The sequence below is a fragment of the Epinephelus lanceolatus genome, chromosome 14, assembly GCF_041903045.1.
Source record: "Epinephelus lanceolatus isolate andai-2023 chromosome 14, ASM4190304v1, whole genome shotgun sequence".
Lineage (NCBI taxonomy): Eukaryota > Metazoa > Chordata > Actinopteri > Perciformes > Serranidae > Epinephelus > Epinephelus lanceolatus.
In genome coordinates this window covers 17,442,867-17,587,045 of record NC_135747.1, presented here as the reverse complement: position 1 = coordinate 17,587,045, position 144,179 = coordinate 17,442,867, and the positions used below count along the sequence as shown (strand labels likewise).

The following is a 144,179-nucleotide window of genomic DNA, read 5'->3' as shown; positions in this document are numbered from 1 at the left end:
CTGTCACATAATTTTAAATATAGAATTAGAACTTGACATTTTCCTGTTTTTTTTTTTTGGATAATTTTCTGATAACACTATATTTTCTGTGGAAATCAAACCAGTTTGTTGGGATATTTTAAATGCCTGTGAACGGCATCTGAACGCAGCACAAGAAATCCGGGTTTGAAAGGGTTAAAATCTTACTTGATCTTATGATTTACAGTTTTACAATTGTATGATTTTATGAATCAGTTCTATTTTATGTTTATTCTATTTTCATGTGAAGCACTCAGTGTTTATACTGCCCTCATTGTAAAGCACTTTGTGCTGCATGTCTTGTATGAAAGGTGCCATATAAATAAAGATTTCTTCTTCTTCTTCTTCTTCTTCTTCGTCTTGTTATTATTATCATCATCTTCCATATATCCACCTCCACAGTTTGTGCAACTTTCTGGCTTTGCAGTTTCATGAGAAATTCTTCAAAAGCGAGCAGTTTCCATCATTTGAACCTAAAGACAAGAGCACACACATAATGAGTTCATGCTGTAGATCTGTATTATCAGCTAATGCTCTGGGTACGTGTCGAACAATAAATCAATCCTTCATCTCTTCCACACCTCTGTCTCAAAGTGTGACTGTATTGTGTCATACATCAAGTTTAATCTTCAGCCAGAGTCCTGCATTTTTTTTTCTGTCTGGAAAATGGATGAAGAATGGCTTCTGGGGACAACAGGACACTGGCAGTTTTGCATTACTTAGTCATGCTCAAACAGTGCTTTTTCACTCCAGCTGTTCTGACTTAACATTTAGTTTTGCTAGTTTTGAGTGAGAGAAACATTCTTCACAAGATGTTTTTTGTCTGCTAAACACTGCCTAGCATTTTTCTGTCTTGCTTCCCACTTGCCTCTCAAACACAGACACACACACATGGGCACAAACGCTGGACTAATGTTGGTGTAATTGCAGCGCAGGAGACCTGAATTGTCTCTAAGACTTTTTTCCTTTTTTCTTCACAAAACTTAATCGTGTGGACAGGCAGAGTGAACTAATTATCTGCACGCTGTTTTCCCAGCCAAAGCTGGTAATTTAGCAGCAATTGACCTCCTGCAGTTTGCCAGCAAATGAAAACATGTAGGCCAGTCTGCTAACGAGGGGCCTGAAGACCCCAGGGTTCGTCTGGGCCCTGTTCTGCACAGTGGACACCGAACCCCTCACTTCAGCTCCAATTTACCTCTTGACCATCTCCAGGGGAGACATCATCGTCCTCACACTGTGTAATGACTTAAGCTAGCGGCAGCAGAGGAGAAGTCTGTTGGGAGAACAGCTCAATACTGTGATTGTCTGGAAAACAGGATGTACTCCTTTCCAAGGTGGTTCACTGATGGTATGTGGCCTCAATGACTCCAGCTGGACTGTGCCTTTAAAACCTATGGGTATAGCTCCACCATTCATTATATTTCATGTAACATTTTTTCTGGTTTTGGATTTTAAGTTATACAAATACGGATTTTTTAAAAATAATTTTAACTGTCTTTGAGAATTTTCTCTTGGCAGGCTGAGGAAACCTCTGATGGCATTTATAACATCATGGGTCACAACCGCTCATGTGAAACCCTGACAGATGATTTTTTTTCTTCTGTAGCTCAGCAAGTAATTATGACATTCTTCAGTCTAGTATTTTGAAAAGTTGACCTCTGACCTTCTATCTGACAGCAGGAAAACAGTCAAAGTGCTCACTAAAGGATTTCATGTTCTCTAACTGGTCATTTATATTGCACATAAAGTGGTATGTACGTTTGAAATGGGTCATTATGATTCTTGTATATCACAAATTATGACAAAATAATGAAGGCATGAAGCTGAAACACCCTTAGCATTTCTAGTGAGACTTTTCTTTTGCAGAAGACCTCCCCATGCTTGCTTTGTAGCTTTGCTGGCTGGAGACTTACACACACACGCACACACACACACACAAAGAAACAAAAAAATAAAAAAGGGGTATGCCTCATGTGACCACATCACCACACACCACACCCTCACTTGTTAATCAGCATGCCCAATATTTTTCCAGAACAGTGACTGTTGGCCCACATGACATTTAAATGTTTCTGGGAGACTCCAGATCCTAGTGGGTGTCATTTCTGGCGTTCCTTCTCTCGTAATAACTTCACAAATAATATCGTAAAAAGCAAAGCAATAATAATCCCGTGCCGTAATTATTTAATTGACAAGGTTTCCTCATGGTGGAGTTCTGGATTTGGTTTTGTGCCTGTCAAACTTTAGCATCATGCTACTTGTGTTTGTTGTGCAAGAGCTGGGGTTTGTAGTTCATGTTTTTTTGGGACCTGTGTCAAAATGGCTACAGCAATGAAGCCCTTGCATTTTATTAAGACAGTGGTATTGTTAGTTGAAACATGGCTAAAGACAATTATCAGATAAGTCAAATTTTACATTTGTACCATGTTGTTTCCATGTTATCGTCACATTGCGGCCACATTGTTTGTGTCACATTGTCGCCACGTTGTTGCCTCATTGTTGCCACGTTGTTGCCACGTTTTCACCTTGTTGTCGCCTTGTCGCCATGTTGTCTCTTTTTAATGACAAAATGCCAACATATGTGGAGTAGAACACGAGCACAACACACTTCTGTTGTAATTTCTTTATACCTTCACTCACATAGTTGACCGACGTTGTGACCATGATTTAAAGTCTTAAATGAAGACAGCTACAGTTTCATTTTACAGTACTAACTTGTATAAAATCCAGAATACAAAAGTCCTACACTAGATCGTAATGCTGCAGAGATGTACATATGATTCTCATTCTGCCTAGCGACACCTGAAGGAATCGCTCAGCCGACATTTGTGTGACCTGATCTCATTTTAACCTGCTGACAGTGAGCTGTCGTCTCCTTAAATCTTGTTTTCATGTGTTCTCTTCAAGATGCTTTGCTGTTTTACAAAAGAAAACAAGACATCTTTTTTTGACAATATCTGTTGTTAATCCCCAGAATGATTTGTGTTTTTGGATCTGTGTATTATGCATGTGTGTGTGTGTGGGTGTGTTTATGAGGGAGAGACACACACAAAGAATGGCAGTTAATTTCCCATGTGCGGTTGCTTAAGAAAACATTGCTGCTTTATGAAGAGTGAGTAACTGCGACACCATGATGTGTTAATGTCTTTGTATGCGTGTGTGTGTGTGTGTGTGTGTGTGTGTGTGTGTGTTGCGAGGGGGTGAGTAAGTTCACCGCGGAGATATGGTTAATGGTACAGTTACTGTGACTTTATTTTATTACCGTACAGTTTGTGATGCCAGTAACTGGCTGAGACATCTGTCGTCAACATGTTTGGAGCACACTAACAATGAGAGAGGCCTAATGAATAACCTTCAGATTGGAGAAAGTTATTCATACTGCTACAGTTAACTGTTCCTGCTTAAGTCAACTGTCTCACCAACGCCCCGAGCTCGACAGGATACAGCAAACCACAGCGTAACTGGGATTACCAGAAGACAGTATACACCCAGACTGTAATTCAGCCAGCACTTAATTACTATATTGCGCTAATTACTTCCAAACCATTAATAGATTCCCACCCTGTTTTATTTCAGACTTCCTAAACCTCTAAGCTTCAGGACCAGTTTACAGTATACTCTCTCAGAAGTGCAGTCCGGACAGTCGTAAAGTGGTTTAAAACTCTTTTCCGATCATCTGACGGGTTTGCGTAGCCCCATTTATTTCCTTTTTTTAAACTTTAAATAGACAGCCATATCTGCTTTTTCAAATAAAATATCCAGCGCTCCTCCCAACCAGTAGATGGAAAACATAAGTCAAGCAAAGAAAAAAGAGGGAGAGAAAAATGAAGAAGTAAAGTGTGTTGTTTCAGGCATGTTTTGTCTTGACTTAACACATAAAATCATTTCAGCGTTATTTTAATCAATCCACCTGCAAGTAATTTTGAAGTCACCTATAAAAGTGATGGCTGCCAGGCATGTTTTCGAACTGAGAAATGCTGCTACAGTAATTGACCTTTGCCATATCCTCTTTCCTCAAGTGTTATTTTGTCAATCCCTTTACAATTATAACTCAACTTTTCTGGGAAGCCTGCTTTTCTCTAACAAAAGGTTTTTCATTCTCTCATGCATTTTTTTGTGTGCATGTATGTGTCTGTTATCAGAAAGCTTTTGTGTCAAACAACACTTGTCATCCTACAGACAATACTGACATATTTTCAATGCAGCTATTTGTGTAAATATCATGGAATATCCCACTCAAACACAAGATTCAGATTCAGACAACTTTATTAATTCCACCAGGGGCAATTTGTTTGAACAGCCTGCCTTGCACACATACTGTACCACAACATATAGTAACATGTAGACACAAATAAATGAGTAATAGAATAAGAAACAGAAATAAAAGAAAATTGCCAAGGAATTCAGTGGAATAAAGGAACAGAGGAAATTCTCCTGCAAGAACATGTTCAGGAGAAGCTAAAATAGTTGTGGCTTTCTGGAGGATTTGCTGATTGCAAAACCAGTCAAGTCCCAGTTTGTCTGTGTGGAAGAATGGACTAAAATCCCATGTGAACACTGTGAGAGACTGATATCTTCATACAGGAAGCATCTTAAAAGCTGGCATTGTAAACAAAGGCCTCTCCTCCAATTATTAAGTACTTTTCATTTGGCATGTTCAATACTTTTTTTGTGTTATTCCGCTTTATTGCAGGTAACCTTTTGTCTATGGAAAAAAAATGTTATGATTTATTTGTCTGTATGGTTTTATTGAGTTAATATTGATGTCTGGTGTAAAAAAAATGTTAATAGCTGCATTGGAATCATGTTTAATGAAAAAAATGTTGACATATTTTCCTTATTTCCCCCACTGTAACTGTCCAGGATATTTCAATTACCAACTATTATTTTCTCTATAAGAGTTCAAACAAAAACTGAAGATTACCATCATCATAAAGGTTGGAGTACCTAGCACACAGATCTGGTACTAAAAGGTGGAGCTGTGAACACTGCAGTCGGTTGATTGGTCAATAGCAGACAGTCACTCTGCTCAGGGCTGAGTTGTGGCTGGTTTTGAGGCTCATGTAACCACTGTTCATACCATGGAGAGTTGAATTAGTAAACTGTAACCACAAAATGAAAGGATGTTTTTCTGCAGCTGGAGTCGGAGTGAAAAATAACTTAATTCAACGGGTCGACTGCCGGCAACTTTTAAGGTGGAACATTAACTTGTAATATTACTCAATGCACAAGTTAATGACCTGAATCAATCAACAAACCCTAAATTTCACTGTAACAGCTTCAACTATTACTTTAGTTTTTTATATGACATACAATTTTAGTAATGAGTGGATCGTCAAGCTTTTATATAGATTAATCGGCAACACTAAACCCCTGAGCTTGCCTGAGAAGGACTAAATGGACCAACCCGCTATTTTTAAATATCCCATCAAGACAGACTCTCACTGCAGCCTGTTTTATTTTGTTCTGAAAATGTCGACATGCAACCCCATTCTGTGGACAATTAACAAGGTGCAAACTTCCAGTTGTGTCACCGATAATTAGCCTAAAGGGTTACTTTTGGTTCCAAAGGTACCATACCAAATGTGTTTTGTGGAAATGGGGCTTAAGACTCCATAGGTGTACCTAATAAACTGGCAGCTGAGTGTATACTTCTGGCTAGTGACTGAAGTGGATGCTTCTGCTCTATCTCCAGCCAAAACACCATGTGAATGTTTCCATTGAATGTTTTCAATGTCAGTAAAACACTGTTCATCTATTTCCCATGAAAGTCATTGTTCATCATCCGCTGCTCAAGGTAAACATTTGTACACTGAACTGAGACTAACAGTGAAACAGATTGTATACAGTATGGCAGGCCGCTATTGTAATCAGAGGATGTTGCTGCATCCTTGTCAACCCGCGGACATATTCCTTATGTTTGCCCAGCCTCCGTTGTATTGAGCTGCCATCCCTGATTAGTTTTGATTGGTTTCATTTGTTCCTCTGTCTGTTTAGACATCAATCATAGCCTTCTTTTAACTGCATTGCTGCTGTCTGCCAGCTGGTTGTATTTCATGTGTGTGTGTGTGTTGATGCGTGTGTGTGTGCTTGGCTTGTGAGTCTCGCAGGTGGTCCGCTGTAAATCTATAGGTGATCAGAGAGACAAGCAAACAGAACATAAATGGTCATGAGGTGTGAAGGTGGGAGACTGGATGTATCTTGCGGAAAGCTGTCTAACTTTTGGCTCACTGTTCTGGCACTCTGCCTGTGTGTGTTTGTAAAACTGGTTTAAGCAAACATATCAGTTTCCAATACATCAAGCATCAGTACATTTGTGTATCTGTGAGATATTCCACTGTGTTTTTTTGACAAGCCTGTTTTAATCAGATTCAACGTGCATATGCTTGTTCTAATACTTATTACACATAATAGTACCTTGAGTTTCAAACTCAGATGTTTCTCTGCTGCAAAATACCAAGAATGACGTCCGTATCACCCTTGAAAAAGACCCCTATTCTTCAATATGCAAGCATGTTTGTGCACAGACATGCATGTAATTGTTTACTTCAGATTGATTGAACCTGCATTCGTGTGAGGCCGGTTGAGGATAGCAAAGTGAATCAGCATCCTCTGAATCCTTGAGCAGGCATCCCAGATGTCAGACCGCCCTGATTACTGTTACTTACAACACACGAATGAACTGTGCCGTCATGCCCTGGATGGTCCTACATATGAGCAAGGAGTGAAAAAATCCATCTCAAATACCTCTGCTACCTCTGTTTGGTATGATTGAGAGGGAGAGGGATGGAGGAGTGTTAAGATGCAGCTTCTGGCACAACAAAAGAGGGCAACTTTCCATGAAAGCCTATGGGAGGAAGAGATGGGGGTGTTGGCAGAGATGGAAGAAAGGGAGGGATAGTGTGTCAGAGTGAGATGTCTGACATGCGGCTGAGTTCTCCGACCTGGCAGGGCCTGGAATGGCCTTGGCTCTGAAGTACAGACAGCAGTGAGGGAGGGATGGAAAGGCAGACAGAATAGATCATGTGTGGAAAAAAGAAGGCGGTATTGCCCTTCTTCATTTAACCAGACAGGTCAATTGAACGCATTTTTCAGTCAACGCAATTACAATGCTGTTCACCCTGGAATTGCTCATGTGGTTCTGCCCCTGGCAAACACTCCTCTATGGTTGGATAGACGGATGAAGAAGAGGAGAGGAAAGATGGGAGGATGGTGAAAGTGTAAGCTGGGTGGGTTGGCAAAGTGAGCAGAATCTAAGTGGTGCCGGAGTACCCTGGCAGACAGCGTGGCACCTCTAATCACATTCAATCAATCCTGTGTAGAAGGCCCAAGCCAACCTCGCTGCCAAACTCCACCAGTCTCTCACCTTCTATCTTCTATTTCTCCAGTTCATTTGATTAGGAACTGTGCCACATGGTGGGCTGTACCAGTTGTTCTTTAATTTAAACTTAGCCTAGCTATGACTCAAAGGTTAAGTAAGAGGAGATTTACACATCATTAGCTTTATACAGGTTGCATCACGCAAAGTAGTTATTGCATGGAGATTGGACACATCTTCTAACTGCCAGGTATAGCCTAGTCTCTATATACAGACTCTACATTCAGTGAATGTAGAGTCTGTAGGCAAACCCCGGAGATCTTGCCTCCGGAAGAAGAGCAGAAGAGCCCTGGTTTCCGGTTGTAGGCTTTCGGTTTGTAGTCCGCGTGATATTGACCAATCACGTTTGAGCCGGCTGCAGTTGTTGCCAGGTTAAACGGTCCGTGCAGTGAACTAACGAGGCGAAACATAATTGGCGTCACTGCAAACTCTGAATCCATCGCAATGTTTCAGCATATTTACTTATATATAAACGGAAGTCAGAAACAGAAATTCGCCTCCTCCGCCCAAATCAAACCGGAATGCCAAAAAAACGGGGGTCTGCCTGCAGAGGCTGTATTGCCGTCTGCTGGAAGTCAGATGCCGAATACAGCCGATGGGTTCCGAGAATGGGTATAGCCTAACTGGTAGCTAACTGAACAAGTCAACTGTCGCTAACATTCCGTCTCTACCAACAGATATCTGCTTGTGTATGCAGAATCTTTAGGGAATGGTACATGATTTTGATTGATGGACTAAGAGTCTCATCCTACTCTCTAATGTGCTATGTGTGATCTCAGTCCTGCGTGTTCTTTAATGAAGCAATAGGAGAAGATATTCGGTCTCAGTTAATGTAGTTTATTAAGCAGTAAAGGAATAAAATTACAGAGCTCTGGGTCTCAACTTCACGTCCCTGACGAACAACAAAGGTGTGTCAGTTCACGAAGTCTGACCTCCTGTCCTTTCCCTGACCCAGTATATTTGAGCGTAACAGAGTGTCATTGTGCACGCAAGGCGTTGTCCTCTTCTCATTGGCAGTTCCACTTCCTCCTTCACCACACCACGCCCCTGCCTCGTGTTAATCTGACTCCTTCCCGCTGGCGGTGGGGGCGTGGTTCCTGTTTTGAAAGACAAGAGAACAACACAACTCCCTACACGTGCTGTACCTTACTATCTGTATATCACTTTCTATTCTTTTTACCATATATGAAACTAATTATCTAAGCATTGCGGTATGTGCTCCTCAGACTTCATGTCTCTTCCTCTCCTGTACTTCTCCACTTCTGCAAAGCAAACACATTCAGATCAGCTGAAATCATCTCAGTATTCTCATTGTTCACACATCTAAAACTTATATAGTGAAACACAACTTATAGTAAAACACATAACATCATTCTATTCCCAACATGATGCAGAAAGTATTCTAGTTTTTGTTTGTAGTTTGAGCAGTACCAATAACATTTCAGTGGGCTCATGTTGCTTGCAGATAAACAGTCCACAGGGAAAGCAAAAGAGGCAGAACGCATTGGCCGAAATGCAATATCAGAAACCATCAGCTATCATCTCACTATGACTTAGCTTTAATTCACTTTTTTCCAATTTATCTGCATTCATATGTACTGTATATCTATTTATAGAGATTAGCCGAAAGGTTGACTTGACCGTTCTCAAGTTGTCAAGAAAGAATAAGTGTCAGACAGGACGTCTTGGCCCAGATATCTGCCTGATACACCGGAAATATTGACTGTTGGAATATTTACATTTTCTTGCAACTCTGTATGAGTTCAGAAGTTCAGGAGCTGTCATCTTATAACATTCATGGCTTTTTCCTCATAACTTAATTTTCCTCAGTTAAAACAAGTGTTATTTCCTCCTGAAAAGCATGTGACTATAAATACTTTGCTAGGCTTGGTGTTTTGCCTTGGTGTATGAAGCCTATATATTTCTCAGGCATTCGCAATATAAAAATGTTAGTTGCAGACAAGCTTTGGTAAGCATGTCTCAGAAATGACAGGACCGTGAAAGAAGGTATCTGACTCACCATTTGCCTGTCTAGGTCAGAGGAAAAATAGATGAGAGGACTATCTTGTGCTAAGAAACTGCGGTGGCAACTTTGTAACACAGCATCTTTTTCTGCTGTGACAGATCTGCTGAAATGAGCGAAACTTTAAGTGTCTTTATGTGTGAATGCCATCCCTGGTTAGACACTCCACTGACCTGAGATAATCACTTGAGAAAGCCAACAATAGCTGTTGTGCATTGTTTTACAGATTGTGCAAAGAATGAACACAGCTCAAGGCCGGCCTCAATCAGTGACAGCAGGACTTAAAATAAATTTGTATTTTTTTCCCCCTAGTTATGAATCACACTGTCTAAAAGCATTTCACCAGACTGGGAAACTTTAGGTTTCTCTTCTGCAAAGTATATATTTCTGTCTGCTTTAACAGTGAAGCTCAGAAAAGAGTGGTCATTTGAAGGTAAGCAATGGCGTGATACTGAGTAAGTGTGTCAGTGAAATTGTGCCACCGGGCCTGTGTCACAATGCTTTAGACTGTCAAACAAGCATGCGTGTATATGTTGGTAGGATTTTACACGCAAGCCAGGTACCCCCCGGCCACATTAGCGTAGTGTGTGCTTACATATGCATAATAATTGCACAGCGTTGTGTGTGTTTCTGTGTTTGTGCTCGCCTTTCCTTTCTATTAACCTTTTTGTTTGCAATGATGCAATGTTGCTCTTTGGGATTGCAGGAGGATTCATAATGTAGGTTGACAATGCAAACTGTGTATACTATAGCAATCTTCCTCTTCCATTGTGGGTTTCCTATTCCTGTTTTCTTTTAACAATAATGACAACACAATAGCATCTTTGCACATGATGTCATACATCGGTGCACTGTTAAGATGCAGAGCAGGCAAGTGGGGAGGGAAAAACTACCAACACTGCCAAGATGCCTGTGATTTGCACTGTTTATGGCTGTTCAAATCCATCAAGTTGGGAAAAAACAAGGGCCGCTTTAAATCCTGAAAACATTAGAATGACAAAAAAAATGAACTGAAAAACAACAGTTCATGTGGGTCAAAAGCCTCCATCTGCAGTCTGGAGGAGGGAGTCAGCTAATGTCAATTGTTAATGTTAAATGTTGTAGTAAACATGCCGCAAGTCGGATACAATTACAGCTTCTCAGAGTTTTAAGCCACAACCCGCATTTCTAACAGCAGCCCCTTTTACACTGCCAGATTTTCTGCAAATGTTGGGCTGATTTGCCGGCAAGCTGCAAGCGTTTATACACACAGAGGTGGATTGGCGAGTTGATCCGAGGTGCCCAATTTTCCACCTCGTAGGGTAGTCATATTGACGCAACCCTTTAAGTTTAAACAGACCGAGGTGGCCTTCTGCAACAGGAGGGGCTGTTGAAGACTTGTGGGAGGAGCTGTTGATGACACCGCACGTGTGACCCACTTGCGGTGGATAAACAAGAAACAGCTGATAGCGGGAATTAGCGAGCAGCTAGTAGCAAGAGGGAAATGCAAACCTGACACTGTAAAGATGAGCAACTGGGGAGACAAGGAATAGCGCGCCCTCCTTGTCCTCGCAAACGAAGAGGCGAGATTTACAAGAGAATCGGCGTCTGACTAGCCGCAGCTTCCCCCCCACGTCACTGTTTACGTCACACGCTGAGCTACACGTTTTGCCCCGAAAAAGGCGCATTCTGTATAAACAAAAGTAAGTAGGCTGCAATTTTCCACCCCCTTCGATTTTGTTTTTATATTGCCAATGTTGAAAAAAGACTGATTGGGCTTTCCTGCAAATTTACACAATTCCTATCTTAAAAGGGTTAGCATTTCAGCAGACCTCTGAGAAGGGTTGAATTAGCAAGTAGAAAATAGTAGCTAAAGTAAGTTAATGTTAGCTTGTAACGTTAGCCTAACAGTGGTGCATCCATGTACAGAGTTGAAATACAAGAGACAGCTATACTCAAGCACATTTACTTTGCCAAAAACAAGGCAGCAGTCATTTTAGTCATGGACCCAACCGCGAACAAAATAGCCCCACCAAACTCATCGGCTCGCTATGTAATGTTAGGTGGACTGGAAGACAGGGTCATTTGTAATGACAATTGTGTCCACACTGGGCAAATCTGTCAAGTTGTGGAAGAAATCACTTTTCAACTTTCTGATGATACCTGCTGTCTGCACGTTCATCCAACAATTTTATTTAGTCACTTTCTTAATTTCCAGTTCACACAGTAGCCTATATGGATTTATCACTTCCTGCCCTCCATCCAAATTTCATGCATCATAATAGTCATTTGATTGCAAACAAATTATTGGACTAGAGAAAGTACAGTTCTAACTGCAGGTGAACAGCACTAAAGAAAACTACATCAACTTTCAGTTGAAGGTATACTATGCAGGAATTGTTGGTCACTATTAACACATTCAAACTTGGCCCTTCATCCCTGCACTGCTTGTGCATACACTGCAGGCTACTGTAATATTGTAGAAACTTTAAATTTGTTGCTGAGTATTTAGCATGCTAACTGATAAGCACCTACCTGTCCAACAGTAAACAGGTTGTTTATTCTCTCCTTCAGGCAGAAGTCAGGGTCTCTGTAGATAAATACACCACCACACACTTCTAGTGGGTCACAAATGATGATTGAGAGGAATTACTTTAATATGAGTTGATATCATTTTTAAGGGAATCCTGCAAAGTATACCTTTTACTATTAGCTACATTCTTATATTGATTCATTATAATTTCATTAAATTCAAAGCAAAATTTGGAGCCATACTTCTGACCTGAACTCTGTGAACTTCAGATGTACTCAATGGTAACTGCTTACCTGAACAGGCATCTAATCAACCATAGAACCGCAGAAAGCAATGCAAAAATATCCCCTAATTGGGCACAGTTGCTGTAATTTTCGTGTTTGTTTGTGCCTTGCAATTAGGAGCATTTCAGCTGCCAGTTGGACTGTATGGGGTATTTTTTGAGGATGAGTGCACGCTTCATAATTTGAATCACAGTGTATTGCAATCATCCATATATTAGAATGGATCAAACAACCTCTCCTCCCCAGCAGTTCAGATATGCAAGGGTAATTCACTTCTGCATTCATTCGAATGAATTGGAAACTCAAAAATACCCTTCATAAGCAGCTAGCTCTGACAAGTGAGGATGGGAAAGTTGTGTGATGATTCTTTTCAGGGAAACGTTTGTGTCACCATAGGAGGCTGCTGCAAGAATTATGCTTGTTGATAAATTCCTATGATGAGATTCAGAAACAGCTGGCTGCTCAGAGTAATTTTCTGGGCTGTTGTTTTCCCCGCCGCTTTTCCGCACTCTCTCACATACGGTGCGCACACACAGAGATATAATACAGAAGAGAGGAGCATGAGAGTCAAGGTGAAGTTCATCTCTGAAATCCCTCCATTACTGAAACGTGCACACACACAGCTCTACAGATTCCTTTAGTGGTTTAGACTACAGCTATCTTAGCAATTACAGCAGTTTCCCACGGGCTCCGGCAAAGGGCCTGTTAGCTAATATGCTAATGAAGACAAATGGAGGTAATCTCTCTGTTCTCAGGATGAGCCTTAGTAGCAGAGAAAGAGAGTTGGAGAGACATAGACAGAGAAAGAGAGATAGTGACAGTTGCAGACAGACAGAGGCTGATATAAGTTTACCCAAATGTCTCTACTTTTAAGACACGACCCCGCCCTCCCCATCAACTGGCACAGATAAAAGCCAGACACAAAAGCGCCGAGGCTTGCAGTGTTCAGACGGTGTGCCTGCTTGTCTGTAATAGTGTGTTAGACACCCTCTCCAGATTCCAGAACGCATTTAAAACGTCTGAAACAAGGCAGGAAGAGCATCAGACACCATTCACACGAAAGACAGCCGCTGTGACGACTGATGAGGGTTTTGCCATTCAGTATTACAGTGTTGCGGGATTGGATACGGTGCAAACACACACTCATCTCTGTGCTGTTTTGAGGGCCGTGTGTCATAAAGCGAAGCAACATAATGACACGGGGCCCATTACACACGGTATTTAGAGATTAGACTAACACTGTGGTTTTGTGGTGAGAGTCATGCTGATGGTAACCATGTGTGCCGGAGGATATACATAGTTAGACTGCACTGACAAATAATGGGATAATGGATGCCAACATACCTGATCCATGAAAGTGCCGGTTGTTTTTTTTTACGGGAACAGGGTTGGTTTTGATGAGCAATGATGGAGTCATTGACTTGTTCTGACCCATATATTAAATCATAAACAATGACATAGAATACCTTGTACCTACATGGATGGATTACTGAACTGGACTACCGGGCACAGGCTCAGGGGCCCAGAGTGACAGCCCCCCTCCCGTGCTGTCACTTAAAGAGACACATACCAACTAGGAAAAGACTCAAAATGACCACGAAGAGGCATAAAACAAATTCAAAGATATACAAAAAGACCAGAGAGATAAAAAATGACTGCAAAGAGGTGCAAAACAGCTACAAGGAGACACAATGAGACTCAGAACAACTACGAAAAGGGTAAAAACAACTCTCAATAAATTGAGCATGGCCTTAATTCATGCAGGACACGACATCAAGCTCAGCTCAAATCCCAGCTACATCAGATCTCAAACAGCCCAATCAACTAATGGAGCAGCTGATTAATGGAAGGGAGTCAGCTGATAGATCACATGATTCCTTTCAATGCAACTAACTGATTCAGGGAGCCATATTTAAACTGCTCTGGCATGCCTACTATTGCTGCTTCCTCTGCAAGCTGCTTTGAAAGTGGCCTCCACCCCAGCTCCTTCTTTTCAGTTATCATTTATGATTTACTTATCAGTGTCATTTATGTTTGTCGTTGATGTTGCTGTTCTGTTCCTGGGTGGTCTTTGCTGCTGCTCTCCCTGCCTTAGGCTTTTCACGCAGGTGCATGGAAGGGCAGAGAGGTGTGCTCTCTCTGCTTTAAAGGGATAGTGCACCCAAAAATGAAAATTCAGCCATTATCTACTCACCCATATGCCGACGGAGGCTCTGGTGAAGTTTTAGAGTCCTCACATCCCTTGCGGAGATCGGCGGGGGGAGCGGCCACACCTAATGGCGGACAGCACCCCAGAGTAACGTCCAAGAACACAAAATTGAATCCACAAAGTATCTCCATACTGCTCATCCGTAGTGATCCAAGTGTCCTGAAGCCCCAACATAAATAGTTGTTTCGAAAAACGTCATATGAACTCTGTTTTTAGCCTCACTGTAGCCTGTAGCACTGACTGCTTCTCTGTGCTCCTGTGCTCCGCGTTCATGTGTGCGTGCCTGCGCGAGACCAGCGAAAGCGTGAGCTTTGCTCACCCGTGTTTACATCATATGACACGTGCGCCGCAGGGAGAGACAACGGTAACCACAGTAGCTAAAAGATAATTTGCACTACTTTTAGCGAAGGACAGCCCAAGATGTCTGAAGACTTTGAAATTGAGGAGGAACAGCATTTCTTTGTTGAGCCGTATTTGTTTGAGCCCGAGTAAATGGACGGAACTCAGGCTCCTGGACAAAGCAGCCGCTGCAGCTCATGAGCCTAACCCTCAGCCAGCCGCAGAATACCGGAGTCCAGCACTGGAAACCTGGTGGTGTAGTTGTTTCAAATGCAAAGCAATGCCAACGGATGAGGAAAGTCTTTGCTGCTCAGACTGGGAATTGGCGATGCCTGCAATTGAGAATCTGGACATCAGTACTGACGAGACTGCTGTTCTTCAGAGATCACCGATCACCCTGAGCGCGCACACGTGAGTGCGGAGCACAGAGAAGCAGTCAGAGCTACAGGCTACAGTGAGGCTAAAAACAGAGTTCATATGACGTTTTTTGAAACAACTTTTTATGTCGTGGCTGCAGCACACTTGGATCACTATGGATGAGCAGTATGGACATACTTTGTGGATTCAATTTTGTGTTCTTGGACGTTAGTCTGGGGCGCCGTATGCCATTAGGTGTGCTGGCCGCTCCCCCTGCCGATCTCCGCAAGGGATGTGAGGACTCCATAACTTCACCAGGGCCTCCATCGGCATATGGGTGAGTAGATAATGGCTGAATTTTCATTTTTGGGTGCACTATCCCTTTAAGGCTTTCCACCCAGGTGCATGGAAGGGCAGAGAGGTGTGCTCTCTCTGCCTCAAGGCTTTCTATGCAGGCGTGTTGAAGGGCAGAGAGGTATGCTCTCTCTGCCTTAGACTTTCCACGTAGGCACGTGGAAGAAGCTTTCTGTGTAGGCCTGAGGAAAGGCAGAGAGGCCGCAGAACAGAGCCATACCGCCAAATATAATACTGCAAATGGAAATAAAGTTTTCTTGGACTAAAGTGTTCCTGACTACGAAAAGAGTATAAACAGCCACAAACACACACAAAATGACCAAAACAACTACCAAAACCCCCCACAAAATAACTACATAGAGACACAAAACAACCACAAAGAAACGCAAAACAGCTGCAAAGAGACAAAAAAATGACTCCCAACAACTACGTTAAGGGGATAAACAACCACAAAGACACACAAAATCACCACAGAGATGCACAAATGGCTTAAAAACTTTAAATTCTGTGTTTTGCTCCTGTGTGGGTGATGTGAGGTGGTGGGCTCTTCTGCATGTCTGTGCCCAGGGGTCTATGGCCTCATAATCCGTCCATGATTATCTACATGTAGTCAGTAGGTTAGTTATATAGTGTTTGATACGTCATGGCTTTGGGCACATTCTATCAGGTGTTATGCAACTGTTTGTACCGCTACCGTAAGTGTGGCTAACAAAGATAAAACACATCTGGCAGACTCACTTGGGGTAATGAAAAGTTGAAACAATATCTTATTTTTAATACATGGTGTTTTTTTGTCACAGTGTGCAAGTTTGATGAGCAAGCAATTTGAGCATCGTCAGCAATGTATAATCACTAATGTGACAACCTCTTATTATGAGTCGATGCGATAATTTTTCAACTGAGCAAATATAATCATTCCCAGTCCAAGAGGCACATAATTGCTCACTTGCTCACATCAGCAACTTAGACTGTGACATTTTACTTGAGTTCTTTGACAGAGTTTGGTTTGCTTATCCATCAAACCGTCAGTTTCTATAAAGCTTTTTAATGCGCCATAAGCTCCTTGTAAATGCATATTTATTACAGCACTCAAAACAACACCCAGCATGTAAAAAGCATATGTTCAATACTTTTTTGGCTGATGGTACTGTTAAAGATGACAATAAATCAAGCATATCTTAAATTGCAGTTGTCTGGTGATTGTAAAAAAAATGTATCTAAGCTTCTAATGGGCGTCTTTTTTTTTTTAAATGCATTACACATCAAGGAAAGCATTTCTTGGCAATACCTTACAGTTCACAGCAGTTAAAATGCCTCGCGGTTGAAAGGTTTGTCTCGTGATGTTCGACTAATGAATAGCTATATTGTAAGAAACATTTCGCTATGTTTCCAGTGGGCTTGTAATCTGCATATTATGCATCATAACACAGTTGAGGGTGTTGCCACAAACACATCCAAGTGAGGCTTCCAGGAAGGATTTAGCCAGGACACTCTGATGTTTCAACACGAGGTCTTGCTAACACAGTTGGGATTACGTTTGTAGACGTGCACCATAGCCTTGCTTTGCACCATGCTTGCCAACTGTTCATAGCTCCACAGGCGAGACTAGGAGCAAATGACAGAAACACAGACTCACATATGGGTGGTTTACAAGGGTGGACAAAGACATTACTATTAAGATGTTTGCATTACACCATGTTCTGTTTTTGCTTTACAGTAAAACTAACCACTCTCAAAGAAACACTTGTTTTACATCTGTGGAGCACATTAATCCTCCTGTATTTCTGTATCTACAGTACATGCTTCTGTGTCAGAGCCCTATACCTTCACAAATAAATAGACCATACCCTTAATAAAAATCTTCTGTGTAGGCTGAGAGAGTGTAATTTAATGAGTAGGTGTTGAAATAGTCACATTAATGTAATGTAATTAGTGTGTATGCGAGGCTGTTCAGTGTCACTCAGTGCTCCAGTTGCCTTTCTTTGCCCGCTTAACTGCTTGACTGTGTGTCGCTCATGTAACCTTAACAACAGCCATGATTAATGAAAGAGGAACACCTCATTTAGTAACCTAGCTTTGGCAGGAAGCAGGCAACAAGTGTGTGTGTGTGTCTCTGTGTGTGTGTTTGTGTCTTCCATTTTGTCTCGTCTTCCTCTCCCGCAGCACCGGAGGTAAACACAAAAGTCTGTCACAATACACCACTTTGTTTGTGTGGATGTGCAGCGCGAGTGAATGTTTGCGCACACTTGTCTACGTGCGTTTTCGTGTGTTTACATGCGCGCGTTGCATATGTGTATTGTGCAGAGATACATACATACATATGTGTGTGTATATCTGCACATACATATGTGTCTCTTCAGGAATAAAGTAGAACAGTCTCGACAACACAGATGCACCCAATGAGAGCGAGAGATCTGCGGAGCCATGGGCCAATTAGATGCTATTATGGAAGCTGTGTGATACTGTCACACTCTCACACACACATATGCGCAAACACCCACGACTTCGGGGCCTGTACTCCATCATCTGTATAATTAAGGTGCTTTTCTCCTGAATATTTTAGTTAAATGTCTCTGCAATAACGCAGCAACAGACCTGACTGTCTTCCCAGTGATGACTGCTGCTTCGAGAGTGGAGCCATTAGAAAGCATGAAGGCATGCACACACACTTTAACACAGCGACTGATATCATCTCTTGTTCTCATGTTGGGAAGTAATATTATAGACTGCTGACTTCAAAACAATTCATCCACTGAATATACTTTTAATGACTAAACTGTGAGGTTTTTAACATTGATCATATGTTGCATTACCATTTCTTTGAAATAATATCTGAGATGTCCTATTCTCCTCAAATGTTTTGTATATATATACGATATTGTGAAAGTTGATTTTATGAATAAAAATGCAAAAACTGCATTTGTGTCACTCCAGAGTTGTTTTAGAAGTCAAGTGCAAAGCTGCCAAGGTCTTATTTGGCAGACATTGTTCTAAAACCTGAGTTACTGTATGTGTGTGTGTGTGTGTGTGTGTGTGTGTGTGTGCGTGCGCGTGAATCTAATCCGATGGCAGATGGAGGAGGAATAATATCCAAGACAATACTGGCAGAGGGAGCGGCAGAGGGAGTGAGATGGGGGTTAAGACACTGTCCTTCAAAGATTGATGAGAGCTGATTCTGTGAATGATGTCTTCTTGTATTAGAACACAACTCCTTCCCAGAAAACACAATACTTGTATTCACTTCCGCTAATTATCTCAGACAGCGCTTTGCCATGACTGTTATGTTGCAATACCATGAAATGACTTTATTATTACAGTCAAATTAGTGATTTCGTATTCTCCTGCTGACATCTTTTTTTCTCAATTAAAACAATTAATTTTTCACAGCTCAAGATGTAAGATTACTGCTGATTTCAATCAGTAGCTGAGTTAGGGGACAACAAACAGTAAAAAAAGGAATGCAAAGTATCTGGATTTATATTCCCCCCAAAAAAATGACAGGGTTCCCAAAAGGCATTGAATTAAGTCATCTAAAATAAAGCCATAAGTGGTATTAAAATGTCTTCAAAAGTCTTAAAAAGTTAAAATTCTAAGATATGGCAAGATGGATTTTATTAATCTTTTTTTTCTGATGTTTACTTTGGTTTAGTTAAGTTTAGTTTATATGATATGGAGATCACAATAGTGTTAGAATCAGGGTTGGAAATTAGCACCAGCCACCAGCCAAATGTTGGTAAAACATGTAACTGGCTTCTGCATTTGCTTCACTAACTAGCCTAAAACAAAATGGTAATCTATTGAGTGGCTGGTAGGTTTTGGAATCCACCAGCCACAGTGTCAGGTGGATCAAAAAAGTTCATTTCCAGCCCTGAATAGAAGTGTACATTTCTGCAAGACCCAGATGCATGTAGTGTCTGTAGCAAAATGCCACTTTGCAACACCTGTCCACAGGAGGCATTGTAAAGTCTCAAAATAATTGGTAACATGTTTATTTTAGGGCTGTCAAGCAATTAAAAAATGAATCTAATTAATTACATGCTCTGTCATTAATTAATCTAAATTAATCACACACATCAATTTTTGCTCTGAAAGTATTTTAAAAATTTCAATTCAAATGAATTCTGGCAGATGTTTCACAGTGAAGCTGCTGGATTTTTTATCCACCAAAACTGGTCCTCAGTCCATTTTGCAAGGGAGTTAGCTAGTCAGTTTGCGCCTGAAAGCCTGGTCGAGTTTGGGTTGACGAAGCTGGCTGCTAGTGCTAGCATCAGAGGCTGTGCTACAGTAGCTCGGACCTCTGTGTTTGCTGCTAAATGCTTTGTGTTGAGGTGATATTTCAGGCTTATAGTACTTCAATGGTATGAAAACTCCTTAATGAAAAAAATGCAAAAAACTTATTGACAGTTCCATCTGGGCGTTTTTAAAATGTAAACATTTTGTTCACGGAGCCAAGCAGTGTTGTTTCATCTGCCTCCATCAGGTGACAAAGCCACTGTGGCCTTTAATGACACATGGGGTCTAAGGGCACCACAGAAAGTGATTAATCAGCATTCATTTTTTTTAACGCATTATTGTTTCTGTGATTAATTAATCAAAATGTACATGTTATTTTGACATCCTTCGTTTATTTATTTATTTTTTTAATAATTTCCTTAATGCTTCTATGGCAATGTCAGCACATCAGGATAGTGGAACCAACAACACATATATGTTGATTGTCTCTGCTAGCATGCTGTCACTGTACCCTGGATATAGTCCTAGACATGGAAGTGCAAATTCAAGGAAAACTGGCTATAATATCAAGATTCTTCTGCAATGGTGAAACTGGTACAAGGCAATGCATCCAAGGCTCGGTAGATTTTATGCTAAACCTTTTTCAAACATGCAATGGAAACTGAGGCAGAGTGAGAAACACAAAATCACAGAGAATACTTGCTAACAAATGCCAGTTATTTCCCAGTTATATTCACCCCTCGTCTCCACCATGAGTTAAAAAAAAAGTTTTAGTTGTTTTATGGTACAACAACAATTGGGCTAAATTGTCCCTAACCTTAGAAATGAATGCTGATTCATTTTTGTTGTTTTATTTTTGGTCTTAAATTTTATTCTGAGTAGCATTAAAAAGTTTTAAAAAGGTCTTAAATCTAACTTTCCTTAAGCTGCAGGAACCTTATTAAGGTAAATGGACAATGAGATCGGGTTTTAATTATTTACAGCCAACCAAATACTTGTCTCCAAGTTTTACTTTTTACAAGATCAGTTGTATTGTGTGTGTGTGTGTGTGTGTGTGTGGGTGTGGGTATGTGTGCGTGTGTGTTAGAGACAGAGAAAGAAAGAGAGAGGGTTTCTGTCTGCTTGTTTGCATTTTTTGTGTGTCTCCTTGCGACAAAACCTCAATGCCATCAAGGAGACCAAATGTTGTTTCCTCCCTCTCTAATTACCAGCTCTTATGGTTTAGCCTTGTTTAGCTGTCCTCTAGTAAGTAAACCCTCATGTCAGACTGTTTTGTTTCAGGGCATTTCTCATTCCCATCTAGTTAAACGTCTGTTATACTGGCTCTCTATGTCTAACATAAACTGTAGATATAAGTAAGTAATGATGTAACCTATGGCCGGTTCGTGATGGCTTTTCTGGTCGGTCTCTCCCCGTAAAAAATCCTCAGGAATGTGGGAAGTTTTACGTGTCCTACATTTTACTGGTTAATCAGTTTGAAGTGGTTAGTTTGCATGAGCAACTATATCCACCCTGAGTAGACAAAGAAAACAGCAACATCAACAGAAATACCAACCAGAAAAAGTCACTGTGTCCTCTGCACTGTTTAGGGTAGCATGGAAACACTGCATCAATAAATGCACGGCACCGAGATGAAGGAGGTTTATCACTTTCAGGGAGATTCATTCGGTGTATTCCAAGAAGAAAAGAAATCCGTCTGTTGGATGTCTGTGTTGGGAGGTTTTTCTTGTCTCAAGAAGAATATTAAAAAGCTTTGGTACACTCCCAGTTTATCAGAACATAATGAAATGCTGATTCTGAGTTGGAAAGTAGAGATACTGAGATCCGATTTTGAGGTATTGTTCTTGGGAATTTCCAATTTTGAAGATTTTTGACCTTTTCTCTTTTTCAAAGGGGTGTATTACAATTCTTTTCTTTTCTCTAGTACATTTGTCTGCTGGCTTTAATTAAGTTTCACATTCAGATTTCACTTTCACTGTCACAATTTTAAGCTTGCCTTCTTTCATCATCTCTTCCTAGTTTACCTTTTCTTTCTTTCTTTGTTTCTCTCTTTGGACTTCCCGAATAGTAGCTGATTTAAAGTCATAAAAACCCCTCAGTCAGATATCCCATTTTCAACTGCCAGCAAAACCAAACTCCACTCCTCTTTTCCATGATTAATTTTATTCACTGATATCTGGCAAACTTTTTCAAAGCAGTATTGTAACTAAGTATTTTACAGTGATATTAAACTTGACTACTTCTTTCAACACTGGGTTTTGTTCTGCCATGTTGTTGCTTTTCTCGGGAACCAACACAACCAACTTGCTGTCACTAACACGTGTGCAACCATAGATTTGACCAGTGTTCTAACCATGGCAAAAGCAGGTCTTCATTTCAGACCACAGATCATGGAAAACTAGTCGTTAGTGAAGGGACTACTTTTTTTTCCAGGTTTTACGGAATGGAGCAAAATAATTTAAAAAGAAAGGGACAGCCATTTCTTTAACAATTGGCAGTAACTATATATATGTATCTTTTATCTGAAAAACAATCAAAGAAATTCATAAATCTACTCCCATCATGCTTTTACACTCTCCTCCCTGTCAGCCTCGTCCCACTTCATTGTAGCAGTTTGATGGGACGTTATTATTGTGGCTGGATGTGGAAAGAAAGAGAGTTGTCGGTAGTGGGAAGGAGGCCCAGCTCTGGCTCACAGGAGCCTGCTATGGCAGCTCGGTCAGTCCTATCAGAGCCGTCTGACTGAGGGTGATGAGGAGAATTTGCCACATGAACCATGACCCAATTAATCATGGGTGTGAATACAGGAAATAGGAGGGGGCACTTGATTGCTTTGTGTAAACATCCAGACACACTCAACTAGACACATTCATCATAAGATAAGAATGCGATGCTGATAGTAACGTGTTTTCAAACGCAACGCCTGATGCTGAATAGCAACCTTTAACTGGACAACTATGTGAAACGTGCAGAAATTGAAATCAGAGGCACTGATTCCTGAAGGGAGATATGCCGTACCATCTTGATTTAATGGTACAGATGTGGGCTGTCAGTTTGTACATCCTTTCAGTAAATAAATATTGTTTGCACCTTCAGTGTTTGTGGACAAGTGAAACACATGGTGCTCACTGACAAAAAGTATTGCTCGTCTTGGAAGATTTTTTTATTATTCCTCTTGTTATATAGACATAATATACACACAAAAGCTATAATTGTGCTTTATTTAAAACAGTAACCAGGCTACTGCAGTTTCCCCCAGTTTTAGAATCCCCTGTAGGGCTGCAACGAAATGAAAGGACTAGTGAAACGGGTGAGGAGTGGTGGTGCTGGCAATGGTAAAAAAGCGTCCCTGGTATGATGTTTGGTGTTGGGGGATAGTGTTACATGCCAGCAGCCCGCTGGCTTCTCCTCCTTCTGTACGCTGCAAGCATGGAGGAATGTGCCGCCTGAGAACCACAGGGAGGAAGAGGGTACTGACAGCGAGCAGTAAACACAGGCAGCCTATCTGTTGTGTTTGTTTGTATGTTACTGTGCTAGGAGGCCAGGCCTTGGCAGCCTCAAAGCTGCGCCTAAACAACATCTGTTCTGTGAGTTTGGAGCCCTATACAGCCATGTCAGGACACATCATGACTTACAATTGTGGCCTCTAAATCAATATTTTCCTCCATCTCATACCGGATTGTTCCACTGGCAAAAGTTCAAGAATGGACAAGCGCTCATTGAGAGGAGGGAAAAAATGTTGGAGTGGATAGACGGGAGGGACCCATCGCATTTTTCCAATTCACCACAATCAGAAACAGATTTTCAACAATTAGCCTGAACTAACTTGCAAGTTTATTGACTAAAAACACAGTGACAGCGCCCTTCAGACAACCAAAGGAGAACAATTACTAGAGTGTGTTTGACTGTCAGCGTGAAGTGTCTTTATATGCCACAATATCATCACATTCATTTACACTGTATTATCGAGAATCCTTGATCACTTTTTTCTTTGTTGATTTTTTAACTGTTATGATGCAAATATTTTAATTTCAATCTGCTCTGCTGTCAGCATTTATTTTAAGGTTGAACTGCTTCTTTTGTGAGTATGTTGAGCTGCATTTTTTGTCGGAAAAGTGCATGCAGAGTGGAGTATTATTCAAATTAGGAACGAATCAAGATCATAATTTGCTTGCTCTCCTTTCCAGCTTTGAGTATATTTATATTCTGACAATTTTGTCATGAATATGTAGTATTTGAAAATAAATGCACTTGTTTTCTCGGAAACCTCCCTATTGAAGCTACCTCATATCTGTAAACTACAAGCCCAGAACGACCAGCCTTTGAATTGATTGTAAGCTGCGGGGCCTCTCATATTAATCTTTTTCAGTGTGTAATAAGTGAATTAGTGGGATGTAGAAGATGATGTATGACGAAGGCTGGCACGTTTAAAACCTGCTGTAAATCCACATGCCACTGACTCTTAATAATGTGGCCAGAGACCTACTGGCATCATTCTTCACCGTAGCCATTGACAACCTGAGACTAATAAATCTCCCTGAGTAAGACAACGCTCTTAGTTTGCTGTTCAGTCATTTGTTCCAAAATATCTACATGAAATGTAAAACGCCCCAGTTCATTTTAAAAAACTTTTGAACACTGTCAGCTACATTGTATACTGAGCAAGATAAATAATAAAATTGAAATAAATAAAGATTTTCCTGTTGAAAGTGCAGCAGCGTGTGAATGCTCCATGTGTTGCCATTTTTCAAAATGCTGTGTCATTTGCATAAGCTTAGACACATTTCCGCAAATTTGGCAATGTTTTCTACACTGTCCCAACAGTTTGTATAATCGTTCTTCTTAAAAAAAAGTTGATTAAGTTAATTCAGTGGCAGCATAACATTATCATTAGCTAAACTGTGACTTTTGGCACACCCCTTTTTCATATTTGGAAAAATCCCAACCATTGAAATGTGCTCATTTAATTAGTTTTTCATCACCGAAAATATGTTGTCTTATTCAATGCAAGAGGAATTTCTTAAGACTTTTTTTTTTTTTATATCTGAGTGAGACCTCCTGCTGCAGCCCAGAGTGCCATAAATTACATCCAGGAAATTATAAAGTAATTAGAGTTTCTGTAACAGCTTCTACACATCCAAGTGTAGCTGAGTTACTGGCTCGTGTGTGTGTGTGTGTGTGCTGCGTCCTTTAACTTTTCCCATACGTCAGATGCCTTCCCAACCTCCAGCCTCTAACCCCCACCACAACAGCTGGCGTCTCAGCGAGGGCCCTGACGTTACACTACCACCCCAGCCTTTCAATGCGGCTCGAGTATTGTGGTGTCAGGGGCCCCTAATGGCCCTCACAGAAAAATGCACACAGTAGACCCAAATAGAAGCACATGACACGGCCCTCTAAACAATGATGGATAAAACTTTGAAAACATGGGAACAGTACATGAACATGTATGATTTCTTTTTCATATGTAGGCTGTTAGTTACATGTTAAAATTATATATAGACCAAAGATGTGAGTGGTCATAAAACGGAGGTATTTAATGATAAAAAACAAGTTAATTGTGACTGAATTTTGTGATTTTAAAAGGCACAGCCACAGTATCAATAGCAAAAAATAGCTTTCATACATAGACTCTTTTTGCCTTTAAAAAACTCACTGTTGGTATAATCCGCATCACTTTCCTTTGACAGAATACAGCAAACAACTGGCTTCTATTTGTCCCAAAATAAGGTTAAAAAGCACGTCCCTCCTGGCCATGTCAAAGTCTGAAGCGATTAAAAATGACAGGATGCTGCTGGCTGTTCCAACTTCTTGATGTAAAACAAGTGTTCGATATTGGTTTGCTCCGTGGTCTAAATTAAAACCAAGACGCTTCTCGTGTAACATCAAAAATCAAAGGCCACCTTTGGTTGTTTTATTTAAAACATCAGGTTCTCATTCGGTCTTGTTTAAAAAAAAAGAAATTCTTACTGGCTGTTAAGTACATTTCATTTACACCCACTTGTTCTAATAAAGGCGTGTGGTTCCTCGGTTGAGCTGCTGTATTGTAATAGGCCCGAATAAAGCCTAACAGATACTCTGATGTGATAATAGGTTATAGGCGTAGATTCCAGGGTGGCTGAAGACTTTTATTTTGACAAAATTAAAGATATTCCCATCATACAATTGTGCATACGACAAACATTGGTGCTTAAAATCACCAGTATGCAGAAAATTAAGTGTTTGATGCTCAAATGTTTCAGCTGGAGGACCCCCGAATCCCCGTTTCATATGTCGCCCCTAAATTTGAAAGGAAATCTACACCCTTGTAATAGGTCACATATTTTCACTTGTTCTTATAAAGGCTTGTGGCTCCTGGGTTGAGCTGCTGTAATTGTAAATGGCCCAAATAAGGCCGAACTGATACTCTGATGTGAAAATAGGTTATAGGTGTAGATTTTGGGGTAGCTGAAGACTTTTATTTTGACACAATTAAAGATATTTCCACCTTAAAGTGATGCAAAGAACACAAATTGGTGCAGTAAATCACCAGTATGCAGAAATGTAAGTGTTTGATGCTCAAAATTTTCTGCTAGAGGACCCCCAAATCCACATTTCATATGTGTCCGCCCTAAATTTGAAAGGAAATCTATACCAATTTAATGGGTCACATATTTTTACTTGTTCTAATAAAGGCTTGTGGCTCCTGGATTGAGAGAACTTTTATTTTGACAGAATTAAAACTATTTCCACCATTATATGATGCATGGGACACAAATTGGTGCATAAAATCAGAAATTCGGGAGAAATTTAGGTGTTTGTTGCGCAATATTTTCTGTTAGAGGACCCCCAAACCCCCATTTCATATGTCGCCCCTAAATTTGAAAGGAAATCTACACCCTTGTAATAGGTCACATATTTTCACCGTTTTAATAAAGGCTTGTGGCTGCTGTAATTGGAAGTGGCCCAAATGAGGCCTAACCGATACTCTGATGTGATAAAAGGTTATAGGCGTAGATTTTGGGGCAGCAGAGGACTTTTATTTTGACAAAATTAAAGATATTTCCACTGTAAAATGATGTAAGAGACACAAATTGGTGCATAATATCCGAAATCCAGCAGAAATGTAGGTATTTGTTGCTCAGTTTTTTCTGCTAGAGGACCCCCGGACCCCCATTTCATATGTGTGTCCCCTAAATTTGAACTCTACACTCTCTAGAGTTGTAATAGGTCACATATTTTCTCTTCACAGTCAAACCAAATGTATTTTTAAAAAAACTTCCTGCTTGTCAGTGGAAATAAATGCGATCGAATTCTATGTCACAGGAGCTATGGTGTTACTCTTTTGTTCCCACATAGATTTCTCTTATTCTTCTTAGTCTCTGCTCTCAGTTTTAGTGAGTGAAATTACAGCTTCGCGTTGACTGTAAAACATGCTGAATAACTGAATTTGTCATTCACGTCAAGTAAAGAGTCTTCAGTGACCTGTGGTGAACTTGAGCACTGTCTTTTCCCCCCTGTCTGTCAGACTCTGTAGGACCCAGCGGAAAACTGCTCCAGCCGAAGGGAGACGGAGCGAAGAGAGAGGGAGAAAGCTGAGTGGAGAGAAGACGCTCTCAGATCAGTCAGTGGCTTCATGGAGTTATGTACCTCTGATCCGCCGCCATGGATTGCAATCCGCGATCACTCCTTTTCATTTTACCTCTTTTGTTGTCCTGCGTTGCTCCTGCGTTTCCCATCATCTACCCCCCTAATGAAGGTAAGTCAACTCTCAGTCTGCGGACGTGTGTTTATGCTTGTGTGTGTGTGTGTGCGCGTGTGGGCGAATGGTGCGCTATACGGCACGCATAACGGGCATGGGGCTGTGCGCACACCGCGGACTTGCTACTGTCCAAATTATGCTGATAACAATAACAAGATGATCTAAAGCGCGTGGAGGTGACACGGAGGATCACATGGAGCCGGGATGTGAAAATTTACAGACAGTAATCAGGCAAGAAACTTGAAAGTAGACCCAAACAAGGCAGACAGCGTAGCCTAATTTCGGATAATCTCGCGAACTGGGGGTTAATAGTTGTTTAAATGGGGATGGATGGAGTAAGCGATGGCGAGGCAGCTCCCAAAGCGCCCATCGCGGAGTTATCACGGGGCGAAGAGATGTGAGGAAACTCCGGTGCCTGGGTTTCCATGAGAGATTCAGGTTGATCTGTTTTATCCAAGAATCCATTTGGGGTGGACGCCCCAGTTAGGCTTACAGTCACGCCGATTTAAAGGCAGTAAATAGAAGATGAGCACGATCGCATTGTGCGTAAAAACGCGGATGTCTGGTTTTATGGCTCTGACCTGGATAAATCCAAAATAGTTGACTTGTAGGCTGGTATGGGGATCCTGTAAACCGACCATCTTATGGATGCGTAATTTCACTTATTTCCATTGCAAGTTTGGGTCACTTCTTTAGCGACTGTGAGCATGTGGCAGTATTGTGAAACCCAGCTGGATTAGACAGACCGGTCCACTTCCAGCAGTCGCTTCTTCAAAGCAGCGAGCAGTGGAAACGCGTCAATCAGCCTCCTCCTTTACATGCACATTTGCTTAACTTTTTTTTAAAAACATCATCCCTTTCACGCCTTGTACATGTCATGGTTAAAGTGTTTGGTAGCGGGTTCAAAGTAAAACGGAAAGGCACACGCGTGCTGAAGGTGCTCTGACTTCTGTAAAGGTTAAAACTGCCCACAGGGAGGAAGAAAATACATTTGGGTGAAGATTTGGGTCAAACTGTCTAAAGGGACTGAACTCACATTTACAGTTACTCCCTGTAAGAAATAAAACCAAAAATAAAATTCTCACTGCACATATAGCTATAGCATATAGCTGAAATTGTGCTCCACGTGAATTAGATATATATCACTATTGATTGATTTAAACCTTAATACCACTAAAGTGATTAAATAAATCTGAATGAGCCTTTAGTGCAGGCGTAATCTACTCAACAGTAATTAAATGTTCAGACACAGAAGTGAAGGCGCAGAATCATGTCTCTGGTGCTTCTGCCGCCCGTGTGGAGATCTGTAAGACATTTATTAACTCATCCTGGTGTTGTGGGGTGAGTTTGGAAAGTTTGGGTCTATAGGTCAAAGGTGCACTGCTTATCTAATAGAAACATCCTAAAGAGAAAGTTGCCCAGGATGTACACATAACCCAAATAAACAAAGATGGTGTTTCCGTTGAGTTGATTTAGCCTCTAGTTCACACTGATGAGGAGTCATGCTGAAATAAACCGATATCAGACCTCGAGTTTGTTCAATTTTCATTCATGATTTGCTCCTAAACTTATTGGTTTCTGTGTCTTTTTACACTTTAAACCAGACTTCGTCTCCAAATGTTATTTTTTGCATGTCTTTAATATATTTATCTAATATCTAAAAGTACTTCGTTTACAGTTTGTCGTCTTGTGCGCCCCGTTATGTGCCAGGCAAAGATCGCAGTCCAGTCTCTAATAGTTGCAAGAGCACAATAGGTTTCACTTATAATCCCTGACATGGGCGCATGAACTGGGAATCTGGAGGAAATAGAAAGTGCAGTTCTGTAACAGTGAGTGTGTCAAGGTCGAGCAGGCCTGCTGCAAATCTGCTCAGTGAATCTGCGAATTGAAGCTTCAGCCTAATTTGAACAGTTATTATATAAGAGTCAAGATTTAAGTAGTTTAATGAGGTATAAAGCTGATGGATATTTAGTGGCAGCGACCTCAGCGGCGAAAAAAGAAACAGAACCACATAAAATACACATCTCCTCTAAGAAAAATATACAGTAGTCTGCTGGGAAGAGTGTGTGTGTGTGCGTGTGAGAGAGAGAAAGAGAGAGCTGTTTAAAGCGTTGGAGTGTTGGGTGGAGAAAGTGAACAAAAAGAAAAAAGAAAGAGAAATGCTTTCACAAGTTAGTTGGAGCAGAAAAAAGTGCGATGTTTCAGTCTGCAAAAAACAAATCGGCCAATTAAATTAATCTCTTCAAGACATAAATCTGCCAGAGAGTGTCAGTATCGAGCCGCTGCGTCTCCATATTGTATAGAAATTCATATAGACTGCTATACCGCAAATATGACCCGACACCGGAGCAGGACAAAACACACTTTGGATCAGTAGCTCCTCTCGACATGTTTCACAGTGTTGCTGCAAATGGACCGTCCTGCTGTGTGAATCGTATTATGCTTTAGTTTACAGCCTCAATCACAGGTCATATTATAAAAAGGCGTCTAATACAGGGTGGCAGTGACGCGTCTGAGCAGATGAAACCACCGTGAAGTTACAAACGCACTGACCTGACGCGTTTCTCCTCATGAAAAAAAAGACACTGTAACTCCCACTATCCAACAGTGTCACCACTTCACTTTCTGGTTGGTAAAAGTCACCAAAATGCGCCTGGAAGTATCCTCTTTTTAATCATACCCATGTTTATAATTGCGCACAATGACAAACCTGACAAGCCACACAACTTTGGTCAGTGAAGAATGAAGTTACACTGGCCTTTATTTTCTGTGCCGACAGCCTGCTGCTGATTAAAGCCTGCAAACGCGCTCCAGATTATGAACGAGCACTCAGAGTAAACAAAGGATGCCTGTTTGTAAACTTGGAAATCGATAGTCATAAAAAAAAAGATCTGCTGTAAATCCGCGGTTCTATAGCATATATTAAAGCTCCATCAGTAAATAAGGAAATTAATTTAAGGCCTCGTTTCTCCAACTTGTAAACTATATGGGACTTTTCATATGCTTGATAAAATAAATTAATTAACGGCGCAGTAATTAAAGAAACATGTTTGAATGGGGAAACAAACGTCAACTTTAAAGGGGATGATGGAAAACTTGTGTTATTATTTTATTTATTCTAGGGAGAGCAGAGGTCCAGTACGGTTTCTTGTAATCTTCTTTCCCATCTCGGCACCATGCCTCCACTAACTTTTTTTTTTTTTTTTTTTTGTAGGAGAACAGCGTTTACTGTGTGGCTTTCATTAGCTCGTAATGATCTTGTATAAAACTTTGGGGGGAAAGTTGAAGGAAACAGGAGGAAATCCCCGAGAATATCATTTGGTTGCGCGGATTCGGCTGAACCCTGGGCGGATATGAGATATAGGATATTGTCTGAATATATTTTGTCCACATTGAATCGAAAAAATAAATAAATAAAGTTTCTAGTTCCCTTTTTATGCTGGGGTGCAGCGTGTCCCTCCGCGTGGCTGCGTGGTGTGATGCTGGCCCGCTGCGGGGCGCCGGGAGGCCTCTGGTATTTTTAGCCGGTGGTAGGGAGGCTTGGCCCGGAGAGCCCGGCTCAGCAGTCCCGCTGGGACGGATGGGCGTTTGTGAGCGATGGTACCTTTCAGAGGTGCTGGAAATGTGCTTACACATGCCCCTCCTTTAAAAATAAACCCCCTTTCTCTACAGATACTACAGGCCTATATTTATATGTGTTGGTCAAACAGTGAGCTGAAGATGGAGAGTGCCATCTTCAATTTAACAGCATGTGTTTTAGGCTTCAGAGTGAGATAAAAACACAAGGTTTGTGTGTGTGTGTGTGTGTGTGTGTGTCTGTGTGTGAGTGCGTGTAGATTTATGTGAGGAGATATAAGATTATACAGTATGTGAGCAAGGGTGGTGTATGCTTTTATGTGAGAGTTCATGTGTGGATGTAAGGCAGATAAGTATAAGGGTGGAGGTATAAGAATAGAAGATGAGAAGAAAGAAAGAAAGAAAGAAAGAAAGAAAGGGGAATGGGGGCAGAGGGGTTGGGCAAGCAGCAGCAACATCAGACAGAGCGACTCTGCACTTGAATAATTCATAATGGGAGGTGAACACTTCACCCTTTAACACAGACACAAGTCGCCTTGCTTTGCCTGCACTGCGGCCTGCCAACCTTCACATGCACAGAGCCAGGCTGCAAAGACAAAGCCCTCTCCACTTTGTTTCACAGCGAGATGGGAGATATTACACGAACATGTGCATGCAACTTTTTTTTTTTTCTTCCCTGTTCTGTTCTCTTCAGAGCCCAGATGGAGGGGTCTCTGCTTTACTGATGGAGCCATGTGTTGATTCTGGAGCAGCGTCTCTGACTGACAGCTCCTTCGTCCAACATTTTAATTGCGCCCGTGGCTGAGGATTACATTTCCACATGCATCTGCTGTGAATCGGCTTTCATATGATCGTATTTTACTGGGAGTGAGGGGGCTATTGAATTCAAGTTTGTGCCAGACAGAAATGGTTAACTTAGCTGTTAAATTATGAGAACATAGACATCAAAATAGGCCCCCTGTAGGTCTTTGCTCCAATGTTTCATGTTAATATTTCAGCATATGCTATGCCGAGCGATAGTAGGTCACTAGCAAGTAAGAAAAAAAAAAGAGAGCGTTACATTGCTACATGAAGTGGTTTCAAATTTACAAGGTGCTCATTAGGTTTACTGGATGATACCATATATACCCCCCACACCAACACCCCATTCATGCATTCCCATCAGTTTATGAACTCTCGCAGGATTCTGCTTGCCTGTGGCATAGATGCAGTCTCCTCATACTTTGGTTGAGTCAGTTTATGTGTGTGGGTGTTTGATGGTGGCCTATAGGTATGTGTTTATATATTGATTCACCTGTTTCTACCTCTGTGATGTTTTGCTCCCTCCCAGACAGGCCGGCTCAGTTTGCTATTAATACTCCTAGTTCCCGTTCAGAGGCACTCCCTGATGGGGCAGGGGCTATATGCTTGGCTGACGCTAGCTTGCTAACAGACTATGTGTGTGTGTGCGAGGGAGCGAGGAAGACTGTCAGCAAATGTTTGTGTATGCTCTTATTTTGTGCCCGCGTTGAGTACGCATGCGCGGGAATATGTGCATGTTTTGGTGAGCATCTGAAAGAGTGTATGCGTAGAGCACATGTGGGTGTGTATGTTTGTAAATGCTTGTGTTTTTAAAGTGGATACGTGTTTGTCTATTTGGTACGTTTTAGTACAAATACATGTGTTTTGATGTGTGTTTACTCCTCTAGTTTCTCGGATGGGGCGTATCTTTTGGTGTGATTCTGTGTTTTGCAACTGTGCGTGGAGCTGCTGTTTGTGAGTGTGTTTGTGTGTGTGTGTGTGGGTGCTGATTTCCCCAGCCAAGTACAGCTGGAGGGGGCTTTTTTCCTCCTGCGATATGAGAGCCGTCTAATTTTCTGCTCTCAAATTCCCCCGCTCGGCTCAATTTGAGTGGTGGGCTCGGCTCGTTGAGAAATGTAAATTGGAAGCAATGGCCCTGGATGCTGAGCTGCTATTATCTGACATGAACAGATAGCTTCATTAGACTCTAATAGGAATGTGTCTACTGCCACTCAACTGGCTGAGTGGCTTAGCATGGCTACAGCTCAGGTGAGCCTCAATTCAGGAGCTTTCTGAGCCTGGAATTTGATAATAAATCTCGTTGTGTGTGTCTTCCTTTCTCTGCCTTTCCCTTTCAGGCTCTTTTTTTTGCCACACTGGCTGATAGTTATCAGACTTGCCTGAAGAAAATGACGATTTCAATCTCAACCTTTATTCCAGAGTGAAACAACAATTAGTTCTTGGAGCGGCGAAATCAGTTCTCTCTGCAAATTTAGTCCGAGCTGCTTGTGAGGGGTAAATTTTGCTTGACTAAAATGGTTTTCACAGTGCCACAGCCGTCCGCCATGACCCACAAATTCTCTCTTTGGCCGTCTTTGGAGATGTGTACGCTCTTGCTTACTGAAGCTCTGAATGGGAGAGTACAGGGAGATTGTATTGCTCATATTTTCACAGTGAATAGAGTTACAGCTGCAGGGCCTGACTGCACTGCTGCTTCACTTTGTTGTGTGTGTGCGCGTTCGCTTGGGTAAGCGCACGCATGTGTAAGTGTACTCTTGTTTGTGTGTGTTGAGCTGCGGACTGATTTGCTCTCTGGATGAGGAAGAGGCTGAGTCAGTTTCAGGCTCAAACTTAAAAGAAGAGACCTTTAGAGCAGTGGAATTTTATTGTTCTACCATCTGGTTACAATAGCTGATAATTTCCCCTCTGCTTTTTTCATGCAGGTCACTTAGTGTGTATATTAGCAAACACAGCAAGATGTAAAGTCATGTACGCATTTTTGATGATTTGCTAAGTCAGAATGTGGCACGCTAAATTTAAATTAAATACAGTATTTTCAAAGATTTGAATGCAAAGAACCAGTGTGGAGGAAGCAATTTTAGAAAATAAAGTCAGTTTGAACATCCTCCTTAAAATGTGAAAAAATAAGAGTATCATTAACTATGGGTGTAACACCATTAGTCACACTACAGCCCAATAGGTTTCTCTGTTTGTTCCTTTTTCACACTAAAATAAGGCATCATATTAGTTTTCTCTCATCACTGTTTGGGAAACCAAATAAAAAGAAATAAACTCAAAATATAATTAACTGCAATTAATATCACCAACTTATTTTTATTAGTGTTATTTTGGCTACACAAACAGTCTCACCCTGTTATTTAATTTGAAGTGGAATTACTCACAAGCTGTATTTATCTGTTGTCTCTTGATAGACTGTAAACAGAATCGGGTGCCAAAAACCGCATTGACAGTTCGCCTACTGATGTGGGGAATCCAAAGAGCATAAGGCTGCCTTCACATTCCCCACTCTATATGTCATGGTACATACTGACAGTTGTATTCGATGACAATAATTCACACCGCGGCCATGTGTATATGCTAAGAATAGAAAATGTTGTAGCTCATTTCTCACGTGCTCGGGGAAGATGTTATATTTTAGAGTTTGTTTAGCCAGCGTGTTAAGGATTGCTGAGCTGAATTTGTTTACGTGTGCACAAAAGTCACTTGCGTGCGTCTATTTTGGTCTGAGGAACTGGGAAATGGAAGTGGAATTACCAATAAGTCATACCGCCAGAATTGCTCTGTGCTCCACCTTAAAAGAGATAGTTTAGATCAGTGGTTCCCAACGGACCCAGACAGGGGGTCCAGATTTCTCCGTAGTCATTAGTTCAGGGTCCACACGGTTTAATACATTCAGCGTCATACTTGCATTTGGCCATGTTGTTAAGCAAGTTTGCTGTCTCTGTTAATTGCTGTTAGTTAGTTGCTCACTCTACAGCAGGAAATGGCACTTCAAAATAAAAGCTCTTTGCTGGAAATGTACTTAAAAATAAAGTTTGTTCTTTACAAATTTAACCCGTTCGCAAGTCGCTTGTGGTCCATTCAGAATGGACCAAGACCCACTTTTGGACCACAACCCACCAGTTGAGAACCACTGGTTTAGACCTTGTGAAGAAGGGTTGTATGAGATACTTATCCATAGTCAGTGTGTTACATACAGTGATCTTGGTTGCCAATGTATTGCTGTGGACAGGGGCAGAAGCAAAACAGAAAAAAAAATCAAGTGTATGATGGACTAAGAATATTTTCATTGCTTTACCTTGCCGTCAGATAGTGTCTTCTGATGGGGTGCTGGAGCCATTATATCCCTCTCTTCAAAGCCAGACTCCACTGAGAAAAATAATAATTTTACATCGCTAAACAGAGGAGTTGTTGGGCTACTCGATTTTTTATTTTGTTTTTGTTGTTGTGTGACTTTGGTGTTTAGATCTGATTTACCAAGTCACACAGTAACACAAACTACTGTAACTGACTGTGGCAGCAATAAATCAGCAGCTCCTGCGACCAGCGAGAAAAAATGACTGCTTTTGTCAATGGAGTCTGGAGATTTTAACAAGAGCAGAGATGGGGAACTGAAGCCGTAAATGGCTTCCTGTTGAAGCCTGTCTGACGACAAGGAAAAACTTTGGAAATATTATAAATATAGCGTGCACTTAAGCTCTTATTCATTTTTTTAGGTGGGCCTTTTTTTTAGGTGGATGAAATACTTTTGCTTCGGCCCCTCGTCCACATCAGTACAGTGCTAAGCTCATGTGGTGGTACTCCTGTCTGCTTTTCCAAACTGGGTTCGTGCCGACTGATATCTATTGAACAATCTGAACTATCCCTTTAAGTACTGACATTGCTGCTACTTTGCTACCATAACGTATACCATATGAAACCCGTATGACAACCCAAAATCTAAACTTGCACCATCACGCTAATGGAGCTCCTTGTCTGATTTGTCCTTCGCCATATTCCATCCATTAGACACGGATTTCTCCCTCTGCTTCTTGGTTTCTGTTTGATATGAATGACTATGTTGGCGGGACACATGCATAAAATTGTATTTCCATTCATTATAAATGGATTTATATTTTGTTTTCAGTGTGGCCAATCGCACTTCTGACCACCTTTGAAACCGGCAATTGGATCTGAATTCAGATTTGATGCAGTTTTGCTTCACCTGGTGACAGTCCAATCATCACGGCGGTGTGCGTGGCTAAGTAGAACCGAGGGATACACGGGTCAAAAGCATGAGACTTGGAAAATAAATGCGTCTTTTGAAACACTGGCTTTACTTTAATACAATATATCTTCAGGGTATCTTTGTTGTGGCCAGTTTGCCCGGCCAAGTTCTGCTTTGATGCTTTACACAGCAAGACAAGAAAGCCAGCTCTCACTGTTGGTTAGCACAGGATATGTGTGTGTGTGTGTGTGTGTGTGTGTGTGTGTGTGTGTGTGTGTGTGTGTGTGTGTCAGCTGAGTAAATAAAGTCATGATCAGTGCTTGGGGTTGGTGATCCCTCCTGCTGGATTAGATAAAGGCTAATTGGGGCTAACAAGGACTAGACACTCATATGTTCTCTTTGTTTTCCCTCTCTCTTTCCTCACCAGTCAACCTGTTAGACTCTAAAGCAAGCCAAGGGGAGCTAGGATGGATTTCCTACCCATCGCATGGGGTGAGTATCCTCTATCTCTACATTTACCCACATCATGTCTGAATAAGCTTTCATTTTGGGGGGGAACACATTCACCAACATGAACTGGATGTTGGATTCAACCCCACACCACATGAAATCAGGATTTTTAAAAACTCCTGTGGTTCTCACTATGTCATGTTGACCCAATGAGTCAAGTGCAGATTAACCCACTTTTCTTTAGACGTTTTTCTGTCTATTCTCCGTCTCGCAGGTTAGAGGTTAAGCGTTCAGAGCTTGCCATATGGTCAAGATGCTTAAGGGAAAATAATGCACTGTGTGGGATGTTTGTGTATTTGAGTGTGCGTGTGTTTAAAGAAAGATTAGGGCATTAAAGGATTTTAGGTTGTAGACACTAAAGCATCCGCACAAGAATGTTGATAAGCTTACCCCTTTTTAGTAAATATCACATCGACAACACAGATAACAACTTACTGCTGTTGCATGTAAACATTGTAATTCCATTGTTGTTAATCCATTTCTTTTTAATTGAAAATACACATCACCTCATTCTGTCTGTCATACATGCTTTAATATCGTATTTTAACACACATTTTAAGGCTTGTGAGTGATATGTATTAAAGGTCTGGCGTGTAGGATTTACTGGCATCAAGCAGTGAGGCTGCAGAACTTAAACTCCCCAGTCTGCCGAGTGTGTGGGAGAACTACGGTGGCCAATCTAAAAAAGCAAATGGCCCTATAGAACCATTGTTTGGTTTGATCATTCTGGGCTACTGTAGACGGCAGAATCTGTGGAAGAGGACCTGCTGCATATGTAGATATAAACGGCTCATTCTAAGGTAATAAAAACCCAACAGTCCTTATTTTCAGCTGACTATAAATTAATAAAAATATTTATGAATATTATATTCCATGTCTGACAATAGATGCCCCAAAATCCTACACACTAGACCTTTAATTTACAAAAAAAAAAAAAAAAGTGAATAATGAAGTTTGCACTTCTGGGTTTGGCCTCTGTTTTGTTACCTTCATCCAAGACCCACTGTGAAATCGTGCTGCAACTAAAGCTTATTTTAATTGTCGATTAACTAGTCAATTATTTTCTTAATTAATCCCTTAGTCTGTTAGTCTTGGTTTGATAAATGTCAGAAAATGGTGTACAATGTCAGTCAGTGTTTCCCAAGGCCCAAGATGATGTCCTCGAATGTCTTGTTTTCTTGACAACCCAAAGACATTCAGTCTACTGCCACAGAGGAGAAAAGAAACCAGAAGATATTCATATTTAAGGAGCTGGAATCAGCTTCTTAAAAAAGTTAAAAAAAATAAATCTTGAAAAAAAAAGAAAAAAGTAAGAAATACCTAAAACAGATAAGTCGGCAATTACATGAACAGATGACAATTAATTGATAATCGTTGCGGATTAGTTGCAAAAATCTACATATAGCAGTTGTCTTTTTTAATTTGTCATTTTTATGTGCTTTTGTGCCAGAATTCTATAACTTTTTCTACCATAACAATCAATACTATTACATGTGAGAATAGTACAGCATTCTCAAAAAACAACCTGCAATGTTGCAGCAACATAGTTCCGTATTTTTGGAGTAAAAAAAAAAAACTCTGCAGCCTCATCTATCAGCCTCTCTCTGCTACCAAACTCCCTCCAGTGCGGCTCTCGCTCAGTGTTTATTTGTCTAGCTAGTTAGACTACTGTGCCTCGGGGCTAGCCCACTGACACACACACACGCACGCACACACACTCAAACACGTATACCACACTTCCTCGTTTTTCCTTTATTAAGTGTTAGAATTACTCCTTGGCAGTGGCTTAAGGTAATCCAGTCATTTGTTCCGTGGAGCTGCCAAACCTTGTTTCCCTCGGCCATATACTGCGCTGGCACCGTCAGAACGCTCAGACTTTCTGCATGAGGTTCAACCACAATGAAAAAATGACCCAAAGGAAAAACTGCAGCAGGCTGGTTAAAAATGCATTTAGTCCAAAGACAATTGCAGGCTACAGGACAATTTTCGTTACCATTTCAAGGGAGAGACTGATTTTGCGCTGATAGAAGTTATTCACGTGTAGGAAAATGCATACTGATATCGAAGGCTTGATCCAGCACTGGACATTGGAATGTGTGACAGAGACTACGCAGTGTGCGCAGCAGGCTCTGCTTTATTTCAAGTTATTTGCTTTGAACGAGTTCAGAAGAAAAGCGCGTGGTTGTACAGTTCATAAAAATGCTGCAGGAATGGAAGCCAATGTCATTCTTAAATGAGAATGACTCCAGAGAGGGAAAGAGAGGGGATAGGGGAGGATCAAAAGGAGGAAGACAGAGAGAGAGAGAGAGAGAGAGAGAGAGATAGAGAGAGAGAGAGAGACGGCAAAGGGGAGGAAGAGAGAGAAGAAGAAAGAGGGAGAAGAGGAGAGAGGGAAGGAAAGGAAAGGATGAGAGAGAGACAGAGAGATATTGCTGATGATCAAGTCCTCAAGGTGAATCATCTGTAATTACTCACGTCATCCACTGACTGCGCTCCGATAAGCAGCCTGCCCTGGGAGACTGCTGCTCACAAATGATTTCTCATAATGTGGCAGTGGCACTGAGCCCTCACACACACACACCCACACACACATACACACAAACACTCATTCACATTGATGGAGAGGCCACGGCTATTGGCCTACCGAGACACACCGTGCTCCGGTCAGAACAAATTAAGAGCTTAGCCTCCCCAGGATGTTCACTCCGGAGCCACCGACTAGACTGACAACTGTGTGTGTATGTGTGTATGTGTGTGTGTGTGTGTGTGTGTGTGTGTAAAGTGCGTGTGATCCAGATATACTGTTATCTGTCTGGGAGGCAGGCTGATTGCTGAGCAGTGTCCAGGGGGCTTAGCCCTTCACAAGACTAAAGAGTGTTAAAGATTACATTCTTGCGTGCTTTGAAAGCATTCTTCAGCAACAAACCAACACCCCAGACACTGGCTGTGCATACAAAATAGAATTAATGGGCACATACAAAGTAAAGTCCATTTTTCATAGGAACCAACAGGGGGATACAACTGCATTGCTTTTTAGAAAAATAAATAAATATATAAAAATATATTTTTTTTGCCAGGACTGTGTATTGACTCGTTGCTTAGCTAGTTACTAAAACAATTTGGAATCTGATGTTTAACCTAAATGCTGAAATAATAGGAATAATCTGAATAGTGGAGGTTTAAACAATAATTGAAACCCACAATCAGCTTTTTTTTTGCAAGATTTTCAACTGTAATCTTTTGTATAGTTGAAATTTATGTCAGAATAACAGGATTCCTTGCAGGAAAATCAGCATCCCATTAAAATAAAAAGCAGGGTTTGTACTGTATGTTCAGTGAAATATGCTGCCTGTAAGTGCTGTTCCAATGTTTAGGCTCATACTCTCCACAGTATTCTGTAAGTAACAATGGCATTCACCGAGCTTTTGCATCACGATGAAAAATGCTTGACATCTTTAGAAAATCTCCAGCAGTCACAGTGAGTGAACTCTGCATATACTGTCAAGAATAATGAGAAATATTTAACACACACAGACTCAGACTCATTCACATCTCACATTCCAATTATCAGGTCTGGAAGAGGAGGGTGAGGTTGGGGTGGGGGTGGGGATGCAAGGGGGGCAGGCACAGTAATAATAGCATGGCTTTTTATATTTTGGACTAGGTCCACCACTTCAGTCAGCCAGTTTTCATTTTTTTTTTTTTTTTTTTTTTTTTGCTGTCAGAGTGCAGACTGCTGTTTCAACTTCTTTAGTCACCCAAAGGCTCTTAAAGCCCCCCAATGCACTGCTGCCACCCCATCTGCGAAATCAGCCTGACCAGCATGAAACGCTGCCCCTGCCCCCCAGAAAGAGAGAGAGAGTACAGAGAAAAGCCCATCTATAAACAAGGATTAGCAGCAAGGGCAAGGGACCAGAGAGGAGGAAGTATAAAGTGTGTTAGCAGTTACTTTCTTCCTGGTAAGATCAGCTGATGCAAACCCTTTGACTGACAGCATTATATCAAATGTCACTGAGTACAAGAACTGTGTATATTTCCTAAAACTATACAAAATGTTAGACCTCAGTGTTATTTAGATATTATGTTATGTGCTAAGCTCGTCTGTGTTGAAAAGAAAACCAGATTTTTAACGTGGTTGAACTGGGGGACTTGTAGAAGCAACATTGCCTTCACAGTCTTCATGGACACATAACTAAGTTAGCTAATGTTAGCAAAACGCAATGTATAGCTACATAGAGAGGAGTTAGCCGTATGTCAGAATAGCAATGTCAGCCAGCTTTGCATATTACTGTGGCAACATTTAAGAGGTTCGGAGAAGCATAGATAGGTTGTTTGCTGACATATTGTTAGGATGACCTCAATAACCATTAGCCAGAGAGGATCATGGCTAACGTTCCATTGTTTGTATTATCTTTGCAAAGCTACATGCCAACCCAAAGTAATTTTTGGTGTTATTTGTTTGAATGTACTATAAAAGTTCAGTTAAACCTAGTCCCAATTAAACGGCCAGTCCTTTATACCAGCCTGATGGGGCCACACATTTTGACAAATAAATGCCTGTTTCAATTAGACGCCTGTTCAGTTGCTAAGCAGTTTATACAGGAGTTCTTTGGAAGTATAAAACCTGTTTTTTGGCTACCCACCCGTGCTAACGTTAGTAAGCTGCTTAGATCGTGCATACAAATATAAATGTTTGAGCATTTGTCAATATGGAGATGCTACATATTGTTAGCTTGCTTAGACTATCCATAATTCAGTTGTTTTCAATTAATTCAGATTTACTGGCACGGTAAACATGAGAGAAAGACAAAGAAAAAAAAGTGAGAATATGTGTCCATTCCTTGGTTACCTTGTAAGTTATTCATATTCTTTTAATCTGTAAGGGTCGTGGGATCAAAAAAATCAAAAGGGTTTGTAATAAAAACAAGTCCAAGTTGTGAGTATTGTTTTAAATGGATTAAGTGGTGTTATGTCAGTTTGTCAGGTGTCATAATCCTCAAGTGCCATTAAAGAGGTGTCGTAACTCTCACTTTCTGACATGTTGTCTGTCGCAGCTAGATCAAATGAAAGATTTATAATGCTATCTGAAGCTAATTTGTAAACAAGTAATATTCATACTGGTTTTCATAAACAGGTTGATTGTATTTCCCATCTTTGCTGAGCATAAGACGCCTGTCTCAAATCTACGCCGGTTGAGTTTAGTGATTTAAGCAAATACTAGCCTGGGCTATTTATTGAATTGTTCCAATATATGACATCTTGCATCCATTGAGAATATATCCTTCCTTTGTATATATAGTCCTTGTCGGCAGCTTCTTGAAGGGCAAGCTAAATGACTACACAGAGCCGGTTATGCACCAGTATCATCATGTTAATTTTGTGTGTGTGTGTGTGTGTGTTTTGTTTTGTTTTTTGGTCAGTCTTTCCCAACCTAGCAACAGTAACTTGGAGGGTGGGATTTTGGATCAAGCAGTTGCATCCCCCAGTATTATAATTATACTGCAGACTTGGTTGAAAATGAATAGTTTCCAGTGTCCTTCTTCAAGCAAAGCATGAGCATGGATTAGCATAGCTGCTCAAATACAAGAGAAGGTATGGAGGTTACTCTTTGGTAAGACCGGCTGATGAAATGCCCTCTGACTGATATGCCGCAGTTGTCGTGTCTGTGACCCCCACTGACCTCTGTGGAGCCCGAGAGCTCCGCACTTGCTGTGGATGCTTTGGTTTTCAGATTTACCTCCTCTCCAGCTGTAGTGGTAAAATGGACAGTTGTAAAAGACACTATATATGAACTTTGTGTTTTACAAAACATTTAATAAAAAAGCCCCATTTAGTAATTCCATGTCCAGAAAAATTAAAATACATAAAATAATTTTTTATGCTCCTATCCTATAGTAATGGCTGACAGAATGACATTGCTAAAATAAAAAAAAATAAAAAATTAAAAATAATAATTTGTAACCAAGACCTCATCAGTGTCATTGTTGGCAAAATAAATACACGTATTAATAAATAAAATAAAAAAATAAAGCCATTATTGTTAAACCTTGGAACAGAGCACGCTTATCCTCCATCTTGTTTCCTTGAACACAACTAGTCTGTGTATAAATGCATTGTTACCCTACACTGGTCCATATACTGCTCCATTAACTCCCATTGACCTGCGTGTCTTTGAAGTGGGTAAACTGGTGTGCTGACTCTGTGACTCTGTGACTCTGAGGCGTGCCTGTTGCCGTAGTTGTAATGTCACGAGCGGGTCAAGTTACCACCATTTCATTTTGCTGTCCCTTGAGCAGCCTCACCTACCTACAGCAAAGATCAGAGAACCAGGGACGAGATCACACCAAACTGTGCCCCAACTGTGACCATCAGGGGTCGGGGTCAAAGGTCACAAGGACTGGTGTCGGGTCCTAGTGTTGTTATATATCAATTAGAGGACGGGGGGGGGGGTTTGGCATCCCCCCTGGAGAGGAACAAGGGGGTGGCTGCTCACTTTAGACCTTTATTTATCCTGGTTGACATACAAACAGTACACATTCACAGTGGGAGCTGCCTCCAGTGGTGCTGGTGGTGCTGGTTTCTTCTGGCGAGAAGTAGCAATGGTATAGGTATTGCCACTAGAAGTATTGTCATTAAATGTGATCTGGAATAATCCAACAAGTTTTGCCGAATTTCCCATTATTCTTGTCTGGCAATAGGGTAGCTCGTTCAGCAACATGCCCAGAACATACTAGAACTCTGATCTTGTGTCTGGTCATGGGCACATGCCGCATCTTTAACCGCCAGGAAGGAACTAGGTACTACTCTTGTGCCTACTCTGTGCCGACTTGTAAAGGCGCATAGGCAGGTTACGTCTGAGGTTGCCAACCACCACTGAATTGTAGCTGACTTACCAGAAATCCTGAGTGCAGAGCTGATCTTCTCTTGTTCTTAGGTGTGTATTAGGCTAAAAAGTATTGTCCGTGGGACAGATGTAAAGCTCTACCAGCCCTGCATTAAATACATCAACTTCCTATCAGTACTTACCACAGACTGATATTTATGATGAGGAGAAAGATACCTGTCAGTTGTGACTGGTTGTTTCTCGTCACATGACGTGGTGTTGTTGCATCCCAAAAGTTGAATTCTGTTTATCTTAGAGCGCAGCTGTCGCGCCCTGAAAAATAGGCGCTCGGGAATGCTTGTGCGTCGTGATGGCATTGCTCTGGCAGTGTATTTAGGCCGCGCAAACCACAGCACTCGTACGGGCCCTAACAAATGCTTTTCTGGATCTTGGATAAATACGTTGAGACATTCTCTATTTATTTCCTCACTCCCTCTTCCACCCTGTCAAATGAAGGACAGAAAACAAGCCGGAGCTTACAAACCCCACAGAAGAGATTCAAGGTTGTTCGTTCTTATGATGTAATGTTTGGGGAGGGGGAAGAGGATAGCTCCATGTAATAGATGCTATCCTCCAGAGTGGGATCCTCACATCATAGCGGAGGTCTCATTTACTTTGGCAGAGACATGCTCAAGTCAAGTCATCTTCTCTGGAAGAGGATATAGCACGCCTAACACACACACATACATACATATATACAGACACATACACACACCTGGGTTTGATTTTGAGCCCCTGTGTGTGTTTGTGTTCGGACCCCTCCCAAAGACGGCTTAAAAGCAGAGCGCAATCACTCGCAGTCTCCTTAGATTTATCCCAGTTTGCATCATATTGGTGGACATGAAAGTGCATAAAGGGATAAGACATAAATCCCGCAGCTCTCACAGACATCTGCTTACAAAGACTGAGTATTATCCACACACACACATTCACGCAGAGATACACAAAACGTGTTCACACACAGGATAGCAAGTGGAACATTGTCCATGTTCATAAACACACACACTTGCTCACTCAGTGTATACGGGGATATGTACAGTAATACACACCTACTGTGCCCTCCATTCTCAGGCCACTTGTTCTGTTAGATGCCAATTTTGCCAGAGCAGCTTACTTTTCAGGGTAACAGAAAATCAAATATGCCACAATGAAATGTCATTTTCTCAGCAAGTTGAGAAACTCTTGAAGCAACAAGATTGGGTAGGTGCAATCCAGAGTGTGTACTTAAGTCTGCTCAATTTACATTTGTTCCATCTTTTTGAGTTTCAGATGGCAGATCATGAAGTGGTAGGAAGAATACAAGATATTGTACACTCTGTGTGCTCTGTATATTTGATTAAATCAGGGTTTTTCGGCTCCAAATTGATTTTGTTACGTCCTTAACAAGGCTACATAGCTGTTTGCCACTATTGTGTTGCAACTCTACACTTGTAATCCTATTGTACATTTTCTCAGAGAGGAAAGACAAACAACTCTGTCCTCCAGAAATTATGTTTAATTTGTTTGGCCAAATACATTTTTTGGAGGAAATGTAATTGTTGCCTGGATTATGTTCACTGAGGATGTTTTTTTTCTCTCTCTCTTTTAAGGAAGTACTTTGGTCTTGTACAAAGTGCAGGGCTTTGGCACCAGAAACCAGGGTTTGCATTCAGGCTTCCACATTTAGTTATTCTAAACACCAAACCACTTTGGTTAAGGTTAGGAAGCGATTTTGGTTTTTGGGCAAATATAGACAAAAATAAACACACCACTGCTTCGAGTCAGCATTAAGATTTTAAATGTCTAACCGAGACAATCCTGTCCAAGAGAAAAAAGACAAGATCTTTCTCTCATCATAGCAAAGTGCTTTGAGTGTCTAAACATAATTATAAAGACGTTTATCATGCTCTGTGCGTGAATGCTAAAAACAGATGAACAGGGAAAACAAAAGTTTGACGAATTTACAGATACTTTCATTAAGATATTTCCTCATTAAAAAAGTAATTTGTGCAACGTTATGTTTCTCCTCAAACTTATTTTATGCTGTTGAAGGGACAGTTCACCCCACAATCAAAAATACATATTTTTATCCAGTTGTAGTGGTGTTTTTTCAATCTAGATTGTTTTGGTGTTGGAGGTATTGGCTTTAGAGATATCTACCATCTCTCCAATATAATGGAACTAGATGGCACTCAATTTGTGGTGCTCAAAGTGCTTTCCAGAAATCATGACCCGGTTACTCAAGATGATTCACAGACCTTGTTGAGAGCATACAGTCTATGGTTGAGGGCAGTTTCATGCATCCTTTTTTTTTTCTACAAAACTACACCTGATACAACTGTATCACCGCACAGAGGGAAGCACGCATTTACTTATGGACGAGAGGTTTGTGCTTGTGACATGTAAACATCTCCCTCGCCTGAGCCGAAATGCTTTGAGTCAGCTCAATAGTGCTACGTGAGGAGGGCATCAGGAAATGCACACTTCCTTCTGCATGGTGATATGGATGGCAGGTGTAGTTCAGTAGAAAGAAAATAGTTCCTACATGAAAGTCCTAACAACAAGGTCTGTGGATTATCTTGAGTAACTGGGTCATGATTTCTGGGAAGAGACATTGCTGTTGAGTTTAGCATTTAAAAAAAAATATATAAAAAAATTGTGTGTGTGTGTGTGTGTGTGTGTTTGTGATTTGAGCACCTAGATTGATAAATAGCACTCCAGGTGAGGGTTTGGGGTGAATTGTCCCTTTAATTAGTTATGTATAAATGCAGTTTCGAGAGGACAGATTTGTAACAACATATGCCGTATTCTGTCAACACATTCTCACTCCAACCTCGTCACATATCAACGTTCAGTCATGGACCTAGATACAACGTGAAAGGTACCCTAGGTGTGTTGGTTGTTGCCGTTCAGGGATGCCGTGTCAAATTCTGCCTGTTACATGCATTGTCTTCCTTCAAAATACACTTCTGTTTTCACAGAAAATTAACCATTTACATACTGTCTCTTTTAAATTAAACTATGTCAGTGCAACAATGCAATTGTTTTTCCACCAACAACTAACGTACGTGGTTGGGTTTAGGAACAAAGAACATGGTTTGGCTTTGTAATCTTACGGGACACGAACACAGCTTTCCAGGGTGAAAGTTGATGTTTATTTGACCCACCCCGCCCACAGTTCTCGGACTTTCGCCACCTTAACTTTCGTTCTTGTCCTGCTATGTTTCCCTCCTGACGACTTCAGAGCGAAACAGGGTTGATTCCGTAATGTTCTCACATCATGGTTCTACAGAACAGGGTTGGAGTATCAACAACCTCACTAAAATGTGGCCTTTTTCATGGACAGAATTTAAATCTGTATATTTCTGTATTTTTCAAGCAGGTAATAATTTTTTAGCAGCAACAATGCTTAACATCTGCACAAAAAAAAAAAAGTTAGACTCCCAGTTGTGCTGCTTTCTATTCTGACAGAAAGACATTGCTTAACTATGACAGAAACTATATATAAGGCTGAAGCAGATTAGGATGCTTTCTTTTCTTTACCCTCATGTAAGTACATTGTCTTATCAAACATGATGTCAGCAGATTCACTAATCACATTGGCAGCTCTTGTCTTCCCTCCGCTTTCTGTTGTGTCAAGCTCTATCATCAAATCTTTCCTGCATGTCGTCACATCATTACTTCTACATGACTTTTATGTCAAGCTCTAAAACTCTTGAGTAAAGTGAGGTGAAATGTTAAGTTTAGCTTCACCTCTTCATATTTAGCCCCTCTAAGTTGTGTCCACTTTCCCCTGTTATTGTTAGACCTATAGAGAGCTGGGACTGCACTCTGATGAATGAGGTGACGCCAAGGCAAGCATGACTGGGGAGACTAAACACCAATGGAATCTCTCCCTTCAATTTTCATCTCACTTTATCTCTCCCTCCCTCTTCCTGTTGCTTTTTTTTTTATCAGCGCTATGTCTTTTACTTTCTCTACCTCCCTTCGTCTCTGTCTCTCTCTCTCAGGGGTGTTTCATTAACTTTACTGTGAGATGAAAAGCAAGTGGCTATACTTCAGCCTGAGAGCTCCTTGAACACCACACACTCATAGATATGCTTTACACCCACACAGCCGCACTCACACACACACACACACACACACAGGCATACAAAAACATGTAATAGAGAACCTAGACTTTCTTAGCTCGTCATTAATTTCTGTGTTGAGGCTGAAAGCACCTGCTGTGTCCGCCTGCTATGGGGCTTTAAACACTTCACATGAGCCTTATGTGAATGCATATGTGTGTGTGGGTTTATGTTTCCATTAATGCTTGTGTGAAAGGAGCGATAATTCAGTTTCCACTTACCCAGAAAAGCGTTTCTCTTTCTCTGTGTCTCTCTCTGAAGAAAGCACTGCTCATTCAGGCATACATCCATTCTGAATTTTCACGGAATGAAGAAGAAAAAAAACAAAACAGAAAAAGCATCCATTTACACACTTAGGCCCATTCATTCTAATGACTGTCATTTTAACCACAATGAGCCCAGTGTTTCAGGTGTTTGCCCATTCATCATCGCTCCGATTCAGTGTTGATTTGCCTGGACAGCGAAGCCAAAGCGCATGATCAATGAGTCTTCCCGCTGTGTTGAATTCAAAAGGAATGACCCCGCTTTCTTTTTTCTCCTCTCCTCTCATTGCTTTCTCCCAGTGGAGGGAAAATGTAAGATAGACACGAACGTTCCTGGTATACACTCACATCTGTCTATACTTCGTAGCTTCTTTTGTTTCATAGTGGATTCAGCACGTTTCCTTTAGTAGCTGTAGTACTGTGATGCAAATAACCAAGACTTGCAGCTTGAAAGTCCTCACTTGTAGAGAAAAAAAAAAAACATGTTAGTAAAAGGGTGGAAAAAAACACTATAAGATTTTTGCTAAAATTTAACAGCAATTAAGCAGCTTCACGTGAAGTTAATAGGACTGAGATGAGAAATCACACTTTGTGGTTGTTTTTTTTCTCTGAGATATTTTCACAGTGCTCTAATCGAGAAAATTTGGCTAAGACAGCAAGTTTGCTTTTAATTAATTTGAGTAATTTACAAGAGATCTGGTAGTGTGATTTTTCACCCTTAAGTGTTTATTAGATGCTTAGTATTCAGCAAGAGTGAATCTGAATCTAAATAATTCATCTGCAAATGCTTACAGGGTGGAGATAACTTTTTTCTCTGCTATCTACCCCTCCTTTCCCCTTTTCTTCCTTCTTCTCTGACTCCAAATTCCCTTGTTCCTACCCTCTGCTTCAACTTTCCTCCAATGTCTTTGCTCCTTTTTTCTTTCTCTTTTTCTTTCTTTTCCCTCTTTCCCCTCGCTCTCTGTCTCCTTTCTTTGCCCTTTTATCTTCACATCTTTATACCTTATATCACTTTCTTCTTTTTTACCTTCCCTTATAACTGTCTTCTTCCTCTACCTCTCCCTCCTTCCCTTTTCACCTTGAATTTGCCCCCTTTTTTCTCTTTGCATGTGGTTCTCTCTCTCGTTTGTTGGTCCTTTCTCGTCTCCCTCTGTTTCTCTCCTCCACCTCTCCTTCTCTCCATCTTTTTCAGTGGGAGGAGATCAGTGGGGTGGATGAGCACTACACTCCCATCCGGACCTTCCAGGTCTGCAATGTGATGGAGTACAGCCAGAACAACTGGCTCCGCACCAACTGGATCCCTCGCCAGTCAGCCCAGAAGATCTACGTGGAACTGAAGTTCACCCTCAGGGACTGCAACTCCATCCCACTGGTGTTAGGCACCTGCAAGGAGACCTTCAACCTCCTCTACCTGGAGACAGACGACGACCAGGGTAGCCACTTCAGAGAACACCAGTTCACTAAGATCGACACCATCGCTGCTGATGAGAGTTTCACCCAAATGGACCTCGGAGATCGCATCCTCAAGCTCAACACTGAGGTGCGCGAGGTGGGTCCCATGACCAAGAAGGGCTTCTACCTGGCGTTCCAGGACGTGGGCGCCTGTGTAGCTTTAGTTTCAGTGAGGGTTTACTTCAAGAAGTGCCCGCACACTGTGAGGAATCTGGCCTCCTTCCCTGATACGGTGCCCATGGACTCCCAGTCGCTGGTGGAGGTCAAAGGCTCATGTGTCAATCACTCCAAAGAGGAGGAGCCACCGCGAATGTACTGCAGCACGGAGGGGGAGTGGCTTGTGCCTATTGGGAAGTGTCTTTGTAACCCCGGGTACGAGGAGAGAAGCAACACCTGCCAAAGTAAGACAGCTCTTCTTTCAGTCCTACGTTTTTGTCTCTCTCATCCTGTCTTTGTCATGTTTTCCAAAGCTGCAAAGTGTGCAAAGTGTGTGATGAGAAGACTGTCACACTTCATATCTGTCAGCCCTGAACCTTTAATGCCTGATGCCCACCCTTTGTCTATACATGTGTGTATGTGGAATACCTTCAAAAGAACCCCAAAATCCCACAGTGTTGCTGGACAGTTGAACGTGCGTATTTCCATGCATGTGTATGTGTTCTCCAGGTCTTTGAGCTACATGCTGCACTGCGCAGTAGTTCAATAGTAATCTTCTGTGTGACACATCATTAGCTATGGGAAGATCTTAACCAGAGTAGCAGGGATGGGACTGATAACCCAGAAGAAAGGAGTGGGCTGGAGTGGATGGTGAATAATGGAATAGTTGTGGTGATGGCTGCGGGTGTTGGCGGAGTCATGAGTGGGTAGACACTGGAGTCTGGAGATACTCGATCTCACCCCGAAAATCCGTTGCCGCCTTGGAGGTGGTTGCAAGAAAGCCAGAAGGTTTGGCTGCCTGGCTTTGCCTTTCATTTTCAGACTGTCTGCAACATCATCATCACATATGCTTTTGCTCTGATTTGAGTTATTGCCAGTCGGATACTGGAAAGAGTTAAAATGTGTTAACGAAAGAAACACTTTCGCTGGCAGATGCAACTATTTCCCAACTTGTTTATTGATTGTAAATGTCCTCTGATTGTCCTTGTTCATCTTCATTTCCCTTTACTTCACCTTATCTACTTAGACATTAAGTAGATGATGCCCCATGGCAACTTTTACACCCCTTTTGGGATTAGGCGACCGGTGAGTTCAAAGGTTAAGTGTCTCAATGAGCCCTTTCATCTCAGCACATAACAAATTTCAGTTCTGAGTTCTAAACTTCCCAGAAGCACATTTAGTTTTTTACATTTTCTTTCTGAAAGGCTGCATGTATGCACTCAGACATAACATAACTAGATAATTTTGCAAAATTTAATTTCCTGTGTGTGGCTTCTGTGGCCAGTGTAACATCTTTCATCAATTACAGTTGCAGTACTTCATCAGTGTTTCTCTGCAGCAGGATGCTTCACATCTGCACAGTAGCTTATCGAGTGCAGCAGACCCATATTTTATGTGCAAGAGGAGATAATGTATTTCAATACCATTGTTTATAATGTAAAATAACAATAGAAGTGGTCGTTGCTTACTTCAGACTTCACTGGTTTATGTCTCTGTGTATTTTTGTTTGACCATGCCAAAGAGAAAAAAAGACTGCTGACTCCCCACTTTCCCTTTGTTGTGGCTGGTTTCTGTGGTCCATATCATACTAGATGTGCTCCTCTTTTTTCACTTTCAGCAAGCTCCTCACTCTGCTTAAGAAGCCAGACACAGAGTATCTATTTGAAAGCAGCCACCTCTGCACTGCGGCTGTTCCACCATGACTTTAAAGTTAAGAAAGAAAAAAAAAAGTGTTGGAAGTTGGAGGAAAAAGCAGTTTGTCTTTAGTTCTCTTACTCATTGTGGCTGGCCCTAAATGCTCCCATGTTCATCAACTCTCTGCTCTCTAGAGCCGTGCCCAGTGTTAATTAAAGATCAAAGGCGGTCTCCCCAGGTCAAGCCCCCGCTGTCAGGGCCAAGGGAAGCTCTTTTTCTGGGGCTGTGGACTGCAGACGAGCATGTCTCGCTGTCCAGATGCAGGGAGAAACTTTGTCGCAGCTGTCAGACGAAAACCTCGTATGTGCAAAACGTAAACAGACTGGGGAAGTTGTAAAATTGTGGGCAAAAAGATGACAGCAAAAACAAGGCTAAGCATGAGAAGAAGACTTAAGAGGTCTTTAGAATAGTTCTTACTTGGATGTGTCCCATGCCTACATACATTTAAAACCTTTATCCAATTAATATGTATAAATTAAAGGGAAAATAAACTAGTTTTTCGCAACATTGTCAGCAAATTCTATCCACCAATTTTGCCTTCCTCACAAATTTGAAAAGACAAAAGCTGCAGATACAAGAATGCGACATTACATCAACAAATGGCAGACCCCTGTCCCCCTCCGTACCACCCTCCTTTCACTTCCTGTCTCTGTGTATTGTGTGAATGTTTGGATGTATTTGACAATCTCTTATTAGTTTCAGAGAGGTCTAATGGACTCTAATAAGGTCTTATGTTACTCTGGAGTGGGACAGCTGCACCAACAGGCCCCCACAGCCCCCGCGTGCAGCCGTCAGGGGCCCCAGCACACAGCTCGCTCTCCAGGCCCTCTGTGTTAACAGATAGATGAGTGCATGGTGTTAGGTCACCGTACAGACTGATAGCGAACAAGATGAAAACATATTTACAGGGCTGCAGCCAGATAAAACACAATGAAACAGATGTCAGAATCACTTGGTCATATTTTGTTCCATGATTCCATAGAGAAGATTGTTGTTTTGTTATCAAATACATGGGGAGGAAACATAGATTCTATAATTGGATACCCTTCCCTACATCAAACAAACAAAATTTAGCTAACACCACAAACAAATAATCTTGTAATTAAACACACAGGCTGTCAGACAGCAGCGGTTAGATAGATTCAAGGTGTTTGGATTGAGTGTTGCTGGCTTTGACTGTTAGCTCTGAGTCAGATGTGGATGGAGCACCTCCACTGAATATTTCATGCTTTGCTTTCTTTGACCGAACACCTTGAAGCAGCATCTTCCACTTAGCTCAGTCTCTGTTCCATGAGTGTGTGTGTGTGTGTGAGTGAGAGAGGAAGTGCGAGAGAGTATGAGAGCAGTTGCCTTTGTTTACACAGACGCCAAAGTGTGTTTAAGGGCTTTAACAGAATACACTCTAGTATTAGATTGTCATTATCTTGCTTGGCTGTGTGTGTGTGTGTGTGTGTGTGTGTTTGTGTGTACAGCCAGAAATGTTTATGAAAGCGAGGATGTTTTTCCAGTGGCGCCTTCAAAAGAACACATGAATTCCGTCTGGCCTTGGCAATGGGACGCCGTGTGGGAGCTGCTGTTATGACAGCGTGTGTGCACGTATGCGTGTGTGTGGCTGCGTTACATATCTAGCAGGGTGCTGTGTATATTGCTGTGAGCATATTTTGATATTTCATCATCCATATCAGAGCAGATGTCATCGGATCTTTTGTCAGGCAGCGACACGGTGAGTGGATGTGGCGTTTTTTCAGACTGTACGATGGAATGGACGCATCAGTCATCGTCTGGATTACCGTGTGTTTTGTGAGCGAGCTTCGGCCTTTCCACAGAGAATGTGAGGCCAGATCTAATCTCGCTAAGTCAGTCTTTCATCTGTCATTAGAACAGACTGGAGCAGGTGAACTAACTCCTATCTACCATCAGTGCGAAATTCCTGCAACCCTAATTTGATCCTAAAACAGCAAACGGATGTCTGTCTGTCGAGTTTCAGTGTGTGTGTGTGTGTGTGTGTGTGTGTGTGTGTGCTGCAAATGCAAGCAGCTGTTCTGCTGTACGTTGCAAGGATACCCAGGTTTACATTCTTACCGGATTTATCAAGACACACAATCCTCAAACTTGCCAGTACCATAATGCTTATTATAATTACACATATACAGTAAATCCATATACATAGACACAGCGACACATACACTCAAGCCTACTTAAGCCTGAGTTGCAGGTTTTGCCTGGATTAGTTACCATATCTTATTATAAGTGAAAGAAGTGAGAAAGGCACAAAAACGAGTAATAATTTTGCCAAATTTTAACGCACTATAACCTAAAGATTTTTTGCATTTCTAACAGATAATTTTGCCCCATATGTAAATGTTCTAAAATGATTAGTTTCTGCTGACTGCATTGACCCAACATTTCCAAATGACAAGGCCTTTCTCTCCTTGTTTACTTCCTCCTCTTCTCCCTTCCCTCTGCTCACCCCTTGTGGCTGATGGTCTTGGCCCCCAGTTCAAAGCCCGGCGTCCATCTCATGTCGAATGTTTTATATCACTCTCCACTTTCTCGCTTAAGTGATTTAGCTGCTGCCCTCGCGCGCAGACATGCTTGGCTTTCAAGCAGACACATTATACATCTTTTGTTGGCTTTGTCACGCAAACCTGCGTCAACCTGACCAATGAAATGCTCAAGCTCAGGTCTCCCCGAAGTGATTCAGCATCCATTTTGTCATTGAACTCCCTGTGATGTTCTTGCGGTTGCTGGAACTGCCAATGTGTCTCGATCTCCGTTTCAACTTATTGTTTTGGTTTGCCGGTCCTGAGGGTTGATGTAGGATCGTGGACATCCAGTGTGGCTTGTGAAGAAACTTGTTTTGCAATTAACTTGCAAAAAGGAAATGGCATACTTTCAAGGGTGGTCAGACCACACTGGAGCTACAAAACCAGTAAATATTGAACTTAGAGTCATCAAGTAGCGAGATGGAAGACTCCAATGGGATTCTAGTGTTGCTCTGTTGCTGCTGTGAGATTGTTTTGGAGTCTCTCTGCCCCCTAGTGATCAGAAATCCTTTAATGCATCTTACTGTTTATCTTAAAAGACACTCCTGCTATCCAATTAAACCTTTGATTTTGGAAAATGTCAATTTGTTAATAGCTTTATTTAAATTTGGCAGTTACACCTAACTCTTCTCGGCTTAACATGTTGCTTTCTGCTTCAAATACGTATTGATCAAACACCCATTTGGGCCAATTAGTAAAAGCAAAGGAGATCCAGCAGCACTGTCAAAGTCCTGTGGTTGTGTTTGCATTTCCCTTCCTATTTTTCTCATCACCCATACTGTTTTTCGTGCATTTCTTTTTTTTTATTTGTATATTTTTCTGCCAGACAGTTGAGGCTGAGTGCTGTGAATTCATGGAGCTATTGGCTCTGCTCGGGTCCCTTGGATGGACTCTGTTTGTTTGTGTTGGCCATTATATAACTGCCCGGCTCTCCACAAGAACATGTCAGCTCCCCACACACCCACACCCACACCCACACACACACACCACCACCACATCCCTTAAATTACAATGACAGTGTTTCTACTTCAGCAACAGGCTAATATACGATACAGATTCTTTATTGTCTTCTTTTGGTGCCAGATATGTTTTTTGCATTATTACATGTGTGCATCTGTGTGTTGTAACCTTTATTTATCCACTTCAGTGTGTCCTCTGAGCCACTGTTCCTTTTCCCAGCACCGCCCGCTACATATCATATACCAAAGTTGCACACATTCACAAAGGTAGCTGCACAGTCTCGAAGAATATAACAATGGCCTGTTACCGTTGGGCGTTCAGTTCCTTGTTGTGGGGCACCTCCATAGTTGTTATTGAGAGCGGGTGTTGCCCATATACTTCCGCCACACACATTTTCAAAGCCAGTGCAGGCAATCACTTCAGTTCATGCTTTTGCTTTTCTGTGTGTGTGTGTGTGTGTGTGTGTGTGTGTGTGTGTATGGTTGAATGAAGTGTTATACTGTACATGGCTCTGCTCTAACACTAGTGTTCCATTGCATCAGTCTCCTCCTCTCTTGTCAGTTTAGCTTAGTGTGGAGGCTTTCTCTGCTGCAGCCTTTTTGGCTGTGCGCTGCCTGGCACTTCGCCTTTTTGGAGCTGAAAAGAAGAGGAGAGGCTGGAAGAAAGGACAAGGCCTGGATTGAGTGCTCCAGTGAGAAAGGTCTTGAATCATGATGTTAACACTACACTATACAACCGTTGCTGAATAAAAAAAACAAAACATACAGCCTTTTTAGAATTATTTTTCCTGATATCACAGTGTCCCATTCCAATTGCAGAGATGCTTTTGCAATGTCAACTGGGCGCTCTCTCCACAGAAAGTTGATGGTAAAAACTTTTTGAGAATATCTTTAGGGATTTTTTTAGGGAGTCCACTCTTCTGGCATTCACCTTATCACCTCATATGTTTCAAGTTGCATCAGATCCTGCTCTGTTTACCTTCTTTTATTCACTTGCAAGCAACTGTAGAGGCTGAACACAGGGCAAAAGGGAATCCGTGCGCTCTACTAATGTATGACAGCTCAGAAGTGCATCCTCAGTTCAAGCTGATCTATTTGCATTCATTTTTTATTTCCATCGCTGCCCAAATTTTCAGTCCCTCCAGTACTGTTTGACTTTTTGAGGATCTTCCATAACCTTGATGTGCAAAAAAAAAAAAACCTGAGCTAATTAAAGCATGCAGAGAAGCCCGCAGCAATCATACTGACTCCCACATTCCCACTTCCACAACACAGCAGCCGGGAGGGGAATCTGACTGGAAGGAGGGAAGGAGAGGAAGAGAGAGTGAGAAATAGAGAGAGAGGAAGAAGAGAGAGGAGAGAGAAAGAGAGAGAGATAATGAGCATAGCGTTAATTAGAGACACCATTCAGCTGGCAGGAAAGGCAGGAATTACTCACTAAGCAAGGAAACTCAGCAATAATGTTGTATATGCTCACATGCTGTATGGTGTGTGCACATCTGTGTGTGTGTGTGTGTGTGTGTGTGTGTGTGTGAGAGAGAGTGACTTGATGCACAAGAGAGAGACAAGGCAAGAGAGCACATTCATATGCTCATCCATAGCTGTATGCAGATTAAAAGACTGCACGATCATATGTCTGTTAGTGTCTCAGTCCCTCTTAAATCAGTGTCTCCTTCTTTATCTCTTCAAAGTATTATTATTATTATCATATGTATAGTTGTATGCTGATGCAGCGTCAGTGTGTATGTGTGTGTATGCTTGTGGGAGTGTGTCTCTGGCACGCAGGGCCAAGGGGGAAGCTGCAGCCAAAGATGCAGGAAAGGTTTGTTCATTCGGGGTATTATTGCCTGTTTGCTTTTCTCTTTATGGGCCTTCCAGCGCAGGCTGGGGGTTGGCGGGTGAGCCCGTCACCCCGGGGCCCTGGTGCTGTTAGGACTTCAAAGCTGTTGGTAACCACAGGCTGAGGAATTCAACTTAACACACAGACAAATACACCCGCATGCACACACACACACACACACACACACACACACACACACACACACACACACACACACACACAGCAACGCACAACCAGGCCTAAAACAGAAATGGAGGGATAGATAGATGGGGTGTTTATTTGTTGGAGAGGCCCCTGCCAGTTGACAAGACCACTTCACAGTGGTCAGTCTTTGTGCGTGTTTGTGTGTGTGAGTGTGGGTGTGCATATGTATGCATATCTGGGTATGTGTGTGTACTGTACACACACAGACATGGTATGCATGCTGTGTGTGCATGCAAACAAATAACAAAAAATAAAAAGAAGAGAACACACATGTATAATTTATGTGTATACGTGCATGTGTGTGTTTCTTTGCATTTCCACGCATGCAGCCGATGGGCGCGCCTTAACACTGACAGACGATCACCATGGGACTGACATAACTAGTGTGTGCGTACATGCGTCTGAGCGTGTTTGCATCGGCGGACAGGCAAGGACAGAGGGATGGACACCACGGGAAACGTCCTGTCTGACAGACACGGTGGATGATTGGATACACATGTAATGTAACAGGGGATAGGAATGGGGGGGTTGAGGGGTGGGACAGGGGAGTCACTCCATCATTCTTGATAGATGAGAGGGAGCAAGCTAAAGAGGGAGGAGAGGGGAGGTGAAGACAAGAGAGAAAGAAAGCGAGCTGTCAGTGGGATATAGACCCCCGCTGTGACGTTACCGCTATCAATTCAACATCCACAGAGGCTGACATGTCTGTTTCTTTCTTTCTTTTTTTTTTTTTTCTTTTTTTTTTCCCAGTATTGCTCCACTAATCCTTTTCCTGAGCGCATTGCTCTCAAATGTTCCAGTAAGTTGGCTCGTAAAATAAAATGTTTCCCAGCAGAACTTCAAGACGCAGGTTACAAGATGAAATAGTCATCAGTGACATTTACAAAAGTCAATAAATACGTAGCTTGTCTTTGTCACTGTTTAATGTAATACTGATTTAAGTCATCACAAGGGATTATTCCTCTCAGTTTTCTATTTGTTTTGCATAAAAACATGACACATTACAAAACTGCTTTTGAATAATTGATTATAAAAACATTATTTGTAGGGCAAACGGCTTCCTCATTTATATTTGTAATTACTTGTATGGAGTCTGGGTGATCTACAACATAATCAAGAGCTCATTTGCATTTAACCTTTTTTTTCCTCACTTCCTATTAGGCTACCTCTCTCTACCACTATCAGTGTGTCACTTCACAACTCTGTCCTTTATAATGTACATTGCTTTGATTTCTACCTTCAGCAGCGGTTGGGGTTTAAACAACTGTACAAACAGCAAATCAAAGGGCCAAATAATGCAGCCAGAGCCTGTCAAAGAGTCTAATCTTAATGATCTACTCTTATAATACAACTACCAGCATTATAGTGAAGACTACCTAAACTGAGAGCAAGTTATGACCAAGACCACAGTATATCTAGACTGAGACAAGACCAACACTTCTGCCCCAAACTTCCGTTTGGTACGCATTTTTTCCGTTTCCACTGTGAAAAGTTGTGTATGGTATCAATGGAACCGTTCCAACCCGTCCCCATTTTTGAACACCCCCTCTGTTGGGGTACCTAGCACACAGATCGGGTACTATTAGGTGGAGCTGTGAACACTGCAGTCCATTAATTGGTCAATAGTGGATGGTCACTCTGCTCAGGGCTGAGTTGTGGTTGGTTTTGTAACCAATGTTCATCCTGTGGCAAGTTTTACATCTGTAAACTATAACTATAAAAATACAGGATGTTTTGCTGCCTCTCGCAGCAGACCTGGGCCAACTACCACCAACTTTTAAGGTGGAACGTTTACTTGTAATGTTACTTTATCCATCAGCCCACCTTAAATTTCAATGTGACAGCTTTGACCATTACTTTAGTTGTTTTTGTGTCTCTTGGATGACTTTAAATGTTTAAAAATATATATATTATTTTCGACCAGATTATGTGAACTGCATATATTCTAATCTTCACTTGGAGGAAAAAATGCACAAACCCGCTACTTTTAAATATTCCATTGAGAGAGACTCTCACTGCAGCCTGTTTTATTTGTTCTGAAAATGTCGGCATGCAACACCATTCTGTGGAGATGTTCCATCTATGAGGAAATACAGTATGTGCTGGACTGGCAGTGAGTGACAACAACTCCGCCCACATTTAAGGGTACTGTTTGTAGTGGAAATGCAAAAAAGGACCTAGGGTCTAGGTACCATGTCTGAAGGGTAACTATTGGTTCCAAAGGTACCATACTAAATGTGGTGGAAACGGGGCTTTAGAGGGGTTTCAACCAAGTCATGACCAAAACCAGACCATAGTCTCACACTGCTCCTCACACTCATGATAAAATGTTGTTTTAATTCCATACTGTTTATTCTTTGGATGTATTAGTGTACCATGAGAACTATTTTGATAAAATAATCAAAAGGCATTTTGGAGGTGATTTTTATGTGTAAATTTCCCTTTGCTTTTCTATGACCAAGTAAATACAAACACTAAGGCGCTGAAATCAACTTAACCCTTTTTATTCCTTTTTTTGCCCAGTCAATTTATTGATATCCTGAACCCTCTTTGTCTGAGACCAGGACAAGGCAAACTATTGAGTTCCAGATAAGACTGAGACCTTGAAAAAATGGCTTTGAAAACCAGTCATGAGACCAAGACTGATCCCGAACACTACACTACTGAGCACTACAACTATAAGCAATAGATATTTAATGTGAGCTTATATGACATTCTGTGTATAACCTGTGAATAAAATGGGCCTTTTACTGTAAATGTAGCATTTCTTATGTCTGCTGTCCTTGGTGCTGAAGACGCCCCCTGCTGCAACCCCAGACACATTTAGGGGCTGCGGCTGTCAAGTGTCTCTCTTATCTAAACACGTCCTGTAGGCATGTTTAGTGACACTGCGAGTACTTGTCAGAAGCATCATCTCATTGTACAGCTGCGATGCTTGTGGTAAAGAGAAGGAACTCTCAGTGTCATTTCAGTTTGAAAAACCCAAGCGTCACCGCATAAATGTCTGTCTTCCAGCAGCTGTCTGATCTCGCTCGGCATCACAGATGTCAGCATAACAACCTTTCTGTTTCAACAAACACTGCACTCTTTAATGACAAGCCAGGCAAAGGCAGCGCTGTCTGCTTTAACACTTTTGAGAGGAAGGGCACAGCATGGAAGTCTAGTGGTAATTCTGCATTGAGGCCTCAGCCTTTTAGCACATAGACAGTAGCCATTGATGTAGTGACACATTAGAACTGCTGCACTCATCTGTCCAAGAACTCAGATATCTCACTCACAGCGTTTTTGGAGATTTTAGATCTCGTCACTTTCTGCATTGACAGCACCAACAGTTAACATGCTGGGGTATTGACTTAGAACCAGAAGAAGTGTAGGAGGATTTTTACACACATAATGTTGTATTTGAAGTTGTTTATTCTTTTATTTTTTTGGAGGTGCAGTCTGTAATTCTGAAGAAAGACAGTTGATTGTTGAATCTAATTCCCAGGTTGGCAAAAGCAGACGCTTTGGGTTGGTGGTTCAGTCTGACTGCCAACCCAAGGTTGTTGGCATTTGACGACCCAGGAATGGGACTCAGCTTTCTTCAGGATTGCATACTGAACCCATAAATGATCAACATAATGTTGGTTATGCCAAAGAAATACATTGTTTTCAAGCCTCAAGTTTGGTCGTTGCCATCTTGGATTTTTGGAGCCAGAAGTGCCCAGGTTGGACAAGAGGGTTGAGCTTTGGAGGAGTGATTGGTGGATCTGAATCATAGGCTGTGTTGACACCTCATAGACAGCCTGTGACTCAAACCAGCCTTAATTATGCCTACATTTAAGCCCTACACAACAACAACAACAACAACAACAACAACAACAAAAAACACACCCCCTTACAGTTGTCAAGAATGGGGAAATTACCCATGGAGACCAAAACTGTTCTATAAACCAGGCTGTAAACATGTTTATTTCTGCTGTAAAGTAGGGCATTTTAATATGGGCGTCAATGGGGAGTGACTCACTTTTGCAGCCAGCCTCAAGTGGCCATTTTAGGAACTGCAGTTTTTGGCACTTCCAAAGCTTTATGTCTTTATTTTATTTCATGTTTCCAATACAGCCAATCCTGACTCAAGGATATGTGTAAATTTGGGTTTTGTGCTTTGTCAATGAATCTGCTAATAAACAAAATATCACAGTACATATTTGTGGTTGTAGGTCTCAGCAAGCTGCCTTGAAAGAAAAAGGCTGAAAAATAATCCTACCCAGCTGATCCATGGTTTACCCGCAGTTGCTTTCTATTTTTTCGAGTATGTTTATTCTCTCGTACCTGTGTCTGCTTGTGTGTTGTTGACCTTGCTGTGGTAACCTTGGTATTTTTATTGTGTCTTCCATCTTAATCAGGTCTACAGGAAGTGAGGCTTCAGAGCTCCTCTGAGATCTGTGCGTGCTTGTGTGTGTGTGTGAGACAGAGAGAGAGAGAATAAGTGCACGACATAAGCGTGAGAGACATGTCTGTCAATATATACAGGTCATTAGTAAACCAGAAGTGAGCAGAGGTGAGGAAAGGAAGACAAAGTGCTTACCGCAGCAGGAGCTGCTTCTCACTGACACACACACGCACACTAACACACACACACACACACACACACACACACATATTTTGATGCTGAAAAGTGCTTTAACTTGTTCTTTGCATTCATTTATGCTTGTCAAGACAATCCTTCATCGACCACTCATACATTCAAATGTCATCCTGTCTACATGTATCCATTAAGACATCAATTTCCAGAGTTTCCAAACTGTATGTACATTTTGCTCTGGCACAGCCTTGGGGTGTACTGGCTGCCTGTCAATAGTGTTCCCCCCATTTTGACCCAGAGCAGGCTGGAATGGATCAAAGGAAGCTGGTCAGAGGCAAGTTCTAAAAATCCTGCATTTTCAGAGGCTGGAATGAAAGGCTGTGAAAAAGCTGCACTTGAGTTTTCAGGTCCAGTTACAGGTCCTAAGGTTGTCAAATTTCTATTGCACTCTTTTCATGCACAGTATGACCAAGCTTCCAAAGGTCTCCTGTGGGGAAACACTCTGGCAGTGTTGGGAACTCGGCTTATTTTGACTTTATACAATCCATTTAGCCGTTAAGTTGTGTTTGTTTATGGTGGGAGTCAGACTGTAGCCAAGATGCATCATGTTTCCTTCTGGTACTAACATTCGTTTAACAGATTTAGACTTTGCAGTTCAATTAAGGATGTCCTGAAAGTAAACATCTACAAGACTGAAACCATGGCTCTCTACCTTTTACCTGGTTAAAGGGACAATGTAAACACCCATTTGTCGCAGCAGCTATATTGGGTGGTCCTAAAGAGGGAGTTGAGCTACAAAAAGGTCTTTGAGTTACAGGTCAATTTTTGTTGTGACCATCAAATATGACCTCAGCTTGAGCTTGTGCCCGGAAAAATGACGCTGTGGAGACAAGTAGCTGGTGTGACCTTTCTTTTTATGGTTACTGGCTTCACTCTAAGCAACAGAGCTTGCTGAAGAGAACTCTGGAGTAAAGATGTCTTATGGCCACAAGGCTTAACTTATTGGAGACACCTACATCAGCGGAAGAGACTTTATTTCTCTCTGGACACAGTGGACAAAAACATATATTTTCCATGAGCTGTGCAGAATTGTACCTTCTTTAACTGGAAGAAAATTAAGCAGTGTCAAAGGGCTCCATTCACTCACTGCACACACACACACACACACACACACACACACACACACACACACACACACCATTATAAAAACAGTCACAAAAAAGTAACCCATCTCAAGAGAACTTATGTCTCAGCCTGTGCCCCCGCTGAAGAGTCACTGATGTCCCAGAAAGTCTTGTCTCTCTGAAATGATCCATAGACTCAGACTACATGCATCCTTGACTCTCCCTACTCCCACATTTGATAGAGATAAAGGAAAAGGTCCCCGCACTCATTTATTGCATACTGTAGCCATCCCCATCCACCCCGCAAGAAGCAGAGTGGTGACATTTTACCTTCAGCCACGGCGGTTGACTTAGAAATGGTGTCAGATGGGATGACATGCCCTCTGGTGTGTGCGAGTCTACTTGTGTGAATGTGTGCATCTGTGAGAGAGAGAAGGGGGTCATTTGCGTGTGAGATATGTACCACTGTTGTGTATGCATATGAGTGTGTGTCAGTTTGTGTGTGCTGATTAAAAGCGGTCAGGCCTCAGTGATCAGGCCTTTAGCTGTCCCTGCACTCTGAATGCCAAACACAACAGAGCATGCCCAGAGCAGCCAAGCATGGAGACTGCAACGCTAGACCACACCGGACAACCTTAACAGTCTGCAGCTGTGTGTGTGTGTGTGTGTGTGTGTGTGTGTGTGTGTGTGTGTGTGTTTAGGTGTGTGTGTGTGTGTCTCTCTTTTCCCACTTCTGTGCTTGCCTTTATGTACCTCTTTGACCATACCAAGCAATCTAGATAGGAACCATTCATAGTGAATAGACTAGTTTTTATCTCCCAATGCCAATTTCCAGCATTTAAACAAAACACTATATTCAGACTGTTCTTATTCATTGTTTGTACTTATACCTATGAAAAGTAATGCATTATAATTTGCATAAAACCCACCTAGTCGTGAGCCAGGAGGCTTTGATCACATGACCTTTGCGCTGCAAGCTGTTCCCCTCTAATGATGGGAGCAAAGGAGGGAGTCAGATAACATTGTACAAAGAGCAACAAAGGCCATGTAGGGGGAAGAGATTGGGTTGTTGGATGGATCAAACGAACACAGGACTTTGACGCAGGAGACTGACGCTTGTGTCCCGTGTGCAACCAAAAGTCAGTGCTGAGTTATTGTAAGTTAACGTAACCTCGCATTGTCACGTCATCATGCTGTCAGGTCATCACATCAGGTTTTCACATTATATTAAGTACATTATGTGACAATACCCAACCATGATTCTCATGATTTTCCTAAACCTAACCCTAAATAGTAGAGGCACTATTTTGTAAAATATCATGGCGGTAAATCATAAGATATCATACGCACCATGTGCAAACTTTACATAAGATATTTTACAAACCGTTGTATGAGGATATGTTGCTATATTGGCAGCGTGTGTGTTGAATTTAAGTGCTTTATCCATTATGCTTTCTCCATTATTTGTCTACCAAACTTTATTGATTTATTGTCTTTGGTCAGCCACAGTTTGTATGACTCAAACAATGCTATTCCTTTGCAATGAAAAAAAGTTCATATCAAGAAATAAATACAATTTATATGATGTTCAGATATCATGTGCCAGAATATCAAAACAAATTGGGCAAAATGTGACAGTTTGGCCATTTCTAGTGGAAAGGAAGAAAGTGTACTTTGCTCTTTTTTATATACATCTGAGGAAAATGATTGAATGTGAACAATTCTTATACATTTCTATGCATCTATGGTCTTACTCATGACTTAATTCTGATGGACACATACTGTATGGCTGCATTCATCTTTCTCAGACATATGAACATTTTCTGGAATGGTTTCTTCATCTGTTTGTCTTGAGTTATATCTAAACCTCCATTAAGGCTCATTTATACTCCCTTTACATTCAAAAATACAGTTAATATGTTCCTTTCATGTGTCCTTTATGTTGATATAGATACATCAACTAGATGGCATTGAAGAGCAGAGTCAAACGTTTCAAACAAACATGGTGATGGTGGAAAGGTTGTAATAATATACATTTTCTACCTTTTATTTATGTCTGTTGTGTCTTATAGTCATATCTTGCCTGAAGTACGCTATGCTACCCCTACAACTTCTGGTGGTACTGCTTTGTTTTGTCTGTATTCAGAAAATGTGCATTAATATGGCCAAAACAATACGGACAGAAGACTCAGTCTGTGTCCATAAATGTATCAGATATTGAGCATAAATAACCCCTCAGTTATACATTTGTCTAACATGCATCTTACATGTGCCTGTACTTAAAATCTGTCGCTATTTACTTTCCTGTTTTTAACATCAGATTTTTACCCCAGAGCTAAATGCTCAAGGAAATGCGGTTTTGTTTGGCGACTGCTGGGTCTCAATGGTGAAGTTAAAGCTAATGGGTTTGAAATAAACTTAGAATGTTAGTAGTGTTAAGCTGTCTTCATGATACCAATGAGCTGTTGCTGGTACAGGGACAAACCAGGCAGCTCATTATTCTGAGTTAGTCCCACAATCTTAGTCCCTTAACATTGGCTTTACCAAAACCACCACTGTGAGTCAACAAGTGCTCTCAATGCCAAAAAAGTTTAATGCTGCTGCCCTTAAAGTAGAGGCCCCTCGGTCGCTGTCTTTGTCTAAGTCTCTCCTCTTGAAGAGGCTGGAATAAAGTATCACTTATACCAGGACAAAGGATCCAACCTTTAAAGGTTGAGGGATACTGTGGAGATGAGCACTGACCTTTCTCACAAATTACACTCAGTCACTCACTCATTCACTCAGTCACTCACTCTCATGCATACACACACACGCACACACACACACACACACACACACACACAAATATGCATGGAAGGTTACAAGTGGCGTGAAGACGAGCAGAGAAAAATGGCAGACAGCGGTGTCCAACAAGATTACTGTACTCATCATCCACAGATTTCCCACCTCCTTCGATTCATTTCCCTTCATCTCCCTCTGTTCAAATGGATGGCACCAGGCATTTGTCAAGGTGAAGGTAGCACAGCCCACGCCTAGCGATACAACCGACCAATTTTTCCATTTCTTCCGCTCGGCTAGTCTTTTGCTATTAAGTGTTCAATTTCAGCACCTGGAGGCGATGCCAAAGTGCAAAGCCTCAAGGAATGTTAGAGAAATCTCACTGATTAATGCAAAGGCCTCTGAGCTGACTCCTGCGTGATTCGCTGCTTCTCTGACTGCCTTTGTGATGCTGTTGGTGCAAACAGCTATATTGATGTGTGGGGGCTGATACTGGCCTTTCATTAAATCAGTTTTTCACCTCCAATATGGTATGTTTTTTTATTCAATCACGACACAGTGCATACACAGGAATAAAAGTCTAGTTTTATCTGAACTACTTGTATTATGAAAAGTTAAAATTTGCATGAAAACTTCCAAATTAAAAAGAAGTTTGTGGTAGATTGTGAGTTCCTGATCAAGAGGCATCTTGTGAACTCATTCTCGTGTGTGTGCGTCAATGTGTGTGTGTGGATTGGTTGGCGATGACAGCTCAGTGCCATGGGGTAATTGAGGTGTGTAGTATTGATGAGACTCCAACTCTAATGAGCTTTAGCCAATTAATCCATTGATTTACATGTAAATGGCTCCTGAAAGGTTACTGGCTGTGGCTGCCATCTGCATGTACTTACCATGCTAATGTCACGCTGAGTGACACATACACCCCCAACACACATGCAGAAATTTAAGGCTTTAGAGACGGAAAGTGTGGTAGAGAGAGAGAGACATGACTGCTTGATCGCTGATAAATTGCTCTGAATTCCATTAACAGCAAAATAAGGTGTTAATTACAGTGCCATACATTGACGGCGGGAGTGCACACCTTTTAATTATGAAGCAAACATCTTTCATCTAGTGTGTCAATCTCCCCCCCGCTTCTCTGCACTCCACTACATCTGGATTGCATTTTTTGTCTGCGGATTTTATTTTTTAACTAATTTATTTCGTTTGAAGAAACTGTAAATTTCAGTGCCATTCAATTCTGATGTTAAGAAAGAAAAATAATGCTCTCTTGCTCTTACATTTCTTCCTTGACAACACTTTATCTGTGTGGGAATGCAACAAATTTTAGAACACCCAATTGATTAATTTTTCAACTAAATAATTATTTTGTACATGTCTTTGTCTGCCAGCATTGTGTCTAGCGTCCAGGCCTTAAAGGGACAGTTCACCCCCAATTCAAAAATACATACTTTGCCTCTTACCTGTAGTGCTATTTATCAGTCTTGATTGTTTCGGCGTGAGGTGCAGAGTGTCGGAGATATCGGCCTTCTCTCCAATATAGTGTAACTAGAAGGCACTTAGCTTGTGGTGCTCAAAGAGAAAAAAATAAATTTATAAATAAAAAATACATTTGAAAAACTCAACGGCAATGTCTCTTTCCAGAAATCTTGACCCGCATGCTCAAGATAATCCACAGACCTTATTGTGAGCAGTTTCTCGTAGGAACTATTTTCTTTTTACCGAGCTACATATGCTAACCCTATCACCACGTAGAGGGAGAGGAAGAAGATGCGTATCTTCCCATGGACGAGAGGCTCGTGTTCATGACAGCTTGAGCTGTAAACATTAATGGCGTTGCCCTGGGCTGATCTGTAAGATAAGCTAGCTCAGTGGGGCAAAGTGAGCTAGCAGTAGAAGCAGACTTCCTTCTTTGCGGTGATGCAATTGGCAGATGTTTTTTGGTTGATAGGAAATAGTTCCTTCATGAAACTGCCCATGACAAGATCTGTGGATTATCTTCAGTAACTCGGTATTGATTTCTGGAAAGAGACATTGCTGTTGAGTTTTTTTTTAAATGTATATTTTTGGTGCTTTGAGCACCACAAGCCAAGTGCCATTTAATTCCATTACATTATAGAGAAGACAGACATCTCTACAGTTACCTCCAACACTTGGTAACTCACACCAAAACGATCTAGAGTGATAAATAGCACTACAGGTAAGGGCAAAAATACGTAATATTTAATTTGGGAGCAAACTGTTCTATTATGTTACGGAACAATTACAAAGTTGGGATTTCTGTCAGATATTCGTCAGTTTTTACACATAAAACCAACTATAAACTAATTTAAAACTGTTGGAGGCTTGAGGAAGTGAGCAATGGAAGAAGTGACGACTTGTGCAATGTAGCACTCCTGAAGTGCATTCTAGTTTTACAATAATTATTCTCATTCATTTCATATGAATTTGAAGTTCTTCTTCTGGTGCAATGATACGGCAGCAAAGAATGGCTCATTCTAGTTTGCAGAAAATGGGCCCTGTAAAGTCTTTCACCTAAAACAATGTGGTAATGCAGAGTTCTGCTATCAGCCAGCTAACTGACCGGGGTTCAGTGTTAATTACCAGTGTGCTCAGCTTAACTGAGATACTCAGCAAATTGTCCCCAGGTGGGGAAAGAATAGGCTATCTTCATTTCACATAGCTGCAGTTGAGCTAATTATGACGATGTGCGTGTGCGTGTGTGTGCGTGTGTGTGTGTGTGTGTGTGTGTGTGTGTGTGTGTGTGTGTGAATGAGTTGTGCTTGGAAAGATTGTATATACAGTAGATGGTGCTTGAGCTCATCGGTCCCGTTTGCATATAGTATGTTTGTGTGTGTATACGTTCATGCGTATCTATGTGTGTATGTGTGAATATGGCACATCAAAGAGCTTTGTTCGCTTTCTCTACTTTGTCTGCTTTGTATGTGTGTGTACGTTTGTACACTCAAGCAAGGCGAGACAAGAATTGGCACATGCTAAAACATGCAACTTCCAAAGCCAACAGTTCTGTTAAGTGAGATGTGCTGTGTTATAATGATGCCATCTATCACTCCCTTCATCTCTCCATTCCTTTATCCCCAAACTCCTCCATCACCGTCTCTGTGGCCTCATTAATTTAGCCTGGACTATTTATGGGCCTATAAAAACAATAAGGAAAGAGAAGAAGGGTTTCGCTGGCACGACAGACGCTTCCAGTGCATGGGAAAGATGGGGACGCCTGTTGAGTTAGATGGAGCATACCACATCACTTTGAGTTAATTGCACTGGATTCTTACCATCTGGTGAGATGTTTTCATACGTGCAGCATGTTCTTTGACATATCACAGCTATTCTGTCAGAGCATAAGTGAAAATTAAGTCTATCTATGTGGACTGACTTTTAGGCATTGGAGGGTCCAAATGATATCTGCATACCCACATGCAGTGCATTGATTTGATATTCCAATGTACTCGGACATCAAAATGAAGGACTTTTAGCACAGTGTGAAACCATCACAAACTGATTTCAATATTTTTTAAAAAGTTAACAGGTAATAAATGTAATTTTGTCTTTTTCCAACTGTGGTCATTTTCAAAAAGAAAATCCTCTCAAATAAAAAACCGATTCAGGTAGCACATGCTAGAGTACAAAGCTGAAACCCTACGATATGGTCTCTATCTTCAAAGCAGTTTGGGAGTCCAGCAATGTATTAAAGGTATACTTAGCACATAATGTTGGTTATTCTTTGTAAACATGCTCACTAGCTAAAGTGGAAGTGAAAGCCAACTCCACATACACCTTGATTTTGGATTGAGTTGGGCTTTTCAGTTCACTATATGTGCATTTTCAGCACTGTCTCCACAGTTTTAGCAGCTTCCTCTTGGATGCGTGCTGCTCACAGTCTGGCACCTGGTTGCCACCTTTTTTTAAAGTCCTGATATCACCTGCATGCTGTGCCCACGAACATCCCAATACAGCAAAATCAGAGGGCGAGAGGTGGGGTACACCCTAGACAGGTTGCCAGACTATCACAGGGCTGACACATAGAGACAGACAACCATTCACACTCACATTCACACCTACGGACAATTTAGAGTCACCAATTAACCTACATGTCTGGACTGTGGGAGGAAGCCAGAGAAAACCCACACTTACACAGGGAGAACATGAAAACTCACACCCCGGGGTTCAAACCCCCCACCCTGGGTTCGAATGAATAATGAAAAGGTCCTGATGTCCTGAGGTCCTCTGATTTATTGCGTGTACCACATTTATGATTTATGTAGCCTAGGTCACAAAATACAATTTGTGTCTGCTGGCTCATGCTTCTTACATAAAGTAACAATCACACTAAATTCTTTTTTATTTATTTACTATTTACTTGTTATAGCAACCAGCACGTTTCACCTTTTTGGAGGAGTAGTGAGCAAAAAAAGTCAGAAGCCTGGTACAGTAGTACTTATCACTGAAAACCCCAAAATATTTGATCTTATGGACAGAAATGACAACAACACAAACAACTATGAACATTAGGACATTTTGAGCATTGAGGCGTGTTATTTATTGCGTGAACATCGCAGGCTCACTAGTATATAGACCGAATCACAATGTTAATTTACAATAACTTCCAGGTGGAAAATCCTTGCGTCACATCCAATAAAATCAAACGGCGCTAAGCAAACGCTGCCTCAATTTGTTAGTTTCTAGCCGCCTACAAAAATCTATATCACTTTAAGTGTATACTATATTGAGAATATTTTCAGCACTTTACCTTGCCATCACAGACTCCACTGACAAAAATGGTCATTTTACATCGCAGAATACTGAGTTGCTGCTAAAATAAGCACAGCTAAAACGTCAGATAAGTCGGACTGCTGTGTTTAACTATGTAGCTTTAAACGTTACAGCCAAGGCTGAAAATGACAACAGATTGTTGTTGTTAGCACAACATCATGATACTTTGGTCTATAAGTGATTGACTAACAATGTGTGATTGGAATCAGAGCTGCAAGGAGAAAATAATAACGGTTCACCCTGCATTTACATACATACTATATTATCCTAATATGAGCGTTATTTTGGAGGATTGCCTTTTCAGCTCGCTGTGTTTAATCAACTGTATCAGCACAGCCACTCAGCTATTGGTCTGCACAACCTGCTGCCTGTTGGACTGTCCTTTCTACACTGTGTGTCCTACAGACTGTTTGAGGCTCAAGGGCTTTAGACCGCATGATTCCTCTCAGCCGGTGAACTATGGTAACCTGTGGCTGCTGTCAGTTAAGAGTATGTAACAGACACTATAGACTAGTCCATATGGGGTTGTAACGTGCTCCTATTGGCTCCTTTGAGTCTTAAAACACGGGGCCACATGAGGCTGCGTGGAGCTCAATGGGAGGTACTGTAAGCCTGTCTGCTCCCTGGGCTTGAGCAGTAGAGGATGATAGAAATGAGATTTAGAGTTTGACATTAACAAGTTGGTTTGTACAGGTGTTTAGTAAATGCATCAAAGGGTTGTAGCTGCGAGTGTGCATTTGAATATTTATCAGTTTCAGCTTTTTTTGTCATTTTAAGACCTGAGAGCATCATCATGACAGAAAGAACAGTTTATGAAATGCATATAAAATAAGTCATCCATCTAAACAGAGAGCACAGTCAAGTGTGCACATACATGTTTGATGGCTTCGACAGAGTCTGTAAAGATTGTGAGCTCTGTGCAGTGTTCACGTATCCACGCTGCGCTCTGCATCTGCCTGCAATAAGAACCCGTCACCAGGTTGCTTTTTAATGATGGACTGCTCTGGGTGGCTGTTACTGGGGAGAGTGGGGGTTATCACCATGCAGAGTGAAATACCATGTGTGCGCCCAGCGGGAGAACATTCCTTCTGGCCCCATGATTTCCTCAGGTCATTCATGCAGTCCTCATCCCCACTGTAATGGCATTGTCCTGGGGCTCAGCCGCCCCGCCAGGCCCCCCGCGCTTCAGCCTTTGGCCTCCGTGACAGCACTGCCCTTCAGCTGCCTGTCAGCCGAACCCCGAGCCTGGGGTGGTTGGTGGGACAGTGGGAGGGGTCATGAGGCTGGGGCTGGGGCTAACTCTGCATTCAGGTCGTTTGAAAAAAAGAAAAAAAAAAAGAAAAGATGATTGATGTCATAACAGAAGAAGCCTTATTTATGAATAAAATATTACCTTCATCTGATAAAAGCTGAATCGCTTATACTATTTAAGTGCGCAGTGTAAATTACTACTTGTCTGCTTAATTTCTGATTGATGCTAAATGCACATATAGCCTGGTGGCGGAGGAAAGACTCACTCAGTTGCATTTGACCATGAAATGATTATCAGCTGTTGTGTTTAACAGGAACTTCGCTTTTGAGTGCCATCAAGCTTTTCACACCTGGAGAGCTGAGAGCTCGTTCTAGCATTCACAGCGCCTGGCACTTAGAGTGGCAGTATATTTCCGTCTCAGCTTTCCGCTGAATTTCTATAGTAATGTGGCAGTCGCATAACAAAACAACACCTCCTTCAAGCATTTGCCCTACTAAATGAGGACATCATCTGTTGTCACTTATTTTGGTCATATGCAGAGATACATACATGAGGCTATGTGAGCTAAGCAGGGGAACACAGTTGCCGGTAGAGCCTTGAGAGTGAATCTGCTGCATTGACTGAGTGGATGTATGGAATGAAAGCAGAGGAGGAGGGACGGCATCTGCCACTACTTATGAATTCAACAAAGAGAATGCATCTTTTCTCAAAGCTTCCCTCTCTCCCCTTTTTTCCTCTTTCTCTCTGCATTCTGTGTGTGTAAAAGGGGCTGTTCATCATTATTCAAGGACGGAGCTGATTAAAGGTGATTAAGCCCTGCCCATCCATCACTCTCGCCTTTCAGCCTGTCACTGGCCCCAGAATTAAAGGGGACACCGGTACATGTATGTGTGTGTGTGTGTGGGTCTATGTGTGTGTGAGAGAGAAAGAAAGACCGTACATCCAGTTTTGTGTTTTCCCAAAAATTCCCCATTACACTAATTGCAAATAATTTCTCAAATAGAAAGAAATAATATACTTGGCTCCCTAATAATGCTTCCTAATACTAAAATAATACACAAAAAGCATTCACATTGCGATCTGAACTTAAATGGGCCGTGGCAGTCCATTCTTTACAGGGCTCTTTGGCAACCCTATGATGAATGTCCACTTTCTCCCTTGATTAATGGCGGCAGTAAGAGCCTTTCTTGCTCTCGCCATTCCTCATAACATTAACCTACAGTTACGCTAACCGGTGATGCTAAAAGAAAGGATAATTTCCCTAAACAAGAGTTAATTGATTGGTTTTGCTGGTGTCCTGTTCTTGTTGACAGTTAGACGTCTAGCCGCACAGGCTGTTAGCCTTTCAACGAACTGCGCAGACTGTGGGAAGAGAAGAGTTTGACTAAGATGTTGTTGTAGGAAAAGCATTCTTTCAATGCAACTGCACATTTGAATAAGGACTGAAGGTGTTTTTGCACATCGTGACTCTTCCCAGGGTGGATAAAGCTTCTGAAGCAGCATTTCGGCAATCGTTGGGCACTATAACTCTCCAGCTTTTTAAGACGGGGTGAGCTGGTTTCATTGCAGGTTTTACAGAGTGTTGAATTAAGTTTCACTAGTCGTGGTCAGAGAGGAAGCTGTGGACGACACAGACTGGCCAGTATCTGATTTCTATTAAAAGGCCAATATCGTCCCTTAACAATGTGAGTCAGCTTTCGTTTCTGGTGCCCAAAGAAGTGCTTCTGTGATTGATGGTCAGATGTATGTGTGTGTGTATATGTGTGTGTTGTGTGTGTGAATGGGTGGATTATGAGACAGTGGGCCCCTGGGCACAGATATGCAAAGGGCCCCACCACTTCTCCTACACAGAAGCAAAAAACACAGACTTTGTGATGATTTTGCGTCTGTTTGTGGTCGCCATGCATCTCTTTGTGGTGTTGTATCTCTTGGTGGTCATTTAATGTCTCCTTGTGGTTGTTTTGTGTCTCTTTGAGGTATTTTTGTGTTGTTTTTGTTGTCATTTTGTGTTTCATTGTGGTTGTTTTGTATCATTTTGTAGTTGTTTAAGTCTCTATAAGGCAATTGTGCGTCTCTTTGGGGCAATTTGATGGGTTTTTTTGGTCATTTTGTCGCAACTTTGTGTCTCCTTGTGGTTATTTTGTATGGATTTATAGTCATCTGGGTCTCTAAGGTAATTTTGTGTCTCTTTGGGGTAATTTTTTGTTGTTTTGTAGTCATCTGTGTCTCCTTGTGGTTGTTTTATGACTCTTTGGAGTTGTTTTGCGTGTCTGTGTTGTTGTTTTGCCCGTTTTTGTAGTTATTTTGTGTCTCTCTGCAGTTCTTATGCGTCTCTTTGTGGTCTGTTTGTGTCCCTTTGTGGTCATTTTGAGTCTCTTCCTGGTCGGTATGTGTCAATTTAAGTGACATTTTGCGAATTAAGGCCAGGGGGGCCCCCCTGACACTTTTGCCCTCCTGGGTCTGTGCCCAGTAGGCCTCTTTAGTGATCCTCTGTGTGTGCATGAATATGTTTATGTGGGTATATACTGTATGCGTACTGGTGTTGACGTGACACAGAGGCACTCTGAAAGCTTTGTATTTAACTCAGTTTGTATCGCTGCCTCACTCCTCAAGAAATAATAGCCTTATCAGTATGACTAACTCCGCACACAAACATATCCTGCTTTACAGGATCCAAGAATGATAATAATAGAACAAGGCAGTGTGTGAGGCAAACAGTTTTCAATGGTGGTGCTTGAGCATATCATTTTGGGCACAGTATGGCTTTGTGTGTGTGTGAGCCTGAATATTTGAGCGTACAGTATTTGCACATAGCGGCAACTCCAGTGAAACCCGTAAGCATCGCTTTGGGACGATGACGACTACAATCTGGTTATTTAACTTTGTTTCCCACTGTGATGAGCTGTCGGTCCACAGACTCCCACTAAAGTTAGCTCTGCAGGGTGCCACACAAGAAATACACTTCTGCTGAACCTGCATTTCTCCAAGTGTCTCAACCCCACCACCACCACAAGCACCAAGCACCCACTCCACCACACCCAGAAGGCACAAACTCCCGGAAAATAAAGTTTAGCAAGTCAGTAACACACAGATGTGATACACCAGGGGATTTTTGCATTTGTTGCATTTTGACTTCCTAATGTCAAAACTTCATCTTTTTGTACCATACATTTGTATTATTATCTCAATTTGTCTGGTTTTCATTTTGCAAACCCTCACATGCTGTTACATATTTTTTGTGTTATATTATCCAGGTTGGTCACTCCTCTCTGTAAGAAGATAAAATTCTTATAATAATATTGTTCTTAATCCAGCATCTTAAGTATACTTGTAAAGATCAAACACATGGCCACTCAATGACACTACACTGGTGAATTGATGCACAGTTCCCGTGGTGCTTTGATCCTGCCAATTGCTGCGACTATATTTACATTGCTGCTTTTCTGTATCTATAAGAATTGCTCAGGAGACTCTCTTATGAGAAATGGTCTTCATATATTTAATGTTCGTTGTAGTTATTTTTGTTATTCCTAATTGGCCCCTAGTGTGTTGTTTCACGGAGCCCTTAATGGATCTCCACAGCATCCTTGGTGGTGTGTGTGTGATTTGTGTGTGTGCGTTCTAAGATTAGTACAGGAAGTTTGCTTTGAACGGACCCATGTGAATAGTAGCCATGCTTGTGTCATCAGTGATGACTCATCGCTGCATGCACACTATGCGCACAACGTGTTGTTTACACACTCAGCGGGATTCTGTGCCCGTGGTAGGACACACCGGATGCGTACATGTGTGTTTGATTTGATTGTGGCAGGTGTGCATTTCTTTCAACTTGTGGATGATATGGTGAGTGTATGCTTAGTGTGAGACAGAAATGACTTCTGATATTTTAAAACAAGTGACAACAACTTAATGTTAATTAGTTGTTTGCACCCTTGCATGCGTGTGTGATCATATGCGTGCGTATGGCATACGCTGCAGCAGCTGGGGATGACAGGAGAGGGAGAGGAGGAGTCAGAGGAGGGGGTAAGGCGAGAGTCTTGATGTGTACTTGGATCGTGCCAGGATGTCTGGCCCTGTCTGTGGTTCACCTGCGCTGGTCTGTCACTCACACACTTACACCGGCAGAAACGAGTGCGCACATGCATACAGTAACACACACACACTTCCAAGGGCATAACATGTGCATACATTCTCTCTTTGTCTTTGTCTCTCCCTTTGTCTCACACACACACACACACACACACACACACACACACATGCATAACTTACACCTAAATCACTAGATGCTGATTTATAGAGTGGTTTATCTGTCTCTCTGTGACCCAGTAACCGCTACCCCTGGGTCTCTCCCCTCCTCTCTCTGACTGTCTCAGCAGCAACACATGGCGGGACACCCTGTGGTGAGGTGTGTCAGTTGAGGAGTGATTTAGCGCTGCTCTGCCCCAACTACTGCTGAGACACCTGCCCCAGGAATCCTGCTGCACACATGCACACACACACACAGATACACACAGATGCATGAATTCGTACATGTGCACAGAGCGGACACACGTTCACATGGCAGTTCAGCGCTGCCATAACTCCCTAATACACAGAAAGTCCCTATTGCCTGAGGAGACCCCATTTCTGCCATTTCCGCAAAGCATTGCATACCAGCTCTCAGCGGATCATGCACTAAAATGTTCAGTTATGAATTCCTGAATTTTCTCTAGCTACTTAATCCTTTCCAGAGGGACCCAATGTATGCTGGGGCTGGACACTATCCCAGCATGCACTGGGTTCAAGGGAGGAAAACACCCTTGAGCGTTCACCACCGTCAACACCACACGATTGCATTCGCACTAGAATCCAACAAAAACACTGAACTCATATTATTAGCTATTATAGACCCAATAGGCATTACACTGTAGCCAAAGCAAATCCCATGGACCATGAAAGCTATGTCAGACTTTGTAACAAGCCAGACTGAGTTGAGGGCATGTGATTTAGTGCTTTTTTAATGTATAGAGATATGGTAAAATTGTGAAGCGTTAGCCACCATGACATCTTCCTAAAGAGAAATTAAAGTAGAAATATCTTGCTACTGTAAGACAACAGTCAATCCATCTTCCTTAAAGGTGCTGTTGAAGGTACATGTGTATTCAACACGATGTTATAGAAAAGGCACTTTCTCATCCGTTTGTTATGCAGGCAAATTAAGTCTCCTCCACGTCAACATGCTTAAATTATTTCTATCCAGCAGATGTGCTTTTCCATGACAACAGTATAAAACAATCAGTGGCTGGTGTTCCAAAAAGGAGTCCAAAGAAAGTAACAAATAATTATTCACAAATGTTCATTTGGATGAATGTGTATTTTCCAGATTTAATAGTTATTTGCTTGATTAAACAAAGATATTCAGTTGCAATAATAAAGGCGTCGACAGCAAAAGAAACTACAAGATCACATTTGGACATACCTAGACTATGTCTAACATCCACGTCTGTGACTTCCTGTGTCTTGCTCTTGTTTCGAATTATTCTCTTTTGTTTGCTCTCACAAGAGAATGTCACAGGTTAGGAGCGTCACCGGGGAACATAACAAGGCATCAAATGAGATAGGGCTAATTTGAATGCTCAACACTGCAAGTGGAGGGGGCTACGACATTGGCATGAAGCTGTGAATGTGATTATTATTTTGTTATACGAAACCTTGATCAAATTGCCTCTCATTTTATCCCCCGCGGCATGCAGGGGAATCCTATTAGCCACCTCGGGCATGGGCTACACAGAGGAATTCTCAGGCCTTACCAAATAGATTGTGACCTTCCTGCTTCTGTCAGAGATTCATAGGGTGATGTTCACTGTCAAGGTGAGAACTAATGAGATACATGTGAAATATTTGGTTTGGTGTGAGGTAATGAGATAAGGTGTGCTATTTTGGAATAAGGTGTAATGTGGTTTTCGCATGACGTGGTCTAAGATGAATATTTCAGGTAAAGTACTTTGAGCTGATGAGCCATTTTTGTCTTCTTTGTATTATATGGCTCCAGCTGAGCCCTTCTGATCACTGTTTTCTATTGAAATTCAGATCCTGTATGAAACAAAACATCCCTTACATGTCTTTTTTCTAGGAAATACACCTTTAGAATGCCTAAGTAAAAGGGAAAAAAGAGTGAGAGCAAGCATTTTAGCTTCAATGGAACAGTGGAAACTAAAAGTGGATAAAATCGTTATGGATCATATCCCTGTTTTTACGATAGTTTATGTTGTCTCCCGTAGCAATAGATGCAAACCAGATGTTGGAATTTCAGCCCGCTGAACGCCAGTGTTGCCGTTATTTGTTTCAGAATGAAACCATTTATATTCCACATGACATTCAACAAGAAAATCAACAATAAGGTGTTGATCAGAGGGCAAGTGAGAGAAAAAAAATGAATTCAATTTCATCCTGCGACAATCCCCCAAAGATTATGCTTTGTAAGATGTAGAAAACAACAGCCAGTATCAGTTTGATCTAAGTGTGTCTTTTTTTCCTGTAGTTTTCAGTTCATCCCAGCCTCCCCACTCTAGTGTGGGTAGTGCGGGTCCCAGTGAGAGTAACACGGTGGGCAATATAAAAGCCTGAATGTCATTCTGTCTGAGGTGAGAGGAGCCTGGGGGCTTTTTAGCATATGGCAGCAGCCCCGCACTGAGGCTTGTGTGTAGGTGTATGTCAGTTTATGCATATATACGTGTGTGTGTGTGTGTGTGTGTGTGTGTTTATATGTATGTGTGTGTCCTTCAGCCGTCCTCAGGTGTTCCAGCAGTGAAAGTGGTCTTCCCTAGTGGGCTTTACTACACTTCTCCACCCAGACCTCAGCAGGCAGAGTAGCTTCTCCCTGATGGGAGCTCAATGTCAGCAACCATATGGACGCCATTTCGTATGAATTCCAACAGACACTAGAGGGATGGCAAACTGGAGGCAGAACACAGTAGTCATATTTATAAGAATTTAAATCAAGTATGGAAAATAAAGATTCCCTGTGTGTTATAGGTGGAGTCAGTGATTCTGGAGAAAGATTACCCAAACAAATACACTCCACTGGGCATGTACAAGATTTATCATCCCTCTCGCTCCTACTGCCTTTCTCTTTATACATCCATGGCCTTTCCCCAGTCCTGTGCACAACCACGAAGGCCCCTTGTTGCGGATTGGCTGAAACAGTATAGTGTGGCTTGGTCCCAGCCAATCTATTTGTTTCCCATTTACAGAGCCAGGACTGTGTGTGAACACCAGATTTTAATAGTGCAGAGAGCTAGTAGACCGTGTGGAGATATTCACTGAATTTGACAAAACCTGTATTGCCATAGAATAACTGACTCCACCTTTAGGTGAAATTAATTCATGTTTATATGGAATGTCTTTAAAATAAAATTCAACAAAGGAAGTAAATACAGAAGTGGCTTAATATAATAGCCGAAAAGCTTTGAAATAGCATTTGCATCATTATTAAAACTCAAAAAAACCCAAGATGATAAACTGGAAATACTTGAAATGTATTTGCGTCTTACCACTATTGTAGTATTTATCAGTTTTATAATAAATTCTGTATGTATAAGAACATATTTAATAATATCAGAGGTTTGCGTGTGCGTGCTGTCTTGCATCGGTGTGATTATAAAAGTGCCCAACATCAATTCCTTTGTCTTGCCGACTGAGCACATTGAGTGAAGTGGGTCACCATCATTGTGTGTGTGTGTGTGTGTGTGTGTGTGTGTCCAGCAGCATTGTAGATGGCCTATTTTCTCTTAAAGAAGAGAGCGTGTCCTCTCTGGCACTGGTCAATAAAACCGTCCTGGGGCACAAAAAAGGACCTGGCACACACATGCACACACATACACATACACACTCACACGTACACACAAACTCACACACGGACACATATTTACTTGTTGTTGAAAGATGCATATGGAATTGAGAGTAATTACCTTGAGTTTTTCTATTTGTTTACTGTTCTCCCTTTTTCCTCACACCCTCCATTTTACCCTGTCGCTTTTCACTCCAGTTTTCCCACCCATCCATCTATCCACTCATGCATCTGTCCTTTCCCCACTCAGATTTTTAATGATTTTAATTTTACTGTCAAGAGATGATGTTATTGGACTCGTAACAGGAAGTAAATGCACTGTAATTGATTACTTTATATATAATTACATTCCTTTAGAATTCCATTTCCGTATCAATGCTTGGATTAATCCCCTACTTGTCAATGGTAAACCAAGCAAAGGATGGAAATCTGTCTGAGTTCCACATCAGCTTTCCCATATCAGCATGGAAATGGTGACATGGTTGCCACAGGCTACAATTGTCACACATGGGATTACGGTACAATGGTCGGCCCCAGCTCTAAATCACCAAGATGACGACAGCTAGTGTGTTTGTGTGCTTGGTGTACATGGCTGGTTATCAGTTGCATTCAAAGCAGCACAATAGTGCTGTAAAGGATGAGTGGAGGCAAATGGGTTTAAGGCCAGTTAGGTTGTGCAGTGTGTGTTTCCAGGGAGTGTAGCAGCGGAATGTGCATGTGTGTGTGTGTCTGTGCATGTTTGGGTGAGTGTGAGGGCATTTAGAGGTCAGTGTCGTCTTCAAACATAACACGATGAATGCATATACACAAAGATACACACACACATACTAGTGTGTTGGCTTGGTGAAAAGTTAACACAAGAAGTGGTACTGTGTGTGATGGCTCAACACAAATAGGTTTACTGTTGGTGTGTGTGTGGTTAATATGGGAATGTGCCAATATGTTCTCTCTGTCTCCTATACTCTCAACCTCCTTCATCCTCTCCTTCTTCTACATCTCCCCAGCTTCTTTGGGGTGAAAACAGGACAGACAAATTTGTTACGAGTGTGGTAAAATTATGTCTCCCGGCATGTATAGCAGTAGAATTAACGTCACCTCAGCGTGTATGTAGAGAGAGAGAGAGTTTTGGGTGGTTTTCTGGCTTGTCCTGGATTTTTTCACTGACCTGGCTGATCTCTGGAGTGTGGAGTGTGTAGCAAGCAGTTATTACATCCTTGATGGATACAGCAGGGAGTTGATCCATGCCTCTGCGTGTGTGGGGTTTGTACAGTACTTGCCCTGTTTTGCCCCAGTTTATTGTCCTTCACTTAACAGCAGCTACACACACACACACACACACACACACACACTGTATGCTATTTTAATAAAATAGCATTTTCATTCTCATGCTCCATTTCTTTAGTTTTAAGAAACTATTACAAACTATCACATGCGGCGTCCTTACATACCCTCATAATGAAATTCTATACTGTATATCAAAAGTCCAGTGTGTAGGATTTAGGGACATCTATTGGCAGAAATAATATATATTTAAGCAACAGCTCATGACAGACTGTGGTACATTGTGATTATATGGGGCATTGTTTAGCTCAACGCAAAGGGGACTTTCACAAAATATTTACCAAGTATGGCAATATGAAAGTTACAGACATGCTCCAATTTATGCTGTTTTTATTAACACATTCATAAAGCATTCTGACAAATAGATAGGTCCTCCTGGCTACCTGCACATAGTGCAAAGCAGTTACTTTGCAACGTACTAGCTTGTTATCCCTTTTAAACACAGATTGTTTTCATCATTTAACTATTTATTTGTAAGACGTTGTATGTTGCCATTTATTGTACAACCAATTAAAAACTGTCTAGCGTCAGTGGGATGATTTTGAAAACTGCTCATAGGCTTAAACTTTTTGTTAGGTGGAGGTGTGTCGATTGCTGTGGTGAGGATGTTGCTCCTCTTCAGAGTTTTGGTTGCCAATAGCTTGTTTTTTCCAGTTTCCATTTTTTTGCATATTTCTGTATGTCGTGTTTTCAGATTAACAGATTTTCCCCCTTGGAAATACGCACTCCTCAAACCACTCCTCCAACCTTCCACCATGAAGGTTGAAGTTGACAAAAAATGTACCCATGTTGTAGCAGTTTGCTAGCTTGCTAATTAGCTAGCTAACAAACTGGCTAGTTAATCAGATGTTATCAGTTTCTATGGTTATGTGGCTTTGAAGAGTAATATGTAATACAGGATTAAAGGTCATTGTCATTATGTATGGTTAGTAAACCATGGCTAACAAGCAATCAGATTGCTTCACCAAACCTATCCATTTTATATAATATTCATAACTAACTTTTGATTAGTTTATAATTACCTGAAAATAAGAATGATACTGGCTGTTGTTTTCAATGCCTTCGAATTAGTCATTTATATCTACACGGCCATTCGTGTTTTTGGGTTTTCACATTTTTGTGTTGGCCACCATAGTTCTCCTGCACACTTGGCACACACAGGTTTCACATCTGCAACCTCACCACTAGATGGCACTAAATCTTACACACTGGACCTTTAAATAGAAACATAGTCTTCTCTAAAGTGATTTACATTGAGCTTGTTATTAATAACAATGTGAAAATTTCTCATTTTTCAACATTGTTATTGACATTTCTGAAATTTATAAGTATCTTGAGAGGTTAACTGAGTCACGCCCCATGCCCCTCAGTCTTTTCATTGGATTTAAATTGTCTCAGACTGACACCACAGTGCAGCAACTAAGCAAACAAATATTTTCTAATAGACATCCGATGTGTTTATTCTTCTAATTTCCCCTTGAACTGAGCAGAGAGAGGGAGGAAACAAAGAGAAATTCAGCCTTTTATCATTAATTTATTTGAAGGTTAGACTGAAAAATGATGGTCAATCTTTGTTACTATTAAAATCTAATTTAGTGTAGGCAGCATACTTTGGCGAAACTGCTTGTTTGACAATTATATAACATTAATCACTAAAATACCCCTAATCTACTGGAAATAATTGTGTTTTTAAAACTGAACAGTAATTATGGGAAATCAGTGTGTTTTTGGACAATACAGTGGGAAAGATGTATTATTTCACGCTCAAACGCAGTATCAGCGGTTGCTTTGATCATAAAACCTCAATGCAAACAAACCACACACACACACACACACACACACACACACGCATGCACACACCCACGCAGTATTTGGTCTGTTAGTGTGATAATGTGTTTGTGTGTCCTGGTGTTTTTTTCACTTACAAACACGTGTTTCCTTTGTGCTTTCCTGTCTGCCACAATACATGTAATGTAGACCTTCCTCACTTTGCACTTCCTCCTCATCCTCTACCTCTGTTTCACCTCCTCACATCCTCCTCCTCTACCTCCCTTCATCTTCCTCTGCTTCCTTTCGTCCTCCTCTTATCATCCTCATCAGGCTGCTTTATTATGCAAATCAGTGTTGGATCAGATCACTTAATTAAGCTTTACTGTGCCAGTTTGCGCGTGCGCTCGCATGCACGTATACACACAAAACTCACACTAACACAAACACATACACATGGTAACTTTCTTTCACACAGACAGAAACTGCTGGTGGTTGTGTGCTATGATGATTAGTATTCTGGACTCAGAGTCACACACACACACACACACACACACACACAGAATGAATCTAGGCAGCAGAAGTGTCTCTTTGAGTGTGTATAGATAAACAGACTTGAATAGCGGGGTCTCTCCAGGCCATTAGCCCGCAGTTAGCACCACAAACTCCAATCTGGCCCTCCACATCACTGCAGCCGATGAAGCCAACTGCTTCATTTCTATTGCTGCTGGAAATGCAGCTTATGAGGTCAATGAGGCAATGATAAAACTGAACATCAGGGTCAGAAATTGGTCTGGTGGCCCATTTTTAGATGCTCTAGGAAAGCTACATGAGTAATGTTGCTAGTTTTCCTACCACAGGGCTGGTTTATTGCTAATTTTAGTGAGAAATTTGGACTAAGACTGAACTAGAATAAAACAGGAAGCTCTGTCTGGACTCATGGGATCAGTAGTATCATAGCATCACATTTTGAGTTATGTCATTATATAGATTTGGCTTTCTTGGATGAAACAAACATTAAAAATCTCCATGAGCTATATTGTATTTCCTGAAAGCATGCAAGAAATTTAACAGGCAATTCATTTTTCAAATGTTTCAGCTCATTCTGTGAAGATGTGAGAAATTTCTCTGTGATTACACACTTTTTTTTTCATAGTTTACTCTTGATCTCCACAGTGTGCCCATTTCATACTGGGAATGATAGATTTGAGCAATTACTGGGGACATGAATTTCTCTAACAAATAAGCAAAGACAACAATAATACTGTGCATGTTGCTGATCCCACCTGATCCTTCCTCTGTTTCTTGCTGTGCCAGCACAGGACTGAAACGACCACAATATAAAATCATCAGCAATTACGACCTTAAGAGCTGCGAGCCCATTACAGGCCTTTGTTATATTCTGATTAGCTTTGGCAGTGCTCATCAGAATTGCTTAAAAGGTTTAGTTTGGATAGTTAATGTGTCTCTGGAAATTTGCAGATGTACAGAATCGCTTCTCTGCTCAGACTGACAAGCAGCAGCACATTGGTTTGCCAAAGTGACACATGAATAAACTCCAATATGTTCCCAATGAGATTTTCATGGCAAATGAGACAATAATTGAACATAAGGGAGATAGAATGCGGAGCAATTTGCCCCAAGACACAACCTATCATTTTTGATGATTGCTTTCATTTATATCTCTGACAAAAATGAGTTCATTTTATCTGGTTACGGACATATTAGCTTTAACAAATTGATTGTAATTCAGCATAATGGATGTCTGTGTCACTTAGTCTGTTAGAGAGAACTGGAGCCTTCAGTTTATCAATGTGTCTTTTGTATTTTTTCTTCCGTGACGAATGTACATGTTGTTATGGCTATCTCAGGAGTAAGTCTTGCAGGTTTTTTTGCTTATGTATTGTAGCCACTGGTTTTCAATATTTTGTGCCAAAATTCAGAGTCTGTTTTAAAAAATATGCCATAAATCCTTGAAATTTACACATAAACTGATATTCAGATGGATGGTTATACGATCATAATTGCTTTGTTGAAAATCTAGCTTTGCTTGCAGTTTATGTACTTACTCATTAGTCAACAATGTGCCTGTGTCATCCCATGATGCACTGTTTTAAAACAGTGACATAATTATCAGGCAGTGAAAATTCCCCACCAAAATGCGCCACAGTTTCATAAAAGACTGACCTTTTCCAGATTTCTGTAGCTTGTTACTGGTTTGCCCAAAGGGGGATTTCATGGCAGGGGGCGAGATGTTTACTGTTGCCATGTTTCCAGTAACATTACAAGTGGCTCCGGATAAGACCGCCAGCCAAATGCCTAAGCTGTCAAAGTAAATAACTTTTCCATTTCAAAGAGAGCTATTCCAATTAAGGGAAGAAGGATGGAGCGAAAGAAAGAGAAGGGAAAGCCACAGAAAAGAACTAGGGGAGGGTGGGCAGGATGAAGGGGGAGGTGGAGATGGAGGAAGATGGAAGGGGAGGAGAAAGGGAGTGAAAGTCATTGGGATCTTGTCGGAGTGAAAGAGAAAAAAGGCGGAGGTGGTATGGAAACAGGAAATCAATTGTTGGGTCGGCGTTTTGCTCATGCTGTTGCAACGAGACTGAACCATGAAGTGTGTGAGAAAGAGAAAGAGTAAGAGATGAAGACCAAACCTGAAGCTTCGGGCTAGGCTGACACAAAGATACGGGTCAAAGGAAGAGGTGCTTTCCCACTTTCCCTGTGTGACACCAATCAATTTACTAGTAACCAGTAAGGTCAAGGTCGAGAGGCCATGAGTCATGTGAGAAGAAACATGTGGGGGTGTTATCTAGGGTCACGTTTTTCTGATGATTACGGTATATTCTAGCAAGCTGTTGGGAAGATGTTCTTCTCGTAAAGCTGGTCTGTCTATGCAGTAAAGAGACACATATACTTTTGAAATCGGTGCTACATGACCAGAGAAACCAGAAAGAAAACAGCTGTGGCATTTGCTTTTGCTCAAGAGGTAGAAAACCTACAATTACCAGAATGCACTGCACTGCACCAATAAATGCCCCTGATTGTGGGTGACATAATGCAAGCCTGGGTATTTTGACACAGGAAACAACATGGCAGCCAGCTGGTTACAAATTATCTTGAATTACAGATAAACAGTAAACTAACATATGTTTCTGAAAACATTTTAGATGAGATAAGCAACATAGTAACAGAATCTTGGTTGAATCTTGGAATCAGATTTTTTAGCCTCTGTTTTTAAACAGGAATTGGTATGGTGCCCATCTCCTGTTCACAAACAATACTGTGACTTCCTATGAAAATGCCTATACTACAGGTCGTATGATATCCTAAGAATTAGAGCCCCACGAATAACGTAATGTCCTAAATTTAAACTTATGCACTGAACGTGAAGTTATGGAGGTTAGGTTTAGAAAGGGAAACATGGTAAGGACGTACATTTAAAATGAGTCAGAGTTCACACATCCAAACCCTACTGTGCTGGCCAAAGTCCCGAGGGAAAGTCCTGTGTTTTTTGACCCATCCACCATGCCAACCTATGTACTTATGGACCACTCGGCACTGTTTTTTTTTTTTTTTTTTTTTTTACTCCAGTCATTGGTCATGTGATCTAAGCCTTCAAAAGTTTGTTGGATATGAAGTGGGATACGAAATTTGGCTCACTACTTTTTGTAGGAAAACATACAAACAGTGTGTAGGAACAGCCTGAAAAAGTGCACTAAAATTGTGTTTCTGAAGAGATTTTATGCAAGAATAGGCACAACAGTAACAGAATCTTGGTTTATACACAGCACTGCCTTGTGTTACAGTCTGATCTAAGTTTGGTCTGCATTTAAAAGAGTGCGAAGGGCAAGTCTCTCTCTCGTAATCCATTTCTATTCTTTGTGTCCGTGGTGGCGGGCATATAAAAATGCGGACTTACAATCTGTGGTTCGATTAACAGCCCTAGAGCAGGGAGATCTGGGCGCTGGTAAAATATCCCGTTAAAGGCTTATCTATGCTTTTAATGGGATTATGTAATTTTTTGTGAATCTAAAGTTGCTTTCTTGACACATTGACCATGGATGTGTAACTCTGTGTAACTGAACTTTAGCTATAAAGCTCTTAAAATAGTAAAATGGATTTGCTTTAGAATCATCCAGTCAATAAATTATCTTTGTTGTTTTGAAATTCTTAAAAAAAATTGGACCATTCTATGCATCCCAAAAGATGCATTGGAATAAAAAAACAGTCTCAGCAAGGTCAGGTCAGGTTTTCAGCTAACATGTAATAAAAAAGAGGGATGTGCATGTGACCACTAGACCATCCAGCAGTCATGTTAATTATTGATGAGGGTGTCCCATGACCTAGACTATTGATTGAGCAAATTGCAGCCCCAGTTATTTTACAACCACCATATCATGTGGCTTCTGCAGCCGTGTGCGTGCACATGTGTGTGTAAATGCAGCGTGCTGCTCTTTAAAAGTGAATGAAGAGATTTTGTTTCAGCTGTCTTTGTGCAGAGAGTAGCAAGACACTGTGTTATACCCCTGTGGGTGTGTGAGTATTTGCAAGAATTTCAACTTGAAGGCATGTTTGTGTGTGTGTGAGAGAGATGTCTGTGTATCACAAAGGACTACTTACGGGGATACAATGATACAGGCCTTACATGCTGTTACTGCTGCTGTTATTGATTTGAAAATAAATAAAAGATGATTCAGGGGGGATAACCTTCATATTTTTCTCTTCTGCAGATATTTCATTGTCTCTCTATTTGTCAAGGCGGCGATGCTCTTGTGAGATGTATGTGTCTCTGTATGTGTGTTATCCTCACACACGCACACACACACACACACACACACACACACACATGCACACACCTACACACACACACACACACATCTTTTAATTCAGCACACATATTCTGTCATCTGAAGAGGTGCTGTGTTTCCTCTCCTGAGGCACACACACACACATGCTACCACACATGGCATCATACTATATCCACTCATGCCCCTGCACACACTGCTGGTGAATGTCAGTGTAACACAACTCGCCTCTCCTCTAGATGAGTAGTTAACCTCCTGTGAGCCGAATCTGATTTTACCATCAGCCTCTGTCAGAGCTGCTTTTTATCCTGGCAGACACACAGGGAAGAAACAGGGCCTTTATTATCCTTTTCCAACTGTTATAAAAATATTTTTAGGGTTTGTGGTCAAGAAAATACAACATATCACTGTACTGTCATATGAAAACCTCATACCGTAAGTGCAGCCTCAGTTATTGATTTTTACATGGAAAGTTTATGGGATCCTCTCTGTGCCTAATAAGTTTCACGGCTGTGTTACGCACTGAAAAGTCCCCGTATATTTTTAACTTTCAAGTGGAAATGAGGCTGTTTCTTTTCTTCCGCTTGTGGAGTGTTGACTTGCCAGAGTCATTCGTTCAAGTCTAGTGAGATGTTAAGCTCCTTCAGCAGTTGCAGAAAGCCATGCTTAAAGGATAAGTGTGGTCATATTCTATATTTTCCTTAATATCAACAAATTGATCCTACTGGGAAGTTTTTTTGGTGGAGCAAAAGAATTATACAGCACATTACTCTGTGTTATACGCCTCCATTGTTGTCCAGGAACTTTTAAAACTACATCAGTAAGCAGCACCATTGCACAAGGCTACATGTTCCTTCAGAATTTCAATTATAATTTTCAATTTTCAACCACAGGGAAAATTGTCATTGATTGTATAACTTTTTTTTTTTTTATTAAAAGATAAATATAACAGGGGCATATGACAACTATGACTTTTCTTTTCTTTGTTAGTAGCAAAGAACAGGAAGCAAAAAAGCACAGCTGATAGTGGTGTATTGATGCTGCGGAAAACTAGTATTGAAACTGTTTTAAATATTCAGACTCGATATGTATGTATGTATAAATTGATAGACTACTGCCTAGATTGATTTAAGTTAGTGTAATGAACTCCCAGTACCACAAATATGCACTAATGCTCAAAATGTGTATTAATCCACAGCTGAAAATAGTTCCCAACAAACATACTATTTACAACTGTATGATTAATGTTTGCTAAAAAACTACAATGCCCAGCTGTTTAAGGAAATCATTCAGAGTGTATTTTTCCAAATGTAACTATATATTTGTGACCAATTAAAAAAACAAAACAAAAACAAAACATCTTCAATAACCAATGGACCTGCGGCTAAGAGCTATAGACAGATCACAGACACAGAAAAATATAAAAAAATAAAAATATCCGCAATGATATCATTATCTGACCTCAGGCGTCTGAATATGAAAACTAAAGAACTAAAAAAACCCACTCCCTTTCCTTGTGAGTATGACTATTTCCAAAATTGATTAGTTAATCCACAGTGAGGCCGATGCCAGGAGTGGGTGCGCACGGTAACTAAATGGAAACAGACCCAGCTGGACTGGAGCCCAGTGGTTAAACTGTCCTGTGAATAAAGTAAAGGGATCTTTGTTTGGTGTTATCCAGGGGTGAACCATTAGGGGCATGTGTGCTCTGTCAAAGGTTGTTTATGCATAGAGGGATCAGATCTCAGTCTGCCACTGTTAGGAAATGAATTCATTCTAACTTTTGCCTGTTTATCCACACTTCTGTTTTATGTTCCTCGTGCATTTCTGCTGATCCAGCGGCCATCTCGCTGCTTCTCTTACCTGATTGGCCGGGGGTGCTGGCTGTCAGGTCTAATTTCCTGGTGTGTCTTCCAATCAGGGTGGTCTGTTTTGTGTGTGTCAGCGAGTGTTGTGGTTGTCATTCCATCAGTAGGATTATATTGGGCTGTTTAAACCCGCTTCACATTCTATTACTCTCACACACATGCACATGCACATGCACACATGCATACTGTAAAGGGGAGGTCGGGGAGTGTTTAGTGCAGCATGGGACCTTGGTGTGCCAGTGTCAGTGATGGATATGGCAGTAGTATCAGCAGTGTTGGCTTTTGCAGAAGTGTGTTGTCCACCACTGGGATCTGTCAGACCTGTTCTGCTGAGCCCACACATTCTGCTGGCTCGCTGCTATTGGTGCGAGCCATTTTTTTAATCTAGTGTGCATGCATGTGTGTGTGTGTGTGTGTGTGTGTGAGAGAGAGAGGGAGAGACAGAGAGAAAGAGGGAGAAGCTTGTTTTTCTGTGTCTGCATGCAACAGTATCAGATTACTGTAAAAGGTCCATGTTTGCATTTGAATAAAAATTAGGTGATTGTTGAATTATTTATTGCATAATTAATCAATATGGGCCTGCTTGTCTGTGGGAAGCCTTTTTTTTTGCAATATTTATATAAAATTACCATTCAGTTCACCAAACTGGATTTAAATGCTGTTCAAACTCCCTTTTTGCAAAAAAAAAAACAGTCACATTTAAAGAAACTGCATTTCTGCCATATTTGGAAAATATGAACATGTGCATTTGTCTCCCCTTAATAAATACATGAAAATATCAGTTATATTTTGACAAAATTAAAGACATTTACACCATAAATTGATGCAGAAAAGTACAAACGGTGCATAAATATTCACCGGAATTAGTGTTAAATGCTCAATTTTTGTTGCGGATGACCCTAAACCCCCCATTTCATTAGTTTCCACCATGGACAGTAAAAATAATGGACATGGCTACAGTGACATCACCCATTGGTTTGTGGACTCTCGTTTTGAAGCCTCAAGTTCGACATTTTGATCGTTGCCATCCTGGTTTTTTGGAGCCAGAAGTGACCATATTTAGGCAACAGGCTGGCACTGTGGAGGAGTGAGGGGTGGATCTGACTGAGAGGCTTAGGACACTATCAGCAGACAACCTGTCAGCCAAAACTGCCTGACCTTATGCATAGTGTTAAGTCTAAATAAAGATTCCCCCTGTACAGTTGTCATGAAAGAAAAAACTGGCTAAAAAGACCAAAACCATTTTTTTTTTTTTTTTACCAAGCTGTAAACGTGTTTATTTCTGCTGTAAAGTCTGGCATTTTAACATGGGTGTCTATGGGGACTGACCGGCCTTTGGAGCCCCAAGTGGCCATTCAAAGAACTGCTGTTTTTGGCACTTCCATGTTGGCTTCATTTTTCAGCCCCGGAGGTCGCCGCTTGGTGTCTTCCCAGTGTTCAAATGAAAATGACGCCCCACTGTTGGTGTTAAACCTTGTTCTCTATGGGCAGTAAAACTGATTTTACCATCATGACGATATGCTTTTTGTAGGCCTCAATGCTTTGTATCCCATCATCAAGTCAAGATACTGTGACAACAGGTTCAACCTGTAATGGAGGAGAAGAAAAGAGTAGAGAATACAAGAGTGCAGAGGAACTAAATTGGAGGAGAAAGGAGAGGAAAACATAAGAGAAAGTTACGTTTCATCTTCCTTCCCACACAGACGTGCAAACACACTTACACATGCAATATACAGTACTTTGCACAGGTGGAGTGTCACCCTACTTGCACAGATTGCAACAGATTTGTGGTGAGTAGGAGTTAAAAGAGCTGCTGAGTGCACATTTAACACCACAGATATTTAAAGAGAACAGTCCTTTTATCTGAGGGGACAATTTGCATTATTCATGTTGTGCCTTCTGAGAGATGAAGAGAGCGAGAAATGGAGACAAAGACATTTCAGAGAATTATTGTTTTTTTTTTCCTTTCTCTTTTTTTTTTACTAGCAGTCAATGGGTTCTTGTTACATTAACAGCAGATTTACATGCAGTGCTCCTCTCAGAGTTTGTTTATATGTGTGTGTGAGTGCATGATATAATCCCCATCTTTCATATTTCACTTGTTGTTGGTGCTCCAATGAAGAATGCAGCTATTAGATAGTGATTGATCTGCTGGTTCAGCTTGACACTCATGCATCTGCCTGTGTGTTTTTTGTCTCCAGTGTGCAGGGCCGGCTTCTATAAATCCACGCTCGGAAATATGGAGTGCTCAAAGTGTCCGCCTCATAGCTTCTCTCACCATGAGGGGTCGCTGCACTGTGGCTGTGAGAAAAACTACTTCCGTGCTGAAGGGGACCCCGCCTCCATGGCCTGTACCCGTAAGTGTGCTTTCAACATTTGGGGCTCTTTGATGTATGAGGAGTCAGAGGCATCCTGATGTGATGCAGGTTCTTTCCCCGCCACAGTTCCTTGTTTTTCAGATATCCAACCAGAGATGCCCTTCAGTGTGGTGTGGGAGGATTTTTCTCATTAGCTCTTAAAACATGCAACAGACCTGTCTTAATTTCGCTTTAAAGAGATGCTGAAAAACCATTAATTTGGCTGTCATTGAATTATAATGAGTTGCAATAGTATAATTCTCTCAGATGCTTCTCTCACTGAATCATTTTTGCAGATTATTTTGTTTGGCCTTACTCCATATTGTTGTACACATACTTATGTACAATACAAAAAGCTATTTGTCAAAAAAATATATTACCAATACGCACTGTGTGAATTTAATCAAGAGGCTTGTACTGGTTCTCATGTAAACAGTCTCACAGTGTTTACAGTGTATTTTTCAACTTAGCGGGATCTCATTTATAGATGGATTGCTTCTCAATTCACCAGTGAAAATGGCTCGCTATTAGACAAAGAGCGTTAACATTCCTTATTCATTTAAAAGGTCACCAAAGCCACGGTTGCTCTTTATCACCTTTCCCTACATGATTCTCTTTTGTCTCCCTCTGATGCAAATGGATTGCAGATGCAGATGCAGATGCCTCCTGCGAGCCTTCCAAAATGCATTCCCCATAAAACTATAAATCACTGCATTCCCTGATGTCAGGTTATGGATACATCCGTTACTAAATGGGGTAGGAAGAGGAAAAAAAAAAAAAAAAAAATTCCTTCACCGTGTGGAGAACAGTAGAAAATTCATATCAACGCCCACAGACATAGACAGAATCCTAATTAGAAAGACAGTCACGGCAGGTCCCTGTCGTGATTATCTCAACGCCATCTTGTCAGCTAGGCAGATTTCACCTCATTGGGACAGATTGAGCGACGCAGGGGCTGCAAATGAATAGATAAGTTTCTGGAAGATAATGATCATGATTATACAGTTAGCAGTGGGGTAGAGGTTGTTTAGAATTGAGTGTGGAAATTTAAAAATGTTGGCCGGAAAAATGAGATACTAAACTCAAAAAATATGAAAGCTTTCAACCGTATGGTATTTCCTGCTGTATTCAACGTGGGACATTTGTGTAACAGCTGTCTTTTAACAGTGTATGAAGTATAGTATGTCTGCTCCCAAGAATTCAGTTCCACCAATTAAAAATGCATCAATGCATACCCCTAAATCCCACAGCATTGCCTCCAAATTAGCACAGAAGTGCACAAGAGGTCTGCCTTGCTGATCATCACCATCGCTTTAACTTCCTTAAAGACACTATGAAACCACTTTTTATTTAAAAATCTAGCAATCTCCAGTGTTAAGCAGAAAGCTGGAAAGAGCCTAAAAAAATTGCCAATGCATATGTCTTTTTGTGAGTGATTGGAGATTACGCACACATCCTCTGTTCTTACACGCCATAATTCATGTCACATTTTAATCTCAATGTCAATGTATTATTTTGACATTTGGAATTAGTGCGTGATTGCCTGCACGTGTGCGTGCCTGCACAGGTACTGTAATATCTTGTATGAATTACAGGTCTGAGAGTTTGATGTGGTCAGGGACGTTTGCTGTGTAGGTGAGTTAGAGGGCTTTGATTAATATCAAAGAAAGTACAGTCTCACTTTGGAAACAGAGTAGGGTGACATATGTTCTTAACGATGTTGATGATAAGCTGTTTTCTCCGAGGAGGGTTTCATTGTGTTTGTGAAGGAAGTGATAGTTTTGACAGATCTTGATAAATTTGGTATTTATTGCTTAACTAGAACTTCTCTGAAGCCCGTTGAATATTGGTGCTGATTTCAATGGTTGCGAAAGATTTCACAGTTGTTACGAGGTGAGCAGCCTGGACCGAATCACATTTCATTTTCATGATAGTAACAGGACGTCAAACTCTTTGCATGGGGTGCTTTCTGTTATGGCTGAGGAAGAGACTATAAAACCATTTAAAACTGTAAAATCTATTCTTTTACCACAAGTTTGAACGATACTGGTAATTGTGATAAGCTGATGTAATAACCTATCTCATGGTTTGCCCCATCATTTTGTCTTAATTGTGTATTAAAGTCATTTCATTCCATGCTCTCAATTAGAAACAGCTTGTGACAGATTATTCAGTCTTGAAGCTGCAAAACTCCTCTTAAACTTCAGAGGTGTGTTAGATGTTGTAACACCAAACACGTCTTAAGAAGTCTTCAATCTAGATTTGTGAGACTTGCAGATACCATGATGTCATTTTTTTTATTTTCTCCACGGCAAAAACATTTGGCGTATTTCTCATGTGATTTCCTTCCTTACACAAACACAGTCAGAGATACCGATAACCAAGACGGGAGCTGTGCAGAGTTTGGAAGCGAAGTAAATTCTTGTCAAGTCAAACAAACCAAACAAAGCATTTTATCTCAAGACACAACCCACTAAGCCCATTTTCCTCCTCCTCCTGCAACTTCTCAACAGAGTTATTTGGCAGTTTTGTTTTGTTCTCCGTGTAATTACAGTCATAGCTTTGATATGAAAATCTGGAAATATTCAGAGGGATCTGTTTGTAATAAGACGCTTTTACTTTATATGTCAGTCTGATTTTGACAGCCCTGTTTTTTTTTTGTGAAAGAGGATAAGTCATGCCCTTTTCTTCTTTTACTGATCCAAACTGAGGAGAAAACAGATACATTTTGCAGTACATACATAGTCTCATATTAACTCAACCCTGTTATTACCTTAATTCAATTTCAATTACAGAGGTTGTGCATCCATTACAGTTTTCTTGAGTGAAAATCTCCTAGTAGGTATTTGACACATCAAAGACTCCATTGAATGGCCAGTTTCTTCCTGGAAAATCACCCAATCTCCAATCAATAAATCCATCACAATGGTTTAAAGAAACCCCGCCCCTTTCTTTTTATTTGACTAGTCCCATCAGTTAACAATTTAAAATAGTCTTCATTAAATTCTTAAAGTTCATCTTAGGTGCTGTGTCTTGTACTTGGCAGATGACTCTGCTGCCAAATCGTATTCCATCTAATGTCAGTCTGCTGCTTGATGTTGATACTATTTCTGCCTCACCTTTCTTTGCTCCTTCCCTTTCTTCTATCACCTTTCTTCCCATCTTCTGTCTTCCTAATACAAACGTGTCTCTCATCCTGTTAACTAATGACCTCCTTTCCTCTCCTCATCTCCTTCTCTTCTCTGTCTACCAGGCCCCCCTTCAGCTCCTCGCAATGTGATCTCTTCCATCAACGAGACCTCAGTAATTCTGGACTGGAGCTGGCCGGAAGACACCGGCGGGCGCAGGGACATCACCTTCACCGTCCTCTGCAAACGCTGCCGTGGCGGGGCTGCTAACGGCAGTAACGGTGGCAACCAGCGTTGCGAGCCTTGCCGGAGCAACGTTCACTTCCTGCCAAGAGCCACAGGTCTCCACAACACCACGGTGACTGTGGGCGACTTGCTTGCCCACACTAACTACACCTTCGAGATCGAAGCGCTAAACGGTGTGTCATCGCTGGCACCCAAGATGAGGCAGTACGCCGCCGTCACCATCACTACCAACCAAGCTGGTGAGATGTTACAGCAGGTGGATAGATGACTAAGAGCATGCACTCAGATAATCAGGCAGATGTACTCTACACTGATCATTTTAAGCCACGTATTATCAAAGCCAAGCTATTTTCTTCAAACAACCGCTACACTAGGTGATTTTACTGAGTAGCTACACATGTGTTGAAGGTGTACAAATCACTGAGATGAGCTTGCAACCTTTAGACTGGCCTTAACTTTAGCTGTTCCTATGTATATGAGATTAAGTTCACACCATGTGATTCTAGACACCATACACTATATGGCATGTATATATGGCTATGTGGTACTAATGCACAAAGAAAAGTGTATTTCAAATTTTACTGTGGGTAAAACCACAAGTAGCTACATAACACGTGGATGATATGCAAGTACCTCTCTCAAAGCTGCACCCCCTTTCTCCTTCTCCCTCCTAATATCCTTATCATATAATACACTAGCCTATAGTTTATGTGCTCCAAACATATGCACTCCAGCCATCAGTCTTGGACATTTACAAGGCGATCCCAGGCCGCTATTCTCTTGTTTAACGACTGGTATCGAATATCTTCCTCCTTCACGAAAAAAAAAATAAAAATCTCATCCTTTTAACAGACACTCTTAACATGTGGATGGGCACCTAACACTCCCATCAATCTTTTATACAAATATCTCTCCACACATCAAGTCCTTAGATGAATAAGAAAGCAAATGGAAGTGGTGTTGTGAATTCCAAGAGTAAAATAAATCTCGCTGCAGTAGAAAGCGCCAAACCTCAGAAATCCCTGACTCTAGCGAGGAATGTGCAAAGGTCTGGCTGCGGTACATCAACTTATTCTTTTCCTTTTCCCGCTCCCTTCACTGTTTTCTGGCACAGTTTGCCTTTGCGTTTGGTCATGTTTTTGTCTCTCTTTTCGTCTGGACACAGGATCCTTTATTTCTACCTGTCACTCTCCAAACCCAACCCATGCCCTGCTATTGTCTTCTTCCTCATTTGTCTGTAGGGCCTTCTTTTTTGTTCCAAGCCTTGGGAGGTGATTTAACACTTGGATTTTGAGCAGACTGAATAGATGGGAGTTTCTCTCATAAGTTGTCACACTGCGAGGTCACACACTCCATCACATAGTAGATGATAGGCAGATGGCAAGAGCCGTGAATTTAAACAAAGTGGTCAGAGTAGGTAGGTCGTGAGGCATTGTGCTTCAAGCCCTTCGCTTGCTTTGAATGACACCTCCTTGTACCTGCTTTATTTCAGGAACATAAAAGTTGCTTTGCAGGTTACTATGGCAGCTTTGGTTATATGCATGTAGAATGAATCAGTGATGCAGGACAGCGCAGTAACTCAGGACTTGTCACATACTCTAAATCAAGGCAAGGCATACTAAATAGATTTCTCTTTGTGTGATTAGTAGGTATAATCACAATCACACAGCATATATCTTTGACATGTGTCCTAGGAGTAAGACATACACAAGCACACACACTGTAGGGATGGATAAACTCAATCATACATATGCAACCTCTCTAAAACAAAAGTATGAGTGATGATATGCAGATGTGAAAGGTTATGTGTACACACAATACACATACAGACAGATGTCTAGTGTGTTTGCTCTGTGTTGTCACAGCCTGGCTGTATTTAAAGTGACAAGGTCCAGACTTGACCTCTTTAAAGTGACAAGGCAGGGATGAGAGGTAAATATAGATTTTGTGTTTATGTGTCCATCACATACAGTACGTGCACACGTGCCTAGACTGGAGATAAGTCAGGAATCAAGTTATATGTTGTTATGAGAGGAAAGGGCAATAGGGATTAAGAGCAACACATTTAAAGTAAAGGAATGAGAAAGACAAAATGGTTTAGCAAAGCTTAGCAAAGTCTTTTATTAGTAACCATCATAATCTGTGTGGTTAGTCAGGGGGATTCGGATCGGAATATATATTAGATTTGAAGAGGACTTATCAACACTAAGAGGGCTGCGTGTGCTCTGAATATTGAAAACCATCTTTAATGTTTGAGTGATCATCAGAAGAGATGGATCTCCAATACTATCGCAGATCAAGCACACACATAGAAGCACGAAAACACACACTGCCATACCAAGCTTCCGTATACCACACAGTCCTCTCCCTCTCTAACAAATATCTCTGCCTGCAGCTGCACACTCTCCATCAGCCCTGAGAGTTTACAAGGATTAGGTATGTCAGTGCACTAGCCCCGCCCGTCTAAACACTTTCTCTCACGTAAACACACACACGCACGTACAGATGCCAAAGCTGTTAAAAGCTGGATTAAGTGTTTCCCTGGGAAGGAGGCTGTGTGTCCTGGCTGTGCTGTCAAGGTGCTGTCAGATAGCTCTCCTCATTCCAGCCTCCTTTGCTCTACACTCATTGTCATAACTATGCAAACAACAGAGTAACTGTGATCCACATTTAAAGTAGTCTAATATCAACAGTCTGAACTGCTGCTGAGCTCGGAAGAGGGACTTACAAGAAGAAAAAGCAGGCACATACAGTATACTATACTGTGCATATGACAAATCACTTCTTCACCTGCTTGTTGACGTGTAGTTAATGGTGACCATATTGAAATATAGTGTCAGTGTTTAATTTTAGTATGCATTCACAAATCAATAATGCATTCCTATAAAGTCTGAAGGTGGTAAAGATGTTAAGTCCAAGAGAATGTAGACAAAATGGTGTGATCAGAAGATGGAAATGCAGAAAAAAGCACAAGCAACAGAAGACAAGCAGAGATGTGATTTAGTCTGCTGGTATCAAATTTGAGCAATGCTTTTCCATGTTTGGTGTCTTATGTATAGTGTTGCAATTTCAGATGTGCATATTAAACGTGGCAAAAGTTTCCGATAACGAGGTATGTAGTACATAAAAGTAGCTTAATACCTGTGCGCACAAATCCCAAGCTGTAGAACTCTCCGTTTCCAGTGGTGTTTTCTACTCTGGTTACAGGTGTTATCATAGTGTGACAGATTTCTTATGATCATCTGCCACGGGTATGCTACTGCCAAGTGATTACATTATGTAGCCTAACTACTAAATTAAGCTACATACTGTAGCTACATGCTAAAGTCAGGGAAAGATGTAACCTTGGTTGCCGATGTTGTTAATTTCTCCCTGATTTTGGATTCTGGAACATCCATCCATCCATCCATCCATCCATTTTCGTCCGCTTATCTGGGGCCGGTTCGCGGGGGCAGCAGGCTGAGCAAAGCACCCCAGACATCCCTCTCACCGGCAACACTTTCCAGCTCCTCCTGGGGGACCCCATGGTGTTCCCAGGCCAGACGAGATATGTAATCCCTCCAGTGTGTTTCGGTCTACCCCGGGGCCTCCTACCAGTGGGACATGCCCGGGACACCTCCAGCGGGAGGCGCCCAGGAGGCATCCTAGTCAGATGCCCGAACCACCTCAACTGACCCCCGCGAAGGAGCAGCAGCTCTACTCCGAGCTCCCTCTAGATGTCCAAGCTCCTTACCCTATCTCTAAGGCTGAGTCCAGCCACCCCGCGGAGGAAACTCATTTCCACTGCTTGTATCCGCGAACTCATTCTTTTGGTCACTACCCAGAGCTCATGATCATAGGTGAGGGTTGGGACGTAGATGGACCAGTAAATCGAAAGCTTTGCTTTCTGGCTCAGCTCCCTCTTCACCATGACGGACTGGCGCATCACTCCGTCGGAGCTTGAATCTGTGATTTTTCACAGTAGAAAGTGCCACTTTTCTCCATCACAGTCACTCCCCTGCAGCAAGTGCACCGCTACAATTAGCTACATTAAAGAGACAGGTGCTAAACAGAACTGTCTCAAACACAGTGTGAATACAGGTGTTCCAGCAGAGACAGTAGCAGGAAAATAAAGTGGTTTTTGTGATTGTTAAAGCATGTAAACATGTTCTAGCGGCAACCCGAACAAATATGAACCTTAAAATGAGCATTTTAGATTGCCTTTTAAGCCTTTTCGACAGCATCTGTTTTTATTGAATTCCATAGCACTGCCACCAGTAAACTACCATCACTTCCAATAATACACCAGTGCTGTACACAATAAACAGATACGTTCCAACAGCTGCATCATGTCCCTCACATCACAGGTGAATGACACTGAAGGCCAGTTTTTAAGGCCATTATGGGCCTGGCATGCTGTATCAGTTTTACAGTTATACCACAGACAGAAACAGAGAGTGACAGCAAATTAAGTGCTTGGCAATAGACATGCAGGCAGAGAGAGAGAGGGAAGCGAGGAGAAGGGAGAGGAGGAGGAGAGGAACTTGAAGCTGCCTCCAAGCGGCCCAGACACAGTAAATCATTACCACCATAAACCACAGAGCCAATAAAAAGCACAGCCTCACCCCGCTATCAGAACCAGAGGGAGAGGAGGAGAGGAGGAGCAGAGGGTATAGAAACAGATTCTCCCCATCTGGATTCATTACAGGAGAAAAAATAACTTCCCGCGGAAATACACGCAAGTATATGCGCAGAAAGACACGCGCACACAGACACACACTCGGCAGCTATATAATCACAATCAAGAAAGGCTCGAACATTTCAAAGACAAACATGTTTTTTCCTGTGGTCTAATAAAATTAAAAGTCGATGCCTCAGATGCCGGGCTGGCCCCGGAGCTGCCTGGCAATTAGAGAGCAGTAAAAAAGGGAAATGAGAAAGGGAGTAAAGAGAGGGAGAGAGACTGAAGGAGGGGTGCAGGGCTCGATAGAGGGAGGGATGTGCTGAATTACTAGATTGGGACCATGTGAACTCCCAGAGGCAAGGCGATGCTTGGGTGAAGGATTGGCGAGGAAGATTGGCTAAGGAGAAAGCACGACGCCAAAAAAGGGACGGGACGGCGGTGAGAGGAAGGAGAAGAGATGGTTTATGGGGTTCCAAATTAAAACATGTTTCTGAGAGATGCAGAGGAACAATAGATGCTACTATAAATGCCAAAGGACAAACCACTGTGCTGCTTCGTATATGCAATATAAGCAGAAACTAATGTGAAACTTCTTGAACATTAGAATGGGAGTTTGATATTTCCACCTGCTCCAGAGACATTTAATGTGGTAACCAAGCATGGCCTTGTTTTTTCTTGTCTTGATGAAATTAGCCAGTGATTCCTCCAAGAATCATACATTTCAAAGCTTTTACTCTTTACACTTTTACTCACTTGATACTTGCTTGAGTCACAACAGCAGAAATCTAATGTACAAAAAATTATATTTGATCATGTTTGCAGAAAATATCAATATGTCAAGGTTTAACCCTCAAAGGTTACTCAGGAGACAAAGATGTGGGTATACCTAAAGAGAAGATTGCAGATGATGAAGCTTGTTTTGATGAGTTAAGGCTGCATCTCTCTTGCAAGTGAAACGCATTTTGTCACTGATGTGTTCAAGTCTGTATACGCACAATCCAATTTTTGCATTAGTGAGCATCCCCTCGTTCCACCAACCAACCCAGGGCCGCAGCCTTTAATGTGGCCCCACTGGGCAGCAAACTGAATTACGCTAACAGGAACCATAGACAATTGCCAGGATGCAACACCGGGGGACTGAACTTCCACTGAACCTCGCAATGAAGGAACTCACTCTCTGTCTTTCGCTCTGTGTCTGTCTGTGTCTCCCACCCAGCTCCCTCCCCGGTAACGGTGATCAAAAAGGAGAAGACGTCTCGAAACAGCGTCTCCCTGTCCTGGCAGCAGCCTGAAAGACCCAATGGCATTATCCTCGACTATGAGATCAAATACTACGAAAAGGTTGGTGCAGAATTTGTCACTGTTCTCATGTGTCTTTGAGCAAGGCAGCATCATCAACTGAACTCCTTAAAGGCATAGTTCAACATTTTGGGAAATACGCTTTTTTGCACTCTTGCTGAGAGTTTGATGAGACGATTGACACCACTGTGATATCTGTTTGATAACCTTAAGGCTACAGCCAGCATGTAATCTATAACAAGGGTTCCCAACTGGTGAGTCACGGTCCAAATGTGGGTCGCAGGTCCATTCTGTATGGACCGTAAGTGACTCGAGGATTGTCAAGGTTGTAAAAAATACACTTTATTTTGAAGTACATTTCGGCACAGAGCTTTTATTTTGAAATGATGGATGTAGCTGTAGAATGAGTGAATGATGGGAAGCTACTTGACAGAGACAGCAAACTAGCTTGGCAGCATGGCCAAACTTAAGTGTAACACTGAATATATTAAACTGTGTGGACCTTGAACTAATGACTAAGGAGAAATCTGGACCCCGTCGCTGGACCAGTTGGGGACCACTGAACTATAATCTGTTAATTAGTGAGCTGTAGAGTTGGCATAGTTAAACTATACAGGACTTTCCTATCTAACTAACTAACTGACTCTTGCAGAAGTAATCTCTCTTAATCATCACTTATGGGTGAATCAGGAGAAGTGTGCACAGACCCTGCCCTCTGCTTGTATTTTCTTCTCATTTGCTGTCTTTGGGACAACCCTGGGCACAGCACACAGGTGAGGTTGGGACTTTATAAATAGGTAGCGACCAGGTACAAGACCATAGGTAGCACGTATCAGAAATGAAGCTTCACAAATCAGTGACACAGCACATAAGAAACACAAATATAGTGTGGCTAAACACCAATCTTGGGTTGGCTTTCACTTTCGCTGATGATACTGTTTACATCGTACAAACAGTAACCATCACTTCCTGCATATTGTACTTTTAACTGTGGACAGAGACGGGTTAGCTGTTTCACCCATGGATGTTTTACTAAGAGAATGACTCAAAAGATGGCAAACCTTTCATTCTTATAAAATTTGCTCACTCGCATACGTTGAAAATGTCCTCACAGGCTTCTTCATTCTTTGTTTTTGGGTCCAAACAGCGTTCTCACTAGAGTCCTCCAGTCGAGGGCGTGCACATTTCAGACTTCCTCTGACCGTGCATTCTGACTTCCTGTTGGTTCCTTGCACACATCAATGGGACACAATGATTTAATCCTAGTCCTTTAGTCTAGACTTTCTAAATTCCACTGAAAGAACTCACTTCGTTTCATTTCAGTGTTTTACAAACCCTCTTTTTCCAATGATTGTATATGGGAAAAATGCTTTTTGGGCTACCGTGCGTCACATGGTGATTCAGAAGTTACAATAGCGGGTGTGGTCGTTACGCCAAAATGGCCTCACACAGCCCAACACTGTTCAACTCATTGATGGTCTTTGTTCTAAGATAAGCTGACTGGCTGCAAATGTACTGTATAGATATGAGAATAGTATCACGCCTTTCATGTACCTCTTGGATAGAAAGCGAGTAAGTGGATTTCCAAAATGACAAACTATTGTTGTAAAGGTACACTATGCGGGAATTGTCAGTTAAGTGAAAGTGGAAGCCAATCGAGATGTTTTAGGTGCTGTGTCTACAATTTCCATAGTTTTCTCTTGGTTGCATGCTCCATATGGTCTGGTTCTTGTTCGCTACCTTTTTGTAAAGTTCCGACCTCACCTGCGTGCTCTGCCCAAGAGCGTCCTAAACATAGCAAAATTAGAGGAAAATCTTTAGAATAATTAAATAAATACAGACAGAGGACAGAATCTCTTCAAATAAATACACTGCCAAACACTTCCAGTGGGCCATATGTGATGATTGAGAGGGCTAACTTTTGTAAGAGTCTTTCCTTTTTTTTTTTTTTTTCAGAAAGTCCTGCATAGTATACCTTTCAGTGTAGTGTTTGCTGGATGGTTTTTGTTTTCTGTGTGTTGTTTTGAGCCAAAAGTCACGCTACAAGAAATTAGATTAATAGATAATTTAACTCAGTTTTGGCATTCTATATCCTGTTTCCTTTGTACAATAAGTTTGAGGTTTAGGTTAAAATAGTTGGCATGACATCAGTGTTGCCCAGTTCTTTTTACCACCCCACCTTTCTCTTCTACTACTTTACTTTTATCCTCGTTTCTTCATCTTTTTGGTCTTGCTGTCTTCATTCTTCTGCTTCGTACGCCTCCTCTCCTCCCCTTATGTTTACCTCTCATCTCCTTTTTTCATCTCTTCCTCTCTCTATTTCTCATCCTGTCCTCCTCTCCTCTCCTTAATGGAGACAAGTTTTATGGCAGACAGTAAATGCGTCTGTGGGGTCGCTCATTCCTCTGTGAGGGAAATTAGTGCAGAACGAATTACACTGGCTTTCAGCACCAATGCTGTGCTATGGCTGACATTTGATGGTGAAATTAGCCGTGGATGCAAGTTTAATCACTCTGGCAGATTCAGCGTGTATATGTGTGTGTGTATGTGTGTGTGTGTCCCAGAACACAGTTTGCTTGAATGCCAACAGTGGCCCCTAATCTCTTGATTAGTAGGCCGACAGAAGCTGTTTCCTCTCTAAACTCTGTTCCCTGCTCAGCCATCCTTACCTAAGATGTTAAAACAAGGCCTGAAAACAGCGAGAGGAAAAGTTAATGACTGATACTGGGTCAGAGCTCAGTGCAGATCTAATTCTCAGCTGTTAATCGCACACATATGCTCACACGTTACAACTGCATATTCATTAAAAGAAGATAAGGGAAAGAATGAAAGGGTGGAGTCTGAGGAAGAGTCTGTGTGACAGCGTTCAGAATGAAAAGTCTCTTGGCCTTTGCGTTGATCCCCGTTAATCACATCGTCTCTCAGGAATTGCTGGAGACACTTGGGGACAGACACACAAACGCACACACACACACACACAAGTTCCCAGAGGATTCTCCACAGCAGCCATACATACCCAGGGATTTCAAACCCCAGACAAAAGACTCCTCCATGCAGAAGAGTGAACTGGGACAACCAGAGGAGACCCCCCATAACAACCCAGGACAGAGGCCTCTTCGTGTGGCAGGCAGAGGGACGCTGAGGGCCTCTAGCATGCCAAAGATCAAGGCTGTAGGAGGACAGGAGCTGGAGCACAAATTCCCCACACCAAGACCACACCATGACTCACTTATGAGACAGAAAGAGGCTTTTAGAGACTCATACTCACACACAAGCAGATATAATTGCATGTACGCATAAACAGGATGGTGAAATGGAACACAAAAACAGACCGAGAGAGATTAAAAGAGAGCTTTTAGCAAGAAGAAGATGTTCAGATTTGCAGCATCAGCCAAACTTTCTGCTTTTCTGTGTTTGTGGTTTTCTCTGTCTTTATTTACACAAGTTTGAACCAGACCTACACAGTGTACATTATCATGTAATCCAATAGCAATTTACCGATGACTCCGGCTTCTCCTAATGTAGAAAAATGAACATTTTGCCAACAACCACACAACAGCATTCAAAGCAAAAGTACCTCTGTAAAGCAGATGAATAACAGAATGGAGCAACAGATTTTTGGCAAACCAGTGTTTGACAAGGAAAGTCATGACAGTTGTGTTTTCTTTGTGGGGATAAAAAATCAAATACGACTGCTTTGTGTCAGAAGCAGGATAAGGAAAGTGTTAGAGGGCGTTAAGCTCTATAGAGTGAGGCAGAACACATATATTAATCATCACAACTCTTTCAGTCTCATATACACTATAAATCCAAAGTGCTGATTAGACTCCTCATGCCTAAAGTAATGCACCAGTTTTGTGCAACATCCTGCAAACTGATGAAGACATGGACATTTGAGGCTTTATGGGAGCTTCTATATCAGGGTCCTGGGCCCTAATCCAAGTACACTTGACCCCAAAGTCCAACTGTACCAAAACACAGAAGTGGACTGCCACTTAATGCCACTACAGGGAGTTTTCAACCAGTTATGAAACCGTCTAATTTGTGCTGATGCCTCTATATCAGACAGCAGCACAGTCTACCATGGATGGACCCAGATTTGGCTTCACTGCAGCCTTCAACTTGCAGTTAAAGGTTCAGCAGGAGGTGGAGGGCTGTGCACCAGACAGCAGTGGCTGCTTCCCAAGCCAGGAGCAGAGCTTTGCGTCACCGCTCTGCCGGATCAACAGCAAAAAATGCCACGTAGATGATGATGCAAGTGTACTTGACAGTGTGAAAGTTGAGTGGTGGGAGAGAAGAGAGGGGAGGGGGGGCAATTGTGCTCAGGCACGGTACAAATCAATCGTACCTAATTTGAAAATGCCCTTAATAATCTTTCATGTGCATCCAATGGATCATTTACTTTAGCACATGAATTATGTTGTGTGAGTTCAAATGAAGCAGTAGCAGGTCTGCAGCATGAATAATCTTCAATGTGTGTGTGCAAGGATGCATGTATGTTGTTTACAAAACTGCAAAAAATAATACTACATAAGTGCCAAAATCTAAACATTTTAAAATCCTTTAAAGTTCATACAGGAAGTAGGGAGTTGGTAAATTTTTACGTAAAAACTCATCAGGAAACTGATGCACTGAGAGACACTACAATATACTGAGCCCAAATGAGAAACCTATCAGGAACTTACTGAGCAGCTGCAACAAAATGTATGTTACTGGTGCGATAAATTTTAACTAAGCAAAACTTGGATGAAGCCAAGATATATAAATGCAGTAGTGATGGCAGATATGCTGATATACGTCACTGTAGGGATAAAGTTAAGTAATACAGTGACATCTAAAAGAATAAAAATAATCTAATACTACAGTAATGATCTATTGCTCTGAATCTTTAGTCTACTTTTTTAATGATTAAGTACTTAAAAAACACTACTTTCTCCCCATACTGTTTTTATATGCTGTCTTGCTGAGTAACACAGTTATAGCAAAAAAATAAGATATTTACATTAAGGCTATAATCTACTTGAGAAAGGTGGAGATTTTAATGATATTAGTAGATGATATACCTCCGACCCACTCAGTGTTTGGAATTAACCTCACCTCCGTCTTCGCCCGTGCTGTCTCCGTTAACACATACCACTGTGTCACACGGTCGTGAAACCAGAGGCCCACGTTTCCAAAGTGCGAGGGCCGTTTTCCTTAACTATGTATCCTATATATGGGAATTCTTAGGGAATGTTTGCTGATATTCTTGGGAATTCCCATCCAGAAAACTTCCCAGAAGTAGAGAGGTGTTTCATCTTTGGAAATCCCAGGCTAACTGCGTGAGCTTCTCGTCGCTTGAACCGGCTAAAGGGTGCTCTGCAGCCGATAAGGCATTTCCAAGTGCACTTTGTGAAAATAGAATTTTGTGGGAATACACTTTGCTGATTGTTTTTGCATGTTTTATCAGTGTAATCTAAAGAGCAGAGTAAAAGCTTCAGATCCACTTTAATTTGGGCTGTTTATTTAGTCTTAGATGGAAGGAATGCTGGCTGAAACACAGTATTTACAAGACTTCTGCTGTACATCTCCTGTTTTTGGGGCTGTATGAGTTTGCATCTATGTGTGTGTGTGTGTGTGTGTGTGTGTGTGTGTTATACAAGCTATAATTTGCTACAGCTTTGTTTAGATTGTCAAAGCAGAACGCAGCACAGAGGCCATATTAAATTCTAGCAGTGCTCTGGTACGACACACACAAGCAGATAGTTCACAATCACACAGCTTGTCAGGCTGCAGTGTGCATAAAAGAGAGGTGTCAGACCTGGGTTTCTTTGTCTGCCTCTTTGTATCTCTCCCCCTCTCTCTATCTCTATCTCTCACACATACACACACGCGCACACACACACGAAGGTGCTTGCACCACACCTGTGTGTGATTTTCAGGGGATCACATGCTGTCCTGGACGCGGAACGGTGACAAGCTGCGAGTAGATTTATAGCTGTGATGAGGAGTTGTCCCAGTGCAGGTCTGGTGTATCAGTTACCTCCTCACACATAGAGCAGTTTAAAAAGCTTTGTGTGCCGTAAAACTCTGATCCACTCCATTAATGGGCCTGAAGTTTCTTTTGGACGCTCCTTGTGCGTGTGTGTGTATGTGTGTCTACATGTGTTCACCGTTGCCTGTACCAATGTGTGCGCCTTTTATAACTAGGTCTATAAAGTCAGGATTTGACTATGCCTGAACAACATTTGGCCTTGGATGATTTTTATGAGCTTGGCTATGTTGCAAAACATGTAGCTCATTTTTAGGATTGTTGAAGTCATGTCTAATAGGTTGTCTTTAAGATTTAAGATCTGCCTCGACCTGTTTTCCAACTATTTAGCAGTCTGTTTCACAGCATCAGATTAATTCTATGGTGTGATTGTGAGCCATTCTGCAGCACGGATTGGCTTAACAGTTTTTTACCTTGGACATTTTAAACACACTGTGAGGCACAGACAGAGAAACACAGCCTTTGGTGTTAAATGTATTTTTGTGTATTACTTTCGCAATCATGGATTTTTACTTTTGACATATTTGTTCAAAGAAAACATTGAAAGACACATTTTAATAGCACTTAATATGTATTTTTTTTATGAAATAATCACACATACACATAAAAGTAAAGCAAAATAAACACAAAACTGAATGATAATGTTGTGGATTTATCTCTGCACAATAAAATGTTTGGTTCACTGTAGTCAATGGGGTGAAACCATAAGGGACACAGCTGTTTTTTCTTGAGGTCTGCTTCACATCAGCTCACTTATTACACATGAATATTTTCTTTTGTTTTAATCTCCATTTTCTTTTCATAATTATTATGATATTGACAGATTTTTTTTCTTTCATCTTTCAAATTTGTGTCAAATTGTCTTTCCAGATGGTTGTATATTTATATAAGCAACACTTGGCAGTCATGAAGCATCCTACAACACAGAAAATGAACAAAATAACAGTATTAGATTGGGCCCTCCTAGCTTCCTGACTGTAGAAATGTCACTGCACAGAGCCTGAATTAAAAACGGGCTACTTTCTTTTTTTCCTTCGTCATCTACCTCCTGTCTTCTCATCTTTTCTACACCATTTTTCTTCCTTCCACATCTGGAAACAATGTGCCGAGTGCAGCCCTGGTGTGTAAATCCTCCTGTTGTTTTATCAGTGGAGATCAGTAGGAGAGAAGTCATAAAATAAGAAGAGCATAATTCTTCAGATTGGGACGAAAGCTGCCAAACTGTCTGGGATGTTTGTGTATCGGTGTGTTTGCATGTGTGAGAAAATGTTCATGTGCATATTTTATGTTGTTTTGTATATGTATATTGTATTCATCAATCGTTTCAACCCAGACTAAACTGTAGTATTTGTCTTTAAAACATGTTTAATTCCTTTCTTTGTCCCTCTCTTTCTTTGTCCTCCTTGGCCTACAGGAGGAGCAGGAGACCAGCTACACCATCCTTCGCGCTCGGGGCTGTAATGTGACTCTGAACGGTCTGAAGCCCAACACTGCCTACCTGCTGCAGATTAGAGCTCGGACCGCTGCCGGATATGGAGCCAGCAGCCCCAGTTTCCAGTTTGAGACCAGCCCCGACTGTAAGTTCAGCTCAGAATAGAAATTTTATAGTGATTCTTTTACTGCTGTTTTAGATTAAACTGGTATATGGGGGGTATGAAGATGAGGCACAAGGCCAATATTGTCCTTTCATAAAAAATAACTGATTATGAAACCAGTCCTATCTATGTTATTTTTTTGTCCTGGATTTCAAAGAATGTTTTTTCCTTTTCTAATAGCTGTGTCAGAAACTGTAGTATGAAGTAACAGCTATAAGGTCAGCACTGCCACATGACTTGTTGCTCTCTGTCTTTCAGCAGCCTTCTCTATCTCCAGTGAGAGCAGCCAGGTGGTTCTGATCGCCATTTCCTCCGCCGTGGCCATCATCCTGCTCACTGTGCTGCTCTACGTCCTGATTGGCAGGTCTGTACTAGTCACTTGAGTGTTTTCTCCTCCAATCACAGCAAACCTTTTGCTCTCTTCCCTCAGTGGTACCTGAAAAATAACTGTATATGTATCTTTCAAAGTGACCTTACACGTTTCAACACCACATACTGTAAATTTTGATATGTCAGCAAATACACTTCCATCTATCTTTCTCTCTCCCTCATAACTTCTGTAACATGTACTGTCACAACTGTGTGTATGTATGTATATAAGAGAAACCTACAAATTGTGTGTGCATGCCCGTGTGTGTGTGTGTGTGTGTGTGTGTGGCTGAAGTTGGCAGTCAGTACTGTTCAGAGAGAGTATAAATCCATGGCTCATTATAAGACTTACTGATCCTCTCTTGGTTTATAAGAGCTGGGATTACACACACACACACACACACACACACACACACATGCACATACACGCAGAATTCCTACTAGCCTCAAGGCTGGGCCAATGGGTGAAGTCTTATTGGGAGATGTGGCACTACTTATGACCTTTCTCTGTTTGGATTGGCAGGTTTTGTTGCCACAGTAAATCCAAACATCCTGATGAAAAAAGACTGCACTTTGGCAACGGCCACTGTAAGTACTGCACCCTGTTTCCCCGAGGCTTGGTTCCATCTATCCTCTCTGCATTTCACCGTTCACAGAATACAAATACATCTAGGTAGTCACAGCGTAGATATAGTTTGATAGTCACAAGCGGGAAGTTGTTTTCCTTGTGTGTCTTTATCAGTGGTGGTTGTTTAGAGCAGCTGTTTCCAAGCTTGAAGTGGTTTCCCCTTTACTTCGGTTCGTTTGGTCATATGAGAAGACAGTAATCGGACCGAGACCATGTTAAGAAGACGGTTTCTCGGTCCATTTGCGAACCAATCCTGGAGGCTTCATTTGGATAGGGAACAAGATCAGACTGTTCTCTTTGCCAGCTGCGGCATGAGCTGAGACTCAAGGTTTAAACTGTCTCTAATTATAGGGTTTACTCCAGAGGAAAGTCCTTTCCATTGATACATTTTTGACCAGTGACAAGTAAGTCTTACTCACGTGGCTTTTTAATGCAGTTGAAAGTAACAATCTCTGATGTGGACCATCACAAAGGGACAAAAGGTTTAACATAACTCACATTCTCTTGCCTCCTATTTGTTGCTTCTTTATTCATATATGATGTGGAATTTATTAGGACAACTCCTACCTTTGACCTTTACCCAGGTATTGGCCCCAAACTCCCTAAGGATTGAACTGTATGCTGTTTCATGAAAAGTATGGATGGGTCAGATGTAAAGCATAAATTTCTCCACAGGGACTAATAAAGTACAAATTTATTACCTAAAGGATAGGTTCACTTTTTTTTTTTAAGTCTGTCTTAAAAACAGTACCCACATACTTATATATACATTGAAAGTGTTTTCAGTTGCTGTGATTGTTCCTTTTTAGTTCATTTGTGTGCTTGTATCACAAATCAGCTGCACATTAATGACTGTGTGGCTTGTTCAACTTAGCAGCATCTGCAGTCGTATTCTAACTCTAATTTGCTGCCTTAACTGGCTTCTGTTCGCTTGAAGGAAATTCCTCACCGACACTCAATTATCGAGACAATGAAGACTCCACCATTTACAAATTTTTGGTTTTGTCGCCCAGTTTCATTGTAGACATATCATCACTTATCATCAATATGTATTCCGTGTTGTCTTCACATAAAAGCTGAGCGGCAGCAAGGTGACATGTCTGTACAAAGTCATATGTGGATTTAAGGACACATATAAAGAGGCACAGAGTTTTTACATGGTCATTAACTGATGCAATCTGCTCTCATCTGCTGCAGTGCGTCTGCCGGGTATCAGGACCTACGTGGACCCCCACACGTACGAGGATCCGAGCCAGGCTGTGCATGAGTTTGCAAAGGAGCTGGACGCCTCCTGCATCGCTATCGACAAAGTGGTGGGAGCAGGTGAGAACCAACAAGGAAAAATGCTTGATCAGACTTTGCTGCATACACAGACATCATGCAGTGTACTTCAGACAAGAAAAATTCAACTAAAGCTGGTTTGCAAAATGAAAATTCAGTTCAGTTCACTGACATTCTGAAAACAGTTTTCTAAACAGGGGTTAATTCTGCCGGTCAGTTAGGGTCCGATCACACAGGAAGCTTTTTGAAGGCAGCAAAACTTGGGCACTGCACTGCCTTTTTTTACACTAATGGCCACTAGTTTAAAAAAAATGCTTGCTGCACCTTTTTATTGTCGCCAGGTAAGCACCCCATGGTCTCCTTTTCCTAACCTCAAGCTACCTTTTTTTCTTAACAATAATTAGTATCTAGTTCCTAAAATGGACAGGCAGACAGTACTTGCTGCAGCTCTGGTTGAGGTTGAGAGGCTATCAGCAAATAGTTTGTTGGGCGCAGGGAAACGGAGATCTGTGTGGCTACATTAGACCCTAAAAAAGAGGGTGGGTCATGGGGAATACCGCCAGTCGGTCCAGGGGCTTCGCCTCCATGATGGTCATTTCCAGGCATATTTTAGGAAGACTCAGGGGCAGTTTGACAACCTGCTGACGTTGGGTGCTTTTCCACTCTGAGCTGAAGTTTTTCAACTCAAGGAGTTCAGAGCACTCCGACAAAAACGCCAGGTGCAGAAACGTGAAGCGCAATCTCATTAAAAACAAATAAGAAAGGTGCCTCTATCTGCCAAAATGCATTTTGTGTGAAAGATCAGTGACTTTCTAGAAATACTCCAGACTATGTTAGACTGTCACTAGTAGTATACATTCAGTGAAGTGAACTGTCTATTCCTAACTCTCCCTGAATTCTCTTAAGTATTAGCAGTTAGCTAGCACCTCATTGAACAAAGCAGAGACATAAATTAAGATAAATAAACTCACATCTGGAAATGTTTATTAGTCCAGAAAACAGGTGCTAAAGAGTCATTCCAAATTTGTTTTTTTAAACTGCAAAAGAAAGAGCAGGTTAAGAGAAAGAAATGGTTTCTTCCTTTCCCCAGCCTCCTCTTTCCTACTCTCACCTCACAGTAACTTCCTTCGACTTTCTTACTCTTTCACGCTCTGTTTAAATGACAAAGACACACCAAGTGCTCAAGCACATATAGAAAAAAAATGAGGTGCATGTAGAGCTCCCATATATCTACATTTTTGTAGCAGCAGGCTAGTTTAACTGTGTGCCATATACTGCACAGCTGGGAATGAGAAAGCATTTAATGCCCCAGCTTGAAGTCCCTTCTTTCCAGCCCTCCTCTATGATGGAGGGAGAGATGGTGAAATTAGAAGTTGTTCTGCTCACCTTCAGTTGGCTCATTTTTAACTTTCCTCTTTCCACCCTATATATTTTACACCTTCATTCTCTTATTTCTTCACATTTCCCACAGGCGATTGCCTGATGCTCTAATTCTGAAGTCGAAGGAACGCAACAGTAAAACAAGCCTCCTCCCCTCTCCTCTCTTCTCCTCTCATCATGTACTCCCTGATAACTTGAGCAGGAGTGCAGACGGGAGGGTAATGCATTGTGATTCATGTCGAGTGCAGGCAGAATAGATGGAGAGTAAAGCACACAGCCGAAGCACAGAGGCCGGTCTCCTGAGTCCCAACAGCCCTCCACATTGTAAAGCTGTCAGGACGGCCTGAGAGTCTAATACCTGACTCCACACTGGACTATGCTACACTCCACAATGCATTTTTCATAGTAGATAGCAGGCACAAAGCATATGAATAGCTATAGGGCTACAATGATACATAGGTAGATATTGGCTTATTTATTAGAACTCAGCTATATACAAGTCAGTCTCTACTTCTGATATGAAGTGTTTGTATTTATTTATGTAGACTCTATCAGTGCTACACTGATTCTCTGTGGGAATCCCTTTTTGTGATTTTCATTTTACACAATTACAGACCAATTACAGGGCCATGCAATTCATGCATCATTACTAGCTGCAAAAACATTGCAATGGCATTGTTTTTACCTTGTGAGTCTGTGTGTGTGTCATCATGGCGAAATCTGCTCCTGTTGGAAACTACCAAAGAAGCAGTTTGAGTATTTGGGAGGTGTTTATATGCCTGTCTGTCTGTCTGTCTGTCTGTCTGTCTGTCAAATGTGCAAAATGCAGTCACAACCCTTTACAGGTGTGTAGTTGAGATCATATTGAAGGGAGAATTTGAAGAGGTGTGTGGTCTGAACAAGGGGAGGGAAAAACAGGGGTAGAAAGTGGGTAAGGGGCCACACACACACACACACACACACACACACTTTACGCTGCTGGCGGACATTTGACTTCACTTGTGGATCACTGCATCACTGCGAGATGGTCTCTCGTTAAATTTACATGTGAAGCAATGTCGCAGCCATACAGAAGAGAGAAAAATATGATCAGTGGAAAACACAAGGGAAAATATTGTATTAATAATATGATATATAATTAACACCACCCTCTGTATCATCCCTTTAAAACCAATATCAGTTGAACCCTAATACCCTCACACACACTTGAGTTAACACCAAAGAAGGCTACACTATAGTATATGATACATTTTTAATGTGCACAGTGCATGGCCGAGACAAAGTATATTTATTTTAGTGTGTCTCCATACTTACATGAAGTTCAACATCCCATTGTGCAGTCTATTTTTAATCTATGCTGGAAAGCAACTGTGAGATCATGTTCAGTTTTACTCAGTACCAAATAATTGCCTCGCGTTCACTCTACAACAACAAACTTTAGGTGTTAGATGATTGGAGCCACTTGAGGCAATCGCTCTTTGGAGAGTCCAATGCTGTACTTAGCTTAAGGATCACATTCATTTACACCTTAAAGACAAAATGATGATTGTTTTGTTCGCCTTTAGCAAGCACAGCTCCCTTGAGGCTTTGACAGTAATTGCTTTTGGGATATAATGTGTTGTTGCTACATGCGATTGCTAATGAAATAATAGTTTTACTGGGATATATATATATATATTTTTTTAGTAGTAACCAGTACAGTAGTAGACACAACATGTCTTGTCTTAGGATATGGACAGAAAACCCTCGGAATATTTTGATGTCTTCAGAAAAAGCATGAGATCCACCATATATCCACATATCCACCACGTATTTCAGCCACCTTAAAAGTCAATGATATTATAAGACTACACTGTATTTGAAATATTTTCTTGCTTTACCGTACACACTAACTGGTGAAGGCAATGATAGACCAACAACTCCTAAAGTATACTGTTCATTCAATGGCATATGGTGGTTTTGAGATAACAGCTTCAGTACCCATCAGAAAGGACAGTCAATTGGCAAGGTAAAGCTATAAAAACATTCTAAATATAGCGTACACTTGAACTAGTGTTAATTTTTAGGGGGCTTTTTTTTTTAAGTGGCTACCAAACCAACCAGCTGAGGCATCGTTTGCTCATCACCATTTCATTGTATGTACTTGATGTGGGTGTTTGCTTCCCAGAAGTTGTTCTAAACAAACATTGTGATTTGGTCTCTTGGAATGCCGGTTAGCAGGGAGAGGAAGTGAGACTTCAGCTCTTGACTCTAAATCTATTGTAAAATCAGTAAATGCCAAGTGAACACCAGAGGTGAACATTAAAGCCTGAGCCATGATGTAAACAGTTTCGTCTGTCATCTCGAATACAACCACCCACCAGTGTGATTCTTATAAAACCATGTAAGCCCTCTAAACAATCCACAACATACTTCTTCTTTTGCCATCCCTGCCTCAATCCCCATCTGTCTTCATTAAACATGTTAACAAGACTTTGATCTTCTTGCCAATCGGTGATTGTGTGTTAAAAGACAGAACACATGCTCCGCTCTGCTTACATGGGTAAGACTTTCACATCAAAGTGGGATACCTATAGCTCCACTCAGAGCAGGAAAGGAGTCAGTGTCCCTAATCAAGCCTTATTAGACTGAGATCTTCTTTCTCAGAGTGACCACATAAAAAAGGTGCCTTGGCCTGGCTCGTCCGTCCATCGCCGAGGGCCAGAGGAACAGGCCTGCGCTTGGTATTTAGACAGGTTGTAATTATTCTAGTTTAAGTTCTTCCAGACCCCACTGCTTCAAGTCCAAGGTCTGACCCATGCTCTCTGATCCAGAGCTGCTATGGGAAATGATTGTACAGGACTGAGGGAGATCTGCACATGTCTCAGCTCTGAGATCACCTCGCATGAGCACACTCAATATGCATATACATTTTAGGGGAAAACACACACAGAAATACATGCACACATATGTACACATTCTCATCCTCTACAGTGCCGCCAAATCCCCGTCACCAGCTGTAACATGGCTGGCTGCCTTTGAAGTGGCCAGCCGAGCTTACAGTACCTGGTGAAACTCACAAAACACACACACATAGGCACGGGCTAAGGTAAACACACATATCCCCTCACCAGCAAGGAATTCTAATTGTTCTCTCCCAGAGTGGATGTTGAGTCACGCTGCGTTTTAATACGACACTGAAGCAAAGTTGAAAGATCATTTTGCTCGCTGAGCTGTTATTTGGACTGTGGATTCGGGTGGATCAGTTTCAAAGTTTATTACTACACATGATGTTATTACTATAATTAATGGTCGTAACACATAATTATGTTGTGATCCCTCTCCAAAATCAATAAATACTTTTCCTGATTAATGGGAGTTGAGTAATGACAGAGGCAATCATCAAGATCCTCTTTGATCTGCGGCTTCAGCTTTGACTCTAAGTGGTCATCTCATCTGTAAAATTTGTGCATCGTAACACCTCAAACAACAGTTGAAACGCTTCTCAGTCATGCTAAGCTTGTTAAGAATGCTCTTAATGATGAAACTGACCTAGCCATGGGTTAAGTGACTTCAAACATTCTGTTAAAAATGGATGACACTTTAAACACAGCTTCTCTTTTTGGCTGTTGCAGTGGCACGTTATAAGAAATACACTTAGAGGTTTCCAGACATGGCAGCTAGGTCTGTTACCCAGTAATCCTGATGTAGATTCCTGTTTTGTTAGCTTTAGTAGCTAATCCAGGGGGATAATTTCTGTCTTTTACTTTTGATTGGGCTCAAAGTGTTATTAAAGTATTTATGTGAAACTTACTGCATGTTTAGTTGTCTTTACAATGAAGGTGTTGAGTGTAAAGAAAGACCCATAATCTGAATGGATACAATTAGTTAAAGGAGCAATAAGGTTGAAAAATGACAGAATTGTCCTCACAGTCGGACCATCAAAGATTCAGGTCTGAATCTGCCTGACAAAGCTGTGAAACTCAAGCACAGATACAGCATACTAGCACCAGTAGAGATGAGATTTGAGATTTATATTCATAAGATTCAGCGCTCTGTTAACACAGGTTAAACACAACGCTTAACAACTGTCTCCAGAGCCACTCTCCTCCCGGCAAATGGTCAGTTAGCCAACACAGCAGCAGTGGCTAACATCCGATACTGAGCCTTTAAATGGTCCCAACAAACTCACACAGACACTGAAAGGGCTCTACTCTGTTGTCTAACCAGATAATAACCATCAGGTTGCATTGGCTGTGTGATCCTGTGCAGAGAAGACCTCTCATGGTACAGAGACAGAAAGAGACTGAGCAAATCAAAATGCTTCACGCAGCTCTACAATGAAATAAGAGTGGACGAATAGAGAATAAGAATATCCAAATCCTAAAACTGAAAACTGAATATCCTCAACAAACAAAAATCTAATAGTGGAATATTTGGGTCCAGCCCTGTTTTGCACACTGAATCAGTTCCTGTTGGATGACAAATAATTAATTAATTAAAGATATTAAAATGGCCCATGGGGAGTAGAATATAAGTCTTCATTGGTTAGCATTGCATCTAACCTTTAGGACATACAACTTAGTTTCTAATGGATTTTCATATGAACAAACATTTGGACAATTTTTCTCAAGATATATCTTGATAAAGATATACCTATAAGATATATAGACCTTAAAATAAGGGAGGAGAAAATACAAACTTATAGCAGTAAGAATTAATACAATTTAATAAACAAGGATTGTGATATTAGTAAAAAGTCAGAGAAGTGAAATTCTGACATATGTGTTTAAGATAAAAAAAAGAAAGAAGAAAAAAGCTCATTATTTTCCTTTGTTGTATCTTGCATGATTTTATCCTCAGGTGAGTTTGGCGAGGTGTGCAGTGGTCGCCTGAAGCTGCCCAGCAAGAAGGAGATCTGCGTGGCCATCAAGACTCTCAAAGGAGGATACACAGACAAGCAGAGGCGGGACTTTCTTGCTGAGGCGTCAATCATGGGACAGTTTGACCACCCCAACATCATCAGGCTGGAGGGGGTGGTAACACGCAGTAAGTACATCCATAACTCATGACCTAAAGATACATTGAAGGAAACTAACTTTGTGAAAACCAAATCACGATTGGCAATAATGCTCGAAAAATAAGGTTTAAGCACAAGAAATGAACAGAACAGAATCAAATAGAGTAGACTAGAAGAACACATGGCAGAAGACAATAGAGTAGGACAGAACAGGAATAGAGTACAGTGAAATAAGAAAGAGAACGAGAGAACCGAGATGTGATTTGCATTCACATTCCATCACAGATTCGGCATCTCCAGAGAGTCTTTTTACCGATTCCGGATTTGCAATTGTCTTTGACAAATGGCTCTAAAGTGGCTGACACTTCTGTGAAAGAGCGCAGGAGTTTTATTGAGTTGCCGTGGTGTAAATCTCTGCAGATCAATGTGCTCTGATCAAAGCCTGTGTCCAAAGCAGGCATAAATCCATAAATCCATATCTCTGACTCGCTACCCTCTGGGCCTCTTTATAAGACTATCATTAGCACACAGAAGGCCTCTTTAAAAAGGAATGACTGCAGAAAAAGGGAAATAATGAGTCTGAACTTTGTCGCTGAGAAATGGGCCCGGCCTCTATCTCTCCCTGCGGCACCAGGCTTGTTAAGTAGTTCTGCCAGTGTGGTTATTCTAAAGAGTGGAATAAAATACATGGAGAACTTCCCTTACTTTATTGTCCCCAATATGGGTTCCTCTTATTCTGTCTCTTTTTTTCTTCACTCCCCTTTCTTTGTGTCATCTCGATGTCTTAATTGCTCCCTGCCGCTTAAATTTCAGTCATTTTAATTCAGTGACTCGCTTGCACGGCTTCCTCTGATCAAAAACAGCATCACTGAGGAACCACAGTGTAATGTGCAAACAGCAAGAGGCGGGACATTCGAACCATATTGTCTGAATTAATTATTGGTCCTTTTTTCTGTTTCTCTTTGGCTTTCTATTTGCAGTTATAGGTTTTGCAGACACGTCAGGCAACTGCAAAAAAAAGAAAGAAAGAAAAATCCCAACGGATATATACGGCAAATTGATATTTCAGACACACTTGTGATTCATCATTTTGAGTCACCACTAACAGGAATAGAGCTGTAAAATTGTAATTCACACGTGTCCTCTCAGGGGTAACGATGAAACATTGCATTGTGGGACTTTTTTTGCACACACACACACACAAAAAAAAGATATATTTGCATTTATTTATTTTATTTTTTTAATCAGTTTAAACCACATATTTTTGAGAATTCTGGGAATCAGATTAAAACAGTGGGAAGATAATTAAATAAAAATGAAAAAATAGAAAATAGTGAGGATTTTTCGACATTGTCAAAATTATATTTTACATTATAAAATCATTATTTTATTTTTTTCATTTGGAAAATAAATGTACTTCACGTTAATAAATCCAAAACTTTTTTTGCAAAGGTCATAAAAAGTAAAAAATAACTGTGAAAACTGTAGTAAGGAAAACAAATTCACTCACAGATTCAGCTTTGTTCCTGCCGTCTTGTTATTCAGCCTTGAACACAGGACATCCTGAAAGTGAAAGCGCCTTTATGTGTGTGATCCCTCATCAGTGAGACTGTTTGTGTAATACATCTTACAGGGCACTACTCTTCCTATTAATGTCCAGCCACTGAAAAATGCTGCAATAACACAAGACTGGGGTTTCACTTGCTGCTTCTAGACTAATAGGGGAAGCTCAATATTCAGCACTGTGAGTGTGTGTGTGTGTGTGTGTGTGTGTGTGTGTGTGTGTGTGTGTGTACATGACATTTGGAGGGATACCCCTGAACACATGTGCGTGAGCTGGAGCAGCATAAGTGCAGGGCATAGTTTTAGGAGGTCCATTTGATATGCTCTCACACACAGACACACACACACACACACACACACACACACACACCTACACGCACACACACTGCTGTAGGGTGATTTATTAAGCTGCTCCTGTTAATTCTTAATAATCCTGAGACTTTCACACCCCATTTACCTTGCTGCTGCTTTTGGCTGATCCACAGGCTGCATATTTGTAGGCGCGCACCTCCACACACACACACACACACACACATGTATGTACTCTTTTCTCCCACACACACCCACACTTGCACGCACACACACTGAAACTTGTGTTCACAGAAGAAAGGGGCTTGGGGGCCTTTATCTTATGCTGCCAATGTTGAGAATAGAGAGAAAAAGGGAAGGGAAGAGGGCGGAGGACAGGAGGGAGGACCGGGTGTGTGTGTGGGTTCCCGTCTGAGACTATAAAAGCCGTCCGCTGGTAAACGGAGCGATCCATCACAGCCTTTTAGGGATAGGAGGGGGGTGTGGGTGGAGGGTGTTTATCTGTATCTGTGACTGTGTTTAAATGATGAGAGATTTTTTACTGTAAATGTAAGAAGGAGTGTTGCAAATGTATTGAGAAGCTGCTGGGAGAGTTGGGTTTTTTTTGAGCTGGCAAAAAATAGCTGAAAATGGCATGTCTTAGGGAAACACATATATTAGGGAAAAACTGAGAAGCTAAAATTTAGTTTTAATTAGGGTATGCACTGTATGTTTTACTATGAACACAAACTGGAAGTCAGAGTTTATTTGTTTAATTTCCACTCCTTAACTCAAGCACACCTTCTGTCTTGGCTCATTTACTTCGAGCTGCTTGTTGTGCCAAATAGGTCTTTTTTTTGTCAGCGTCTGATTGGCTCATAGGGACATTTTGAATTGCAATTTGCACCAGATCTGCTTTGATTAAATTAAAAACACTGAGTCAGCCAACTTCCATCATTACTAATGGAAAGTTTATTTTTTTTCCCAGTGAGAATAATAGATTTGTTTCTTTTAACAAGCGATTCCATCACCCTCTCCACTCAGCCTGTGTCATTCCTGAAAAAAAAGAAACAAAACGACGTCTCGCCAGATGTGGGGAGGGTTCGCATTAATACATGCAGGAGGGATGGGAGGAAAAGGGAAGGATGGGGTGATGGGGGAAGAGAGGCAGGGATGAGAGAGAGAAGGTAGGTCGGGAATGAAAGAGGGCAGGGGGAGGGGGGGTGGAGGGCACATTAATCAGAATAAAATGGAGAAGAAGCATACGGCTGGTGGTAAGTCAAGAACGAAACAGGGGGAACATCTGGGACACAAACAAGTCCTGACACCGACACAGTTCATTTAACAATAGCTGATTTAAGGGTTTCTTAAAGAGTTTTTTTTCTCCTTTTCCACCCTGTAATAAACCTGGTGTTGGCCGTAGTTTGATCAGGTACAGATGATAGCAGGCGGCGTGGATTTACAGCCAGATCTTCCACAGAAATAAAGATGTCACACTTTGACAGCTGACCTGCTGGGACCCTAAAACTATGACTAGGATGATTTTATTCGTGTGTGTGTGTGTGTGTGTGTGTGCAACAGAAAGAAAAGACGTCAACCTGGTCCCCATCAGGGCCCATGCACGTCTGCTTTAAGTCAAGTTACAGCCCTCCCTGTTGACTTCCTGTGACTTTACCAGTTTCAGAAAATAAATCTAAAATTAATATGTTGCTAAGCTACGAGTGTCTTTGTTGGTGGAGTGTTTGGCTGTTGGTTCTGTTGCACAGCAATCAGAAGTCATTGTTCTGACTTTAGGAGTGACACAACTAACATGATGTAACCAAGGATTGAAACCTCCCTCTCTGCCACAGGTAAACCCGTCATGATTGTCACAGAATACATGGAGAACGGATCCCTGGACAGTTTCTTGAGAGTAAGTATTAACACACGCACACACACACATTTGGGGACTAGAATGGATCATGACGCATCTAGTGGTGCACACCCTGAGGCAGTTGGGGGAACACATATCTGATGGCTAGCTGAGGATTAAGGAACACACACCAGGGAACACCTTAAAGTGGTGGGAAAGAAGATGTCTTGCACCTGTACAGCACACAGTCTACATCACACATAAGGTCACTCTGTCAAGCAGTCCAGTAAATCTTTGCTTTTGCATTGAAAAAAATGGTGTTTCTACAAAACTTGCATTCGTCAAACACTGAACAGTGACATTTGGTTCAAACGTGTTGAAAACTATTTAACCTAAAAGCACAGGAGTCTATGAAAGCATGGGCTGTGGGAATAAAATAGCTGTGCTGATTAGACTGGAAGTTTAACTGCTGTCTTCTGCTTTCAGAATGTGATGAGATTAAATCTTCTTTCTGGGTGCTGTCAAATAAGACATGAAAAAAATAGATAATGTAAGTTTCGCACACCAAAAATATATCTTTTTCAGTCTTTTTTTTTTTCATTAAAAAAGTTCTGTCAATTGCGTAAAATGCAATTTCCTCGAAACGTTTGCCTGTACGACAGATGACAGAGCGCAGTCCAGTTACAAGACCTGATAAAAATGTACTAGAATTATTAGTGTTATTATTATGAGTATAAAAAGAACCGATTTGGCCGTCTGGTAGATTTCCTGACTTGTTTAAAGAAACAAAGTTTAGACTGCTCAATAGATTCCAGTAAATACTGTACCTGAGAATGGCTGACTTTAGCAGTTCTGACTGTTTCAGCTAAACTTTCCATGCAAGGCTTATCAAATGACAAGGTTTTATGAACTGTATCCCCACTGCTTCTCTGGCCAGGAGTGAGTTTGATTCGTGCCATGCCTCTGTCTCTTAAAGAGGAATTGACCTGGCTCACTGAAATTAGCCAAAGCACAACAGCCAAGCCACAACACTGGCATGAAAGCATGTGTACCGATGCCTGTTTTAGCCCTTTTTCCACATGTGTCTGCACAGTATCCAGACACATGCAGGAGGAGTAGCTGTTGTTTCCTGACATTTTCCCAGAGGCCTGCACTTCATCATTGAGAATGTGTCATATACGCAAACACACACATGCAGATTCGTAGCTTGTGCATTGCAGCTTATGTCCGTGTTCTGAATCTGCGAAGCTTTGAAGTGACTGAGCCAGGTGGTCTGGCCACTAATTGCTCCAGACAAAATGGGTGGTGATTTGGGCCCGAAGAAAAACACACTCATCTTACACTCATCTCGCAAATGACGTGGTCTTTGACAAACGCGGAGAGACCCATGCATGTGAGGAGCAAGTGGACACAGGCAGACCTTTCACTCACATGCTAAATGGAGCCAAGTGCAAACCCTGAGCAAAAACCATAGAGAGAGAAGACAGACAGACAGATACATATACAGTGACAAATGCTCTGTTGCTCAACGAGTCTACTTTCTAAAGGAATTTCATCATCTTAAGCTCCCATAATGCCTCTTTGTTTATGTGTCTTTCCTATACAGATTTATAGACTAACTCATAAACACTCTCCAGTGTAAACTAGTGTAAACACTCCTGCTTGCCAATGCAAACAAAATAAAAAGTTTTGTGTTTATATTCTGTCCAGTTTGTGTTTGAATGCTGCATCTAACCACTTTGAGAGCATTTAGCTGAGCCAAAACAAAATCAATTTGAAATATTAAGGATTTGCCTTAAATGGCTGTCTGAGGAACAATGGACACATGCTTCTGAATACCATTGTGCCCTTATTTTGTTTCTTAGGATTTAACTTTTTTGATGCATGTATCATGTGTAGTAATTTAAGCATTTTAAGCACTCAGTGTTCCCCCTAAATTAAATATACTTGTTGGAGAAGAGTAGTCCTCAAATACAGTATTTAGACTCTTGGATGTATTCATACAGACTTGTGAAGAATCCAAACAAAATGTCGCTGAAATCAGGTCAGTAAAGTCAAGATAAAAGGCTCTCATTGGTTATTATATAATGAATATGTAGTGGATAAAAGTAACTGGGCTGATTGAAAAAAGAAAGAGCATTTCTACTATATATTGGTGTGATCCAAATTTCCATACATTACTGTGCCTCTGGCTTTGGTATTTCACAGTTAGGCTGAAGATGAGGTACAGAATGTCAAAGGTGGTTTTTAAAGGTTAATGAAAATGCTGTGGATACTAATGTAGAAAGGTTTCATTTCATGCAAATAGTCAGAAAGGTCAGACTCCCTCTGTGTTCTATATCATGTACATTAAAAGTTTAGCATTAACAGTGTACGTCTGGTTCTTTCTTTCTTTCTTTCTTTCTTTCTTTCTTTCTTTCATTCATTTAGAAGCACGATGCCCAGTTTACAGGCATCCAGTTGGTCGGCATGCTGCGTGGCATCGCCTCGGGCATGAAGTACCTGTCAGACATGGGCTACGTTCACCGAGACCTGGCAGCTCGAAACATCCTGGTCAACAGCAACCTTGTGTGTAAAGTGTCAGACTTTGGCTTGTCCCGAGTCCTGGAGGACGACCCGGAGGCTGCTTACACCACCAGGGTGAGCTGGAACACAAACACGATCTCAGGACATAAATGACAGCATGAACAAATAGGTTGGGCGCTGTACTGTCAGGGCCATTTTTACCAGTAATGAATTACTTAAAATGCAACGTTACATAAAACTCCCTGAATCATACATGGTGCTCAATAAGTTAGCCGTAAAACTACCTACAACATACCATTCTCCCTTCTTAGATAATCTCAGCAAACACACACACACACACTCTTCCATTCTTTTTTAGTTGTGATAAGATATAAATCCACAGAGCTTTGCCTCCCTGGATCACAGCACAGAAATGGCAAAACATACACCAATTGGGGAGGTCATGGAGAGGAGCACTCCAAGCACCACGTGCCCTGAAGGGAACCATTACATCTATAAGAAGTTCTGTGTGTGTGTGTGTGTGTGTGTGTGTGTGTAGTCCAGTGTTTTGTTGACCCATCCACCGCGCCAACATTCACACCAATCCTTTATTTTTATCCCAAAAGCCAAAAGTTCCTTTTTGTTTTTGCTGCATTCAATGGCAACATAGCTCACTTTTAGAGTTTTTTGTTGTAATTGAAAAATGCAATGTGCCAAGGAGACAGTTTGAGACATGGGAAATCCTATTTACTCGTCCCTTGTCTCCTGCTACATTTATTGCTTCAACCCAGGTGATGCTCAGATCGTATTTACTTTGCAACTTGACCTCAACTCTTACAACTTTTTTTAGATGATGACACTATAAAGCCTGAACAGCAATGACAGCTTGGGTTGCAATTGATTTGATTTAAGGAAAACACGAATGGAGTTTCCACAACAACTTTGCCGAACTGTCAAGAAATCACTTTGTGTCAGAAGGTAGCTCAGGGTGTTTTTTGCAACACCCTTAAAGGGGAACACCAAGAATTCCAATATGTTATTTCCATGGCCTAGGAAAGTTTGATCAATATTTGTGACCATGAGCTACTTTCTCTCAAAGCCAGAAACCAATGACGTAAATTTCTGATGTTATAGGGTATGAAGTCTGGAGCTGCTCCATAGACAATGAATGAAGTAGTGTTCTCAGTTCTGAAACAGGAAATGCACCCGTATACTCAAAACATTTATCTGGGTACTCTCAGGGTCATCTAGAATATCTCTCCCAATGCATTGTCTATGGATCAGCTCCGGACTTTATACTCTATGACATCAAAAAGTTGAGTTGTAGCACTGTAGTTTTTGGATTCATTAGATAGTTGTTCGTGTTTACTGATATTTTTGGACTGTCTTAGACCATAGGAGTAATATGATTAATTGTGAAATTGGTTGTAGCTGCCCTTTAGGCATAATGCTAAGGAAAGGATAGAATGACATCTGAAGAGAAACCGAAACAACAAAAACCTCAGCGCTGGGTGAGACAATTCAGTTTCAGAGAAATAAGGGTCACCATCTTGGAGATAAAAAAGATGACAGATCAACCTATTTGCAGCCCTCTTTGTCCTTGTTTCACTCCTTGAAGCACATGCCACAAAATGAAACATTATCAGCAGGCACGCCACACTTTCTTGTGTTTCATTCATCTGTTCTTTCTGCAGCATGTGAGTGTATATGTGTGTGGTCATTTTCATCATAGGAACCTGTGGTCTAGACCATGCGTGCAGCCCCTTTAAACACAGTATAATTTACTGGCTGAGAATTGCTTGTCAAATAAACAGTCAGTGTGCCGTTTGCCTTTCCCCCAGAAATACATAATCTAAAATAATAGGACAGAATAATAAACTCTCCAATGCTGCAGTGACTGACAATGCTCCACACATGCAAGCAGGTTTCCATCCAGCCTGCACTGGAACTTTCTTTCTTTCCCTTTTTGTTTTGTCACTTCTCTAGCATCTACTGTTAAGGCAAAATCTATGTGTGTTCCTGTGCATGTAAGTCCAGTGAGTGTGTGTAGGGTTCACACATCTTGGACTCTTGGGGGAGCAGGTGGTTGTTTTTGTGTTGGCACCATGTGTTTCTGTGTGCACCTGTGTTTATTTGTGCGACCATGTGTGTGATTGTGTGTTTTTTGGGCTCTTATACCTATAGTGTTTCTTTATGGATAATGCAGTAAAAGAGTGTGTGTTTGAGAGGGTAGTGCAAGAGGGTGTGTATGTGTCTTTGACTGCACAGCACCAGGCAGGAGCTGAGCAACTTGGCTGATGTCTCTGTTAGCTTTGGCTGCCACCGGCCTCCTTTCCTCCTCTCCTCAGCTCCATTTTCTTCATTTGTCCTGCTTCTCAGCTAGAATGACAAATGCAGCAGACAGTACAGTGAGAGGTCATGCAGGAAACTTTGGATTCGTTTGATTAATATGTTGGGTTTTTTTTTCTTTTTTAAGGTTGATACTTTTTTGATTAAAACTGGATAGCACACTTTTTTTTTGCAATACTATTCAATGTCACTTTATATGACTAATTTCAAATTCCACATTTTGGAAGTGTGGAAGCACCTTCACTCCAGGGCCTTCACACCAAATAATAATAATAATATTTCAGATATCTGTTACAGTTGTGGATGTGAGGTTTAGATCACCATGCTCAGTCCAAACCACTGAGCCAGTTGGGGTTAAAGTTTTTCAAAACAGCTCATAAAATTTCCTGAATGTTTCATGACATGTACTGTAGGCCTTTACATGAGACATAAACCTATTACACCCAATATTACATATACAGATGTAACATTTATATTCATACCATAAAACCTGACAATAACCACATTGCTGTCACCCAATGTCCCAAAGATACATTTCTGCTTTCGGGTTATTTTTCTGTGGTCTTTTATGAATTTTGTGCACAAAAGTTAATTGGAAAATATCCATCCGGACAGCGAAAGTACATGGTAATATCAGGTTGTGAGACTGTCACTGACTAACTGAAAAATCTCTCTCCTACTGTCTGTCTCTCAGGGAGGTAAGATCCCCATCCGGTGGACCGCTCCCGAGGCTATTGCCTACAGGAAGTTTACATCAGCCAGTGATGCTTGGAGTTATGGCATTGTACTCTGGGAAGTGATGTCATATGGGGAACGGCCATACTGGGAGATGTCCAATCAGGATGTGAGTACTGCAGTGTTGCCAAGCTAACTTCCTTTAGCAAGGGCGTCTGTGTGGCGCAACCACCACTGTAGCATTTCTGCCAGCTCCCACTGGTTTATATGACATGTTTAGTTTATGTTCAAGATCGTGTGAGGTTTATGGCACTTTTAGAGCAACTTTTAAACAATGTTTTTGCTAGGTTTTTGTCCTTTGGAATGCACCCGGGGTTTATGTGTTCAAACATCAACCAGAGTTCACTGATTTCTTTCTTTCGTCATATTTATTTTCATTTGTCATTCAGGCTTCGTTTTTCTTCTTTTCCAAATGAAGCAGTCTCACCACATGATGTACAAGGGTTGGTATCAACGTAGAAAAATAAAAGACATGAAAAACAACTTTAATTTACTGTCACTCAGTGGTCAGAAAACGGTGGCTAGAAGCTTAGGTGAAATCCCCAGCCACAATCCACTGATTTGTCTATCACATTGCAACAACAGTTACCACAACTCAGATAGTTTGAATCTATTTCTACTCCCCCATATTTCATCATATCTGTGCATAATTCATTAAAATACAAGTTGATCTCAAAATCATCATTTCAGCTCTAGCAAGCCTTTATGAGGGAAACAAAGTAATGTAGTGCAACGAGTACAGCCGGACACTTTAGATCATCTTAGATATAGTCTTGAAGTTGAAGTTGTCTTTTCTTCCCCACATTTAGGTAATAAAGGCTGTAGATGAAGGATATCGCCTCCCCCCACCCATGGATTGCCCGGCTACCCTCTACCAGCTGATGTTGGACTGCTGGCAGAAAGAGAGGAACAACCGCCCTAAGTTTGAACAGATTGTCAGCATCCTGGATAAACTCATCCGTAACCCCGGTAGCCTCAAAATCACGGCCAACACCACTTCCAGGTATCAGACAGATGTTTCACCATTCATTTGTTTTCATTTTTGGTGTTTGTTGAAAGCAGCATGCACAAAGACACACACATTGTCTGCAGGTGGAGGCGCTTTGAATCACAAAATTCTAAAAATAAGCAGGTAAAGCTGGAAATCTGGCTGTTGTCTTCTTAGCTGCTTTTTGCTCCTGCTTTGGTTTCCATTCACTTGACTAGACGACACCTGTCTCTAGGCAGTCCAACATTGCAAGTAGTTCCCATTACCTTCCATGCACAGCATTATGGGTTATTGCTGGTCAAAGCACTTCCTGCTCTGGGATCCCAAAGCCTTGGGACAGCAATGGCAGTTGTAGTTTCATTTTCTATGGATGAAGCACAATTCACCATGATTAATGCACTGGGAAACAAAAAGACCAAGGGATGTGGTTGTTAAGAAAGACATTTTTGTATTAGATTTCAATTTCTGTCTCCCCTGGTGCACTTCTGTTTATATTTGGAGCCAAGCAGTACATGAGCTGGACATAAACACTGCCTTCCTGCTTCCTGTGTTTGCAAGGTTTTGCATGAAACTTAGCTTGACTCATCACACATTACTATGACATATCGTTCATCTTTCCCTTTGCCACGCAGTCTAATGTCATACTCCTCTCTACCTTTCCCTTGCTCTTATGTGAAAATTTCCCCTCATTTTTACCCTCACTTATGCTTTGCTCCTTTGTTGGGACCACCATTCTCTCCCAGGGGGCCGTGGGGAACCCGGGCAGCCCATGTACAGTTGTCAGTTCTGAGCAGGGAGGGGGACAGGCGCTGGGTCTGCGGCAGACAGCCGCAGTATTATGGAGACGTCAAAGCTCATAACATTGACTAATGATTTCTTAAGAAAGTGAAAATAGGTCCCTTGGAGTTTGCATGTAATTTCCCTGATTGGCTTTTAAGTCGGCTGTGGTGATTTATGAGAACTGTGCCTGTATGTGTGTATCTGAGTGTGTGTGTGTGTGTGGTAGTGGCAGTTACACAGCGGGAGCAGCTGCACTCAGCTCCACACACCTCGTTTGTCTCAGGGCTGTCCTGGCTGGCTAATGGAGCACCCCCTCCTTCTCAAAGCCTACACCAAAGCCTGGGACCGGAGCGGAGCATCTGGAGGCTTCAGGGGTGGGACCTGGTCAGAGTTTACTGTCCCTGCATGTGGATGGAGAGAAACTGGGGTCAGTGGGCCAAAGTTGGCTGTCAGAGACTAATTATGGGCCAACAGAAGCTAAGTCAGGGTTAGAGGCCACTGTCTATCTGATTGGCTTTACAGGGTGTCGAAAATGTCTGAAATCAAAGGCTATCTGGTTTTCAAACTGAAATGTGTTTTCTCTGTGTTCGGTGAAACCTGACAATGGTTGTTACCAAAGCACTATAATGCAACTAGTACTCCTTCTAAAAACATGTCAATCAATGCAGTGGTAAGTAATGCACTGATTCAGATTTACTTGGTCTGGGCTTTTTACATAATAAGCTTTTTCCCCAAGCCGTACAAAGCAAAATGAATAATGACAAGCCTCTGTGAACCTGTAACAACAAATCAAATCTATTGCATTACTCCTCTCTGTAATTCATTTTCAAACAAACTCTGTCTGGAGAATAGGGATCTTTGCTTCATTTTCAGTAGTTTGGGCTGGGCTGGAAATGGGGTTGGAATTGAAACAAGAGTGAACCCGTTCCCTGGCAAAGGGTTCGGGAGAAAGTATCTGGAACTGGGGCTGGAGGCCATGGCTGCAGATGGAACTGAGCTGGTGTGGATCTTGGCTTGTAGGGTGAGGTTGGGGCAGGGAATGGAAACAAAAGAACAGTTTCAATTGGTGGAAGGAAACCAGTTTGGGTACTAAAGAAAGCAGGTATTGGGATAATGATATATATCAAAATGGCAAAATGTATAAATAGGAGGAAATACAAAATTGGGTTGGAGACACAAGATTGGTACTGAGCCTTGCAGATTCAGTGCACTGAAAACCAGTACCGTTAAATGACATTAACATTTATTATGTTAAAAATGTGTAAGCTAATTTAAAAACTAAAACTCTTCACTGAAATGCGGCTAGTAATTCAGATTAAGAGTTCAGAGTAGGAGCCATGCATGCTTGACTGGAATCAAATCAAAATGTCACACTTGAATCAATTTAGGTTAATAGCTTCCCTCAGACCACCCGAGTTTGATTGTATTGAAACTACATCATATCCATCACATCCAACAGAGGCAGATGATACATAATGGCCACATATGAGAATTTTAATTCGAAGGCCTAATATTGGCCTGAAATCGGTCTAACCCCTCCCAGAGACACCCTGGGAATTGTCCCAGTAACACAGTGAGAGGTAAAATTCCTCCCACTCTGTCCTGCCCACATGTATCTGTTCAAGCTCTTCTCCTCATCCACCTCGCTCCTCCCTTGAGAGCTCTAAAAACGAGAGACTACACAGCCCTGGTTATTTAGAGGTCAAAAGAATGAAAGATAGAACAGAAAAGAGGAAGGGAAATGAAAACATGAAGGGGGGTAGAATTTATTCTCTCTCCGGTGTATTTATACTTCCTCCTGTTCGAGCGGGTGTTTTCTGCGTTCCTATAAGGTGTTAAGACCAGGAGGGGTTTTAAACACCCCCCCAACGTCAGACAGATGCTTTCTTTTCCCTTCATTTTCCCCTTCATAGCATCCCTCTGTTTCCCTGTTTCCTCTCCAATCATCTTGTCTCTTGAGCTGCTGTGAGATGTTGCTGAAAGTGTAACAACAAAGGAAACAAAGAAAATGATAAGGGAGGGGAAACAAGGTCATTTGCAGTTTATCTCTCGGAGGAGACAGGAGAGGGGGAAAGAAGCTGAGGATGAAGGCGAGGATGAGATCAGAGGAGGAAAGGAAGAAAAGTGGTACAGGAAAGGAGAGGAGGGGATCAATAATCCTACAAAAACGATGAACATTTTTATCCTGACAGCCCAGAAAGTTGTAATCTATGACGTTTTGGATCTAACTATATTTTTGACCTAACTTTTTTTTTCAGCAAATGTATAATGGAAAAAAAGTAATTCATAACCATCACAATCATTTCTTGCTATATATATAGCCTATACACAGCATTTTTGGCTTTCTTTTTCTTTAAAATAGAAAAAAAATCTGCTGTCTACTGAGATTCACAGACTCACACACTTCCTTCTTTTCCCCCCATGCAAACCACCCCCACTTTCTAACCCCCAATTCCCTCCTTTTCCTACAAACCAGTCTCTCCAGGGGGTCCTGGGGGGCCCTCTGCATTTTGACAGGCCTCTGATCTGGCAGGAAAAGACTCAATCATTGTAACAACACCCACTCCACTGCCTCAAATGCATCCTTTTTTTTCCTGTCTCTGCTGGAGTTGTCATCTCGCTTTTCTTCTCTCTACATACAGCTTATTATGGGGTTTTTGTCTATGTTGTTTGATGGCAGCTTGATGATTTTCTATTGTAACATTCTTTTGATTGTATTTTGCTTCTTTAAATTAAAATATATTGCATCAGTATGCATGGTACAGAAAACATGTCTAGTTTGCCAGTATAATTAGGTACCTCTCATCTCCAACAGGCAGGGAAAACTACAGACAAAGTAGTTACCCATGTCAGAATAATGACAACTAAACTAAAGAACTTTTTTATTTATCATTTTTAAAATTGAATTATTCATTTTTAAACCATGCTTTAATGTAAGAGCACACATACATGTAAAGTTTAACAAATAAGAGTATGTGTGGCTATACAAATATCTACCTTAATATTATACGTCTTATTCTGAGACAAGATAATTATCAAGTAAAAATTGGAAAATGGCAAAATTGTGTATTGTAGTAGACACAATGTATCCTCCACCACTCTGAAGCAAAGCACACTTTTTATTTGAGATAAAATATCTAAAAATGATACATTTGTTCCCAAGAGAGTTGAGGAAGCACATGGTTGTGCTATTTAATTTTATAATTTTACATACATTCCTTAGAGTTCCAATGCCTCTTTCACAAAAAAAAGACCCAAACAGTATTGAAACAATCTAACTAAAAGAAAATGTCTCGATTGTATTTACCTGCTGTATAGTTTTACGCCCTCCTAATTCCCAAAAGGTAGCCTAACCTTGAGTAATATTTCCTACATTCTCACACACAGCAGCTCCAAGCCTCCCTGCCAATCCAAATCAGTCAGGCGGAGGCCGACTTCCTGGTATTCTAATGAGTTTATTTACAAGGCTATGAATAGTATTCCCTGTGGGAGAACTACCTTTTTCTGTCCTGTCCTGTCCTGCCTTGTTTGCAAGAATCTATTCCCTTGTGTGCATGTGTGTGTGCACATATGTGTGTGTGTGTTTGCCTGTCTTGACGCAGGTGCCTTTGTCTAGTCTGCAAGACAGGTGCAGCATGTCCTTATAAAAAACAGAGTGTCTTTGCAACCCAGTTTTAAATGCCACTCACCAAATCCGCAAAAAACACTCAACATGCTTTAACTGATCCCTTATTTGGCTACTGATCGTTATGTTTTGAGTCCCAGATTGACCTTATGTGGTTTGACCTGGTTTCCCATGTCTTGCCTTGATGTGATTGGGTTTCACAGCACCAAAGTGAACCCCCTTTGTATAAGACACAGCATCAGACTGACATCAGAGATTGGACGCTGATAGAGAAAATAGCTTTCTTTGTCATCTTAAGCGTCCCCTACACTCTCTTCCATTTCACTCTGTATGTCTTTCCACCTCTAGTCCTTCCTCTTCCCCCGTCCTCGGCAACCATCAATCAGAGTGAGTCAGAACAGCGCCTGCAGCCTTTCCTTCACCCTCTACTGTTGACTGAGCACTCTAAAGCCCAATGCGGTGCATTTAATTTGATTTGATCCAATTGAAACCATCAAGTCTAATCAAATCTAATGTTGCATTTTGCAGCATGGTACATGTAGTGCAGGAAACGGTAATGACATTAGACAGAAACTGATGCCGCTTTTGTTAGTAATCTTGTTCTTGAATATGTTAAATACATTATGGAAATATTTTGTGTGACAGTTTGATTTCCCCCCTGTATTCAAAGCCCAAAGGCACTGTGCAGGTTTACTGTATGCAACAGACACATATGGCCCGTCTCTCTGTCTGTGTGTGTGTGTGTGTGTGTGTGTGTGTGTGCGTGTGTGCGTGTGTGCATGTGTGTGTGTGTGTGTGTGTGTGTGTGTGTGTCTATGGTTCCCTGATGAGTGCCGTTCAATCAGATCAAGAGGTCTGGGTTACATTTAGTTCTGTGAAGGTATGCAAGCACAGGATGTGTACAATAGCATATTTGTTGAAATATATACAGATAATTACATTTTCTACACATATATAATGGTATATAATAGATTTTTTCTTAAAGAATTAATTTGATTCACTTCCATTACAGTCACCATTGCGTTCACCGCCAAATTAGATTTCATCTCACTTGTCAATAAATGTATAACTTCCCATCAACAGACCATGTACAAGTATGTACAGCCATGCACTCTATAGTCAACATGTTTTGCCATTGAAGTAACAACATATAACATCAGTGAGGGTAGTGGTAAAACATTTAGTGTATTTCCTGGTGACATCTACATGATTAAAATGTACAAAGTCAGTCAAGTAAAGTCTTATGTGCAGGAGTATTGCGATGGAATTTGAAAATGATCAGTGCAACACTGGGGCCCATCATGACATAGCTACTTAGTGTTATCAGTGCACAAATGACAGCAACTAGATGATGAAAGATCTGTTCACACTGCTGGCTAGTTACAGGAGTAGCAATAGTAGATAGCGGCAGCAATAACCAACAGCATTGATGGTTTGAACAAAATAGCATGAGTAAAAACTGGAGGATGGGTCCACTGGCCAGTGAACATAAAAAAGCCTGCTAGGAATTTTGCACAACACTCACACATGACATACTCCTCTGTCTGCAACATTCATTGAAGCAGTCTATTGCTGCCAATGACTTTGCTACACTGCTCATTATCAACATGTGCAACACTGCTCCAAACATTGCTGCTTCTTATGATGCTGCTCACGTAGTATCTCATGAACCCTGCCCCTCAAAGTGTCCACCTGTAGGCTTTGCGTTCCCTGGGGGAAAGTTTCTTCTTCTCCCCATTCCATTCTGTGCTGATTCATTGTGGGGAGTGACAAGATCAGAGTTTATAAGCCAAATGCCAACTCTGTAAATACTTAGTATTCACATCATAATGACGCTAATGCCTTTGTGTTTCTGAAATGACTCTAAAAACTCTGCTTTATTTATCTGAATATATTACAGGCCATTACTCAAGGGGATTTGTTTATTCACTGTCCATCAGTGTGTGTTCTTATATTACTCCTTGTCCTGTGTGCCCTCAGGCCAGCCAACTTGTTGTTGGACAGGAGCAGTTCAGAGGTTCCCGCGATGGGGACGCTGGGTGACTGGATGGATGGAATGAGGACCTTGCCCTGCAAAGAGGCCTTCTCTGGGGTCAGCTACAGCTCCTGTGACACCCTGGCCAAGACCTCCACCGAGTAAGACAACCACACACACAGACACACACACTAAGCTACTCTGCCCATTCATGTCAGCAGTGTTTACAGGGCCCCAGTACCCGTGGCAAGGCCCAGGAATTTGAAGAGACTCTTGGTGAAGAACACACACACACACACACACACACACACAAATACTCTTGTTCTCACTAAGTAAAGAAAGCTATAGAGCCCTTACTAAAGGTGTCCAGATGACTCATGGTAATTCATAATGACAGGCCTTTAGCCACACTCTCGTATGACAGTATGACCACAGAGGGAGAAGCTGAGAGCATTAGAAGAATGAGAGATAAGTAGAGAAACAGAAAAAAGAAGAGAGAAAGAGAGGAGAGGAGTTGTGAGTTCCATAAGGGAGAGAGGATAAAAGAGAAACTATTGAGGGAGGGAATGAGAGGGGAGATTTGACAAGATAAAAGGGCAGAGAGAGGGGCCTGTGAAAGAGCAAATAAAGGCATAGCTGTCAAATAGGTATGCATGGCACTCTCTATACTGTGAAGCATTAAAATGCAGAGCAAAGATCAAGCAAAGGTTGTCAGAAAACTATTTTGACGCCAAATCCAGAGAAATTATATGTGGAGAGCACACACTGCAGGACCTACAGTATGATGACCTGTGTCACAATGACCATATAACAAAGCCTGGTCAGTCATTGTTTCGTCAGTTCAGATATGGGGTCATACCTTACAAAATATAAACGAAATCCATAGAATTTCTTAGCAGCTGCACAGCATATGCAAATGTAATCCAGTAGTAGTATTAGGAACTTTTGGTGGGATATGACATTAGAGTCAGGGTATTTGTCACAGCACAGGGTTTAGTAAATCAATGTCCCTGGATAAAAGAGAGTTAGTACCAGACAGAGATTAGAGGTTTGACTCTGCTGACAGGATCCTCGGGCTGACAAAAGGTTCTGAGATAGTGGATCAGGTTCTGGCAAGAGTCCTGTGCTGGCAGACTGAAAGGAATTATGAATCCCGAGCACAGTGATAATAGACTAGGAGATTATACTGATGAACAAGCCACCTTTGGACTTGTGGGTCAGAGTGCAGCTACTTGGGAAAATTAAGGACAGCTACTACTACTTTTATATCTCTTTGTTGCTTTCTTTTTTTGTCAAAGACAGAGTGCAGACTTTTTCTGGCACTTTTTTCCCCAGACTTTCTCTCTTTCTCCCTCGCTCTGTCGACCTGCTGCTGGTTTAATTGATGTGGAATGTGACCGGGTAAATAATTGGACATTTCTAATCATTGTGATCAAAGCAGCCACTCACTGTGGTGATGGCAGCAGCAGGGGACGCAAGGGCAGCTGGGGAGCGGTGGTCAGTGCTGCAGCGAGCTGTAACTCCTGTCAATAACTGACCAAACCAGATAGTCATTAACAGTGCTGGGCTTAAAGGTGAAGTGTGTAGGATTTAGTGGCATCTAGTGGTGAGGCTGCAGATTGCAACCAACTGAAATTTCTCCAGTTTGCCAGGCGTGGAGGAGAACTACAGTGGCTGATGCAAAAAAACACAGAAACACGAATGGCCCTATCTAGAGCCAGTGTTTGGTTTGTCTGCTCTGGGCTACTGTAGAACAACATGGAGGAGGAAAGACTCCGTATGTACATATAAACAGCTCATTCTATAGTAAGGCAAACTCAATGATCCTTATTTTCAGGCGACTGTAAACGACTGAAGACATAGTAATTAATATTATTTACCTTTTCTGACAATCGATGCCCCTGAATCCTGCACACCAGACTTTTAATACATTAGAAAGAAGCAGCATATAATGTGTGCCCTTTTGAATAATGATGAATTGTAGAGTTGATGTCACAAGTTAGCCAGTAGGGACCATTTAATCTACTATGAATAGAACAAGACTTTAAAACTTCCCACATTGGCAGCTTTGAATTGCAAAGTATTGAAACTTCAATATGTTAAAACTACATTCCGTACAAATATAATAAGGCTCCTATTAGGAAAGTGTGAAGTGATAAAGAAGAGACACCAAATGAATAAGAGGCCAGATGCAGCTTTTCTTTGAAGAGAGACCTTTTTAGGGTGATAATAATGAGACTTTTTGATATAGATTTTCTCTCTCATTCTTTCTCATCTTATTTTTCTCAGTTGCAGCTCGATTTATTTCGCTGTTTCTCTTTTTCTCAAGGGCACTACACAAAAGATGTATTTTTTCTATTGACACTTTTCATGCCATTTATATGAATGAATATGTTCAATCAATTAAAAGTTGTCTCCAGTCAGCATGTTACAAAACAGAAAAGCTTACACTGCAGACTGGGTGGAAGTTCATGTCGGGTATTGGTGAAATATATCCCAGATAAACTGCACTACAGTAACCTCCCACTAAAGAAATCATATCGGTATGTGTTGCTTTTTTCCGTTGCTAGATGCTAAATTGGATCACTGCAGTATTAATCCACTGAAGGCTGCAGCTAAGGCACTCAAGGCTAGCTCAGCTACAAGGCTAGCAGCCTTGGCTGAGGCTGTGCATTGCTCAATATAGATTGCTCTATTGATTTGTACAGTCTTAATCTAGTCCTTGATATTCAGCACAAGGCTTGGCAATGTTCTGACCTCTGAGGAACAGTAATCATACTTGGCTGCAGTGTGCTGACTCATCTGCTGGAGTAATTGAAGTCTTTTTTTTTCAAGATGGGATGAAATGGATTGACTAGGAAATACCGCATCATTTGGACTATTTTCTTCATCTAGACAGAGTGCATGCAAAGTTCATTTCAGGTATTTGATTGGGGAAGTGATGAACTTGAATTGCAACAAAAAGGAAAGCAACTTGAAGCGGTATAACGCTGACATTTTCTTGCACAGCGGTCTGTGCACAGGCTCTGCACTCCTGCCAACCAGGACAAACCCATCAACCCTGTCTGGTACCCAAACTTTACCCAGCATCCGCTTTCTTTCAGAAACTCAAAACATGACATAACAAATTAGACACTGACTTGTGTCCATGTGTATTTATTAAGTGATACAGTTTTAAACAGTGTTGTCTGTTCAGAGAAAACACCAAAATTCACATTTAATTACATTGAAGGAAGACATCCCCAGCAGGAGCTTTACTCTGGAATGATGGAAAGTGCTGAGTTAACGCTGACCCGCTGTAGAAAGGAACTTTCAACTGTTAATAATTTCATGTAATGGTGTGTGCGTGTGTTAGTGTGTGTGTGTGTTTCTCAAAGTATGATTTATAACTGTACCAAATGTTAATCTATTCTCATTTCATCACTGTATGTTCTTGAGATGATCCATGTGGCTGATCACGATGTGGAAAACATTCATTTACACTTATTATGAGGAGAGTATGCTGGCTCAGAAATGCAAAGCTTTGGTGATGCAAAGAGAAGATGACAACACAACTGCCTTGACTCTAAAAAGAACAGCATTACAGCACAACAGAGATGAATTATAGTGTTTCAAATATATACACAGTGTCCAAGGCATCAAAACTTGTCTACTTGTGGTTCAACTGTCCGCAGTAACTTTCATTGGGAACATTTCTAGAAATCCAGTGACATACTTGGAAACCAGAACAGTGCATTGCATAGCTTTTGCTAAGTTGAAGAACAACTTTACGACACATGAATTTAAGTTTGTCTCTCCTAAAAACTGTTCTGTTGTGAGTTTATGCCTTTATGTGTCTTATTTTGTTTCAAATGCTGTTGCTCTTTTGGACAGCCTAAGGGTAGAATGTCGGGTAGTGACCAATAAATACAGGATTTTCTGTATATTTAGAGCAATGCCGGACCTAGCACATTTAGCTAACAGACAATATATTTTTGGCTTCCAGCTTCTGGGTGGTGCCCTAGGCGGCTACCTATGTTGCCTTTAGGAAGGTCTGCCACTGATTTCGAGATCATAACATGTTCGCCACCATGTTCCCGAAACATGGGAGTTACTGTCAATGGTTTTTCAAGCTCAGAGTATCTCCTTTTCTTGACTGTAACGTTGATGTTTGATTTACACTGCATATCTAAAGCCACATTGTTAAGCTTGATTCACTGTTGACATCCAGTTTAAAATGTTAATGTTGCTGGGCCTGGCTGTTTCTCAGTAGAGTGGTTCTGACGGAGGTCCACGTCACACCGGCCACTTGCCCAGAATGGGAGCCATCCATGGGAATCACCACTCTCTAACGCCCAGCTCCTCTCCGCCTCCTCAGGCTCTGGATGGTGGGTGGAGGATAACGGACCAGGCCACCGCCTGGGAGCAGTAACCTGCCTCCAGAATCACTGATGGGCTTCCACTCGTCTGACTTTTAAAGGGATAGTTCATTGATTTTCAGTGAAAACTCAATAGCTGTGTTTCTATCCAACTATAAGCTGCAATGGCAAAGATACTGCATTATGAGTGTATGGATGGAAACATAGCTACTGTCTCACTATAGCATACTGGTGCTGTTTTTACTGCACCCAAAGGCAAAAACCCCATTCAGTTTTCTTTATTTTAAACTCTATGAAAATACAAAATAGATAGTACTGCTTACTTTTACATGAACTATCCCTTTACATTGCAGCACAGAGTGAAGCAATATTGTGATTTCCTTCACTTTCAGTGTCTGGCTGGCCGAGATGTTCCTTAATGCTGTTTTGGCTGCTTTGGAGAACTAAAGTCTCTGCTTGCATCTGAATAATATGCACCTTATTGAAACTATTTTCGAATAATATCTAACGTCTTAATGGGCAAAAGTGTTTGTTGTAGCAATGCCACCACTCAGGCTGCAACTTTTCTGCTTCTACTAATATAATAACAATGTTGTTACTCCTAGATGAGCACAAGAGATGAGCCTTAACATGAACTGTTACTTCCTGTGTTATCAACAATGCTCTGTGTGCAGATCTCTGTGTATATGATGTAGTTTAAGGTTTTTACTGTATGTTTCAAAACGGTTTTGACTCTTTCATTGAACTAACTACTGTGTGTATTTGATGTGTATGATGCATAACACATGTAAAACTGACACTGTGATTCTAATTTAGTTAAAATATTCTTCTCATACAAATGTTTTCCTACACTTGAATGCATGTAACTAATCTTTAAAGAGCTTCTGAGAGTAAGTTAACTGGTGTATCTGAATTAGGGTGTAATATTCTGCACATGTTCCAGTGCTGCTCCTCTGCACATACTTATACCTACCCTGTCAACGAAATCCAGCTCAATGCAATGCAGGAAACTGGGTCTTTTATGCCACCATGGCCCTCCCATGTTTCCTCAACTGACAGGGTCATAATAGCAGCTGTCAGTGTAGCCCCATAGGCCCACCTCCCAGTTTGTTAGTAATGGAGAGTGGAGGCAACAACCCACTCCACCCCTAGACCCCTTCAGGGTATTTGGCAGCCCAGTGGCCTTCTGGGAAATGCAGTTCTTTGTGAATGACAGATGCACAGGAAAGTGAAGGGAGCAGCACTGGGAGCATGTCATTAAATGTCACGTGGGTGTCACATCCTCCATCACTAATGCACACTTTCCATGTTTTTCTCCCCATCTTTTCCCCCTCGTCATGTCTCCCTCGCTGATTGTGTCTGGTTTTTCGACCTCTCCTGCTCTTCCCTCTCTCGCTCCCTCTCTCCTTCATAAACCAGGGATCTGAAAAAGGTTGGTGTGACTATCGTAGGACCGCAGAAGAAGATCGTGAGCAGCCTCAAAGCCCTAGATTCCCACACCAAGAATGGCCCAGTACCTGTTTAAGAAATGAACCCAGCAAGTTAAAAGAACCAGAGACTTGTCTGTCGGTGTGGTTGCTAATCACAGTCTAACACAGTGGCTTCATATGTAAACTGAAAACGGATGGAAATGAAGGAAAAATATGTGATCGAAATGAGGGCTTTTGTTGTTTCGTTGAAAGACGATATCAAGTCCTGACAGAGAAACGGGAAGGAGTTCAGTACAGACCTGCCAGCTCATTAACTGGCTGACTCTTTGACCCTCCGTCCCTCCATGCCCAAGTTGAGATGCCTTACAGACAAATAGGGGGGTTAGAGAGAGCAGAGGAAAGCCAAGGAGGTCAAGGAGACCTGCCTAGGGATACAAAATGGGACAGGACTGGGATACAGGGCAAGGACTGGACTAACATAAAGCCGGAGCTCTCCAATATTGGCTACGCTGGACAGCATAGCCTTCCCTTTACAGCAAAAAGGGGACAGGCATGCTCAAAGTCTCCTCCCTCCACGCCTGACTAGGCAGCCTGTGGAACGAGGCAGTGAAATGGTGTGTAGAAGAGCACGGCAGACAGCAGCAGCTCACCCCAATGTGGACCCTTCCTGGACTAATGAGGTCTGAGGCGTGAGATTTTGTTATAACTACCTACATTTACTGTCTCTATCCATGAGAGAACTGAGCTGGTTATGGACACACCTAGATGTTAACCGAGCCATTTTACTCTGTAGCTCTAACTCTATAGCATTTGCATTCAGTAGACATGTCACATAAAAGCAATAATTATGATAATCAGTTAAATAGTCTCATTGTTCGGAAGCCATGAGTCTGTCACATGTACAATGTATTGAACGCTGTGCTTTGAAGGTACAGGGGCCATTACACACTTCACACACAGAATTTTCTTTATGGGGACATCTATGTTCTATGTGCTTATGAACAGATATTGTACAGTTATAGTGCCGTTCCCTCAACCCAATGCCCTTTGTGTGAAATCTCAGGATGTATACGTTATTCATTGTATTTTCTCTAACAAGGGGAAACAGACAGAAGGAATGGAGCAGTGCCAGGAACTGAGGGCGCAGGTTAAGAAAGACAGAAAGTAGAAACTGTAAGAGAGAATTTTATGAGAGGAAAAAGAGAATCTATGATGAAGTAGTGTCTTTCAGGCCTCTGCTTCAAACGTTGTTGTTGTGTTGCGGAAGTGTTTTAAACTAGAAGAGTTTGTACTTGAGTTTCTTCAGGTAAGGCAAGTTAGCATCATCAACCCCACACAACATCAGGTATCATTTTCTTTCCAAGGAGTGGGATTTGTTCTGTGATCAATCACCTGTTTCAGATAATATCAGCCCATGAAATGGCTGTTATCAGTTATTATCACTCCCATTATAATGCTTCAGATGGAGCAAACTGCAGTAACCATTAGGCCAGAACATGCATATCAATGTTGTGAAGTTAGTTAGTTTTCACTTTCCTTAGGTTTAGGCACCAAAAGTACTTGGAAAGAGATTATGATTTGGGTTGAAGTAAGTACGTTAGTTATGTAACTTAAGCTACAAACATAAGTTACCTTACGTTTTGTACTTGAATACCTATGTAACTTAGAAAAAAGGAAAACTTTTGGTTTCGCCTGGGACATAAAGAGCAGTCTCCCAGGTGAAATGTCTTATGTATCTTTGAGCCATCCATCCACCCTATCGTCCTCCCTACACATATTTTATCTCTCTTCAGACTATGTCACCTGTCTTCCTCCTTTGCTCCTGTTATAATTACTATGGCCACCTAACATTAAACATAAATATAAGAGGTAGAGTAGAGCCACACCTCCTCAAATCTATGCTACCGATGACAACTGATAATGGCCATTTAATGGGCTGATAACATTCAAACCAGGCAGATCTGTTCAGAAGGTTGAGATCAACACTGCTGATCCGAGGGTGTTGTAATATTGCTTTAGTCTGAGTCCATAACTTATTAACAAAAGCCATGTGGGATCTGAAAAATGCTATTAAAAAGAACTTTATCCTAGTTTGAAATTAATCCATAAACCCTGGTGTGTTTAACACAAAAAGTAGAGTGCCTCCTCTAGTTGGGTTGGATCATAGTGGCATCATCAAGCAAAAAAAGCCCCTGTTTTGATTTACTTTCAACAAAGTCTTGGTCTTTTTTCTTTGTTTTCAAAGGGGTATGAGGTTTTCTCATCACTGCCCTAAACTAACAATGTGTGAAAATGCCCTGAAAGAGATGCAACACGTCCAATAAATGATTGCTTTCTGAGATATTTTCTAGTACAATATATGTCAACGATGGGATTTCCTAAAGGCACCTTAGAACTTAGATGGTCTTTATACTATGAAGTACAGACTTACAGATATTAGTCTCTTGCTTTGATGTCACCCAGTCAGTCCCTCAGTGCAACACATACCCAGTATTTCTAATCTGGCACTTTGGTACTTTGTGCTGTCGGATGGGTGACATCTAACCACGAGGCTGCTATCTGAAGCTTCTTCCAAGCACTTAGTACACACTATTTGAGCACTTTGAATGGAAATGGTATTGCCTTGGCTATAAACTAAGTTTACCTAATGGAAAGGAGTGATCTTGGTGCTTTTGGGAAACCCGTCCCTGTACAGTGCGTCAGTCGGTCCTCTGTTACTTGGTCTACCTGTGGATGCTGCTGTTGCTGCTATGTGTTCTAATTAGCATGTACATAATGTAAACCATCGTAATGATAGCAACTAGCGCTACAGATCCCACTATATGTACATGGCCATCCCTCTTTGTACAAATGTTTGTATGTATAAAAGAATAAATAAAAAATGTGCAACATTTTTAATTAAAAAAGAGACAAAAATCATCTGTATTATATTTTATCTTATGTTGAATTATATTTGTCTGCTTTGTTTGTTTTTCTTTTCTACAATAAAAAGGCAATTATGATTACATTATTATTTATTTGTTAACATTATGCAGCGCAATGTTGATGGATTTTTTTTGTAGCATACAGTAAATTATGTGGCAGTGCTATCTGTGTTTTGGTTTTTGACTTACTTTAAACCTGGGACATCTGAGAGAGCAATACTGTTATGCACCCTATATCCAGATCCCTCATTTTCTGTCTCAAGACTGACCCGTGTGTCTGTGTGAGAGTTTACGTGTGCAAATGTAGATGGCCTTGTCTACTAATGTAAAATGATTTGTAGTGGAAACATTTATATTTTTATAATAAATATTCGCAAAATATTTTCCAAAAAAATGGATGATGATAGACCTGCTCCTGTGTTTTTATTCTATCGTGTGATTATGTCGCGCACCAACAAATGATGTTGGCTTTTCTTTTACAGTGAAGCCCATTTCCATATGTTTAACAGATCACAAGTGGAAGTGAAACACTCATAATGCAGATGTCATCTTTTTTATTTTACATTCCATAGATCAGTCTTTTGGCACATCTTGTCTTCTTCAGGATAAAAGCCAGCAATCATCTGACTGACATATATAGTGAACAGGACATGTGTTTCAAATCACTGAGTTCACAGGGCAATCAACATGAACAGCGAAGGAGTCCATAGAAAGGTCATTCGTAACTAAGAAAGGTCTTCACTAGCAATGTCCGCACTCTTAAGGATCAGCAAATACATACAGTAAAAATAATGGAAAATAGAAAAGTATTAAAATTCTTATATTTAAACTGAACAATACATAATAAAAAATACAATAATTTTTACAGTTGAATAAAGGAAGATCAACATTAGTTCTAAGTTAAAAAAAAAAGATCTGATAGGATCAGAAAAAGCAGGCATATAATATAAAATATATGCCAACCAAGAAACTGTATTAACATTTAACTTAGTTTTGGTTTCGACTACTTTATCTCAATTTAAAAACAAGTCAATTTTTCTTCAGTGTATCATATTATGACCTGCTGGACACAATTCAGACACAATTAAACTAAAAAATAAATAAATAAATAATAATAAATACAATAAAATAAAACTAAATGAAATAAAATAAAATAAACAGTGAAATATTTTCAACCACAAAAATTACAACTGGATTTTAAAATTTTGATTTACATAAAAAAACAAAAGTACCTACAAAATGAGAAAACTACATGAACATTTTCATTTGATAAAATTATTTTATTTATTTATTTACTGTATTGGCAGGGCAGGACTTAGCCCATCCCTTTATCCCTTCCTTTCTGTGGTGTATGTTAAGTGTGTGTTAAGCAAGCACTAAAATACAAAAAAAATAAAGAAGGTGTAGTACTCTTCCAATATTTCATTTCCCTATGCATGCCAACTGTGGAAATTAATGACTTGAGTTGTCCGATATTAACACTCGGATTATAGGATTGTCCCAGTACGCATTTTACACCATCTTTCAGTCTACCTGTCTATACTGGACCGTCTACACCTTACACACAAACCCTCCCACATCTGTTAACCAGCTTCCAACTTAACCACCTCAGCCTCTGTTTCTAATCCCTTCCTCCCTGATGCCGCCTCCTTGTTCACCAGGCCACATCCAATAAAGCACTTTGTTTCCGATCATTTGTGGCTGAAGTCTATTTGTTGTGTGATTTTAATGTGGAAGATCTGGTACGTCCCTTTCTTTTCCTGACTGGGAGTAGATGAGATGTGTCAGACAGGGGAAAGAGTGATGGTCGCTCTGCACAATGTTGAAAGGCTGACACTCTCCAGATGTTCCCAGGCAGATGTGCACGGAGAGAAAACAGGACACTGCCCTCCACAATTCAGGAAACAATGAACACAGTATGCTTGACGCCACCAATTTGGTCACCACGGTACTGAAAGCACCGGGGTGATGTGAAAGACAGCAGGGAGGGCGGAAGTGGGGGAGGTAGCGAGGGTAAAAGTTAAGAGCATAGGAAACAATAGCAGGGAAGATAGAAGGCAG

General features: G+C 41.3%; 1 protein-coding gene across 5 annotated transcripts; it reads left to right on the top strand.

Moving 5' to 3' along the window:
• Window positions 1-27,274: 27,274 nt before the first annotated feature.
• On the top strand, window positions 27,275-139,387 carry epha3 (eph receptor A3). Of its 5 annotated transcripts, none has more exons than XM_078174412.1 (18): window positions 27,275-27,445; window positions 36,460-36,524; window positions 48,990-49,650; window positions 90,972-91,127; window positions 94,381-94,740; window positions 100,381-100,505; window positions 107,909-108,071; window positions 108,351-108,453; window positions 108,982-109,046; window positions 110,284-110,409; window positions 116,590-116,775; window positions 120,448-120,509; window positions 122,880-123,089; window positions 125,998-126,147; window positions 126,848-127,041; window positions 133,412-133,567; window positions 137,656-137,773; window positions 139,184-139,387. In XM_078174412.1, the coding sequence occupies exons 1-17, from the start codon at window positions 27,352-27,354 to the stop codon at window positions 137,735-137,737; spliced, it is 2,958 nt and encodes a 985-aa protein (XP_078030538.1). In that variant the 5' UTR covers window positions 27,275-27,351; the 3' UTR covers window positions 137,738-137,773; window positions 139,184-139,387. The 5 variants fall into 5 exon arrangements, with proteins under 5 accessions (XP_078030538.1, XP_078030539.1, XP_033472252.1 ...); XM_078174413.1 differs by having other exon boundaries at window positions 108,348-108,453; window positions 137,659-137,773; XM_033616361.2 differs by having other exon boundaries at window positions 108,348-108,453.
• The last annotated feature ends 4,792 nt before the right edge of the window (window positions 139,388-144,179 follow it).

What these genes read in the sequence shown, in the direction of transcription:
- epha3 (XM_033616340.2), top strand. Translation starts at nt 27,352, where the DNA reads ATGGATTGCAATCCGCGATCACTCCTTTTCATTTTACCTCTTTTGTTG. An exon ending in CGCCTCCATGGCCTGTACCC is followed by an intron (nt 91,128 to 94,380) that starts GTAAGTGTGCTT and finishes TCTGTCTACCAG; the next exon opens with GCCCCCCTTCAGCTCCTCGC. An exon ending in CTCTACGTCCTGATTGGCAG is followed by an intron (nt 108,454 to 108,981) that starts GTCTGTACTAGT and finishes TTGGATTGGCAG; the next exon opens with GTTTTGTTGCCACAGTAAAT.